This window comes from Nylanderia fulva, unplaced genomic scaffold (assembly GCF_048542155.1).
Source record: "Nylanderia fulva isolate GAGA-0341 unplaced genomic scaffold, ASM4854215v1 Scaffold45, whole genome shotgun sequence".
In the NCBI taxonomy this organism is placed as follows: Eukaryota; Metazoa; Arthropoda; class Insecta; order Hymenoptera; family Formicidae; genus Nylanderia; species Nylanderia fulva.
Genome location: NW_028190532.1, coordinates 1,228,203 through 1,347,831, shown reverse-complemented (window position 1 = coordinate 1,347,831; position 119,629 = coordinate 1,228,203). Strand labels below are relative to the sequence as shown.

General features: G+C 36.6%; 6 protein-coding genes and 1 long non-coding RNA gene across 15 annotated transcripts; 5 read left to right on the top strand and 2 right to left on the bottom strand.

The window, feature by feature from the left end:
- Positions 1-7,070: 7,070 nt before the first annotated feature.
- LOC114931748 (uncharacterized) lies at positions 7,071-15,867 on the top strand. Its single transcript, XM_029303898.2, has one exon. The coding sequence runs from the start codon at positions 8,541-8,543 to the stop codon at positions 10,251-10,253; it is 1,713 nt and encodes a 570-aa protein (XP_029159731.2). The 5' UTR covers positions 7,071-8,540; the 3' UTR covers positions 10,254-15,867.
- A 10,139-nt stretch (positions 15,868-26,006) lies between these two features.
- LOC114933129 (uncharacterized) lies at positions 26,007-36,488 on the top strand. The gene is made up of 7 exons (XM_029305611.2): positions 26,007-26,154; positions 26,284-26,476; positions 31,508-31,830; positions 32,942-34,458; positions 34,545-34,943; positions 35,130-35,512; positions 35,599-36,488. The coding sequence occupies exons 1-7, from the start codon at positions 26,042-26,044 to the stop codon at positions 35,953-35,955; spliced, it is 3,285 nt and encodes a 1,094-aa protein (XP_029161444.2). The 5' UTR covers positions 26,007-26,041; the 3' UTR covers positions 35,956-36,488.
- LOC146721585 (uncharacterized) lies at positions 26,635-28,079 on the top strand. 2 transcript variants are annotated; one of them, XR_014925607.1, is made up of 3 exons: positions 26,635-27,082; positions 27,172-27,887; positions 27,978-28,079. It is a non-coding gene; the product is annotated as an uncharacterized LOC146721585 (long non-coding RNA). The 2 variants fall into 2 exon arrangements; XR_014925606.1 differs by having other exon boundaries at positions 27,172-27,893.
- Positions 36,386-38,284, bottom strand: LOC114933128 (co-chaperone protein HGH1 homolog). Of its 2 annotated transcripts, XM_085486560.1 has the most exons (7): positions 38,201-38,284; positions 37,937-38,121; positions 37,569-37,803; positions 37,250-37,483; positions 36,885-37,169; positions 36,640-36,801; positions 36,386-36,561 (listed from the first exon to the last, which is right to left on the bottom strand). In XM_085486560.1, exons 2-7 carry the CDS (start codon positions 38,019-38,021, stop codon positions 36,456-36,458), a joined length of 1,107 nt encoding a protein of 368 aa, XP_085342686.1. In that variant the 5' UTR covers positions 38,022-38,121; positions 38,201-38,284; the 3' UTR covers positions 36,386-36,455. The 2 variants fall into 2 exon arrangements, with proteins under 2 accessions (XP_085342686.1, XP_029161443.2); XM_029305610.2 differs by having other exon boundaries at positions 37,937-38,248.
- A 5,217-nt stretch (positions 38,285-43,501) lies between these two features.
- LOC114930762 (coiled-coil domain-containing protein 86) lies at positions 43,502-44,683 on the top strand. The gene is made up of 3 exons (XM_029302605.2): positions 43,502-43,794; positions 44,018-44,222; positions 44,297-44,683. Exons 1-3 carry the CDS (start codon positions 43,622-43,624, stop codon positions 44,375-44,377), a joined length of 459 nt encoding a protein of 152 aa, XP_029158438.2. The 5' UTR covers positions 43,502-43,621; the 3' UTR covers positions 44,378-44,683.
- Positions 44,488-93,292, bottom strand: LOC114930761 (Fanconi anemia group J protein homolog). Its single transcript, XM_029302604.2, has 15 exons — positions 92,958-93,292; positions 92,161-92,776; positions 91,969-92,080; positions 53,882-53,917; positions 47,489-47,591; positions 47,308-47,406; positions 47,150-47,243; positions 46,856-47,065; positions 46,421-46,657; positions 45,975-46,265; positions 45,529-45,837; positions 45,119-45,451; positions 44,830-45,026; positions 44,712-44,763; positions 44,488-44,631 (listed from the first exon to the last, which is right to left on the bottom strand). Exons 1-15 carry the CDS (start codon positions 93,053-93,055, stop codon positions 44,530-44,532), a joined length of 2,889 nt encoding a protein of 962 aa, XP_029158437.2. The 5' UTR covers positions 93,056-93,292; the 3' UTR covers positions 44,488-44,529.
- An 879-nt stretch (positions 93,293-94,171) lies between these two features.
- LOC114930763 (uncharacterized) lies at positions 94,172-96,622 on the top strand. Of its 7 annotated transcripts, none has more exons than XM_085486558.1 (6): positions 94,172-94,225; positions 94,858-95,026; positions 95,417-95,528; positions 96,011-96,099; positions 96,283-96,379; positions 96,469-96,622. In XM_085486558.1, exons 4-6 carry the CDS (start codon positions 96,051-96,053, stop codon positions 96,509-96,511), a joined length of 189 nt encoding a protein of 62 aa, XP_085342684.1. In that variant the 5' UTR covers positions 94,172-94,225; positions 94,858-95,026; positions 95,417-95,528; positions 96,011-96,050; the 3' UTR covers positions 96,512-96,622. The 7 variants fall into 7 exon arrangements, with proteins under 7 accessions (XP_085342684.1, XP_085342685.1, XP_085342682.1 ...); XM_085486556.1 differs by having other exon boundaries at positions 94,179-94,225; positions 95,912-96,099; XM_085486555.1 differs by having other exon boundaries at positions 94,179-94,225; positions 95,855-96,099.
- The last annotated feature ends 23,007 nt before the right edge of the window (positions 96,623-119,629 follow it).

Sequence of the window (119,629 nt, the reverse complement as noted above, 5' to 3'; positions counted from 1 at the left end):
TTAGAGAAAAAGATTAAATGTTTTCTCTCATTAAATGTATAAGTTTTTATCCGCTATATTAAGATTATACATTATAATTATTATACGACAAAGCTTCTAGAAAAAGAATGACTCTGTTTAATTTATTCAGCAGCCGTATATTTCCGCAGTAATGTTATATAAAGGAGATATTCAGTTATGACAAAATGAATTCGGAGAATCCTGCACCTCGTGATATTTACACGAGATGTACCTGGTGAAAATCAAATACAAGTATGACGTAAGGATCTCTCCAGGAAGAGGCTGCTCTTAGGCTGCGTTATATATCATTGAACTGTACGCTCCAAATACACTGGATGTATCCAAATGTCCTACATTTTTAACAACAATACAAAACCATATACATGTAAAAAAAATTTAACTGCAATTTTTTCTTTAAAATATATTAAAATTATTAAAATATATTAAAAGTATTAAAATTATAATTGCTTTGAAACTTGCTATTATATTTTATAATTGGTTTATAATTATATAATATTTATTTTAAGTCTCTCTTTAATCTAAACCTTAAGAAATAAAATATCTCTTAAAAATTTATGCTTAATTGCGCAAATCTACAATAATAAAACTTCTGCACATGTTTAATGTTTTTGTCTCGTTTAATAAACCATAATTGGAAAGATATCAGCAAATAAGAACTCACTTTGATTAAAAATGTATAATTTTTAATCAAATTTAATTAAATTTTTTGGTAAATCGTGTGCACACTTGACATATTTTTGCTTTTTTGTTAATAATTATAAGAGTTTAATTTGAAATCTTTTAATAATCTTTGTTATAAGATTGGTCCACATATCTATTCAATCGTGGAGAGACTTATCATGAAACGGTTAGCGATATAAAATTATTATTTACGTATCGTTGATGCAAAGGAAATGATCAGCATTCTTTACCAGATTACTGCAATATCTCAAATTCTTTTGCGAATAACACAAATAAATAGATAATTTTTAAAGATAATGGAAATGATAACATAAGCCTATGCAGTTAATATCAAGGCATAAAATTATATTTATTAATAGAAATCTCATAAGCTATAAGAGCAAAATTTCTTTTTTGAATTATCTTTAGCACGAAATACAAGTATAGAAATCACAAAAGTGGCTATTACAATAAGTCAAAAAAACACAGTTATAAACGCAATCGAATAATTAATTTTGTTGTTTTTTTATAAACAGATAAATTCTATTTGCTTTCGTCTAATTTTTGATATAAAATATTTTGTCAAAAAATTAAATTAATTATTATATTACAATGGCACAGAGAATGTAATGACAAAATATATAAATATTATTAACTACTTTCGCGATTTGAAAGATTATAAAATGTTATAGACTAATAAGAGTTATTGTTATCACTGATTTAATGACATATAATTATAATGCATCTATTTATTTCCACAATGCAATTTACGTCGATGCTCCTAGAGAGTGTCTAGCAGATATAGCAACGATATATATATATATATATATATATATATATATATATATATATAGATACACACATAAAAAATGTGCCGACAAAGAAGTATCAGCTAGAGGTGCCCGCGTTAATCTAAACTTTCAGCGTTAAGAGGAGAAATTGTTCTCAAATGCGGTCCGGAACGATTTCGCACAGAAGAAATTGATACATATCGCGGTTTTACAAAGGAAAGCGCAACAAGCGCGTAAGTGTAATTTCGAGAAAGTCTTGCCTCCCGAGACATAATGCTGAACTTATTTTAATATTGGCAATTTATTCGTATATACCGCTCTTTTTCACTCGCATTTTCTGTCATCCGTCACAGACAATTCAATCTACGTAATTTTGAGAAAATTATTCGGGCAGATTCTCTTTCACAATAATAATAATAATAATACTTCCGAGAAGTTTCGCAAACCGTAATCATCCTCGATTGCATAGTTTCGCAAAGGCAAAGCCTAGGAGATTAAGACGCGTGGAATTGTCGCTGTCTCATTCCTCCCGCGGCTGATGAGGCCTGCAATCGTGCGGAACATTGCTCCATCCTCGAGCAGGGCATATACCGGGTGACCGTTACTGAACAATGGTACTGAGAGCAGAGTGCTCGTGTCGTTCTCCTGTAACGCAATTCGCACGCCGCTTATATAATGTAATTCAGAAATTCGATTACCGTTGCGTTACAGCGCGTCTAAAAGTGGATTCTCACAGAAGCACGTCCGTTTCGTATCTTTCGAATACAAAAGTGAGAGAATTGGAGGAAGGGGTTCGGCGAATATGCAAATAAATTATTTCTAATACATCTGAATGATTTTGTGCGAGACGAAATCGATGTGTTTATCCACGGATATTTGATTCGCGCAAATGGTGCATGTGCATGTCACTATGCGCGTGTAAATGCAGAACGAATAAACAGGCTCCCCTTCTCTCGTAAAGGGATTCAGTGCTTCGAACCTGTCTGCTCGCTTCTCTCGATGGCAGTGACCTGTTATAGGGGTCTCACGGGCCCCAGGGTCTTTATACTCACGCGCACGCGATAGTTTCCTAGTTAAATGCCAGGCATTCTATACTGTGCGCTCTAATCTCATGTATCACTTGATCTTACATTATCCTTTATATTTGCACCGCGAGAAAGTTGCAAAATGTCTCGAGTTTTTCGCTCTATTCGCAATTCATCATGATTTTAATGTTTGATATTGATTTTTTATATTATATTAATTTTATTTTTCAAAACTATGTATGCTGGAAAAATTTTCTGAATACAAATTTAATAATTAAAAAGAAAGAAATATATAAATCCGTAAACTTTAGTTTTGGCGCACGTAACACATGACTTTGCTTCGTGCACCGACTCACCATTAATAAGCACGATAAGTCCATGTGAGCTATAATGACCTCGTGCCTATCTAAAGACATACGTACGTGACGGAAAAGCGGATGCTACGTGACGGAAGTGCCGTTGCTCCCATTAGACATACAAGAAGGAATTCTTCCAGCTTTTTCTACGTAATTGTCTCGGCAAATATTTACATTTAATCAACCTACACCATTGCTCAATTGAAATTTGTCAACATCATCGAATTTAATAGCATCACTCTCCTAATATTATTACTATTATTACTATTATTATTATTATTATTATTATTATATATATACACACAACTTATATTATTTATATTATTTTTATACAGTTACTTAAATTTTTCTCAATTATATCAAAAATCTTAAAATAATTCACAGCTGTATTGCAATATGTTAGAAATGCTATTGTAAAATTGTTGTTGTTAAACTTGTAATATAGAATATTTGCAACATATTTAAAGGGATTCCATCATCCCTTTAGTCAGTAAAAGTGAATTATCCGCGTATTGTAGCAATGGCGCTCGCTCGCGCATCTCCGGAGTTTATTCTCCCGTTATTCTACTCAATCCGGTGACATCAATGCTCGGTCGCGCTATCAACAAGTGGACAACATGAAGGCAATCGACCGTGTGAAATTGATAGTCATAAAAATACTTAAAGCATAACTGTTCATACAAATTGAGGTCTAAGCAGTCTAATATCATAGCATATTTCCTCTCTAATAATCTTTTATACAAGATATTCGACTCTCAATCGTCTAACAAGTGAGTTCACAATGTATGCACGGCAAATAGAAATTTTGCATAGATTTGCAAAGTTTGCGAATTATTACTAATTAATATTGATTTTCAAGCGACTCGTGATTTGTCACGCTTAATCGTTTTTCCTCAACGTTTCACTAAACTTTCTCGCGGTTTAATCACGTCGGCATCGTCATTTACGCATCGCGCAGGTTCCAGGCACGCGGAAAACAATTACACATGTGAAAGAAAGTACCTCGCCTCGACGAGATGGCAGCGGCGACAGCATACAGATATTTGTGTCGGTTCGACAAATACCGGTTGCACATTTTATAGATTTTTACAAGCGCGCGCGAAAGATCATCGTCTCTATTTGCATAAAACTTTCGAATTGTTTCGCCTGTCTGTCTGTTAGAAAGCCATTACAGTCCTTGGCATAACGGCATGTTTTCTTGGTCCGGCCACACCATATCGGGTTCAAAGCACTTTGTCAAGATGTGTCGGACTATCCTGCTATCTCAGAATTATCCGCCCCAAAAACAAACTTGATCCATAAACGTTATTAGGCTAATGGTTCCCGGCTTATGGGAAACCTTTAGAAGCCTTTACAAATATTGCATTTTAAAACAAGCGAGTTGTATGTACACCCTCTACAAAGATTGACACAGATAATAAAAAACGTGATATGTTTGTTACCAATATTTTAAATAGCTTAATATTGAAAAATCATAATTTCATAAAACTAAATTTTTAGAAAATTGAAAGAGTTCTTTTTAAGTTTTTTGCTTTGCACAGAAATCAAAAGTTAATTTTTTCATAAAAATCTAAAATTAATTTATAACGTGCTGCTGAATATTTTTTAAAGATTTTCCTATAAATTTTATCTAGAGATTTTTAATACTTTCTATGCAGATGGAATTTTTTATTAAAAACGTTGGGATATTAAAAGTATGCTTTTTTAACTTTTAAACGACAGATTCATCTGTTATATCGTAATAATGAGAATTCATTTATTGTGTCGTAATATACAACGGTTTAACATTACACAGAAACAAATAGTATTACAAATCAGTCATGAACAAACGTTGTCGAACATGTATTCGACATGTCACATGGGAAGGGGATGAGTGACGTACAAAAGAGGAAATTGGAGAGGATTCCTGGACAGAGGTGATTACACTGTACATAGCGTTTGGAGTCTTTGTAATTAACGTGACGATGACCCACTAACCTACTGTACGATCGATTTTCGTTCAACAGTTTCAGACAAATGCTTTTTTTAATGTATGTAAATTTCTACCTTAAACGTTTCGAAGAATTATTAAGCATTTACATTTTTTATCAAAATGATAGGGTTGCTAGGATATTTATCCTAATTTAGGAGCAGCTGTGATTTATGCAGATCGCATATTCTAAATTATGAGTACCAGTCGTCCTTCGAAGCATGTTGAAGGTTTGACGCGAAGATCGACATTCCTGAATCCCGAAATAAATATTTGAAAAATTCTGCGTAGAACCAACTATTTACATACTGATCACCCAATTCGGACTAATTCGAATGTTTTCAAAGAACCATGACAGATATTTAATAATCTTTATTTCTAATTTTTTTTTAATATAAAATAAAGTGCGTCATTTCTCGTTTGAGAGATATAAGGAAAATAAAAATATATCCAAATCCAAAGAATATTTATATCCAAAACAATCCCAATAATATAATAAAGATATATAATAAAGATAAACAGTTTTCGTAAATTGATTAAAAATACACATTTCTCTCAAATTCTTTTACACAATATACAATATTAATTCCCGAAATTTTTGTTCCATATTTAAATTATCGAAGATCTTTTGATCCCCCGAAACTAGATGTCAAAAGAAAAATGCAAAGCAGGAAAGCTTTATTTTTCTCGGATTTCAAGCTTGCATCTTTATAGCGTCATAAAATTGTGATACAGTTATATGCAACAGTACTCAAGCTAATTCGTACGTTTCATGTCGAACGGAAATGACTCCGTCGTATTCGCCCTGCTTCTAAATATGTCAGCTGTGCGAAAAGATCCCAGAAGAATTCCCACTGAAAAATGTTGACATTGGGCCACGGTCAGGGTTCCGGTCACGCGACCCTGATTTCGCGTCTCCACAGATTTCACGCTCGCGACACGAACTCACTACCGGATTTTCTCGTCTTCCTGTCGAGGTTCCGCAGCTAAGTGCTGGAATGGAAAACTTCGACGTCGTCGTCGTTTCATTTCTGTACAGTGAAAACAACTAACTATGCGGAAAATATATCGCTCCTACAAAGTAACAATTTATATTGATATAAAAAAGGAAGAAAATGACATGTAGTATCAAGTATTGAAGTGAAATCTGATTTTTTCCGAATAAGAAATTATGTAACATGCAATTGAGAAAAAGAAAAGAGAAGAAAATTAAACTTTACGTTTAATTTTAATTATTTTGCGGAAATTTCTAAATCAAATATAACATAACAAAAGAATTACTCCTATTCGCAAAAATATTTTGTAGCTAAAAATGATCGTCGGTTCATAAAAGAAGATAAGTATGTGCAGAACTAATTACGGTAAAGCCGGATATCTAAATATAGATAGGAGATAAGGATAATCCGTTAAGAATATTCTTCCACTTGTTATTCGTTTGGTCTGGTGGACGTCTCAATTCATATTGTTGCGCAATAAATTCGTGATTTCACCTTCGTGGCCATGTTCTGCTTCGTCGATATGAAGAGCGACCTGGAGACCTCGAATTCTTCTTGTCAAAAGAAAATCATCCGCTTCCCGTGCTCTGGCGACTCGTGTGTGAAAAAACGTGCGCCGGAGCTTCTCCTTCACGGTACCTACGCAATCTCTGACCTATAAAGGGCAACATATATGCGGCTTACAAACCACACGCCGCAAAGTGCTCGACTCCGCAGACACTTCTGATAAGCGATAAATGTTGAAAGATATTATCTACGTACGCAACAACGCACTATTATTTTTTCTTTCTTAGTAGAGACATATTGTATTAATTAAATTATAATTTTACTTCTTAACATTCGTAATTATAACGTTAATTTAACTGCAAGATGTTATAACATTAACAACCTTGAAGGCTCAACTCTTTCGTTACATTTGGATGCGTACGAGATTTCTGCAAGTCAAAATATTCTCTTAAAAAAGAAATAACACGTACATTGGAGGAAAGAGGAAGCGTCATTAACGTGCCTACGTAAAATCGAATCAAAGAATGTCCATTTTTCTCAGCACAATTTCCGTTATCCTGCGAATGACAACGTGTTCGCTGTCGAGAAGGTAAATACGACACCATCGGAGCTCAGACCCAGAGAGTGACCCAACGATGAAAAGTCCGATGGAAGAGAGTGGGATCTCGGAGTAAAATGGAGTGGGGTTTAGTGTTCAGTCACGAAGTCTCACGCCTTCCACCAGTTCTCAGTTTAAAGACGAACGTACTGGCGGGTAGTGCTTCGCTCGAGATCACTCGTGCGTGTGTGCGTGAGGGTGTGTGTGTATGCGCGCGCGTGCGCGCGAGCGTAAAGTGGTGAACATACAACCCTCAACAGCGATGTGTCAATCTTTGAGGTCGCGTTTGGATCTTTCTTTTTCAAGCCATTAGTCCTTTTGTTGCTCGCGAGACGTCAGTCGCTCGGAAATCTCGAGTCGATAGTCGAACGAGAGTAGCTTCCGCCATTTTCACCGATTCCATTCCGCGAGGAGAACCCTGATGAGGCCCACCGGTCCTGGTACAGCGGTTCGCGCGGCTGACGCCTATGGCCGCGCCTCTGGATTCCACAAACGCCAACACAGGATCCGCGGTGATAGACGTTAAAATCCTCGCCGTTGGGCATCATTCGGCTATTTTCTCCGTTCTAAAAGTGTTCAGCGTCAATCTAGCCGCGCGAGTGTATACATGTGCCAGGTGTGCGTGTATGACAGCAGGTACACGTGGAGGTGCGTTGGTGAGGGACTTGCGACGCCACTGCGCATACCAGTGAGGCCCCGGCTTCGGTAGCGAGGAGAGGGATAGGAAAGCCTAGAGCGAACTGAAAGGAAGCGACAGAGACGAAGAACAGGGAAGGGAGACGTGTAGAAGGTAGAGGGACAAAAGGAAAGAAAGCAAAGGAGAGACGGAAAGGTAGAGAAGAAGAGAAAGAGAGAGAGAGAGAGAGAGAGAGAGAGAGAGAGAGAGAGAGCAAAACGAGGTCTGATACTGGTAGGAGGACTCACAAGAAGGCGGCCATAATGGCTTGACGCGATCTCGAGCGAGCGGCTACAGCTGCTGCGAAATATCCGCGCCGCCGAGTTCCTCTCGCTGTTGCTGCGCGCAACATATTTTGCAACATCGTACTGCGAACACATCGTATATGCGATCTCCGTCTGCCATTGGAAAGCAGCGGATTACTACGTAATCGGCTGCGGGTAGTGTTAACCGGGCGGAGTCTCATGTTGTTCGCTGCCGTGAGCGTGTCGCATGTCTCGCGTACACTCAATAGGCTTCTGAGTCACGTCCGCGACTCGGCAACGCGCGTGAGAAGGAATTTGCCGGTTGGTAATTAACGTTCAGGAAGAATTCCGTATCCTCGGATGTCGTTGCCGCCATTGGGAAGATCGATGCTTATCGTGGGACCAACGTATCTTGCATTGAAATCTCCAAAGTTTTCTCTATTCAAGACAGTTCTACACCATCGAGTGTCGCTTCTGTATAACAGGACGCATCTGAGCTGTATAAAATAATTTGTTGAAAAAACTCGAAGCGGCTAACCTTTTGGAATTTCATATGCCAGAGTCAATAGAATTTATTAAAATATACATGTACGCAATTTGTAAACAAACGAATTATTAATAGATTTTAATCGCGATCTTTGTATCGCCAAATTGAGCTTTAAATTAAATCAAATCTATATTAATTACAAGTCTAAAGATGAGGGGAGCTAATCAAGATACAGCGACGCCGTATTGTCGGTGCAGAGTGCTCTACCTAGGTAGCTCGGTACCTCACGCGAGCAAAGAGGGGCTGCTGGGTGTTCAGGAACCTTTGAGAGAACTCTATCCCGAGCAGGGTGCTCTAGGTGCACGCGGAATCGATTCCTGGTTAAGCGTTTGGAGCAACGGCTTACTCTTGGAAAACGTCGACGAACATCGCAAGAAGGTCACGCGGTTCTTCCCCATCGAGGCGCTTCACTATTGCGCCGCGGTCAGACATGTCAAAGGTGGAAACGGTGATTCGTCCAACACGCGATTCCTGCCGTTGGACTCGCCGTTTGCACGAACACCCAGCGCCAATCATCCGCCCTTATTCGCCGCCGTATTGCGAAGAACGACCGGTATCAAGGTTCTGGAATGTCACGCGTTCATCTGCAAGCGAGACATGGCGGCCAACGCCCTGGTAAGGTGTTGCTTTCACGCTTACGCCGACAGCAGTTACGCGAAGGGTCTGGAACCATCATCGGCAGCGACCAACGGAGTCACCACGGCTCACCAACAATCCAACAACAGTCTATATCACACTCTAGGCGGCTCCAGCACCACTCTAGACAGTCCTCAAGCAACCCGGTTGGATACAACGTCGAATGACGACCTCAGTCTGTATAACGGCGACGAGAATCACAAAGTCTGGGCGAGGGGTCGCGACGAAGTCGATACTCTTTATCAGGAACAAGGCACCCTGCGAAGCACCAAGGGATCCAGACCACGTCAATTGATCGCCCCACCGCCGCCGCCGCCACCTCCGCCTCCTCCCGCTCAACCATTATTGCTGGAGGAATCCTCCTCTTCCTCCGCTCGACGAAAAGCTAACAAAAAGCTGAAGAAGATGAAGACTCGTTCGTTGCACGAGGAAGCGTTGCAACAGCATCAGCAGCAACAGCAATTTCTCCATCATCAGCTCCACCAAGGCGTATATGCCAACGGTCACGGACATCACACTCTGGGTCATCCCATCAGGCAGCAACACTACCACCCTCACCCTCTACCACCTAGTAGTCGATCCGTCGCCGGTACCCTAGCTAGACCAACCCCGGTGCTCTTGGTACCAGCAGCGACCTTGCCGCGCAAGAGTCATCATCATGCGCGTTTAAGACCGATTCCAGCTGCGACACCAATAGTACCGGTCTACGCACCTTTACCGGTGGTACCACCGTCCGCAGCACCGACGGCGGCCATTTATCCGGCAGGCACGTATGGCACCGCCGGAAACAGAGGCAGAAGACACCCGGAGGCGGATAATTCGACCTTAAGCACGTCCAGAAGATTAGCTGCCTCTCACGCCGATCTTACCGCGCCGGAAGTCGCCCGGCAGGCGGACAGTCCGGAGAACGAGTCTCGCTTTGGTACCGGCATATATCGGCGAAAGGGTCATCTGAACGAGAGAGCCTTTTCTTACAGCATCCGTGCCGAACACCGGAGCAGGAGTCACGGTAGTCTGGCTTCCTTGGGCTTCAGCGCTCAAAACGGCAATGCGGGGCCGAAAGAAGAGAAAAAGGATCGCGAAATCGCTCAGCTGGTCGCCGGATTGAGCCTCAATGAAGGATTGGAACGAACGCAGGCTGCGAATTCGAGGGGAGGATATCCGCATCATCAACAACAGCAGCAACAGCAGCAGATACAACCGCTGCCTAGGCCAAGACCCCGTTAGAATCGCTTGCTTGAGCTTGACCTGTTTCAGAGTGTCAAGCTGTTTGAAAACTTCTAGGTGATCCAGAGCGACTTCGAAATATATTTCAGAGAACGAAAAATCCATTAAAATCTTCGTATTTTTCGTAGCCTTGACGTTAAACTGACATGTGTGTTCATCTTGTTAAATATTTTTATTGTGCAATCTTTTTATTAGATAATTGATCGTCGTGAATTCAATTTATTATGATCAACTAACATTTCCATCGTAAAATTAAAATGCACATAAATGCATTTTAGTGTCTAAATAATTGTTAGTAATTACAAAATTATTATTTATTTGATCGTGAAAATTCTTCTTTGGGAATTCTCTCTCTTATCTTATTTACCGGTGATGTTGCCGTTGAACAATGAATCTCACTTTTTCCGGTCGATCGCGTTGACGCAAGAACGATTTTGTCTGGATTAACAAACATCTTCTTGCAGCTTACTTTTTCAAGCGTGACGCTAGTGTTACAGCGATTTTATGTTCTGTCATCGTGTTATGTGGAAAAAGATTGCATTGCAAAAGGTTAAAATTCCGATATTTTATTACAAATTTTATGTAACGGTATTACAGAAACAAATATATTTTAAATTATAATTAGCTCTTAATTAGCAATACCAATTTTAAAGACAAAAAAATACTTAAAAATTTTTTTATTCTAATTACTTTGCCTAATTTTTGAATCTTAAAAGATTTCATTAAACTAGATTAATGTTCGATGTAAAGAAAAAAAAAGATCGGTGAAACGTCTTAAACACATTATCACATGATGACATAATATCTCGAGAAATGCAACGACCTTCCTATCCCGAACTAATTAGGCTGTAATTATTGTCGCCTTACGAATGAGAAACAGTTCTGCTGCTTGAAGCTTATTAGATGAGAGTGCGAAGCATGCAAGACACTGCTACATAATATTTCCTTTGTAAAAATAAGTTGAAAGATTTATGAAAAGATTCCAACGTCATCAGTATTAAATTATTTTCTTGAACATTTAGATACATTTTCATATCTTGAAAAAATTTTCAATTGCATTTTAATTTTTATTTTTTGCTATATATAATTAATTAAAGCATTTTACTATATTTTTAATATAGTATCATTTTAACTAAATATAATATAATCTAATTGATACTGCACATTTCATGTAATTTAAGAAAAACATATTAGTATTCAAGTAAGACGTTACATAAAGAACAGGTCAAAGTCTTATTGGCGATTCCGATATTTATATCTGTGAAAAAGATACGCGAGTCAAGTATATATCACATCGACCAAGAAAAGTGTCCTTGATTATGACATTTTGCGGCCAACACGCTTGTTGAAATTTTATCGTAGCACATTAGCACTAATGTCGTAAGTAAAGGTTTAAATGCAAAAAGATTCTCACCGATACCAGGGCTCTAAGGCGTGAATCTTTCACAACACTTGAAAGATTTTTAAAAATCACCTCGCATGAATATATATAGTATGCTTATTATCATACATTCGAACAACTTGTTCTTATTATCGTCGATGAAAGAATTATACGCGATATTTCGAAAGTTGAAGCAAATTACTTTGCGAAAACATGTTTTTAAAGAGACAGGAGAAGACTACGTCGTATTATAAGGGACATTAATTCTTCAGATGATAGTGACACAAATGTGCTTGCTGATTAAAAATACTTAATGCGCCGAGATGCTTTAGTGTACACGTCAGAAGATCTTAATCGTTCACTTGCTACGTTATAATTAACACTTTCGCTTTAATCGCCTTGTGATGCGGTTACATAAATTCTGTCATATCCTAATGTCATTTACAAGGGAGAATCCTTGAAAATTTGAATAAATCTCGCGATTTTAGTTCTTTTAATTTAAAATATCGTTTAAAAGTAAACGACTCGGTGTAAGAAGATTTTTAATGATTCGGTGAATAATCTAGTCGGAAACTAAAAATAATTATCCGTCATTATGCAATTCGTACATAGTATTCAAATGCTGCTCAGAAGAGCGTTTCTCCTTCGCGATACGTCACCAAGCGCGTCGATTATAAACGATAAAAAAAGGTTTCACCTTTCGCCATGTAAATTTCTCCGAGCGTTAACGTAGAAAAATATCTCGACAAAGAATGTAGAAAGAGAAAAATAAATAATTTGATAAGTTTCGTAACTTTCACGAGAAGTCAAAAATTTATATTTAAAATTGCATTAAAAAAGACTTGAATAATATATTTCTCTCTTTCTTGTATAACGGAGCAAAAAAAATAGTAGAAACGAAAATAATCTTATGTAAAGCACCTTTGCATTTTTCAACGAATATACATTGCGTAATCGACACATTTTTGTCATTCCGAGTTAGCTTTCGAAAAAATAATATGCAAAGTAAGTTGTGTACAGATTCAGAATTATAAGGCGACGATGCCATCTTATAAAAGGTGGTATTGTAGCTATTTAATCGACGCGTGTCTTCGAACAGAAAGTTGCAGTGACACGTAGGCATCGTCGTTAATGCGTCATCGCCGACTCGTTCGTGGCGGAAGTATTATGCAAATCGGAAAACAGCAGGCAATATATCTTTGAAAAACCTTCCTTTCATAGGATATATCGCCGGAGAAAGAGAGTCGCAAGTCATATTCCTGACTGCATATTTAACGAGCGATTGAGTATCGTCAGATTAAATTCCAATGAATTATCCGATAATCAATTATCTAACTGTAGAAGAAAAAGACGAAGATGTTTAAAAATGCAAACGCGACAATCGCATAAAAGGAAACATAAATTCCACGCCACTGATTATTATCGAACGCCGGTTGCACATACATACACATATGAAAGATGCACACTTTATTAGTCACCTGACTATCGTTACCACGTTATTTCCACGTCAAGGCTGCTGCGCGGTCATAATGTAATTCCTTCGATTTTTTCCGCGCTCTTCCCAGATATCCGAGCAATTTCGCGATGGCTGATAAAGTAAAAATATACGTTGACTATGTCGAGGACCATTATATTGCTGTAGCTACTGTAGTTGCTGAAGTAGAAAGTGAGTGTAAAATATTTATGAACCAACCGCACACCTTCGTGAGTTGTGCATGCGAGTATAGATACAAATATACAGAGATATAGATCATTTCTACATAAATATATTTATCAAAATAAGCCAGGCAAAATTAATTAAGTAAACATGCCATTAAGTTGCGTAGAAGTACCAGGCAACATCTTTCTTGTTGTTACGTACGTAACAATCGGAAATAGAAAAATATACGGAAAGAAATCCATATACAGTTGTAAATTTTTCCAAACACGAAATATATTTATTTTGTTAGGAATTTTATTCGTTGAATTTGAGCAAACAGAAAAATTAGATCTAATAAAATATAAAGTGTTTTACTGAAATTTTTTAACAACGACTTCCGCGTATGAATGAATAGTAGAATTTTAAAGTGAATTTCGACGTTGGACATCACGGTTGTTCGGACACGAAACGCGTTATTTCACTTACGGTGCATTATATGCACTATGCACGCGAACCTTTCCATCATCGTCGTCGTCATCGTCGTCGTTGTCGTCGTTGTCGACCACATTCCGTTTCCCCCGTATAATTTTCAGGGTTAACCGCAAATGTCGTATATGCGATACTCTAGTTTTAGAATTGCAACAAATAACTGGTAGAATGCAAATCACCTTGATTGGTGCCTCAAATGGAGCGCGCTTTTTCCCGCAATAAAAATACTTTTTAATCATTTTATTATTTCCGAACGAGAGTCGAAAGTTGGATTTAAAAGCTTAGGAAACATTCTCCAAGAAAGTCTGCGCTCTGGATATTTCGTGTGTATGAGAAAAACTACTGAATTATTAGACTGTAACAAATATTGTTAAAAAAAAAAGGAAAAAGAAATGTGTCGGTGAAAGAATCTTAAAATTAATTCGTCACATGAGATGAGAAGTTTTATCACATGTCGAAACGAAAAATAATGAGAAAGTAAAAGATATCTTACATCAAATGTTTTAAGTCATTTTTAGATATCTTTTAAGGATATGTGCTATCTGAGATTTTAAAATTATCTTCCATTCTCTCGATGGAAGAGAAAAAGTTTAACATTTCCAAATAAACTCTCGAGCTGAGAATATATCAATAATAGATTTCAAGATCGTTTTATTCTAGCATTTCCTTGCTGGAATATAGCCATTGTACTTATGCATATAGAATAACGAAACGTCTTGTATAAGAGACGATTTATAACTTATAATTATAACTCATAATTAAAATATATAAACGGCGCTATAAATAGTATAAACGCTACCAACATTATTGTAAGTATAGTTATAGCGCCAGATATCATAACTGTAAAGTTCTCTATATCGATTTAAATCGCTCCGTACAATCATCAACTGTCTTCCATAAAGTCGATTCTAAATGCGTTCGTGTGCCAAATGTATCAAGTCGAACTAAATGTATCGGATGCCGATGTAATAATGTAGGCGGCTTACCAAAATTAATTTCGCATCTATCGTTTGGCAAACGAGCGCAGAGAGAATCTTCAAAACTGACTTGCAATGAAGAGAACGTATAAAGTAGGCATAACAAATAAAAACAATTATATATATATATATATATATATTTTTGCAAAAAAAATACACACAGTCGACAGACTGGAGATAACGTGTATGTGTGGATTTATTTCTTCTATTCTTATTATTTTAATATTACTTGTCCGTCGTGTGTGTTTGCATTAATGTCCATAATGTCGCGTGATTCTTCATTCTACTTTATCGTGTGTCCAGCTTTAAAATAAATAACATGCGCGTGAGACAAGCCACGTTACCAGTCGATCGCGTAAGAGAGGACACGCGTAGCGGTACACGAGAATAGTGCCTCGTTCTTTTCTCTTCTTATCGCTCTTCCGCCGGTTGTTAGCCGAGTACAACCGCCGGAAGAACGGTGTAAGTTAAGGGGGACGAAACGCATTTGAAAGAATGCTAATGGCATCCGGATGTCGGCGCACTATTCCACGACCTTGTAGCTTTTCACAGTGAAATGAAAAATTCCATATAGCTGCTTCGTGCGGATCGTCATTTCATTCGATAATCGATATTAATTGTACATGTGAATGTGTGTGTGTTCGTATGTGCGTGTGCATGATTATGAGTGCACGCAGGAATGCAATAGTCTATTTAAAGACGATTGCGCCTGGCGTAAAAAGACGCCTCTGTCACAATAATTTTATTAACCCTCGCGTCTTAGAGGAGCACTGAGAGGAATGTGCCATCGAGAATGCGAAAGAAGACTCATTACGTTTATAACTGCATATACATATATAACATGTACGGTATGCACACGGCAAATGGCAAAGAATGAGGATGCATATTATCTCCTCCGTTAGGAGAAAATGCGAAAATACCGCGACGTTGATTGCGTAAGACGCGCTTTTCCTTCGCGACGAAAGTGCGCCGCGAGCTAATTTAAGTAAATTTGCCGCGTGTGTGCACGCGTACACTTAGATTAATGTCATAGGCAGAGAGATACGCATACGAATATATTGTACATGCGTACTGTCGCAACTCAAATAAATATCGTTAACTGTAAAAAAATAAACATCTGTCAATTAATTGCTCAATATATTTTACATCAATCCTATCCACATCCGCGCTAATCATCCCTCACATCAACCAACATATACAAAAAAATAAAATGCTTATTATTATATAGGTAACTTAATAAAACCAGCAATTCTCCAGAAATCAGATATTTTCTTTTTTTCTATAGAAAAAAGAAATAATAATCTTTTCCAAGTTTTTGTAAATTTTATGGGCGAAAAAGCAATGATACCACATATAACAATAAACGCAACGATTCATTTCAACTACTGCGGAATTTCATTACTGGTATATCGCTACAATTTTAATATCGGACAATTAACATTGCATTCAACTGGCCTTCATAAATAGTTAATTACCAGATTGTAGTATGCGGTCTTCATATTCCTAAATTCCTACGATAACGTAGCTCCGCGAACTCGAACTAAAAGCTCGACTTACAGTTAGAAGATAGTTCTACAATTTTACAGTTAGTCGCGTACGCTCATACGAGCGTAAGATCGTAAAAAAAATCAGGTCAATGTCGAAATTGGTTTTTAATAATCCATTGCATGCTCATACAATTCCCCCAACTGCCGACCGATTATTTAGACTAATATCTCGTGTAAAATTAATTCGTAACGGTGCAGGTGCCAATATAACGGACGATCGTTTACCGCACAAAGTGGCTAGCGTAATACTCACCTTTGTAAAAGCAGCAATTACAACATCGATGTAATTAATTCCTAACATCGCCGTGTAATATCATCAAGTTGCGTAATATATACTATTTATATATCTTTAGCTCTGTCATTCTCAAATATTACGAAAAACGTTAACATAAAGAAACGTAATTTTAATGAAAATAAAAATGATGAATATAGCTCCGTAAATTTTCGAATTAATGTATACTGAAAAAAATATTAAATTAATAAATTCAATACTGCCAATTTATTCAATATGCCAATAATGTCAATAAATATTTTTCGCGTCAAATCAATATTATTAATTTCAAATAAATGATTAATTAAGCAATATTAAAATAAATATTTATTCAAATTCAATACATTTTTTAGTGTGGTAAAAAAGGGATGTAATCTAATTGTTTTATAGAATTTTACTTAATTCATCCGTTTCTTTTGCTATCCAAATTAAGAATTATTTTCGCGAATTTTTTTCGTCATCTCTCGTTGCTTGAACGGTCACAATGGGTCCATCGAACGTTCCTTTTCGAAGGAAGCAGACTGTGTAATTGCATGGCGCATGCCACGGCGGCTGTGGCCACGAATCTGGAGTAACGAAGTGCAGCGCGCAAATAAGGTCGGCAGGAGAGATGATGGAAGGAGAGAGATTCGGAGTAAGAGTGCGTATAAGAGGAGGCCGAGGATACGTGGTTAACGGGCACGAGAGATGCATACAGAAGATCATGTCAGCCGTCCTGTGTACTTGTGGTAACGATTTTACGGCGAATGAATTAATACGCGGCCCGCGTCGTGGCCGAAATAATAATGTCTGGTGGCCCTGCTCCAAAAAGCCCGGGACCTAATTTATATAACGATCAAAGTGTTCCACGAGAAAAAGAAACGATAATTTTGCTGCACTCGCCGGTAGATGTCGGCGGTTACACCGCTCAAAGACGGAATATTTGGTGACTTTAATGAGCGAGAAGCGCGCTCAATCGCAGCCGATTACAATTGAGCGCGCTTGATATGATTTATTGAACTCGATAGAAAATATAGAAAAGATATTGTATCTTTATATTTTTTAAACTTGTAAAATATATAAGACGTTAATTTATATATCTAATAAAAATAGCTGTTTTTTAAAACCATGCTTTATATAATTTAAGGTTTTAAAAGATATACATCTTTATATATTCTTTATTTTTTGATAGCACAAAAACACTTTCTATTTTTCTATACTTCAAGTACTTTCTATTTCAATTGTAGGTGCTTGAATGCAGTTTCGATTCTTTATACGAAGGAATAACATACGATTATAAGCTACGTGTGTGAGTGATTTCATAATTAGCTAACGGAGAAGCGGCATTTAAACGCGGAACTTCGCGCCTTAGAGGAGACGTGTGAAGTAACAGCTGCAAAATCTACCTGCGTGACAAATTGATAGTCGCCGATACTTCCGCTTAAGATGAATCCTTTTAAGCGGTTTCAAGAGTCTTATGCAGTCCGCGTTATCGCCGAGACATCCGGCAGATTTATACACAGTATTTAAGATTTAATCATTGACATAAAAGACGAATAATATTGGTTTATGACACAGTAGATATATTCAACAATTACAAGAGCAATTTAATAATAATTAATAATATTTTCATTACTATGCGTAAACAAACATCAATTTGGAGTAATTATAAAAAGGCCAGGCTATTAATATCTTTCCTCTCGAATTACTTCTAAGCGGTTTGACATGTCAATTTGCACTAAACATATGTGCGGTGAGAAATAAAATGCAGTTTACGGAATCAATAATGGAACGAGAATTATAACAGTCAATTTGATAAACTAGATCTTGAAAGTAGCGGTGCAAAATAGCATTACCGCCTAATTGCGACAAAGTTAAAGTCTGATTCAAGTACAGCACTCGTAGTGATTTTCAAAAGACGGACAGATGCAAGATTGCCTTCATGAGAGGCTTGCTACAGCTTACCGCTAAAGCAAAATATTATGTGGCTATGAAGCATATGCCACCTGCTGTTGACTGAACGATACCTATACGAGAAGACGTAGGCCGTAATCGTGTGCGATGCATAAAACCGATAGTTATTATGTTAGTTCTATCTATAACGGATCTCCATCGATCTTGAGGGAAACATCGTATGGCTCATTTTGTAAATTTTCTGGTTGAGAGATACTTCGCATCCCTGTCTCTTTAATCTAAGGTGAACAGTTATAATAATTGCTTTTCCATGTTTTACATATAATATTCATACAATTAATCTACTATAGGCAGAAAAAGTCTTTGCAAGAGTTTTACATTTAAATTTAATTTATATTATAATGTTATTATAATATTAGAACATGTAATAAAAAGATATGATATAATAATTAATGTAAACATATTATGAAACAAAACTGGATCTCTTCGCATAAAAAATGCCACGACCATCAATGTGCGGAAGCACTTTAGCAACAGCCTGTAATGTCGTAATGCGGGTAAAAGGAAGATAATACATAGGTTAAACTACTGACTGTATCTCTAAAGTTCGACTTTCTCACTATTAGCCATAAATTAATGGCAACGTGTTCGTCTGCAGACGCTGCTGCTGCAACGACTAACAATATGCAAACGAAAGTAAATTACGGTAGAAGTTATTACTTGTACGAAGCCCTATTTTAGATTAATTATTAATTATTAATTGACTTATTATATAATAATTTAATTAACTATTAATTTTTTCAGGTAGGAAATGGGCTGATAAGTGCGAAAATTAAGCGCAACAAATTTAAAATGTTTAAATCTTTATTTAATTTGAATGTTTCAGTCTTTTATTTGATAGAACTAGAATCGTTCAAAATTAAACAATCATATATAGTAGGCCAACTAAACGAGCAAATAAATAAGATGTAAAAAATTTTTTTATTAATAGTTAGATCATTAAATTAACATTCCGTTACAGAATCGATATAAATTGTAAACGTTTCGACTGCACTACAGTCTTTATCAATACATAAAAATTAAATATTAAAATATAAAGTTAGATGTTAAAAATACAAAGTTAGTTAAATATTAAAATATAAAATTGAAACGATTCTTCGCTGTTGACCAATAGATATGCAAGGCGATTGGTCTGAGATGCCAAGTTATGCGATATTTGAGCATGCTACGGATATAATACGCGAATTAAATCAATGTCAGAAAAAATTAAAAAATCTTTCAACTTACATTATCGTTTTAACAAGTCCTTTTCCCCGATATTTCAAGTGTGTGTTGCGAAGTCTGAATACCAAATGTCAAAATAGAGAGCGTGATGTATTTATTTATTACCAATGTTTTTTCTAAATTATGATTCAGCAAATTTTTTAAGTATGTCAAAATAACTACTGTCTAACAATTCGGTGTCTGTATTTAAATTAATTCCATTTTTCTGTTCTTTAATGTGGATCATTTCAGATATTAGTCTTTTTTGGTAATTCTTTTCATGATCCATAATTTTAATATTGTCCCAGTCAAATGTATGTTGTTCGTTTAGAATGTGTTCCGTGATAACCGAATGTCTAGCAGAGTCTAATTTAATATTATTTTTATGTTCTTTAAGTCTCGTTCCTAACTGTCTTTTTGTCTGTCCGACATATGTGGCGTCACAATCGTTGCAATTCAATTTGTAAATAACGTTAGAATTCGTGGGGCAATTATTTTTGTCCTTTTGAACTCTTATGAAGTCATTTAATTTTTTAATGCAACGATATCCTACCACTACGTCAGGTCTTCTTATTGCTGAAGCAACTTTCTCAGATATTGATTCTATATATGGTATGACAAAATATTTAATGTTAGTATTAGTATTATTAGTATCTGTTATATTGTTATTATTAGGCTTGTTAAATTTCTTAGTTGAGAGATTTTTTAATCTGCGTTTTATTTCTGTGAAAATTAGATCAAGAGGATAACCGTTGGATAGCAAAATGTTAATAGCTTTCTCTATATTTTTTTTGTGAAATTGCGGATGTGATAGTAATAAAGCTCTATCTACCAAGTTATAAATTGTTCCTATTTTATGACAAGTCGGATGATTTGAAAAAAATGAAAGTAATCTACCTGAGAATGTCTTTTTGTGATACCAATCTAAATAAATTTTGTTATCTATTACTTTGATCATTATGTCTAAAAAGCTTATACAACGATTATCCTCCTTTTCCAATGTAAATTGTAGTCTATCGTTATAATTGTTGAATTCGTTCAAAACATATGTAATATTGTCAGCGGAAGTGCATAAAATAATGTCGTCTACATAACGGAAATAGAAAGTCATTTCGCAATTTAAATTACTAATTACTGATGTTTCCAAGTCCTGCATGACTATATCGGCAATGATCGGAGAAAGTGGGGAACCCATAGGAGTCCCATAAATTTGTTTGTAAGTTATGTTATTAAAAGTGAAAAATGTAGAAGTTAATATAAATTTTATCATACCTATGAATTCATTTTTGGGAATCTTTGTGTGTGACTCTATAAAATGCCATCTATTATTGATACCGTTTAATGCAAGATCTACGGAAACATTAGTAAATAATGAAACAACGTCCAATGAAGCTATTATGTCGGTATCTTGTATTGTTTTCCCTGATAGAATGTTGCATATATCAAAACTGTTATTTACAAAACTGTCCGCTCTAGGAAGGCTATCTTTTAAAATTTTATGAAAGAAAGAATCGTTCATCTAGAATAGGCCTTTACGCGTAATTTCTGTCGCAATTTACTTTCATTCGTGTATTGTTAGTCGATAGCGGCAGCAGACGAACACACACTGCCATTAATTTATGACTAATTGTGAGAAAGTCGAACTTTATAAATACCGTCTCGGCTGTGTATTATCTTCGTTTTAGTCGCATTACAAAATTACAGGTTGCTGTTGGTAAAGTACTCGCGCACATTGACGGTTTCTCGTAATGTTTTTTTTATGCAAAAAGCTGCATCTTTTCGCACATAATATGTTTACACTAATTATTATTATTATAACATACTATTAATTTTTATCCGCATACACGAAGATTTCCCAATTACGATTATAAATAAACATATGTTGCCAATGAGCTAGCTATGTTCGTGTACTTAAATATCCAGCATATTTATTAATACCGTTATATAAACACGATAATTTTGAAAGTAACGTCAATCAGATTACGTGCATGAGAGAAACGCAGTAAATTTCACTAAGCGTTGAGGCTCAGAGGTGATTTACTAAATTGTCATTACTTATTCATTCATTCTCATGGGGCAAGAATTTCTTACGTCAAAAAAAAAAAAATTATTTTGACAGAGAGACGCGAATAAAAATATCACGAACTATAGATATCTCGAAGGAGGCAAGGAAGAAACGAGACGGACGTAGAAGCAAAGAGGCAGTCGTGAAAGAATTAGACGAAGAGGGAATGCGCACAGCTTCTGCATAGTTGGAATAACAGTACTCACCTCACGTTGGTGCGCCATCGAGAATCCGCGGAGAATACCGTTACCGGTTACGACGTTACCTCATATAGCAAATATATACTGGCTTTCAATGCCGGTGGTGATCGGTGGATCGAGGCGACGCTATACGATCCACCCGATCGATTCGATATTGCGTTTCTCTCCCCCTCATTATATTTTTCTCTCTCTCTCTTTCTCTCTCTTGCTTTTCTCAGTACCAATCTTCTGACCGGTCTTCTTGACTTCGATCCACCTTAAAACCAGCTGCAATATCGGTCAACCGGAATATATGATATATCTATAAATTTGCCGATTTTTTTAATCAACTTGTTAGAATGAAATAAGAAAGTATATATGACAGCATTTAGAAATGTGCTGTATGTATCTTTTTTTCTAAACGATAAAAATAAATAAAATATGACAGATAAAAAATGAATTATATATAGATCAAATAAAATATAAATAAAAAATAGATTGAAGAAAAGTAGAATTTAAGCTTGACGGTGAGTAGACAAGATTTTCCATGTCAATATAGTTTTGCTTTTCTAAAATAAAAACTCGATCAGAACACTTTCAATGTTAGAACTTTTCACAAAATTGCATACAACAGAGAATACTAATTAGAAGAGAAAAGTATCTTTTCAATGAGATTCCATATACCTTATTGCTCGATTTCAGACTAGCAGAGATCTGTATTGAATGAGATAAGTATCTCAAGTAACAGGTAAAAATTCACACCATGAAATCTGTTGAAGTAAATGACGGATGCAATAGCGAAGGAAGAAAGCGCCGGATATTATGGGCGTATCGAGTTTATCAACGCCGTATCAGACGGAATATAATTTCCGGACGGCTAACGAGAGAGTAACCGATATTTGTCGGACAACCAGGAGCCTCTCTCTTCCTTTCTCTCTCTCCCTCTCTCTCGCTCTCTTTCTCTTTCTCCGCCGATCTTCATCCCTCTCCTCTTGTTCGTTCCACGCGAGACGCCGACTCGCACCAGCTAGAGAACTCGCGCCTCTCCTGCGGAACATCCCCGGCAGTTTCGCGTCGACGGTCATCCGGATCGACTCGCGGCCAAGGTCGGTGGTCGTAAAGAGGAAGAGCCTCGTCGAAGGTCGTCGAGATGAGGACGGATGAATCGGCAAACAATCGTCGCGAGTGAAGCACGTTGTGGTGCAGCGTGCTCTCGCGAATCGATCTCGGTTCGATCAATTATATCGCGATAGATCTCCTCGAGTACCTGACTGTGATATGACACCGCGAATTTATCGAACGAATAAGATCGACTCGGGTCAGAGTGGTGATTGTGTCGAAATCCAGATGGTTTTATTTCATTTTTTGGAGCACGCCAAGCGATTCACCAGAAGCTAACAGGTATACCTTGCAAGTCTTTAGTCTTATCGGATTTGTGAAATAGTTGACATAAAGTTGATCGTAACGAGGAAGATAAATATTGATCTCTTATTGAATTTATTATCCTCTTTGCGAGCTTTCAGTTACGTTAATTTCATACATACTAATTTAACAACAATAAAGCTATATACATATTGTGCGAAGAGAAAATTATAGAAATTGCTCTTCCTTCTAATTTTATTCCGTACCTATGCTGATATCTTTTTAACATAAACAGATCTTGTATATATGCATATATCTTAAATGAAAATACAAAATAGAAAATTTGTTGAAAATTCACGAGTTTCTAAAATTAATTTGAAAAAAAAAATCGGAACCATATGATACCACTTAATCGTTGATGCTCTGCGTGAATGATGTACATATATCTCACGCATGCAATTATCGGCCGGTTCGATATCCATTAAAGCAGATGCAGGCAGGAAACGAGCCGTGAACTTGGTAATTGCAAGTTGAACGACGTTCAAAGTCGATCGAGCTAGCTCTCTTCTACGATGCATCGACACGTGATGCCGTAATATGTGTTCGCCGACCTTAATACCGTTGCCTTAAACACGTCGTGGACGCTTCGACAGTTATGAAAACGGGGAGCTCTGCTCTCAAGAGAAACGGATGAGCGCGTCTCTTCGACGGACGCGATCAAGCGCGCACTTATGTTTTGTTTTGTCTCCCGTTTTGTGTCCACATACAACTGCGATTCCTCTCAGCATCACAGCTTACGAATCTCGCAGTTTCTTCGAATAACGCGGCGCTTAAGCGAACATTAATACATTTTTCCAAAGTCATCGTTACAGCCGCGCAATCACAAGTCGCTAATAATCGTCAATCGAGTCTAAGATTCGTGCTACCAGAGTGATTACGGTAGCGTGCAATCCTGAAACTGGGTCACCGGCGTCAAGAAGCTCGGCGGTGATTATTCAGGGCCGACTTCATGCGATGAGCAAGGAGGCAGTCTCCTTTTGCGCGCAACCTCGTAACGATTGAGGAACAACGCGTTACACATCGTATATAATTTATATATATATATCAGAAAAAATTAAGACAGTTTAACGGCGAGATGAGAGAAAATTTAATTAAAGCCGGGAACGCATATTCCGAGCCTACCCCTAGTAATTATCGATGATTATCGGCGACGCGGCCTCCGCTCTTTTACAACATATTCCTCTCGATGCCGTTGCCTCGATCAACCGTAACGAATTCTAATTACAGCCGCTGTTTGGCAATCGATTTCATCACGAAGCGATCGCGAACGCGAGGTCAACCCGCACGTTCAGATTCGCGAGGGCGGGAGGGAGGAAAGGTGGGGAGGAAAGGCACGCATTGACAGTTATTTCAGATTGCGTGTGTGTGATGTCGGATTCGAATCGACATTGACACCTTTCGAAAGCTGTCGATCTGTTCCTCGTGATCCACCTGGTCCATAACTGTACAGTCTAACTGTGAGCAATCGCACGGACAATCTAAAGCTAGTTTGTATCAGACAATGACAGCTGGTTCCTATCAGACGCACGTGTGAGATTGACTTGAATTTTTCACCGCAAAAGTATGGCACTTTTTTTCTCTGATATGTGTATGATTATTATTTCATGTAAAATAAGAATTATTTATAATTAAAATACGAATTGCATAATATCTTCTTCCCGATTGAAAGAGCATCGTAAAAACTGCGAATGTAACGCACGAATTCGTCTTAAGCCAACATATCGTATCCGAATGACGGAGCAGTTTTCTCCGAGAGTTGTTAAAAAAGCAGCGCGCGTACGGCCTTAATGAAGAAATGCGTGCAGTTTCACGGAATGCCGGTGAAATCCGAGAAGCAACACAGACGAGAACACGCAATTTTTCTATATATTCCCGTGAATAACAGTTTCTGCAGTGGCTTCTGCGATTTCTAGCTCGCAGGATAATGACCTTAGCATTATCTAATTAGCTTCATTTATATTTACGTGTGCACATATTTACGTTGAATTCTTTCCGATTTTCCGAGTAGAAGAAAAAACTTTCATCGCTCATAGTGCATCGACCGCGATGTCATTTTTGCGTTCGCATAATATCGCGATATCAGATATCAGGCAGATGCAACTTAGTCGTCGCAACTTGATCGACCCATTTTATCTGCATCGACGAGCTCATATTGTTCCTCCATGCATTTTTCTTTTATCCGTCACTTTTACCGTTGCCACGTAAAAGTATATGTAAAAGTATCAGACTGACCCAGTCCCTATTTGGTTTTAATTATTCACGCACCGTATAACGCATAGATTTAACGCATCGCAACGTTAATAGCAAGTATAACAAAAATCGAATAATCCTGTCCGATCGATCTTAAAAACTTTTCCTCTATATAATATCAAATCGTCTTATTCGAATTATTCCGGAAACCTTGACTGACTTTCTCGCAAAATTGTTATTTTCTGCGAGAGAGTAGATAGAAATATTGAAATAATCATCCTGTCCGAGTTTTCTACAATCGATGAAGAAATAACGTCAATTATGTCATCATTTATAATAATGCTTTCGTACTTGAAGATATTTCATTGAAATAATGATTTTCTTTCCAGAACGAATGACATCAACAGGCAATACAATAATAAGCAAATAAATCTACAAGTGCATATCCGCTTGTGCAACATCCGGAGTAAATATGTCGACTCTGGGAATATCCTGTTACGAGGATGGCTTTCGATTGGGCGGTCCGCCATCGGAATGCTCCCTCAGAAGCAAGGCGCAGATCGATGCACTATTTGAAGATTCCAGGTAATTATTCCAGTAAATTGATTCCTTTAAATGCATTCATTGTCAGATTAATATCGATTTCACATTCCTTTATCTCGATGTTCGTTAACGAGTCACGCTAACGAGTCACGGTATTCTCGATCATTTCAGATCGATCTGCAGCTCGACGTTGAGCGGCTGGTACGCCGGATTGTCGGTCGTCATCCCGACCAACCCCGACGACACGAGCGCGGAAGAGCAGAAAAGGGTGAATAGCGCCGTCCAGGCGCGGATCGAGGCGATGTTCGCCTCGGTGGAGGCTGAAAGTGGAACACCCGGTGAATGCGCCGCCGCTATCCTGCCGGTAATGACACGAATAATTATGCACACGGAGTATTACTCGCGAAAGAGAGAGATGCACCGCACGCTACTTTTGTTCGAGCCATCTCCGAGATTTATCGTTCGGAGGCTTCAGAAACTGTAATTACAGTATAACGGGCGAATGCGCGCACTTGCATTTTTCTCCCGACTGCTGCCAACCGTAGGTTGGCGAAAAGAGAGGAAGTATGCGTTTCATCGAGCCCGGATCGGTCGTGACCTTAATTCTCGATAACTACTGCATAGTTTTATATCAACTTTGGAACATAAGTTTCTTATTAATCAAGGAAGGTTTAAAGCGTATTATTATCGTTATTTATTCTATTAATAAAAAGTGAAAAATGAGTATTATTTCGTCAATACGGTCTCTCATTGGCTGCTGTGTGAACCTAAGAGGAAAAATGATTCACCAATGAGATTCGTTGTAGTATCCGGATAGGGAATGTTGGTGACATTGGTATATACATCTCGAAGTAATAATGACGGGACTGATAGGAAAGGTTAGCTGTCACCTGTTGCGTGTTATTGTCAACAACAATATTAAGTGAAGTGTATTATTATGGATATATCTCAAGAAGATATAAATAAAGGAGTAAGTTTCTTCTTTTATATTTATTGTTTTTTTCTTTATTTAGAATATTGTTATTATTATTTATTTATTGTTTCTTTATTTATATGTAGGAAGAAGATACTCGCTTGAAGATATCTGAAGAAGAAAACATTATTAATAATAGAAAACATCTTGTTATTAATAATTAATAAAAATATATAATATAATTAATAATATAATTAATCTGTTGTAGTCATAACATGGCTATATGAATTTATATTTGTCTGCGTAGCCACTTATTTGCTATTAAATTTGCTACGTAGCCACATTGCTATAAATATCCACATATATAATTGTATAAATGTATATAGTTATTTTTTCTCTTATTTGTATATTATATAATAATTATATAATTAATTAAAAATATGTATACAAATATATTTATGGTTATACAAAGATATTAGCGCACCAATAATTATGGCAATGCAGACAAATATATTAACTTACATAGCCAATTATCTACTACAAAAGATTATTCACATATGTAATAATAATTAAGGCTATACAAATATATAAACTTACTTGTGATTACATAATGTATAAACTTATATAGCCATAAGAAAGTTAATATATTTGTCAAAGCCATAATTATAACTGCGTACAAGTTTACGTATTTGATATAAGATATTGTTGTCATCTGTCTTTGTCATCTGTCTCTCTCTATCTATCAATCTATCTATCTAGCTATTTTTTTTTATTTATCTCTCTATTTATATTATATTATATTAATTAAAAAAATTGTAGCAGAAAAATATTTGGAAAGAATATAGAACATTGCAGTCACATGGTGAGTGTATGTGTGTCTTTATTATTATTATTATTATATTATATACATTGTAATATATATATTACATAATAAAAACTTTTACATGTGTAGGATGAAGAAGCAGAGAGACAAAAGAATGAAGAAACAGCATAAGAACAGCAATAAATTAGAAAATAAATAAAAAAAAAAATAATAAAAAAATTAGAAAATAAAAAATAAAAAATAAAAAACAATTAAAAAAAAAAATAAAAAATAAAAAACAATTAGAAAATAAATAATAAAAATAAATTAGAAAAAAAAAATTAGAAAATAAAAAATAAATTAGAAAATAAAAAAATTAGAAAATAATAATACAATTTTTTACAAAAAAAAAACTCCCGACTGCTGCCAACTAAGTTTTAATGTTTAAATTAAAAAATAATGTTTAAATTAGAAAATAAATAAAAAAAAATAATAAAAAAATTAGAAAATAAAAAATAAAAAATAAAAAACAATTAGAAATAAATAAAAAATAAAAAACAAAACAAAAATTAAAAATAATAAAAGAACAAAAAAATTATAAGTATAAAAAATAAGCTTGTAAAAGTTGGAAATAATCACACATAAATAAAGTCTGTTGTTTATTATATAATTTTTCTTATTTAAATTTATTGTTATCATACATATTTAGCGCTATATAATTTACAAAAATTTCAGATTTTTGAATTCAAAAAATTTTTTTAATTATAATTATTATTATTAATTCTACAATTTACAAGAGCAGTCGGGAGACGCCGCGCTAAATTTGAGACATATACGCACGCGCACGTTTTATGTAATAAATAGACACAAACACAAATATCGATACTCAACGGACGTTACAGTTTTTAGACGCGCGGCGTCTCCCGACTGCTCTTGTAAATTGTAGAATTAATAATAATAATTATAATTAAAAAAATTTTTTGAATTCAAAAATCTGAAATTTTTGTAAATTATATAGCGCTAAATATGTATGATAACAATAAATTTAAATAAGAAAAATTATATAATAAACAACAGACTTTATTTATGTGTGATTATTTCCAACTTTTACAAGCTTATTTTTTATACTTATAATTTTTTTGTTCTTTTATTATTTTTAATTTTTGTTTTGTTTTTTATTTTTTATTTATTTCTAATTGTTTTTTATTTTTTATTTTTTATTTTCTAATTTTTTTATTATTTTTTTATTTATTTTCTAATTTAAACATTATTTTTTAATTTAAACATTAAAACTTAGTTGGCAGCAGTCGGGAGTTTTTTTTTTGTAAAAAATTGTATTATTATTTTCTAATTTTTTTATTCACTTATGTTAATTCTATTGTGCATCCCTCTGTCTCCGTCTCTTTCTCGCTGTTTTTTTTGTTTCTTTGGCTTGAAAAATCTCGCAAAGCAGCGTGCTCGAACGGTCGTTCCGTTCCACTCTTGAGGGACACCCAAGTACCGCAACGAAAGACTCACCTACTTCGCCAACGAACGTGACCCTTTAAAGCGCATTTAATCGCCTATTTCAGTGTCAAAATTATAAAACCACCGCGAAATCTCGCGGAAGATAATATCGGAATTTAACGAGAAATTAATGCGAGAAGCATAAAACGCGGCAATCATTACATGCAAAAAAATATTTTGTATCCGAATAACCCAGCTTTTCCTTCGAGCAGAAATATGACCTAATAATATAAACATACATACATACATACATATATATTTTATATGTATCTTTTATAGTGACTTAATTAATTAATTAAATCAAAAAATTTAATTTGTTCTTTAATTAATTCACGTTTCTTGTTTTATCTCAGAAATCTATAAGCAGTCTTTTTATTTGATTTGACTCATTTTTCATCGAATGGGGGATCTGAAATCGGTGAAAATATTGTGAAAAGAAGCATTTTCCGCCTCGTAAAATCCCGTGTAAATCATCCTGATGATGCTTGTAGCGATTCCGTGTCAGAAATAAAATTGAGATCGACGTATAATTACTCGCGAGCTGGTTGCTCGTTAGAAAGGAAAAAATCGCACGATGATCTTTCGAGGAATGGAGCAAACATTTGTGGAGGCAGTTTTTATAAAAATCTAGAGAAAAAAATTATATATCCAAGAATTCTGTAATATCCAACGTTAGATTAAATCCTTTTGTGCTTAATCAGTCTTAAATAGTTAAACATTAAACTTTTTACTATTTTAATTAGTTTGCATATTAAATGATAATATCTCTTTAAATGGGATTATAATATATTGCAATACATGCTATTAAAGCACTTCGAGTATCAGTATAAAATGCTTTGATAATGCATGTTACTTATAAACAGAATAGAAATATGAAAAGAAGAGAATCTTATAATTCTGAAATTATAATATTATAATAATTTTGCAATAAATTTGTATAATAAATTACATAGCAGAATCTTACAACAGATAACTGACTCAATCGTTAAAATCCATATTTAATTTATATTTAATTATTGCATTTCTAAAATGCAAATAGTTTTATTTGCATTTTAATACGTATAAATTATTGATTTCTTTTTTCTATAATGTTGCAATACATATCGCGTATACGTAATTGCGCAATCACTATTATCGCAGACGTGTCTCGATTCGAGAAAAAGCGTCGCGAAAAGTCCTTCGACTTTCCTCAGGGCGTCGATCCGGAATTTTTAATCGTCACTTTCATTCCGCTCACGATTCGCGAAGCGTGACAGACTTCCACAAACTATTCGGAACGCTGAAAAATTCTCCTTCAGTTGTTGCACCGGTATGCGGATTCCTTTGTCGTTACGGTACCCTGTTTTATGGGCTTCGGGCCGCATTGTTTCGCCTCCCTTATATTCGCGCACTTCGATCAGAACTCGCGGAGGAAGATGCTGATCGATTGTTAGGATTATAGGTCATTTGGCGAAAGAATTTTCTTAGGCGTGGCGCGGTTGGATCATAATCGTGATGATCTGGCAGTTGTTTATCTCTTACATTGAACATTGATTTTATCCTGTGTTTTTTACTCGCATACCTTTCTCCGTGCATAACTCGGGACGTAAAATTTCACAGATAATTATGATACAGAACACGAGAACCGTTATTGCTTTTTTCATCTCGAAAGAACAGAATCCCACGCGATTTGAGTTTTATTCAATACATTCCGTGCATATTTTAAAGCGACGACGAATGAAACGATCATACAGCAAAATTCCTCGTTTCGGGAGACTAGTTTTAGAACTTTATCGCGTTCCGCATGCGCAATAAAATTTCTATATAACGATCCCGCCTGGTTATCGTTAATATTGCCTGCCCATCGTGCAAAACAGGTTTCCATCTGTGTTTCAATACGACACTCACATATAAGAAGAATGCATGCACTTTTCATAGAGCGCTATTTTTATACGTATACGTCAGTATTTAAAAATGTTTGAAATAAATAAAATCTTATGTGCTGCATGAAACTTCATTATAATTGTTATTCTCATTGATTGCTTCATGCCACTGATTTTATAACATCATGTGACGAAGCGAATCTAAATGTACATTTAATACTTAAAGTTTATTTCTTTTCTTTTTTCTTTTCGTTTCTTTACTAAAATTTATCCCCTATAAAAATGACAATATTTGGTACCTTTTTTATGTAGGTAAAATATATGGGAGCTGCTCCGGTTGGCGGACGAGTGGCGAGCGTGCGAGGTCTTCAGGAACCTCTTCGTCAGCTATTAGAACGTATAGAAGGGTGTGTCAGAGCCGAACTGGAGATCTCCAGGCGCGGATTAACGTTCCGCACGAGCGAAGTTTGTGAGAAGAATAATCCCTTTCGCAGGATAGCGGTGTGGAGTGCCCTGAAGTTGAGATGCAAGAGAATATCATCCGGCGACGTGCATCACGCTTTCTTACCTTTAGTCGGCGATCAGGATCAAAGGCACGCAGAGACATTGGAAAATAAACACGCTGATCTCTACAGGTCTCAGTTATACATTATATATGTATATTGATATGATGAATTTTATTTATATATAATTGATATAATATATATATTAATTTTTGGAAACAAAATACAATTTATTACACTGTTCAACAAAAAATTACTTTTTCGAACACCGGGAGATTAATCGGTTCTTGTAGTTTTTTGAATGCTAAATATGAATCCAGTTTCCAAATTGCTCTTTCACAATTTTAAGAAATTTTAAATTAAAATTACAAAAAGAGCTATTTTCACGAACTTTGTCTTTTTTTATTATAATTACAATATGTGATCTGCTAAAAAAGTTTTATTGCAATCAAAATAAAGTATGTTGTTAGCACTTTTAATCCTCAAAAGGAATTTGTGGTATCGATTATGGTTAATAAGATATCCATAATTAAATATGAGAGCTGTGTTGCGGAAGTTAGCTATGACTTACAATTAGGTCATTGATGATTTACTAAATAGCATTTAAGGATTTTTTAGGTCATCGAATTTATTGTCAAATTCAAAATAGTACTCAATATGGTCAAAATTTATAAAATACCTTTTTTATATAAATTCGCCATATTGAGTTTCCCATTTTGAATTTGACAATTTTCACACTGAATTCGTATTCAGTGTCCTAAAAAATCTTTAAGATTAAATCAATTATAATTGAAAAAAATTATAATTGAAATCTATTTGGCAAATCATTAATAACCTAAGTCACAGCTAACTTCCGCAATACATCCCATTTAATCAGGAATGTCTTATTGATCATAACCGACATCAAAAATTCCTTTTAGAGGTTTAAAGTCCTAACATTATACTATTTTGATTGCAATAAAACTTCTTTAACACGTCACATATTGTAGCTATAATATAACAAAATTCATGAAAAAAGCCCTTTTTTCCAACTTTAATTAAAAATTTCTCAAAATTGTGACATGATAAAATAATTTAGAAATCAAATCCGTATTCAAAAAACTATAAGAAACGACTAATCTTGTTCCAGTTAATTTTTTTGTTAGACAGTGTTGTTATTATATTAATTAAGAGATGCGCATTAAATCTATATCTGAGAGGATAAAATTCTCCATAAAATTATCAATTTGAATTTCAATTTTAGGACGATGCGCGGTTTAAAAAGCGAGACAGAATCGTATCCCCCGATCTTCGCCGTGGTGATGCGACGACCTGGGGCTGCCAGGCTTCTGGAGTGTCACGGGTTCGCCTGCGAAACCGAGGAAGATGCCGTGGCGGCTGCGGCCACGTTGTATCGCGCTCTTCTCGCTGATCTGGACGCGAACCGTCGTCGACCACGTCACGCGAACGGTGTCGGCTGCATCAGTCTAGCCTCTGTTGTATCTAGCGCCCGAGAGCCCAGCCTCAGCAGCAGGATCAGTTATTTGCTGCCTCCGCCGCCAAGACCGACCGCGCCGCATCCTGTGAGGCCGCCCAGAACCAAGAAGAGTTCCATGAGTAGCTCCGTCACCGAGGACGAAGGCACAAAGTCTAGTTTACAGAAGATGCCACGTAGGAAGAAGAAGAATTCCGACGTGAAGGCGGAGGACATCCTTGAAGCGCGTGGAAGAAGACGAGACGTCAAGATGGAGAAGAGCAAATTCGGACAGAGCAATCGAGCCGTTATGTTGTCCAAAAACGAGGAGTTACAGAATTCGAAGAACAAGGTATTTTCCGCCAAGGATCAGAACTCCTTAAAAATCGAAATCGAGTCCGAAAAGCCTGATAAAATTTACAATACTCGGAATAACGACGCAAACGGAATCTACGAAAGGCAGTCGAACAAATACGAGAAAATGTATAAGCAGAATATCCCGAAGAAGGAACCGGCGAACTTGGAAGATGATATTTACGACAGAAATTATGGATCGTACAATTTGAATCGTGCGAACGCTGACAACTGCGAACGGCAATTGTACTCTTCCAGAGCCGACAGTGTCTTGATGTACGACAAGGTCGATAAAACCGGAAGAAACGAGACAAATTCTACTTACGAGCAAACTGGCAGAAAGAAAGAAAGCACTTACAGTCCGCGCATCGAAGACGCCGATAAGATCTATAGTCTTGGAAAGGAGGAGATTTACATCGGCAAGAATAATAGAAACAATAAGGTGAAAAGCTCTCAGGAAGACATCTTTACGAAGAACCTGAAGAATAGCGGGCGCTATCAGTCACGTTCGAATGACACGATGAAACAGCAGAGACGTTCACGAGATCCAGAAAATATATATTCCGGTAAGAGACTCAGCAGAGTCATAACTATGGACAAACCGTTGAAGAAGGAGCAATCGGATCCTGTTCATTCGCTGAATATGCCAGAATATAGTCGTCCTCGGAGAAGAAGAAGCAGAGCAGGCAGCGAGCCGCCTGTCAGTCATTCGGAGAACAAGATTCTGCAGGAGACTACGTTGAAGAGATCGCAGAGCGACATAGACGTGGACCGAGGTGATCTAATGACGAGAGTCGAGCTACCCAGAAGAGGCAGCTTCTTGACTTCCGGAAGTACCCGGAGAGCTAACAACGTCAAAGGCGGCACTCCTTTAGGATTCACAGAACTATTCGACGAGTTCAGGAATCAGGAAGGTTTGACCAGCGTGGATGACATCTTGGCGGCTATTATAGGTAATCAAAGATAATAATTTGTGTGAAATAAGGATACAATGTTTAATTAAGAGAGCAAGATTAGATATCTCTGCGATTTTTTTCAGATCCGGAAGGTATGTCGTTCAATGATCTGAAGCCATTGTACAAGGAATTCTTACTGAAACTGGCGGCAACCTTGACACAAGATGAACTGTATCAGAGATCCGCCAGCATCATGAGAAGACGTCGAAGACCTCAGAGACGAAGATCGAATCGTCGATCTTGTTTATTGGGCAAAGCTATCAAGAGATCGGTCTCGAGGTTGAAAGGTGGCCCTACGGAATTCACTTCTGTGATATTTCCAGCAAGGAGATTGAACGACAGCTTCGGCAGTAGTTCGTCGTGCGACGTCAGAAACAATCATCGAAATCGAGTACTAGCGAGTAGACTCGGCAGGAGAAAGTCCTCGTGGAAAGCGAACAAGAACGGTGTATGTCACACTACCTCGGAAGACAGCGATACATGTACGTAGAAATATTTTGTGAAAAGATCAAGTCGACTCAGTCAAGTCCACAAATAGTTTCAGAATGATTTTCTCTTTTCAATGTCTCAAAAATGGAATAAAAAAAATAACAGCATAACGAATTGTTTGAATCAATGCAAAATAACTGTGTCTAATTGACGTAATTAATAATTCTAAAATTACACAGGTAGACGATTGAGTCGCAGCATGGCTGCTACCGCGAACAGGAGCAGCAGTGGCTACGTGAGCTGTAGCGAATGTAGCTACGATTCCGAGTCCTGCACGTGTGTGTCGGCGGACAAGTGTTATTGCTCCTTATCTAGACGGGTACCAGCTACATCGGTGCCTGATAACACGGTGGTCTGCGCCTGCGACACTGACAGTTGTTCCGAGAGCAACAAGTGTTACTGCGCAAGGAAGCCGATACAGCCGACCATACTGGAGCAGCTTAGGCAGAAGGGTATCGTGCCCTCGGAGAGCACGCTCAGCAGAGGAGACAGTCCCGAGAGGATCAGGGGATCGAGAATGACTAGCACACATAGTTCATCGCGCAACACCGATTTTCTCAAGGTAACTGAAGGATCTTTGCATTAATCATCAAACTTACTTCATAATTTTACATATATTAATATCTATTTGCATAAATCTTTCTTCAGACTCGATCATCGCCGGCTTGCGGTAGTTCGGATAACTTGGCCTTAGACTACGATCTCTTCAGTCCAGGCCGGAGATCCCAGCAGTCGTCCGACAGCGAAAAAGTCCTCGTAGTTAGCGCCAGGGATACTCAGGGCCGTTTGGTTTACGTTGGCGGCGCGGAACGAGATAAGAAGTATTCCTCTCGAGGTAATGGAAGATCCGGAGCGCATCACGAAGCGCTCTCCATCAAGAAAAGCGCGGAAATCGCAGCTGTCTTCGGCGCAGGAGAAAACAATCGAAACTCGAGAAGGGCTAGTAACGCGTCGAGTATAAGAAGTTCGATCAGTCTCGAAGCTGGATTGGGATACTTACCTTGACGGAAACGTCCACAAATTATCTCCATAAAAAAAGAATCTTGAATAATTAAAATATTTGATATTTATAATAATACACACGCGTCTCGTAACAGCTTGCCATTCGTATCATCATCGGAAAAGGATCAGTCATGAATGCATCGTGATTCTGTTTCTTAGTCGTGTCTCGATAAATATTATATGATATGCAACTACTTATTTGTACCTGTTTCATCCTTAATGTTTAAGTTACAGAAAATATAGGAATTATTTATATGCTTTTATCTCAAAGATCTACGATTATTTATATGTGAAAGATCAAGTTATTGGATATTTTTTGCTACGTGTTGAACCTGATAGCTTATTATTTAAAATGGGGCAGTGCAATATGTATGATGAGTATAATACAAAGAGTCGAATGTGTTATGAAAATACATTTTCGTTAGTATATATGTATGTCTATTGTTGTAATTGTGTATTTTGTGCAATATTTACAAAATAGTATATTTATATCAATTTTTGCACTATGTACTGTTAATAAAGTCTTTACTTATCTTACAAAACTTTTCCGCATATTCGGATGGCACATCTACTTCCTTCAAATTATCTAAGCCGATTTCTTCCTCGGTTCTGGAACAAACAATATATATTTCTGTTATCCAAAAGAAAGTCACAAAGCAGAATTTAAAGCCTTATTCAAATATTTACTTTATCAAGATGTCTACGACATTTTCGCATGCTAATAAACAACTTTTGTCTTTTTCCCATTTGTGCAGTTCTCGAAGTATAATATATGTATTCTTTTCCCTCAATATTTCTCTCGCCACTTTCGTTGCACAAAGTTGGTTTAATGCCTCTAAGAGCATAAGTCTAGAATAACACAATATAATATAATATGATTAGTAAATCCTTTAACATTTCTCGTAAAATGTGTCACCTGACTTATGATTTACCTTATATCCGGATCAGGTTCTCGAGTCTTTATTTCAGGAAGATATTGCAAGTTAATTGGCAATTTATCATTATCTTCATCGTCGAATTCTTCCGGACCAGCAAGCGGCAACAATAAATATGATAATAAATCCACTTCTGGATTCAGTAACCATTCATGATTTTCCGTGTCAAATGTACAATTTTTCAAAGTACCAATAACACCACCTCGTCTGATTACACTATCAGAATACTCTGTGAATGAGAAAAATCGTTGTATAACACAGCGATCTCGATCCATCAAATATCTGCAATACAAAATACTGCAAGTAGAATACAGCTTATTATAAAATCTAAAATTAATATTATTATCATATTAAAATGATACCTTCTTACATGTGATGATTGACTAAGATTGCTAAAAACAGGTCCAAGATAGTGTAATTTAGCACCTGCAGTATTATATTGTTTAGCAGTAAACGCACCTACTATTGTGTCCCAGGTATAACCACTTTTTTCAATGAGTGCTATAATACGATCCACTAAATAAAGTAGTCTAGTCATATTGGAAAGTATCATGCAACACGGATCTGCCAAAGTGCTGGATTTATTCATTATATTTCTGCAAAAGTAATTTATAAAACATCTTAATATTATATATTTACATATACAGAAATAATGAACAGTAATTATACAATTATGTCTACCTCATACAAACTTCTATTAAATTTAGACTGTATTCCTTATCCTTTATTGAATTGCTTGACTCTGAGATAATCAGCATTGCATTAGTTCCTGACTCATCTCCAGTAATATTTACTAATGCCAGCGCAGCATCCTTTCCAATAGAATCGGAAGAATCTTGCATGAGAATAACAAGCTGTTTTAATATTTCTGGTAACTTCAACAGCAATTCTCGACCATCAGCAGTTGCTGTCGTACCTATATATATATTTAAATGCTCAATGATTTATCCTTTTAAAGTAAACCACAAAATATTACATAAAATACATTCATGTGATATATTTTACACACAAAATTTATGTATGCAATTAAAATATGCAAATATACATACCAAGTACATATTTCAATGAAATGCTCTTTAAATCCAATCGTGCATTAGAACATAAATATTGAGAAATTTCTTGTAGATATTCCATTATTATGGCCCAACATGCGTTTACGTTTACAATTGTCAAATTCCAATGTGTTATTTGGGAAGAATATATGCACGTGTATAAATGTACACACGAGTCCTCTCTAATATACATATATATAGTACACAAATTTTATGAATAGGTTAAAAATATGAATAGTTTCATTTCTGAATGAATCTTACGTCAGTATTGTCACAGATTAATAGACAGATCGCCAAAGGTCTGGATGAAGGAGAGACCAGCATTTCTCACTGATTTCAGCGCCATATCGTAGTAGTGGTCAATGCAGTAACTATTAATACGTTCCCAAGATAAGAGCGTCTCATGCTCATGAACTCGTCCGGCGGCATGTACGAGATTTATCTTTTCGTAGCGTTCGCGTATTTCGGAAAGGACAGAATTTTATAATGTTATAAATAAATAAATAAATAAATAAATAAATAAATAAATAAAATATTAACCTGACCTATTATAATTATTTTTTAATAAATGTTTCATTATTATTATCATCTAAGTCTAAGTCGTTTAATTAATTTTTAGTTTTTTAATAATTAATTTAATTTATTCTAATCATTTTAATATGTGAAAAATACTAATACGTATACGTTTTATAATGAATTAATATATTTCGAGAGTCGAATTATATATTTTTAATAATATAAAAGTGTTCAAAAATTATATTTGACTTTTAATTTTAATTATTTTAGCAAAGAGTTCCGAAATCTCTTACACACATAATAGGGATTTTGTTCATCCATATAATTCGCAATTAAGTATATATGTTAATTATTAATTTTAATAAAGTACAAAATTAAAATTAAAGGTCAAATATAATTTTTGAACATAAATATATTTAATTCGTTATAAAACGTATACCCGTGATAGTATTTTTCTCGTACAAAAATAACTAGAACAAATTAAATTACTCATAAAAAAATTAAAAAATAATTAAATAATTTATATTATATATGATAATAATAAAACATTTTATAAAAAAAACAGATTCAATAAATATAAGTATATATATAACATGTACTTATATTTATTGAATCTGTTTTTTAATAAAATGTTTTATAAGCTTAGAAAACTTGACTTTGACGTAACTAGCAAATTTTATTTAATTATTTCACGACGGTTTGACGTAATAAAATGTTTTATTATTATTATATAAAATATAAGTTTAAATTCTTTAATTAATTTTTAATCTTTTATGATTAATTTAATTTACTCTAATTATTTTTGTACGAGAAAAATACTATCATGGGTATACGTTTTATAATTAATTTAATATATTTGTGTTTAAAAATTATAAAAAACCACTCCTCAATGTTTAAAGTCGACCAGACTGGCAATAATTTATTATAAATAATTATTTGAAATACAACAACAACGTTTCGGCTGTCATTGCAGCCCTTTTCAAGTACATCAAATTTAAAACAGTAAATCAACTTCTATGCAAACTACCGACAATGTTAACGCTTGTTTTGATGAACAATGTAAGACTGACAGAAGTAAGCACATATTAAATAGATGTTAACTGTTCACAAGTGACTAAGATTCTTGTGAACAGTTAACATCTATTTAATATGTGCTTACTTCTGTCAGTCTTACATTGTTCATCAAAACAAGCGTTAACATTGTCGGTAGTTTGCATAGAAGTTGATTTACTGTTTTAAATTTGATGTACTTGAAAAGGGCTGCAATGACAGCCGAAACGTTGTTGTTGTATTTCAAATAATTATTTATAATAAATTATTGCCAGTCTGGTCGACTTTAAACATTGAGGAGTGGTTTTTTATTAATTATTACTGGCAACCTTAAGGATTATTATTTATTTAAAAATTATATTTGACCTTTAATTTTAATTTTTATTTTATTAAAATTAATAATTAACATATATACTTAATTGCGAATTATATGGATGAAAAAAATCCCCATTATGTGTGTAAGAGATTTCGGAACTCTTTGCTATAAAATAATTAAAATTAAAAGTCAAATATAATTTTTGAACACTTTTATATTATTAAGAATATATAATTCGATTCCCGAAATATATTAATTCATTATAAAACGTATACGTGATATTATTTTTCTCATATAAAAATGACTAGAATAAATTAAATTAATTATTAAAAAACTAAAAAGTAATTAAACGACTTAGACTTAGATGATAATAATAATGAAACATTTTATTAAAAAAAGATTCAATAACTAGTAGGTCAGGTTATAATTTTTTATTTATTTATTTATAACATTATGAGCTATTAAGCTCATCATCTCGTTCGCTCTCTGTCTTGCTTTCATTCGGCAAGTCACAAACGATATATGATACTCGTATGTTCCTACTTCAACTCTCGAGAATCTGAAACAAACGAAACTCGTGTCCAATATACAGGGTGTCCGGTAACTAACAGACCAATGATTACAAATGGATTCTTTGGTCAATTTGGGAACGATTTTTCCTCAGCAAAAATGTCGAAAAAGGTCATCATTTTTTACAACTTTCCAATCTTTGTCATTATGTATCTTTATAACTAAGTCTTAAATTAAAATTTTATTATAGTAAACTCTACCTGAAATTAACTGAAGAATGTAATTATGTTAGACTTTTAACTCCAAAACGTTTAGTTTTCAAAAAACCTATTTTTTTCAATCGCTTATAACTCGAAAATTATTGACTTCTCAACATTTTTGCTAAGGAAAAATCGTCTCCAAATTAGCCAGAGAATCCGCCCTTAATCATTGGTCCGTTAGTTACCGGACACCTTGTATATATTATATAAAAGTGTATAGCACGTCAGAAGCTTGTGAGCTTACAGCGATAAGTAAAAACAATTGCGTATTTATTTCATTGCGTTTATCTGTTTAAACGCGCGCTTTAATTTTTCCAACGTTTTTGCCTGTTTATATTTTAAAGGTCCTCTCTTCTAAAAATCTTGTTTTAAAGATCCTCTCCGCGAGCAAAATTCGAAAACATAAATTATTTAAATTTAATAAGGAAAACAATTAGATATTTAAAGACAAGGCTCGTGTGATATTATAAAATTAAGATTTAGAAAGACAGGGCCAACTATAACGAGCATATTAAATTAGTGAGAGATGTAATGTCAACACATAATTGATTTATTTCTTAGTAGATACAATGATAATAAAAATAATAAAACGTTTCGGCTGTTACCTCAGCCTTCTTCAGTAAATATAAAAACAATAAAAATTCTCTTAAGAAAAATTATGACATATTACGCATTAGAGTCTATTTTTTAATGAACATTTTGGTTTAATAAGTCGATGAATTTAAATTGGGTTACGCTTATAACATTTATTAAATTAGATATTTTTTCTAATCGGCTAACCATTTTTTAGTTAAGATGGTAAACTTTTTGATTATGTCAAAAAACATGTAAACGAGTTCCCTGTTGTTAGTAGAACAGGTTGACGGCCCATTCCATGTCATCAATTCTTTTGAACATTATTAGTTAAAATTATCGTCAGAACCGCTTGATATGAGAATTGAAAACAATTAGATGTTATCCAGCATCAAAAAGTTAGTCCCCATCATCAAGGATATTTCCGAGTAAGTTCGTCATTGCAGTATATTTCACCGTGATTGTCTAAGTATATTTTTATTTTTTTGGTATATTAATTTATATTAATAAATTATTTTTTTTATGTGAAAGATCTTAATTGTGTTTAGAATTGCTTACTTAAATTGATGAGTAGTCAAGATTCCGCCAAGTTGATGTGTTCACTATACAAAGTCACATAAATTATTTAATATTTTTACTTTATTATTTGTAAATCCTCGGTAATTTCAAAATTTTTCTATTTGAAAATTATTAATTTTCTATTGCCAATTAATTTTATCACAGACTTTACTCTTACTCCCATTGCACTTTCGTTTGCGGTTTTCAGTATACGATTTTTTATCGTAGTTACTGAAAATTATTATTGTGAATTATACTTGTGCAGTGATTTGAAGAATTTACAATTTCGTTGAAATTGTTGATTTTTCAAAAAAATTACGAGATTCGCGGAAATTGCGTGCTTTCTTGGCATTTTCCGTTCGCGGCAGGCGGTTTATTTTTGATTGTTGCAAGTGTTTTTGTTTTTTTTTTTTTATTAAAATAGATAATAATAATGTGAAATAAATCACAATATTGGACAGATGTGCATATATATAGAAATTGTAATAATAATAATATTATATCATAAAATTGTAAATTGTTTCAATTTTTTATAGACTGCGATAAAAGATTTTACATTTAGATAAAAAAGTGCGGTAAGTAAAAATATAAAATTCTTGAAAACGTAAAAATATTTGATAACGTAAAAATGTGAACTTTGAAAAATAAGGAACTTAAAAATTGCACTAATAAATGGGCTATATATATGTGAGCCGTGCGCGGATGTATAAGGTGTGTTATATCGAAATTTAATTAATAGAATTGAGAATTAATCCCAATTTTAAGTCTTACAAATGTCCAAGCTAATTTTTTGTACCTCGTGTACATTTTTGAAAGTTATATCGAAAAATTAAATTTCAATATGCGTCTTACATCTCACATTTCGCATACGGCTCACATATAGCCTATTTATCTCTTATACTTTATTTCAACCCTTATAGAAATTTATTACTAGTAACGCCAATTTATCACTTATTTCGAGTAATTAATCACTTTTATTTCGAATTTTTAAATTACTGTATATTATAGTATTTTAAATACTCAAAATAAGTGATTAATTGGCGTAGTGATAAATTTCTACAAGAGAATAAGGAGCCTTTAAATTCTTAATGTAAAAAATTTCAAGTAATTTTCTTTAATAAAATTTAATTAAAAAATTTAATTAAAAAATTTTTGAACACTGTGTTATATCACATTTAAAATCGTGATTATTTCAATAAAAAAACATTTTATGTGTAAAAAATATATTTTTTATATTTAATAAATTTTATATATATATATGCATATATGTAAAATATTCTCTCTCTCTCTCTCTCTCTCTCTCTCTCTCTCTTTCTCTCTCTCTCTCTCACACACACACACAACAGGGGCCGAATCTCTCAAATTGGTCTCATGATCAATTAGCCTGGATTCGCACCAGGGGCAAAGTCTGTTGGTAATGTCAAACGAATTTAGCCTGGACTTGCACCAGGGGCAAAGTCTTTTGGTCGAGTCTACGAAATTTAGCACGGACTCGAACCAGGGGCAAAGTCTTTTGGTTCAAGTCTACGAAATTTAGCACGGACTCGAACCAGGGGCAAAGTGTGTCGGTAAGGGGCAAAGTCTATCGCACGAAGATGGCGGTCTCTTCTTTAGGCAGGCCTTTGGCGATCTGTCTATTAATCTGTGGTATTGTACCAGTTGGCAATCAAAGTTATATTAGATAATTTGCACTTTATATACTGTCGATATTATATGTATTTTATACAATATACCTTACTTTACCTCGATAATGCAGTCTGCCAGCGCAACCTAGGATTCTGCTTCGACGTTTCTCCGTTTCTGTGCGACATGCCATGTGGGGAAATAACCTACAAAAATTGTTTACACGCGGAGAGAAATACATATTTTGACTGCACATTTTATTAACATTTTTCAATTATGGAGAGTGGAGAAAAAATAACGCGCATGGAAGATATATTAAACAGAACTGCGACGTCAGTGCAGACTAAAGATGTATTAAATTCTTCATCTAGTATCGAGAAACACGAAAAACCAAATATTCCAAGAGGCAAACCAAAATCTGGTAGGATATGGAAAGAAGAGAAAACCAAGTAAGAGAAGAGTTATATGCAGTTCTCGTTGAAAGATTTTATATAAATAAAATATATATGAAAAAAAAAATAATTTGACATACTCTAAATCTTTTATAAAATAATATAAAGTTGTTGTTCAATACATGTGCTAATTTTTCTATACTTGTTAATTATTAATTACATTACGCAACAAAATATGAAAAATGTACAAATAAAATAATACAAACGTATCTACTTGCAGGTTTTCTTCGATAATTAAAACACGTGGAATCAGATTATCACTAGCTAAAAAACAAAAGTTGAGAGATGATCTAAAACGTGTTAAAGAAATGTCAAGAGAGATCAAAGCACAAAAACAAGCAGAAAAAGAGGCTAAGAAGGAACGAAGAAGAGAAAATTTGAGGAGAGCGGAAGAGAATCGAAAGAAGAGCGAAATTGTACAAGTTGTAAGTAAAAGTAACATTATGTATAAAATATAGCATATATTTTTGTGTATATTATAACCTTTTTATATTTTCAGATTAAAAATCCTGCAAAAATAAAAAGAATGAAAAAGAAGCAGATAAGAATGATCGAAAAGAGAGACACTATTAACATGTAATAATAACATGAAAAATATATATAAATAGGACACTGAATCAAGTATATAAAATAGTTATTTGTTAAATTATGCTTAATAAAAGTATTTTTAATCTCTAGTATATAAATTTCTGTTTGTTTTTTTTTTTTTTTTTTTAAAGAAAAGTCAATCTTCTACACAGCTGTGACACATTTTTTTTCTCTTTCACGTGCGACTTGTATCGCTACAAAATCTTCAAGTTCCGTTTGCAGATCATAATTTCTATCATGTAACCACTGCAATATTGAATATAAATTCATGTAATTATAAACATAGTTTAATAGTTTATACACATTTTTATAGTAGAGTAACTTACTTTTGTTCTAACCCACTTTGGCAAATAGTTAAGTCTACGTGGCTCCTGATACCTACACAAATTATTTTAATAAGAACTTTATTTTTATTCTTTTATATTTCTTCTTACTTTTACATACCTTTCATCCACCAGTAACACTGCACCCCAATCATCTTTGTGCCTAATACAACGGCCTAGTGCCTGGTTTAATGCTCTAAATGCATCTACAGTATACCATTCTGAACCAGACAAGAATCCTTTAGACTTATTAGAATCATTATATTTTTTCTTCATATCGACAGCTATATCGGTTTGATTTTTATACGGTATACCGACCTAATAAAGAGTATGTTATACACTTATGCTGCATGTGCGTAAATATATGCATAGATATGTAAATAAAATTAGTATGAATTAAAAAATGTTACCACTAGTACGCATCGAGCCTCGTTATCACTAAAATCTATTCCTTCCGCCACTTTTCCTCTAAAAACTGCGAATAAAATAGCTCCGGATGCCTCATTAATGGATTTAGATGATGATTTCTGAATTGCATTGCGATAATCTTTCATTATAGCAGCCAGATCTTCATTATTTCTCGGTTCTACGAAAATTTGTTTCAATTCCCTGAGTTTGTTCCATGTGCCGTTAGTCTCCCATCTATTGAATAGCTTATTCATTACGGCGTAAGATGAGAAAAAACATAACACACCATGTGGCACTGCGTCACACACTTGAAGGATCAGGCTACCGAGTTCGTCCTGTCACATTAAAAGAAATTGCAACAATTGGAGTGTTATAATATACTTAAGCGAAAAGAAGAGAAACTATTTTTTACCTGAAAAATATAGGCAGCCACATTTTGGAAAGTAGCCACCAAGGTTTGTCCATTCGGCCCACGTGGTATACATCTCACATATACTTGGTCCTTCGATATGATGTGATCAGGATTGACTATATGCGAGAATTTCGTGCCAAGTTCGCTTTGGAACGACGTAATCGGCGTAAGAGTACCCGAAGCAAGTATCACAGAGCGGACGGTGCGAGCCAAAGGTGCGAAAATTATAGCGGGATTCATACATAACAGTTGCATAACTCGTACTGGTCCCTTCTTCTTCGTCGTCGAAATCCAAGTATTTTCGGGTATCTGGTAAAAAATAGTTGTTATGCAGTATTCGATATAATATTAAATAGATTATAATTTATAATGACAAACCTATTCATATATATATATATATATATATATATATATATATATATATATATATATGAATATAAACTTACTTTTTTCTTAGACGGTACCATACTTTCTATGACACATACTCTATAATCGTTAACAGAAACATCTGATGTGAGCATCTGTATTGCGAAGCAGAGATACTCTAAAATGTTCTTAGTCTCGCGCGAAATAATGTGAAATGTTTTATCAGTACGAGACAATTGCTCTTGTTTCGCTTTCTCAAAATCCTGAATAGCCATCTTGCTAGCATTGTGAAAATTGGGAAATCTCGACCTTCCAACATTATTCATGTCAAGCAACGCCAAAAATTCGGCACCAAGCCAATAAGAATTGACCTGAAACATATGTTTTATTACAATAGGCAAAAGTATCGATTACAACAATTATTCACAAAAACCGATTAATATCAATTCTATCGTAATAATGATTTATGATGATATGTAAAATTAATATAAACGCAATGTAATCGTTTAATAATATATACGCTCACATTCTCTTTAACATTAATAGTTTCCAGGAATTTTACGATATCAGTGAGATATCTATGAATAGTGAGATAAATCTCGCCATTGTGACTGCTCAATTTGCGCGAAATATCTTTGCAATCATCGACAGCGCACTCAATTTCATCATCTCTCAAAATCACACTGGCAGCGTCTCGACAAATATTTTCAATATTATGGGCTTCGTCGAGGATTACAATATCACCTTTCAGATTAATCTGCATCTGCATGTTTTAATTATATGGTTTATTACGTGACATGTTTATATATAATATAATAGCACCAAAATAAAACAATATAAAGAATTTTAAAATATATTGTATAACAATGAAAAGACAGCATTTCACTTTTTTTCTACAATTATTCATATCTAGAATGTTTCCAGATACTTGATTGATAATAATTATTTGCTATGTGCTTACGCTCTCGCGGATTTTTGGATCCACGATGTAATTGTAAGGACAAAAGATGATTTCCGCCTGGGCCATTAAAGATCTCGCGCCAAAATATGGACAAGTCCCGATTTCTTTACCCAACGAAACTAAATCTTCTACATCCCAAGGTCTTGCTAGCACGCCAAACCAATTCATTTTTTTCTTACTTTGTTCATTATAATATGGACATGTGTTTAACTGCGCGCAAAAAAAATAATATCTCGTTACATAATTATTTAATCTTTAACGGTATATGCAAGAAAATAATATAACATATAAAACCTTTAACGGATCGAGTAACTCGTGACACAATTCGTCCTTGTTTCTATTGTTATTTTGGATGCACGTGACTTTTCGACTGCTCAATATAGTCATTCTGAAAACTCACTCATTGTACGTCTATTTTATAAGGCAATACTTTTGTGTATTTTTTTTTTTACCTTTTGTGCTTATAAACGGTCTTCTTCAATTCTCTCACTACTTGCTCGATTTGCCTGTGCGTTCGTGTTCCATAATATATTTTTGGAACTTTCCGCGATCTACAGAATAAGCGAATAATAAATTACATTATTTATTCTTGTACAAATAACGTATTCGAAATGCTGCATTTGATGCACTTACTTGGCTTTGTGCAAAACTTTATCACACCATTCTTCGTCGAAGTATTGAGATGAGTTTAAGAAGAAATTATCGTCTAAATCCTCATCGCAGGAGCATGAATTCGCTATTAAATATACAAATGTTAAATAAATGTAGCAATAAATATATATACATGTAGCAATTATTAATTTATTATATTTATAAAAATTCTTCAACGTATTGCGAGATTATGATAGATTCTATAATTATAAGGTATACATGTATCCTTAAAATAAACGATTTTGTCTGTGATTTTAAGTCGTGAAAATGATTTAATTATTCGTTATCAAATGGAAAATATAAAAAGATATACTTCCAACGTAAAAGAGAAGAAAGCAAAATTTGAAGGGACGAGCGCAAAGAATGTCAAAACATTACGAATGCTGGCACGTGAAAGGGCATGAATCCATTGAACGGGATCAATAGGAAGGTTTAATCCTCTCGCAGTGCTGCGCAGCTTCGACAACAAGCCAGCTACTCGAAGAAGGCATTGAAAAGGAAGCTAGTAGAATCGCTTTTAATCCTTTCGTACAATTTACGAAGTCGTAAAAATAGAAATGACTCTCAATGACATCGAGAGCCACGATGAAATGGCTGTTTATTCGTAATCGGATTTACAGAACAAATCTATAGCAAATAAGATTTCGAGCATTTATTCTCCGGACTTAATTTTATCATTTAAAACGTTTCTCGATAACGCCGGAAATATATATACGTCTATTTACATTTAGTAAATAAAAAAAAAAATATATATATATATAATAAGGAAATTATTGTTATTATTATTATTATTATTATATTATTATTATTATGATTATTATTATTATTACGGAATATATTGTCTGCGAAGAGTTTGATAAAATGAGTGTAATCGTGAGCTTTAGAGCTTTTCACATTTTCCTCGTGATGATGATTTCGTTATATCGAAAATAATGAAAGATAAATCTCTATCATATTATTTATGCAACTAATATTGTAATGTTTCGTCACGTGCACTTGTATATGCAACTACGTACACATGTGTTATATCGATATTGCGCCGAATTACCTCTAATTCCTCGCGTTCTCCGTTCGTGTGGACGCGTAGAGCGAGATGTTTTTTTTTCTTCTTTTTTTACACACGCGCCCGTGTGTGCACTTCGCCCCGAGGACGACGGTTTCCATTGGCGAGGGCATAGGGTGGATACGGTAGTATGAGCAAGGGGGCCTGATTGGCGACAGGGTGAGAAGAGAGGCTAAGACAGGAAAAGCGAGACGGGGCCAATCAGAGAGCGGACTTCGAGGGTGTCGTTGCCAGGCAACGAAACACACCCCAACACCCAAGGGGAGAAAACCCCCGGGGGATATATCATCCAGCGATACAGTCGGCGCTAAAAGTTATCGCACCCTTGAGAGGCAGAGACGCCCTTTTAACCTTGCGGACAAGCTTGGATTTTAACACGGATCATTGAATGATACTGGATTTAATCTGCCGAGCTTAATCCGAAATATGGCGTTGTACGAGTTTTAATTTTTAATGCACGAAAAAACTATTCAATTTTAAATATAATCCCTCGATTGCAACATCTGCATTGCAAAAATCATATTCGATAATATTATATTGAAGAGCCGAGAGAGAATCGCAGGATTACATTTAACTAAACGAGAGAGGGACACATTGTGCAGCAAAAATAAATGTATGTATCGTCCTCTGCACAAAAGAGGCTACTCGTGTCTTCATCTAAATGAAAAATATCCAATCAGCCCGCGCGGTGGTCCTAATCTAATCGCGTAACTTCGATCCATTCCACGTCCATTCAGAATTACAACATCCAAGCATGAATGAACTCGTTTCACGTCGATCACTCGCGCGCTTGCTGTTGCATTCCCTCCTTCCCCAGCCACCCGCCGTACTCTCGTTCCATTTCTTTCTCCCCTTTCTCTCGTTTTCACTATGTGCTGAATAAACAGTTGATCCCGCGTACATAAAGACCGCGATTCTTCCTTCTTTTTATTTTTTTTTTATTTTTTTTTGTTTTCGCCCAATACGCGCTTCCGGTCCTATCGTCGTACGAGAGAGTGCGGCACTTCCACCGGCATTAATTAATCGAATCGTTGTCATTCGGCGATCACCCACGTTCGTCCCCGTGAGCGGTATTTTAAAGCCGCAGCTGGCCGCAGCGACGGCCGATGAATGGAACCACGTTGCGCATTTGCGGAATTGCATTCCGATACGTCGCCCACCGGATCGTCGTCTCCGATGACAAGCGTCTACTGTTTTGCCGCAATGCAGCTACATGGTGAACGCGAGTCACCGGGTTCGTTCGAACGTCACGTTTCCTCGCGGAACCCAAGAATGCTCAAGATACCTCAAACGTCGAAATGTCGAGACTTTGCTCCTAGTATCGAGTATTTTGTAGCATGGACAGGTATACACGATCTGCGATGTATCAGATTGTTAACATGCTACAAATTCTTGGGTGGACAATAGCGAGTTCTCTCTGTGAATTGTATTCTTTTAACGTTACTATTGTGTTTGTTAATCTTATTGATTTTCCAAAAGAAGAGAGAAAGATATACTTCCGATACTCGACATCGTTTAAATCAAAGTTTCGCTAAACTTGCGAACATGTGTTCGTATATCGTGACTGTTAACCGCGTGGATAAAATTAAAGATCGCGCTCTTGTCACACAACACGACGAAATAAAATTCCAAGGAAAAACCTTCTCAAAGGCCGAGGAGACTCCTTTAATTGAGGCATACAATTAATTCGAGTATTTGTCATCGATGATTAAGGTTTAAGAGTTTCTCGCGACCGAGAAAAGAGTGGGGGTTGAATGTCAAGTGCCAATTAGCTCGCGGTTACGGTTTGATTGTAGGAAATCGTCGCTAATTGGTCGGGATTGTGGTGCTTCGCGAAACTTTGTGGCCGAACGAGACAAAAGCTGGGTCCTTCCTAATATCCGTCAATTCCGTTGTAGCAGGGGAGCAACTTTGTGCTTTCCGAGAATGTTTGATAAAGGATCTCTCCGGACAAAAGGAAAAGCGCGGACGAAGCCTCCGAGAGATCGACTCTTCTCGATATAATTAGCGGTATTAATGCCGCCACACCGATCTAACCAATCCCAAATACCGCGTCCGGCATTTTTTGCAACCTTTCCACGCAGGCCATTAAATTTGTGTAATAATGAGAAACCGCAACTCGCATTTTGAGCAAGCTATGCGAAACACCTATGCTCTTTTTAATTAACATATACGGAGATTATTAATCTTCTATTACGTATACATTGATTATCAATATCGGATGCCGGATTTTTATCGGAATTGATGTTACATAGATAAATTGCGCTTACTTAAAATATATAGCGTGGTTCGGAACTAAGAGTCTTGAAATTTCGTAAAAACAGATTCCTCAAATTTTCATATCTGTAAAAGAATGAAATATTAAATCCTCCGAAAAATATGGATGCGAGATTATTTCACATTATATATATATATATATATATATTTATTATGTAAAATGTGAAAACGCAAGTTAATATAAAAACACGGATGATATTTTCTTCGTTCAAAGTCAAATAATTAAAAGTATTAAAACAGTATATGATATATATATATATATATATATATATATATATATATATATGCAGAGAATGGAAAACAAGAGTCTGAAAAAAAGTATATCGCGACGAATACATAGAAACAGAAAGTAAAATCGTAAAAGCAAAAATATTAAAGGGAAGAGACAGGTACGAAACGCATCCCTGAAGAGTACAAAATATTATTGAGAGTGAATTATAATGAACGAGGATAAAAGACATATAACACATAAATTCTCCAAAAAAAAAAAAAAAAGACGAGAATTGGCATTTAGTTACCCGATAAAGAAGACGAAGAGAGGATGAAGAGGAGGAAGAAGAAAAGGAACAAAGAAAGTACGACGGGAAAGAGGCGAGGATCGTAGAGAGAAGCTGTCAAAGAGAAGCGCACGAAGATATCGAAAGACTTCTCTCTTTGGCGATGAGAGAACGGCAGCGCAAACGACGCGCGCGACGAAAAAGGGGTGGTGGAAGAGGGTAGCGAAGTTCCGAGGGATAGGGAATCGGCGTTTGGTTGAGGGGATTGGGCGAGGGTTTGGTCGCCATGGCGACAAGCAGCCCCCGGGACCCTCGCAGCTCGTTGCCGGGGTTGGTCGAAAAGGGTGGCCCAGGGCGTCCGCCGGGCAGGTTAGGCTGGGTTCGCAGCCCGAATGTCACTCGGCACAAGGGGACACAAGGATGTCCTTCGGACGCGACGGGGAGCAGAGTGAATGCGATGAATGGTGGCGGCGGGAGGAACAGGAAAACGACGACGACGAGGTGGTGGTGGTGGTGGTGATGGAGGTGGTGGTGACAGCGGCGGGGAGGCCCAAGATGGCCGACGACACTCACCATGTCAATAACACCCTTCTTCGGCGCAAACCCACCCCTTCCCGGCTCGAGCGTTCCGCGCATCCCCTTCGCCGTCAGCCACCCCCGGACTTTCGTATAAACCATCGTCGTGCGTCAACGACGCACCGCGTCGAGGACGGGACGTCTCGCCACCGTTTCCCCGGCTTCCTGCCTCTGCCGGTAATTAACGCGACCTCTCCCTGTCGCCGGAAAAGTGTAAAGGGACGCTTGGAAGTTGGCGAGATGACGCACGCGCAAGAGAGAGAGAGAGAGAGAGCAACGAGACGATGAAGGGGACCATTGCGAGCGAGGGCGTAATTCCGTTAAGTGTCTTCGTAAACTTCGTTAGCTGCATTTCCCGACATTACCCACCCTACCGCGCGCTGCCGCGCAACCCCTGACGCGTCCTTCGCAGGGGTAGTACAATATGGGCTCGCGACAACGGCAGCGGAGACTATGCATAGTCGGTAATGTTACCGCCGATAGGTCGCATCGATGGTCTTTCGAGGTTGCGTAATGGACGGAATTAAGTCGAGGGAAAATATGTTTCATCGAGCGCACACCAATGCCAACTATTCGCCACCGAAAATATTTACTACGGCTGCGAGTATCTGTGTATTGCGAAATTATTTCACGCTTCTTCCTACCCTAAATCGCTACTTCTTTTAATCTTCTTTGTATTGATTGGAAAAAAGAGTTGATATCATATCTGTTATATTCGTTTTGCTTCTCTCTTCAAAAAAAAAAAATGTACACACACATACACACACACACACATATATATATATATATATATATATATATATATATTGAAATGTAATTAGCGAAAATTCACGCGCGACAATTGCAAAATGACGTTAACCAAAGAGTAAATGATTCCGTTATTGAATCATTACGTCAGTTCGATATACATTTGATCGCGTTGAGATGTGCGAGCCGGCCACACGCGGTGATATTATTTCAAGGGTTCATGAATAATATGAACAGCACATTAGTGTTGCAAATGTAACATTAGTTACATTTGAATCGAAGATAATAATAATCATGAACCATAATTTACAAATAATATATGAGTTGATTGTACCAGGATGTACAGTAATTTTCACCGAAGCAAATCCGCATGCGGGTGCATGATCGCTAATGAACCGAAAACTGTAGACTGCATTACGATGCATCGTTAAATCACTTTTGTAATTCATTATGTTGTAGACGATTATAAAAAATTATTCATTACCAGTTATAAAGCGCGAAGAACTGAAATAAAATTGCCTTTCTTCGCTATTACATTTTATAGACGGAGAAACTTAAATATCTTCAAAAGAGAAAAAAGTATTAGTAGGAGAGAAGGAGTCGAGATTTTTTTTTTGAATGAATAATTATACATATATCTATAATCCTATATCACGAGTCAGCAGTTCTTGCTATATAAAAATAAAATTAAACGTCAGTTTTGCAAAATATTAATGTTACCGTTTCATTCATTTTAGAATATATTGATTCTGTGAATACATTCTTTACGCTCTCACGTGAAAAGTTCTCGAGGATGTTCTTTTCGTACTTGATAAAGAAATGCGCCATTTTTATAGACAGATGTTGGCACAGACCGGGATGCTATATTAAATATAACTGCGGCGGGTCTTCGCGCTCGAATGGCTCAAATTATACAATACTCTCCTTTTCGAGTATCGCCACGTACAATGTGGGCAGACACCTGGAACGTTCGCGCAACGTTTCGTTTCGTTCGAGATACAATGTATCCATTAAACCATGTAAAACTGGGAAAAATCTTTCTCTCGCGCGTTCATTAATAAATACGTTATTATAACCGGTTTTTTTTTTTTTTTTTTTTTTTTTTTAACGTAACAGAGATGAAAGGTGTAAACACTTAACAAGTGATATTTTTTCGAAAGATTATATCAAACATTTAAAGAGGAAAGTATTTTTCCATTTTTTAATTTAACTCACCCGCATCTATTCCGCTGTCCTCTTTCTGCAAGTTCTCTGAAACAGAAAAGTTTTAAATGATCAAAAACTGACAGAAATTCTTAACAAAGAAAGCGATTCGTTTTTTGACATATACAAATAAAGTCTTATTTATATATATTAAATTTTCAGAAACCAAGAGATAAATAAATAAGCAACAATATTATAGTAAATATGTTGCACATCACAATGCATATTCCGTCAATTGTATATTTGTCTAGTCTGTGTAACAAATAATTGATTTGGGTTTGTCAATGTCGATGGATCATATAATAGGAGAAGTAACTTTTAATCTATTGTACCGTCAGTCAAGTTACCATCGACATCAAGATTGAAGCGAAATGCAAATGGAGAGAAAATAATGAAAATTACCGCGCGCGGCCGATGCGAGGAAAAAGGAAATAGAGGCGAAAAAAAAATTTCGTGGAGGGCAACGCGGATCACGCTGAAAAGATCCTCGCTAATAGGCATTATATTTTTCGTTCTGTACATCATGAGAGGCAGTCGGATTATATGGGCCTGTCAGCGGTCTAATAACTAGTCTAAGGCCCGCCCCACATCTGATACGGGAAAAGGACCCTTTCTCATACAATGTGCGCATTAAATACTAATCGCAATGTGCGCGAGCGATATAATGGCACCGTACTAAACGAATTCGTGTGTGTGTGTGTGTGTACGGCAGCTTCAAAGGGTGCCGACATAAAAAAAGAAGAAAAAAAAAAATACGCGAGACGTCGATCACCTCGGTGAAACTGTTGTTAGCGTTTCTTTGATAAAGAGATAATAATACGATTCGTATAAAAATAAATCTGTTCCAGTGTTTTCAGTAAATTTCTCATCTTCTACCCAGAAAAATTTCATATTTAGGAACAAAAGGGCTGAAAACCTACAACGTTCGTTGCATATTGTTGAATTCGACGTACATCGCGTTTTCTGTAGCTTCATAAGAGAGAATGCAGCAAGAGTCAGAAACGGCGTAACCCGTTTGTTTCCGCGCCGTTATTAAAACAGCGCCTTCGTATTTGCGATCGTCACGAGTCACGAGGCCATCGGCCATTTTCTGTCGCCGCATGGCGACGATCCCTTTTGCCCCAGTGTGGTCGGTCGCTGCAATTTCCTCCCTTGCCCGTGTCCGTTCTCCCTCCAAAGGGGTTGCTCAGGGTGATGCTCCTCCAGTATAGGGCCACCACGCGGAGGGTTCATCTTTCATACGAGGTGGGTCGGTGGCACGGAATTTCACCCCCGTTGGGGTCGACCGCGGAGAGATATCCCGGGATATTATCCCTCGGGAAGCCGTGTAATGAAACCGTTCCGGCACCCCCGTGGCATTATTCCCTCGTCGATATAACCTACCACCCCTGCGTTAGGATATAGGTGTATGATACAAGGCGCAGCTGCACGTATACGCCCCCACCCTCTCTTTCACGTGTGTCGTCCCTTAGCGGAGGATAAGCATGAGAGTGAGCCGGCGTCAGCAACGAGATCGGCATCATTAAGAAATCCCCGAGCTTAACATGTGCGCCCTTCACCCTTTTTAGGATCGGCCGGTCGCCATTTTCAATCGATTTCTCGCGAAGGGGTGCATAAAATGAATATATGCGAAACAACGTCGCGCGTTCATAGACTGTGCCGACACATTTCAAACGCCGCGTCAAATTATCGTGTGTATATAGATTTTAAATAAATTAGATTTTAAATAAAAATGTAACTATACGCATATGTGAATTTTACCTATTTAAGCAAGAGAAAAAATATACATATATAAAAATGTGTAAAAATTTTTTTTTTTTTAAGATATACATATACATATGTATATATTTATAATATATGTAAAATGTAATTTTATTTATTAGAACGCGCAGAATCGATCGTTTACATTTAATAAAAAACGGAATTAGAGAGAATAGTGCACCGTGAGCATCGTTATTAAAGCGAACCTATAATTGCTTTATCCTTCATACATCGTGTACCGACGTGTTTCGATTATTCTCCATATACTCGCAGGGACAAGATAACGAGGTATCAAGTGTCAAAGGATGGTACTTTTTAAAAATGACTATATGTATTATGCATAAAAGTTGTAGAAATATACCTCGCGCATAAGCAACAAGAAAAACAATAATTAATAATCGGCTAGTCTAAATAATCTTTCCGCGTCGTAAATGACTCTTCGTTAAAAATAATAATAGAGAAATTCGAAATATGCATTTCAAATATTTGTTGCAAGCTAACGATATAAATAAAGAATATTTAAACGTAATAACAGTTCGCCACGCATGTGAAAAAGAGATTTTTGCACGTGAATACTTTCTCTTTGAGCATGCAGAGAATAGATACCGTATGTAACGTCATATCTTTTTGAGCCTTTTATACGTTAACATACGTTATATGAAAAACTTCTCATTTGCGTGCAATTTTTCTACGATTCACTCGGGTCGCATCTTGCATTTCGTCTGCGCTTCATTTTCTCTTATTCATTCCGCTCGTATCATTCCGCCGTTTTTCCGTCGCTTTGTATTCTCATTTCTTTCTTCAGCTGTATCATCGTTAATAAAAACTATGCTAGCCATAGTAATTAATATCTGTATGTAATAATCGCGGAATATCGCATGATGTATCGCTTCGTATTCGGACGATAAGTTTATTTCCTAGATTTCTTCAAAATCAAAGCTTTCGAAAAAAAACGCTATTATGTTTTTTACAACATCCTATGCATATCATTATTTGTAAAGAAATATAAACATCTTTTCAAGTTTCACAGAAAGATCTGACCAATTAATTAAAGCGTAAATCTTCCTTTGGAATTTGTTTTGTGCGAAACTGATTGTCCCAAACTTAGTTTGAGACAATCAGTTTATACTTTTCCATTAAACTCCAAGAATGTTATATTAGTTATCACCAGTGATGGGTAAAATACATTTAAAATGCATCTCGATACAGATACAGATACTCAGATACTTTAAAAGTATCTCAAATACATATCAGATACTTTTAAACGATATTTTATCATAATAATGGTAATATGCACAAAATGTACTGCGAATAATTCTTTTATCTTTATTAATATTTTTATTCGTTAGTTCTAACACGTGAAAAATGCTTCAAACTATTTCGCCATGGTACTAAAATTTGACCAATGGTTAATAATCGCTCGACCGGTGTCGATGACGATATGTTGATAACTTGCAATCTTGATGTTTTAAAAATTTAAAGAATTGGACTATTAAAAAAACATGTAAAAATGTATCTAAAAAAAGCAATTCAGATACCATGTTTTGTATCTAGATACAGATATAGATACTTCAATTCGAATATGACTCAGATACACAAAATGTATCTAGATGATACTACCCAACACTGGTTATTGCGTATAGTCCTAAATCTCAATTCTAAAGACTGCGAAAAACATCTGTATATCGACGTTTTTTTTTTTTTTTTTTTTCCAGATGATTGACTTTTGTCATCAATGAAAAATGTCCCGTAGCAATAATCGCGTGCGTAAAGGACTGCGGCCTGTTTTTTCGAGGGCTTTACAAGAGAGCAGCTTTCGATTCATCCCGCAATAATATGACGGAAATGTCAGTCAATTAATAAGCATAACGAACCTGACTAATTTCCGCCTTTGTCCGTTATGTGGCCTGGATGAATAAAGTGGCCGTTATGTGTGTGTATGTGTGCGGTCTTTATGATTGGTCAGATCTGTATCGCGACAGCCGGTTCCGCTTTTGCCGAGCCGCGGCCGACGAAATGCGCGGTAAAACTTTGTGAAACCTTTTTAACCGCGTGCACGTGCCGACGAGATATCGTTTTCGTTCTTAGTTCTGTATCACCCTCATTGCTCCCTTCCTTCCGTCAACTCGCGAACGCTTTTTTTCTTACGCTTGCATCTTCCATCGTGCCGACGCAATGATAGAGAGAGAGAGAGAGGCAATGAGATTCTAAAAAAATATACTGAAATCGATTTAAAAATATGAATATATATTTTTAAACATTTTTTTAATAAATCAAAAATGATTAATTTTTAATTATAGCTATAGAATTCTCTCTCTTTCGTTAATTAATAATATAACAAGTCAGAAAGTACCGCACTAAAATAAAATATTGAAATAATATTAAATAAATGTGTGTAACAGAATATGGTTCCAAAGCATCTTTAAATAAATCGAAATGAAACATTAACCGGGAAATGTGTCATCGAGAAATTTTGTGGCCGTTGAATGCATTTTAACCGAAATATTCATAGAAAACCACAAAAAATCACATTTTTTTCGAAATTAGTATTTCATATGAATACAAATCACGTTTTCATATTCATAGAAATAACACGCCAGGTGAGAAACCAATAGTTACAGGTATGATCGTTACGCAATCGCCGTGTTTTCATTGTACGATTGAAAAATATTTGCGTACATTTCCGAGTATGATTATACATTTTTCAATGTATTTTTTGCATATTTTTAACGATTTTAAAATTCTACCTACATTTCTACGTATATTATCTACAGCTAGGCTCTGCGAGATAATTAAAAGGGAATTAGCATCACTTCCTGTAAATCTAAAACATCAATTGCAGAAATACATATATAGGTATTGATTAAAAAAATATATTTCTTAAATGACCAAAATATAAATAAACTCAGTTTAGAATATTACGAGAATATAAATAACGTGAATTTTTATTTTTTATTTAAATTCATTTCACATGGCGCATAAGCCGAGCAAAATTTAAATATTAATCAATTTTATCGAAACACTCGTTTCACACACATTGCACGAGAATTTCGTATCACTCTTGTGACGATATAAGAACCGTTAAATAAACCGACACAAATCCGCGCCGATTTCGATTTCGGCCGATTACTCGAAAACTTTCCCTCGTAATTAAGGGTAAGGGAGGCGGAAAGGGTTGGAGATTTTGCTGAAGAATCATCGCGCTTTAAGCGCTCTCATTTCGTGGCGTTTCTCCGCGAAAGGCCGCAGGAAGGAAAAAAAGAAAACGACAGAAGAGGGAAGGTTCGCGATGGCGTCGTCGGATCCGTTGCTGATTGGACGATAGCAAGGGTACGCATTTTTAGCCACCCTTCGGATCTGCCCTCATTGTCATTTTAATTTCGATCCCCTCGGGGGCCAACGGGAGGGTGGGGCCGTACCAGAGGGAGCGGTATAGAAGCTATACGCACCCTCGGCAAGATTGGTTCGACGACGCAGAAACTAGTTACAACGGAAACATGACATTATATCGGGCGTCCCCTTCTAAAGCAGAGATGATAAAAAAGTTTTGCAGACGATTAACGACAATATTTCAGACTGTCTTTATTTATTTTATTTTATTCAATCAATCTGCTATGAACAAATAAATCGTTGTTATATCTCAAGAATGTTATATTCCTTTTTTTTAATCGTCCCATTATATTTTTCACAATTATATTTTGGATCTGTCAAAATGAGTATAAAAGATGTACCGTCAAAAATTTTTCAATATATGTATCCCTAAGGATATTTTTTCCCCCCAATTACGCTTTATAATATAAATTATTAATTAATATATCATACTTTCTCCGCAATCTGCTATGAACAAATAAATCGTTGTTATATCTCAAGAATGTTATATTCCTTTTTTTAATCGTCCCATTATATTTTTCACAATTATATTTTGGATCTGTCAAAATGAGTATAAAAGATGTAGCGTCAAAAATTTTTCAATATATGTATCCCTAAGGATATTTTTTCCAATTACGCTTTATAATATAAATTATTAATTATTATATCATACCTTCTCCGCAATCTGCTATGAACAAATAAATCGTTGTTATATCTCAAGAATGTTATATTCCTTTTTTTAATCGTCCCATTATATTTTTCACAATTATATTTTGGATCTGTCAAAATGGGTATAAAAGATGTAGCGTCAAAAATTTTTCAATATATGTATTCCTAAGCATATTTGTTCACAAATTACGCTTTATAATATAAATTCTTAATTAATATATCATACTTTCTCCGCAATCTGCTATGAACAAATAAATCGTTGTTATATCTCAAGAATGTTGTATTCCTTTTTTTAATCGTCCCATTATATTTTTCACAATTATATTTTGGATCTGTCAAAATGGGTACAAAAGATGTACCGTCAAAAATTTTTCAATATATGTATCCCTAAGGATATTTTTTCCCCCCCAATTACGCTTTATAATATAAATTATTAATTAATATATCATACTTTCTCCGCAATCTGCTATGAACAAATAAATCGTTGTTATATCTCAAGAATATTATATTCCTTTTTTAATCGTCCCATTATATTTTTCACAATTATATTTTGGATCTGTCAAAATGAGTATAAAAGATGTAGCGTCAAAAATTTTTCAATATATGTATCCCTAAGGATATTTTTTCCAATTACGCTTTATAATATAAATTATTAATTATTATATCATACCTTCTCCGCAATCTGCTATGAACAAATAAATCGTTGTTATATCTCAAGAATGTTATATTCCTTTTTTAATCGTCCCATTATATTTTCACAATTATATTTTGGATCTGTCAAAATGGGTATAAAAGATGTAATACTTTCTCCGCAATCTGCTATGAACAAATAAATCGTTGTTATATCTCAAGAATGTTATATTCCTTTTTTTAATCGTCCCATTATATTTTTCACAATTATATTTTGGATCTGTCAAAATGGGTATAAAAGATGTAGCGTCAAAAATTTTTCAATATATGTATTCCTAAGCATATTTGTTCACAAATTACGCTTTATAATATAAATTCTTAATTAATATATCATACTTTCTCCGCTTCAAGTTATCCTTCTGAGATTTTCTAGGGCAACGCATCTACCTACTTAATTTCTGGTATATCTCGTGTCTTAATAACTAGCGGCCGGATATAACCGTTCTATCCACCGCTGATGGTTGCTACCGCGAGCGATCGAATATCGGTGTCGATCAAACGGCGGACAGGTCGTCTTGAAAATGATGAGAGCATGAGAGCATGCAGAAACGGATTAAAAAGAGAGAAAGACAGGTCAATCGGTGGGAAAGAGAGAATAAGGTAACAAAAAAATGTCGGGGAAGTAGGAGGAGAGGGTGGTTAAAGGGTGGCAAGCGACGGCAAGGGGATGGGTGCCTTTCATGCCTTCCACCTCTTCCTCTCGCCGAGGTTTTCCGCAGGAAGAGCACAACCCCCGGCTGCGTGTGACAGCCATTTTAATTCCGAGCCCCGAGGGGGTCCCTGATTTTCATTCCCCATGATGGAACATCATCCGCCTGCTCGCCCCCGCCGCATCCCTCTTCCACCACGTCCCTCTTCCTATGCGGCGAAAAAGCTTTCAGACCGCATCCGCGAACACGAGGGAGCTCGGATAAGCACCACGCTCGGCGCCGCGCCGAGGCTATCTTGACTGTCGCATCGCGAATCAAATAAAAGCTCCGGCTGAAGCCGGGGGGATGAACCGCTGCCGTTTAATTTCGGGAATAAGAACTCCGCTGGCGCGCTCGAAGGCTACTCACTTCCCGCAGACATCGCTATCGACTAGTCGATGGAAATTCAGGTTCATGCCAGCTTACTTTCTAGTCGAGAGCCAAGAAGAGCTAGGAAAATTGTCAAATGTGTCGAAGAGGTAGAACAGCTTATTCAACGTATCAATTTTATATACATATGCATAAAGGATTCAAATTTTCTGTTAGTCTTCTCGTCGATATAGTTATTATACTGGGTGTTAAATTTCAAACGTAACGTAGAGGTGGAATATCTCGTAAACGATGCATTTGAGAAAAAAATAGTAACCCCCTAGGTATTTATAGAGGTAATGAAAAATAGGGGGTTTGACTCGTGGTGTTACTTGTGATCATATTAATATTATTATGTTATGTTTCTTTCGAAACCAAAATGCATTGTTTACGAGATATTCCACCTGTTACGTTAGAAATTTAACATCATTATTAATAAAAACGTAGATATTTGAGAATCGCCAGACAGAATTTGAAAAAGTAAAACTCCTCTCTCGACCGTACTGGCAAATATTATTTATTAAATCACAACGTTTCGACCCTTCTTCGAGTCCTCATCAAGCGATCTATAGATATACATAGAGAAGAAATACAGTACAGAGATTAATACAATAAAAAAAAATTACTTCTATAGATCACTCGATATAAGAGAAACTCGAAGAAAAATCGAAACGTTGATTTAATAAATAATATTTGGCAGTACGGTCGACGAGAGAAGAGCTTTACATCATTATTAATGTACTCGTTATACGATTAATTAGGCATATACGAGCTTCTTATTTACTTTGGTCATATAATATTTCTCGAGAACACCCCGTTAATTTTTCGACGGGGCTAAATCCTTTTTCAACGATGACGCGGTCTCCCTCTTTTTTTCCTCCGCCGAGTTAATATTCCGGCGGAGGTAGACGCACGCGAAAATTGCGTCTTTCTTCGCGCAAGCAGGTGCCTTTTTACGCGAACGGCAGCGACCGCGCGATATCTCGCTGCAGCATCTCATACACCGTCTTTTTTCCTCATTACCCTCCATCCAACCCCACGGTACCACCATCGACGTCGCCTCCCTCAACCCCGTCGCTCGTTCACCGGGGGCGTCTAATAATGTCGCCAGCCAGCCGTTCCACCCCCGGCTCAACCATCTATCCCTCTTCCCACCCCCGTCATCTCCACCCTCCACGTCACCGGATGAGCGGCTGTGGAAGGCGGCCGGGGGTGGTGGCGCCATATCTGCCGCCGACAAAATGAGCCTCGCTTAGCCGGCCATCCCCCACAACCCCCGCACACGCCATCCAACCGCCCTCCGGCCCCGTGGGTGAAGCAGCGAGAAAACGATTCGCGCCACCAGCTAGATATCCCAGTCGACGAAGTTTGGCGCGGAGCCGTTGCGGAGAATATTGTCTCTGACCGAACCATTGTTTTGTTTCGCAGAGAACGAAATGGACGGTATATATCGGGGAGAGCTCTTTCCCTCTGTCATTTTCTACAATTTTTCAAATTGGAAGAATATTTTTTTGCATTCCACTCTTCTACTCTCGGGATATCTCTTTGTTAATCGTTCAAAAAATTCGTCTCTATATTATGTATGTATTTCTCTATAATTATTCCGATTTGGACGACAATAATTGGAGAAAGGTAAGACAGATGTTTTTCTTCATCGTATATAATAAATTGTGAAATTACAATTGACTTAAAAGAAATGAGTTTATTGTAAAACCTATCGAGTTTTTGCGATAGAGCAAATAGATTTTTCAAGCGATAGGAGACGCGGCTTAGATTCGGGGAGGATTATTTGAAAATCGAAACTGGGTTATTGAAACTTCGTTTCGCCGCTCGCGGATTCGCCAGTGAAACGATACCCTTTTCCGTAGGATATATTCGATTGAATATCGAAATACGAGGAAAGTATTTAGAACACACATATTTGGTGGAGAAACAGATTATATAATCCTGGTTAAAGATTGTTGCGATACTTTTTCGTTCAGTTATATTTATCTCTTTTTCGCTCTATTAAATTAATTACATTCGGTCGTTACCTGATAAATTTCATTTATTGCACGTTTACATTTTACAAGGCGCGTCGCGCGCGAGTAGCAATAACAATTTTAACAGTAATTTAAAAATGACATTTTCCAGGACCGATACATACGCGAGATCATACGCGTAGCATCCAATTGTGGCTTTGTATCAGAGAGCGACGCGACGCAGTGCAGAATTATGAAATTAATTAATTTCATAATTCATAAGCAACTGTTAGCAATAATGCATAAGATTGACGTAATATGCCCTAACCGTAACGTTGCAACCTCGAAATGACATAATTACATACGCGATAATTTTATTATTTATAATTACGAATGCATCGATATCTGTGTTTCAATTAAAAATGCCTCGTTAAAAGCATAAATTTCTCTCTTTCTCCCCCATCGCTGGAAAAAAAGACACGGTTAAAAGAAAACAGCAACGAAACATCCTATATAGGTATATAATTGCGCGACGTCGTTATACAATTATGTATTATTGTATAATTGCAAAATATTATAATATACTCGTATTAATTTCACGGAAACGTATCGCGCGCTAATACTCGTGTTCATCAATTTGGCGAATCATTTTAGGTAGCGACAATACCTCCATTTATTTAGCGTGCGTGATTCGTCTAAACTTTTTTCCCATGCTGTATTTTGACTTCCGAATCGCTGATTCTCGCCCTGCAAAATGCACGGTCGGACATCGAACGCAACTATCAAGTAGCAATATCCTGGAGCAGACACGTGCAACCGCGAACAAAGCATTCCGATTTCAGATAGATAGTGATCAAAGTAACTTCGGTTCGTGGTCCGCGGAGCAGATCTCACGCTGTGAATGCAATCTATTGTTTCTCACTCGCAAACCCGAGCGGGATGCAGCCGCCGAACGAACGACTTGTAACTCGTCGATGATCAAGTAGCAATTAGAGAATAGCCTAGAGTACAGAATGCCACCCGTTCGGAAAATGGAAGCTACACGCGAGTCTGCTCGAATGAGTCACGCCGCGTGGTTCACGCTCGACTTTATGGCACGTGGAATGCCATGTGTAAACTTAATGCCGCAGACTGGTTAGATCCGCTCGACGGATCATTGCGTTGAAAATCATTTCATCGAGTGTTTCGAGAGATGGATTATTAGGAAATTTAGATTTCGAGGAAATTTTCGAAGGAAATGTTAATACATCAATACTGATTCTCATATATGACTTTTTCATCTTTACGTTTCAATGTATTATGCATCAATGTCGCCGTAACTTTTTAAGATTTCGTTCTAGATAATAGTAGCAATTTTTTGGAGCATTTTCTCCGACACCTATAGAATTAACTTTATATAATTTTGTTTCGATATAGAGACTACGCACAACAATGTTGAACGTACCCATAACTTTGTTTCGTATACTTATATCTAAAGTCCCTATATAACTGATTTAACAAAAATTCCGTAGCGTGATTTGTATCGGTGATTAATTTCGTCTCGACAACTCGGGAGAAAAGGCTTCTTTTATATCTGATATCGCGATCGCTGCTATTGAACATAGCTTAAAAGCAGAAACATGTCACAATCAGCGTGCGAATGTTCAATATCTAGGAACAAAAGTGCAGCTAACCGGGCGTGAGTTAGACAGGGAGTCTCTCAGATTGGATCACTCGGTAGATTATTTGGCTTTATGGTGCGGGGAATATACTATGCCAATATGACGTGGAGGGCTTGTTCACAGCGAGGGTGGTGGTAGCCATGGTAACGGCGGCACCCGCGAGTGTCGGCTCCAACGCCACCAGAATCCCTCATCTCCCTCTTTGCCCTGCTACCCTCTGCACTACCACCCACCCCCGATGCCCGCCACTCTCCTGACCCTCTCTCCATTCCCCAACGCTAGCAAAAGCCGCCTCTCGCCCACCCTCGTGCCAGCGTCAGCACCCTCCCCCCCGCTATACTTCGGAGTGAAAACCACCCCTAACTAAAGCCGTCCTGTAACAGACACACACACATATATATATATATGTATATATACATATACAAATACATACATCTCATATATGCACATATATACACTTTTATATATGTATAAAGAGAAGATATATATATATACATCTCTTCCTTTATATATATATATTATATATTATATATATATATATATATATATATATATTATATTATATTTTATATATATATATATATATATATATATATATATATGCACACAGATGTACGTACGCTGCTGTACACGACATGCATGTATACACGCACACATGCACGTATAGGCGAGCAGGATATCTACCGCCTCCACGATCAATATGGTGGACAGACGCACTGACACCCTCCAGGGGAAGGCCAACTCGATTTACGAAATTTCGTCCTTCCCTCGATTCTACCCGGCTCTTTTTTCGGTAGACGCGGCGCCGCCGCGGAGGATGGCATCGCGGCGGCTCGACTCGATTTTGGAGGGTGGAGCCCCATACACGACGGAGACGTATTAATTGCGAACGATTCCCCTCCCCCCTTCCTCCCTTCCCCATCGTGATGGCGCACACTCGGCGACTCTCCGATCACTCGAAACGGCAACGGAACTCGAAAACAATGGGGCGACGTTCTCCCATCTTGACTCTCGTGAAGCATTCTTTTTCCCCGTTCGGGTAACACAACAGGGAGAAGAGATCGCGAGAAACGTTGATCGCAAAATTCGCCGTTAAATTTATCATAAACACGGCGGAGAGGAGCAACGAGAGATCGAAATAAAAAAAAAAAAAAAAATATTTATCGGAAACGATATTTCGAACTGCCGCATTAAGTCTTGATCGCGCGATGCGAAACGGACGATTGATGGAAGCTGCGGAGGAAGGAAGATGAACGTATTGGCGCATGAAAACGGACATATCGCGATTGATGGGATCTAAAGAACCCTCGGGGTACTTTTGCGAAGCGTTTAGTTACATTCGCTTCCTCTTTTTCCGCGGGAGTAACTACTCAATAAAAACAAACCGGCCGTCCGCCGATCGCTCCGGGCTGGCTGCGTCGAATTGATGTCATCGCGCACAAACGTAATTACGAGTTTACTTGTTCCTTGCGATCTTTTCGAAAAGCGTTGACGCTGTTTGTTATGATTCGTAACGTTTCTATTTCGGGAATTCGCGAATGGCAATCTTATACAACCGTGTCCGCGTCTATTTGTTGCCACTGTCGCACACAGCCCGACAGACGATCAATTTTGTTACATGCTGTGATGGAAACGTCAAAAAAAAACATATCTAAATAAAAACCTTTGAATATAAACTTCTGGAGAAAAAATAAATTTTATAATATTCTCTTTAGGACACGTGGGGAATACTACTTGGAACTCTAAATAAATAAATAAATAAATATAGATACGTATGTATATATAAAAGATATATGTAGATGTATCTCCCAGTTATTTCAACACTAAATTAAAGATACTTGAATAATCGTATTTTTTATAGAGACATCTAATTGCTGTCTTCCTATAATAATCTCTTTTTATAGAGAAGCATTAAAAATGAATTCAAAATATCATATATTCTGCATTCTCACTCTGTATATACACAAACTTAACAAATTGATTTCAAATAGCTTCGCACGAAGCAGAAACTGGATCGCATCGAGTTATTCCCGCAGCCGCGAGAATTATTGTCCCGGGTTAATTACCGTGGGAACATTACGCGGTACGCGGAAGTTAATAAAAACTTTCGGAGCGCGAATATAAACGCAGCTTGCCACGCGAAAGTATGACGCGTAAATACATTACAATTTTCCGCGTTTCGCATCCAATTTATTTATTATTGACCGGTGCTGGTATTAATGCCCGCGTTATGTTTATTCATCAGTAAATTATCGGGCGAGCGTCCAATTTATTTTTCGTGTGCGCGCGATACATTTCTCTCTCTGTGCAATATATTCTTATTTAATTACCACGACTCATATCTCTGCTCAATAAAATATCAAGTCATTGAAAAAAAAAAAAAAAAAAAAAATTCTTTCAACGTTTAACATCAATGATTCGCATTTTTTGGTCAATTAGTACACGATATGTTACTTAAATTTATTACTTGACTTAATAATTTAATATATTAAATATTTTCACATAGAATGACAATTCTTACTATAGTCGTGCAAGCTTGACATCAATCAAATAAATGAATACGAATAAAGTTTAGGTGAGAATACAAATCTCAGAAACACTTTCTCTCGTCTTGATCATTTTAATGTCGAATAAAAAAAAGAAAAAAAATATCTAAAAGAAAATGAACGCAGAGCAGTTTATCCTCGTGTGAAATTCTATGCGCAGGCTCTCGATACAATTCGACACATAAGCAGTTGCAGGGGAAGAACCAATATTAATGGTTCGCCTAAATTATATCCGGGAAGAGTTCAGGTGTGCAAACAAGCCCGCGGCGAAAATTGCCAAAAGCCTGACGCAGAGCGCACATCGCAGGATTTAATCCTTCTTCCCGTCGGCGATTTCGTTGATTTTCAAAACGCGAAACGACACGTTGCCCCTCGGGGCGAGGCACGCCCATGAGAAGTAAGATGGATCTGTCGATACATCGCCTGAAAGCGCGCAGCTCTCTCGATTTTCAGTTACGGCGATTGCGTTTTTAAACATCGGCCCGACTGACAGTATTTGCGTCGCCGTGAGCGAGAAGAATTTTATTTGCGCGGCGCGCTCTACTATACGTTTCTATCCTCCTCTTCCTCAAAATAGAAACTGCTATGGGGATATATATATATATATATATGTATACCGCGGCGATATATAAAAGCGAGCGGTTTAACGCGTGTCCGATAATTTTCAAAATAAAAGGGACCGATTCCTATATCCCCGTTGCGAAACCCCGTTACGGCATATAAGAATGTCGTGCGAATCAAACAGCGGGCACGAAACAACAATATATGCGGTATGAAGCGCATCTCGTAGAGATGCATGAAAAAAAAAAATATTAAAATTTAGAAGAGACGCGCGCGGTTCTCTCGAAAGCGGATTTCCTTCGCGCAACGAAGTCAGGTGAAGCGGGCGACAGTTGGTCCTTTGAAATTCGGATTATTCGTCAACGGCGGTGAGTGGGCAAGCGTTTCGTCGGCTTCTCCGATTTCAATCGTCTAACCGCTTTAACGCACACTTTTCGGTCCCGCACGCCCAGCAGTGCGACAATAAAACGCAAAAAAATATGAAAAAATGAATCGTTGAGAGAGAGAGAGAGAGGAATCCCTCTCGAGATCCCCACAGATTATTTCAAAGCTATACGAATATAAAAAAAAAGCTGTACTATTAATTCCGTATTAAGTGGATGCAATAAGTAATAATTTCTACCCAGATACGCTTATTCATCCTCTCGTTTCGAAATTACAAAAAATGTGTCAATTATATGACGGAAAATAAAAGAGAAAGACAGCAGCTTTCTATTTAAGAGAATATAATTCCTCTGAAAATGTACGTAAAACTATACGCATTTCATTTCATCGCGCGGATAAAATATTAATGTCAATCAGTTAAAAATGAAGAACCTGTCACGCACATCGTTCGCCAACAAATTGCGCCGCGATTATGATAACGATTATCATTCCAACGATAATTGACTGTTTCACGCATATAGAATGAATTATGGGCGGTGAAACATTCGTTGGGGCGCGCATTGCTATATTTATATTTTGACCGCAAAAGCTGTACAATTAATAGGGACCATTAAAATTGAATCGCGCATGGTGAGAGATAGAACGAATAAAATCGCGTTGTAAGTACTAACGCACACTCGCGGTCAGAGAAGCGGGAACTACACGCAATGCCTACCTCTATATCCATACAACTCGTAAAACGGTATCATTACGCGGTTCACAATTAAACACGTAGAATTATATTAATCATTCGCGGTTAAAAAGCTTAAGTTCGCCGATATTTTGCAAAATAACGATTTGTTTCATACGGCCGGAGCATTGATTCTAATTACCATCGAACCTCTCGCAATAACGCACACATCCGCAACTCTTTTGCCCATTTATAATTAATTCTTACAGCGCGCGCGCGCGTGCTCTGCGTTGTCGTATTTAAATTATAAACCGCCAGCACAGCCGTGCAGTTAATCGCCAGCATTAAAATTCAATTGAGTGTGGGAAGGGACGAAGTTAATGGGACGCTCTGTATGCGCGCACATGCATATATCCACGACGTGCTTGTACACGCGCAACACACGCATAATCGGACGCTCTCGCACGTAACGGAAGCCTCTAGGAAACATAAGGGATCTGATAGGCTTCATAGAGTGCCGCGAGGCTTTGATTGGTCAGCCGGCACGTGCACACGCGCATAAAGCGGTATATACGGCTGGTTGCATTACTAATTCTCTCCCGGCTTTTGGCTTATCTATATCGTATCCCTCCTCCACCCACACGCGAAGAGCCCATCTCAATCCAGGTCCTGCGTCCATCTGGAGCAAATTCGCGAGCCACAGCCTCATCGCGTTAAGCCCATTACACGCACTCGTTGCGATGAAGCGCAGGGCACAGGCGTTACATAATTAATTCCGCTAGTAATTTACGCGCCAAAAACGTTTGCTCGCACGTAAGCTCGTAATGCCTTGAAAGGTCACCGTATAAGATGCAGCCGGATAATATTCGTCAGCGATCGGTAACATCCTACAATTTTACGCGAAAAATTTCTTGCTCACTGCTGGAGAGATTTATTTCGTTCTCGAATAAAAGTTCAGAACAATCCGATTAAAAAAGATCATCGGTATAATTTATAATGACGAAGCTTAGCTTGCAAATCTGGTTCCATTTCTTTGAGAGATTCGCGATATCTTCATTCGTGAATTATTTGCTACCGGTCACTACATGCTTACAATGTTTTCAGCTCACTTCTTTTCTATATCCATATAAACTCGATTAATTATTACAACTGAAAAGTAGAGATTTTAATTCTCCGAATCGAAATTCTCTGAATGTCGCCCTGCCCCATTTATCCTGACTCATACGGTTTTTTTTTTACCCACTTTTTCGTTATTCGCCAACGGCTGTTTGCGTTAACTATCGCAGCATATTACGCGCGACCTTATTATCGCGGTGACGCAAGAATGGCCGCCTTTTTATTTTCCTCGCTTGCGCTTTTCTCGAGAAAAGAAAAGAATGAGAGGAAATGGCAAAAAGAAGCTATTTGGTAATAACTTATTACGTGTATGCCACTCGAATGGATATCAAGAGAAGACTCGCGCGAAAGAAAAATCCTCTTCTCACCATCTCTCGTTTCTCTTTCTTTCAGAAAAATAAATATATCTCATAAAAAAAAAAGTGTAATAGAAAGAGAAACTTTTATCTGAGCGATCTCTTTTTCAAACAATGCGTCCAATATCGCCGATATTTTAAAATTTAGAATATAATTTATATAGAATTTAAATCATCGAATTTGAAAAGTGAAAAAAATATGTAGATTGAATACAGTTTTATGATAAAATTTCGTCCATCATTGAATTCTAATATTGAAATTTGTTAAAATGCTAAAGTGCAATGATACGAATAAAACATTTGTTAAAGAAAGAATTAAATTATAATTACTTCGGAAAATAAGTATATATTGAATTTAGAATTTAATAATATACATAGAAATTTCCGAATCCTATAGAAGCAATGATAATTAATAATAATATTTATCATTATATAAAATTAAATATCGTATTAAATATACAGAAGTTCAATAATTTTTATTTTTTATTCGTTTAATTCATGGACTATGAAGCCTGTTATAATTATAATGTTAAGCGTGTAAAAGAAATCATACACCAGTATTCTGTTTCAATAATGTTTTCTAATTATATAACATCCGATCCTCATAGTTATTTCGCTATATTTATATCATTTCACTATGCTCACGATATTCGCACAATATAACGCGCATGAATGTCGATAGCACAATTAGAATTCGCCTGTAATATATATATACAATATATGTTAACGGATATTTATAACCGGACATGGCAGTGCATTATGATACTTTTGATAGTAACTGTACACCACTTACGGGGTGAATATGAACGCCGTCAGTATACAGACCCCCTATGAGGCTGACGATCAGGGTAAATATGGCCACTGTAATGGCGCCCAAGCGACATTTCACCCTTGAATGACTTAAACGCGTTGCTGCTAAATATCTTTTTTCACTTTAGATCAAGAATGGAAAAATCCTGGCATAATAAAATGTCTCTTAAAAGAGATTCAACACTGATTTTGTATTACGCAAAATTGGATAAAAATATTTTTTTTTTTTCAAGACTCTCGCCACATCTCTCTTCTTCCTTTATATATACAAATATAAAATATATATAGAAAGATAATGTATAAATATTACATAAATGATATATATTACATGAAGAATAAAAATCTTTCTCCATTAATATATAGTCAGCAGATGTTTTCCTATTAGTGACACAAATTGACACAAGTATCATTCTATCTTTTATTATTCCTGAATGTTGAAAAAAGACATAATAATGCTTGTGTCGACTTTTGTCAATTTGTATCATGTAAGCAAATTTCAATCTTTGCGTTAAAAATGTGGACAATATAGACGCGAACGTGACGAGCGGTCGACTGTTTAAACACAATGTCGACGGAAAAATGTGAAAACTCAGTTTTCGCAAACAGGCATCGCGTGCATGCGATTTATTTTCATTGTTAACACCGCGGTGCGAACTGTTTTCATTTCGCAATCAACTATTTTTTGCCTGCAAATAATAATCCGCAAAGTCTCAAATAATTTACAACGAGACCTTTAAATGTATTTAAAAAAAAATGTTCAAAATGTTTATCTTATATTCTTTTGCACCATCGTATCATGCAATAATGACTTGGAAATTGTTCGATATTAATTTTGTATGCAGATCGCCGGTGATGCAAAAACCGGGAACTTCTATATATATATATATTCGCAGGGAAGAATAATCGAAGCATAGCATACAATTGAATATATTTGAATCTCTCGGCAGTCGTCGTACATTTGTGTACCTCGGACTTTCAGGAGTCAGACCTGCCTTCCGATGTCCTCGCGACCATCGTCGAAGCTCCGACAAGCCGCGCGTCCATCCAATTAGAAACAAACCCTGGTCTCAACAGCGTCCAGGATCTCGAGATCAATTTTGGTGTCCTCGTCATCTCTGGGAGGAACCAGTATACGGTAAACCTGTCTCGGTAGTTTGAGAAACGAAAGGTGCACTCCGAGAAATCGAAAACCCTCTTCGTAGTAGAAAGAGGGAGAACCGAGAGTCAGGAGAGAGAATCGGGAGATAGATGAAAAGATCCTGCAAAATCCTGTACCAGAATTCTCCGTTCTGCCCCCACCGCGCCCACCTTGCCATGGAAACGAAAACCTCCGCAGCGGACAAAGAACAAAAGAGGGAACAAGGCTCGGGCGAGTTTCTCTCATAAAGGCACAAAAGTACATCTTCGAGCTTGGAGAGACTGCCGACAAGGAAGAAAGAGAGAAAGAGCGAAACAGGGACGAGGAAAAAGGACGAGAGAACAGGGTCTTCTATCCTACCACTCTCGCGGATATCTATTCGGTAAACAGACAGACAGATGGACAGACAATGATGCTCATCGCTCGATGGACAAAAGCGTCTATTGCGTAAACACTTGAACGGGACCTGACCTGGGGGCTGCTTCGCGTACGAGATGGGAGGGAGGAAACGTGAAATTCGTGAGACACCCCTCGCGCAGCATCCTTCGCTCCAGATCGCAAGGATAAATCAAGCCGCGAGAGAGCGCTCCTCTTACCGATTTCTTTTTTCCGGCGTATTGTCGCCGGCGAAGAGATTTCACGGCGGCGATAAGATTCACGTGAATCGGAAATCCAATCGTAGAAAAGTAGCGAGAAACGTCCCGGAATGTGCGAGAGGGCCACCCGGTTCGCTTGTTTTCCTTAGTATCCGATTTCGATCTGTGTATCGCGCAGTTTTTGAGAATTTCAGAGTTTCTCATGGACAATAAACGAAGAAATGCATTGTGGACACTTTTATATACGTTTTATACGAGTTCATAGAAAAATATGATTCGTCTGTTTCCCACTCGAATTATAATAATGTATATAATGTAAAATTAAAACATCGCAAATCTTTTAAATAAAAGTCCAAGTTTTGATGAGATTTTGAAGATAATACAGCGTTATTTTTTTAAAATGATTTTTCTCGAAATCAAAATAATGTATCTAAATTGCAATCTCTTAAACAGAGAATGTCGTATAGCTGAATTTTAAAATTAAGATTTCTTCAACGACAAAAATGTCTGTGCATGGCGCGAATCATGCTCGACGATCTTTCTGAGCGATCGAATGCACCACTGAATTATTTCCCTCCTGAGAAGCGCGGAACTCAGCATTTTCCTATTATAATTTTATGACTCGCGAAGCGTAGCTCCACCGGATCACCTAGACTTCTACGTGTATATTTAATTAAAGGAATTAGAAGCGATATGTATTACACGGCAGCTCGGTCGCCGGATTACGCCGCTGCTCCCCTTTTTGCATGTACATGGAAGGATCCGCATGTATCTATCCCACGAGACTTTTTGCCCGTCCAGATTTCCCTATCGAGATCGTAGGCCCCGGCTACTTCCCCTTCGACTCCCACGGGAACGAAATATAAGTCGGCAAAATGAAGTCGCGCGGGATTTTTCCCGCGGGAGGAGATTAAAAATTATACGCGACATGATTTGCGCCCCACAAACATTGAATATACCGTACAAAGTTTTTGACATATTCAAACACATGATTTTACATATAAGAACATAAAGCATATCTATACCTCCAACCATCAATTCAGTTTTAATTCTCAATTCTTGACTCCGGACTCTCTTGATTTTCATCAAAACCTCACAGATTGCAGAGATATAAAGATAATGCATATGCAATTTGCACGGATGAGTCCAATTAGCTAGACGAAAATCTAGAGTGCAAAATAGTTCCATTCTTTCTACTGTTATATATTTTTGATTGCTACTTGAAAACTTCATCTATAGCTTTTGGGATTCATTTTCTTCTCGAAGATAAACATAGTGAAGGATTTAAGTTGATGATTACTTTCATCTACTAATTATATTATAGACGTAATTTCTGGAATCCTTATTGAAAATTGTACTTAACTAACTTTGACCAAATATTCACATAGTTATATAAAATAGTACCAAAGATTGATATTGAAAAGTATTCCATCATTTAGTTCTACGCATATTTCTAGAATACATTAATAAACTATATATTTCTATATATAGTGCATTTCTAGAAGTTGGGATTTTTTTCCAGCTATAAAAAGATATTTATAAGATATGATAACGTATACCCTTTTAATGAATAGAACATTTTGATTGCATTGTATATATAAATCTCGAGTCAGTCCTCGCCTCGGCACGGAGCTTTCATTATTTCATTAGTATTCTTCAGGATCCAAGTTAATTTTCTTAGCGATATTCTTTCGAAATATTCAAATGAAGAGAATCCCGATTGATCTCCCCCACCCAGGCCCATCGACACGGTCGAACAAATTCAAAGCAGCGCCGCGCTGCTTCTCTTAATGACTCGGCTTCTCGCATATTTTACACGGTGCGTCCATACACGGCGCGCGCGTGCGGGGCTTCGTTATCTCAAGAAGATCCTTCATCCCGGATTACAAACGACAAAGGAATAAATTGTTTTCGAGAAATCTGCCGGGCACACGGATCGGAGTCCACGCTAATAGCGCTCTCTCGACTCTCTCTCATTCATCCCTTTCTTGGAGGGTAACGCGAGCAAGTAGTACTCTCCGTTAGAGGTAACTCACCCTCCTCGAATAGTACTGTGCCTCCACCCATTTTACTTCTCTCTCTCTCTTTCTCTTTTTACTGTGTTATTTCGCTCACTCTCTCTCTCTCTCTGTTTCTCTTCTCTAGAAAACAGAAGCGAATAGAGACCGCGCTCGTAGTGAAGCGGCAAGAGCAAGTGTGCGCGAGTCGAAAGAGGGGAGAGAACTGCATAGAAAGATGTAGAGGAAGAGCGCAGCAACTTTGGCTAGACAGAGAGCTGAGGTGCAACGAGTCGTGCATGTGTATCGCGGTGTGCACGGCTTCTCCCGCGTGTCTGCCGACACGCACGTGTGTACACATCGGCGGAAGCGTACAGAAGCTTCGTCTCTTCTTCGACGACGAGACATGGTGCAAAGGAGAGAGAGAAAGACAGAAGGGGAGAAAGGGAACGAGAGAGAGAGAGAGAGAGCGAGAGGAGGGAGGAAAGGGAAAGGGAGAGAATCTCTTCGAAGACTCATGGGTATAGGTGAACCTCTATAGAAGGTCCGATGGGCGTGGTGCTTGTGACGGTTTTCACCCAATGGGAATTCAGGATCCCCCTGACTAGAAGGACAATGTACATGGGCACTTTGTGTGCGATGGAGACCATCCACCTCCTCGACAAAGAACGCGAAGTCGAATCGGAACGCCGTGTGTCCCCGAGAAACCGATTGCCGGAGAGCGCAGCCTCTTCCTGGACCACGCATCGGCGAAGGAGAGCGGCGGTAAGTAAACGGGATCGCGGCGATTGCGATCCAGCCTCACGTCGCTCGATATTCGATTGAAATTCATTATTCGACGGATGGACAATCGGAGGACTGTCAACGTACTGCGCGACGGAGCACACAAAATGTGTTGTCAAAATATTTTCAATTGCGAAAATTTCGATAATTTGGAAAACTTTTCCAACGCGACAACGGCGCCATTTATTTTGCAAAACTATATAAAAATAATAAAAAGTATACTATCGAAATTTTTACGCCCTTGTTTTTTCGTCATCGGTTCAACTTGTAATACTGTTTCTACCCCACGTTGTAAGTGAAATCTTATACTTTATTTTCTACCGGACGTTTCTAGATGTCAAGTTCAAATCAAAATAAAATTGTATAGTAATAAAATCTGATCGCACATACACACGTGTGTGCAGATTATTCCTGACATTCATGTAAAAATTATATACAGATATGTATGCGATTTTATATATATATATATATATTGCATATATGGTAATTGAGAGAGACCAATATCAAATATTTCATCCTACAAAGCAACTATGCGGATTTTCACGTTGCAATTTGCGTATCACCATTCATGATTGCGCTCTGTTGTGAATAAAAGTTGAAGAAGAAAATGTAACGCGGAAAGGGAAAGTATATAGCAAAACTGTTTTACGAAGTACGATGCTGCGCGTTATAACGATGAAAGATCCGATTTTAAGAGAATAATTCTTACAATGATTATCATATTTATCCTTATACTTATTCATCATTAATTATTTAACGTAAGAAATTAAGCGCTCATGCCGAGTCATCGACATTATAGGATGTTATTGTACTAAGAAACATCATAATCCTTACAATTACACATTAATATCCGCTAAAATATCGGTCCATCCAAAAAGTTACGATTGATGACGCATAAATACGGCGTCTCCATAGAAGATTCGCTCCGACTTGTGAGATCGATACTCGCAGTAAATTCTCCTCTCTGTCTATATCGAAAGGCACGCGTTCCTCTCTCGCATTGGTCTACTATTTCTCTTCGTGTAAAAAGTCCATCACCACCCACGACGCGGAAGGCGATCGTTTCGTCGTGACGTAGAACGAGAGACTGCAGAAAACGAAACATTACTGCCGCGAAAGAGATAGAAATAGTTGGGGGAGATAGAGAGAAGAGAAGCCGATGTACTGGTGGTCTCATTAAACGCAGTCTCGTATAACGCGACTACGTAATGAGAATCGGTTAATTAGAGCCGCGACGCTAGGCAGTTTCGTCTGGTACACACGAAGGGCATCGCTGTATGCGTACACCCCTGCCTTACGTTCCCATATGATAGGGGTGCGCGTAAAGTGTCAGAGAACGAAGAGCCGTCGAAAGGCGAAAAGGGGAGCGAAGTCGAGGGGAAAGATAATAATATGCGACGATCAAAAAAAAAAAAAATACATCGCGCATAATTGGGAAATGATGTCGTTTTTCGTCGTGTTTATCGTATTATTATATACCTCCGCCTTGAGCGATACCCGTTGAAGTTGTTACTCGCAGACACCGTCATCGTACTCGAAAATGTACCAGTCTTGGATATCAAACTTTTCGCATTCAGAGGATCTTTTTTTTTATTTACGCTTATTATTCGAAATATTTTTTCCAAACACGGCATGTTTGTTCTCGGGAAAAAATAATCATTTCTTCTAGTAAATCAAATATTAATTTTTGTTTCTCCGACAGATTATTTGATCTCTTTTGAAATGCCTTTCACGTCTTGTCACTCGCGCAACAATTTGACGAATGCATCGGCAGTAAATGCGTATCAATTCGGTGGAGATGAGAGGGAACGGTATAAGCATCACGAGGAAGTCCTCCTCATCGTCTTCGTCGATGAAATGTCGCATGAAGAGCGCATTGACGCGGATTCCCGGCATTGTTTTCCACATCGCGAGCCCGCGGATGCATGGAAGCCCAAGCACGGAAGCCCACACCCGCTTCGTTCCTTCTCTTGCCTCCTTTCGTTCGCTTCCAGGCGCATTTTTAATTTCGCATTGTCGTCGTCGTCGTCGTCGTCGTCGTCGCGAGAGTCGCATTGCACCCGTCCACGACGAGAAGTCATTTGGTCCTCCTTACAACTCCATCCCTTCCCAGTCCAACTCTCGTTCGCAGCGTTACATCACGAACATTTCTGTCATATGGCGGACGAAGATAATATTACAATCATTTGCGTCCCGCGATTTCGACGTCGCTATCGTTCTCCTCTTTTCCTCCAATTTCTCCGATCGTTGAATATTCGATAATTACGGAGTAATTCGAGATACTTCGAGATATTCGGAATAATTTTGCAGATTCTTCTGTTTGTTAAGAAGACCTACTTTTTTCTACAAATTATTTCACGGTTAATAGTTCCGTAATAAAAACAATGCACGCAAATCTATTCGATTATATATATGTAAATAATTTCAAGCAACAGAGATGCTTCTCTTAATATTTAATTTAATGAATAATGGATTTTATTATGAATAATCAAGAAGATGCGTGCAACAATTTTACATCAATATGTAGAATTGCAACAAAATTCTTTGGCCAGTAAGAAATCTGTTTGATGACGAATAAAAAACAATAATGTTTTTAAAGATTCGGCGAGGTCTTTAATACATTCCGATTCTGATAAATGGAAGAAGATGCAAAAGAAAAATAAATGTAAGAGAGAAGAAAGAGTATTGTTATTCAAGCATAAGTGATATTCGTTATTCTCTCATTTCCTTTTCTACATCCTCATGTACATCCTTCTATCTCCATTCTCTCTCTCTCTCTCTCTTTCTCTCTCTCTCTCTCTCTCTCTCTCTTTTTCGTTCTCTCTTTTTCTAAAGAACTATATCGAGAACAATATGACTAAAACTTCTATTAATTACAATATTATCGCATAACTTCTCTCTAATTATAACTTTATCATAGTATGAATAAATATAAGAAAAAAATAATAAATATTACGAGTGTTTTGTCAAGTTATTCATTTCATTTTTTCTATTTGCTATGAAAATTCAGATAATAAATTATAAAATCAGAAACAAAACTAAAAATTTCAATATTGCCTTAAAAAATATATGTATAATTTTTTTCATACCATTAAAAATGTACAATTCTGTTTTCTCTTTTCACTTAAACCACCCGGTATAGCGGGTTTGTGTCTCAGCTAAATCGTATCCCAGACATTTCCGGTATTCGTTCGCAGATGGAGCCACAAAGTCCATCGTGTTCCTTGCAATACCAAATGAAGATTATTGCCTCCTTTTGCAATTAACCGCATACTAAATGGGTTGATTTTACCTCGCAAAGACGCTCGAGTGTGGGAAACAAAGGGTCGATTATTCCGAAGAAAATTACAACAGCAACAACAATCGAGTGAAGAGGCTACGGGTTCAGTGTATGTGCGCGGACGACCAATTGCGATCGACGGCGTTTGTAACGACCAATTAAGAGAATTAAGAATCATTATGTTTTCCTTGGATGTGGTGTCTTTGTTTACGAACGTTCCTCTGGATCTTGCGATTGACGGTATTAACGATAGATGGGATTACATTGGAATAAATACTAAAATACCAAAAAACGAATTTTTGGGGGGTATAAAATTCATATTGACTTCTACATATTTTACATTTGATGACATAATTTATAAACAGACGTTTGGGACCCCTATGGGGTCACCGTTATCACCAATTATTGCAGACCTGGTTATGCAAGATCTTGAGGATACAGTTCTCAAAGCGTTGAATTTGGAATGTTTGTTTTATTTTCGTTATGTGGATGACATAATAGTGGCCACCTCTATGACTAATATGACTCAGATTGTGAATAATTTTAACAACTATCATGAAAGACTTAAATTCACGGTCGAACAAGAGGTTAACCATAGCTTGAATTTCTTAGATTTATCACTTAAAATTATTAATAACAAAATATATATAGACTGGTATCAAAAAGAAACCTTCTCAGGAAGGACGTTATCATTTTATTCAAACCACCCATTATGCCACAAAATTGGAATAATATATAACCTTGTAGACAGATGTCTATTGCTATCACATCCACTATTTTTTAATAAAAATTTGGAGTTAATTATTAATATACTCAGAAGCAATGGTTACCCTCTTGATCTGATTTTTAACAAAATTAATCATCGGATAGAACACATCATATCTAAGGGGAGCATTATAGAGAGACAGGCCAACATAGAAAGAACAAAAAGTATAGGAAATGACTCGGTCAATAAAAAATTCTTTGTCATTCCGTATATAGATGGGATCTCAGAAATGATTGTTTCCTCGGTAAAAAATAAAAATTGTATGGTAGGGTATAGATGTCTCAACAAACTGGATAATATTATTAAAGCGCAGAAAGATAAAACTAAACATCCATGCAATTCGAATGTGGTTTATAAGATCAGTTGCAATAATTGTAATGCATCTTATGTAGGCCAAACAAAGAGGCAATTGCAGACGCGAATGAAAGAACATAAAAATAATATTAGATTGGACTCAACGAAACATTCAGTAATTTCTGAACACATAATAAATGAACATCATACTTTTAATTGGGACAATGTTAAGATCATGGACAACGAAAATAATTATTATAAAAGACTCATTTCTGAGATGCTACATATCAAGGAACAAAAAAATGGACTAAATTTAAACAAAGATACTGAGTTACTTAGCGAGTCGTATTTTGATATTTTGGATATATTAGCGAACAAGAAATAATAATAGGACAAATAGGACATTAACGAGTAAAACATAGATATTAGATCATATATAAACACGCACGCTCTCCGATCAAGTAGAGTTTAAAATGAGCTGTCTTTCTGTATTGTTGGTTTGTTATGTGTCATCCTTAATAACTGTTAATAAGTAGCAAAATTGTCAAGAAGAACGATGATAGGTAAGCATACTACCAGTTGTAGGGGATACATATTATAATTTGGACATACGTTGATCGGTAATTTTTTATTAATCGCAGCGCCTACGGAACGGGTTAATTTCTCGCATATTAACGATGAAACTATCCGAGATCTGAACAAAATCAGGGATCATATCGAGGCGAACATTGTTGGACAGGACGGATTGAAACACGCGTTAATTGCTCAAAAACTCTTGATTCTGAATAACTATAATTAAATTTCGATATTATGTGAATTGTAAGAATTTATATTTCAATAATTATACTGAAGAAGACCGCGTGCGGTCGAAACGTTTATAGAATGATTGTAATTTGCGTTAGTTTTAATATAATGACTGTAGTTTTATAATTTATACATGTAATAAATGGTAGTTGACTGAACATCTCGAATATTCAGCTCGATAAGTTGGCCTTATATTTATCACTTTGTTTTCAATATACGAGCGACAATTGTATTAATTTAGTATTAATTTATAAGAATCATTAATTAGCATTCACTTCCTTCCCGACCCGCTGACGCGAGAGCAACGAGAAATTCTTTGCGCTCGTGGGCGCATTATTGGCTGAATGCCTTCTCGGTACTCTCGTTTAAGCCGAAGCCGATTCGCGAACACCGCCTTCGGACTTCCGCTTCAAGCTTCAATAAATCCGACCTTTTTGCCTAAACGCTCGTCGGGAATACTCTCACCTCGTTTATGTGTGATTTCACGCGTCGGTTAGCTCATACTTTGGTAAAAAAAAAAAAAAATTGCCTCAGCGCACCGATGAAGAGCGTGCGACCAGAATTCTCGCGAAATTGTAACATTGAGAGTGAATTTAATTGATTTTTTTCGTTAATTATATCTCTTACATGGATAATAATTGACAATGAATAATATATTCTTCGTGTATATTTAATTTGCTATTAATAAAAATATTTATGTACCATGTGCATATGTCTATAGGTCAGAAAAAGTTGCTGTACTTTTTGCATTCTCGTCACATTAGAATTTACATTTAGATTAAGAATTTAATCTCATAAAGACATCAAGAAAAAAATGTAAATTATAGTCGTGAAAAATTTTTCAACGACACATTCCTGCTTTCTGTTATTTGTTTATACGGTTAGCGATATACAGAGTGTATCTAAATAAGTGCGAAAAAAGGGATGATTAGAAGATGATTCTTTGTCGAAAATTAAGAGATTTGTTATATAAACAATACTCTTATATCCCTCCCTCAAGAGTTACATTTTTTTAAAGAGGCAGGTAAAAATTAAGTTTTTTTCTTGACAATTTCAAACAAATTAAAAAAATACAACGGAAAATATCCACCAAGTTTTGTTTTTTAATTTGTCTAAAATGTGAGAAAAAAAAAATAAAAACGAAAAGTGTAACTCGTCAGGGATATAGGAGTATATGTTTATATAAGAAACCCTCCTTACTTTTCGACAAAGAATCATCTAAAATTGTTCGCACTATTTAAATACATCCTGTATATGCGTTATTGCCGCGAGTTGCACTATCACAACGGAGTATTCCACTGCGGAGCCGAATAATATTTCGGAAAGTACGTTATTAATACAGCAGCGAAGAGATTATCGTCGCATCCGCTGATAAACGTTACGCACACTCGACTGCATCGCGTTAGTTGCGATCCCATATACGCCATAAGAAGAGGAGGCGATGGGGTACGAAGTGGAGGACACGGTCGCGTAATCTACGTATGCAGGAATAAAGAGAGACGAGAGAAAAGGAGAATAAGATAAGAAGCAGGAGAGAGAGAGAAAGAGAGAGAGAAATACATGCGCGCGTATATGTGTGTGACAGGAGGGATGAAGAGGGCGGCATCCTTTGATCTCGCACGCACACATACGAGCCGCGCGGGCAAAAAAGAGACGCACGTATCTTCTGCAAAAAGACCCGTACATATTCATGATCGGCACACACACACATACGTACGCACGCACACAGACGGCTTTTGTTTAACGCCGCGCGCACGCATATATTGTTTGTGCGTATGCACGCCATAAATTCGTATACCAGAAGCTAAAGAAGTGCACGCGATGCAGAATGCGCGGGAGTTTCCGCACTTAACTAAGCGTTCGAGCCCCTCTCTCTGTCACCTTATTGTCCTATCTATATTTACTTCCGCTCCCGCATTCTCTCTTTGTACCTACATGTTGGACGATGAAAAATAGGAGATACCGTCAATGAAGGGAAACACATTAAATAGACGTTCTCGGACATCAAAATTCTATAATATATTTGTCACAAAGTTAGTGATGTTTCTCACTATTATTTTATACAATAAAAATGTCAGATAATGTTGAAAATGTAAAGATGACACATATATTTGTAAAAAAAAATATTTTTTTAATATATGTATAATAAAATATTTTTTTCTCTCCTGATTAGACAATAAGCACCGTAAGAGCAATTTATTTTTATCTAAAATAAATAAGTGCGGCTGATTATCTCATCTTACTATAATACTTATATATAATTCACGATATACACCTCCTTCTTCTCGGCCATAGAGTCAAACGCGATGTTATTGCGAAATTAAGTAAGAAAATTGAGGAATCTGGGAATTTCGTATCCTGTGATTGGGATCTCAAAAACTCTTCTTGTTCCTCTTTTAACTTCCCCTGTAAGAAATAGGCGAGAAAAATATTGGTCCGAAGTTAGCCTAACTTCGGACCAATATTTTTCTCGCCTATTTCTTACAGAGGAAGTTAAAAGAGGAACAAGAAGAGTTTTTGAGATCCCAACCACAGGATACGAAATTCCTCAATTTTCTTACTTAATTTCGCAATAACATCGCGTTTGGCTCTATGGCCGAGAAGAAGGAGGTGTATATCGTGAATTATATATAAGTATTATAGTAAAATGAGATAATCAGCCGCACTTATTTATTTTAGATAAAAATAAATTGCTCTTTTGCATAAGAGAGAGCTTTACGGTGCTTATTGTCTAATCAGGAGAGAAAAAAATATTTTATTATACATATATTAAAAAAATATTTTTTTTTACAAATAATTGTGTCATCTTTACATTTTCAACATTATCTGACATTTTTATTGTATAAAATAATAGTGAGAAACAACATGTAAGAAATAGGCGAGAAAAATATTGGTCCGATTTAGCCAACTTTCGGACCGATATTTTTCTCGCCTATTTCTTACAGAGGAAGTTAAAAGAGGAACAAGAAGAGTTTTTGAGATCCCAATCACAGGATACGAAATTCCCAGATTCCTCAATTTTCTTACTTAATTTCGCAATAACATCGCGTTTGGCTCTATGGCCGAGAAGAAGAAGGTGTATATCGTGTTTTATATTAAAAAGAGCCGATCTCTAATATTCTTATCATTACATATAATTTTTATCGATTTTGTTCGACTGAAAATGCTAAAGATAAAAGATAAAAAATAACGGATCGATCGAACTTTATTTTAAAAGAGGCGACGACGAGTATGTTGGCGTCGATTGGCGAAACGATGCCGAGCGATTCCCGACACGCCCGGGGGCGCCTGGCGCCCGCGATTTACCTACGAGAAACATTTCCGTCCGAACAAAAAGCACCCATGCCGCTGGGGGGCCCTACACGATCGATTCCACGTGAATTACATCGGGGAATGCGCGACCGAATTCGTCGAACGAGCGTGTTCCGCGGGTTCGCGCTTGCTTAAATTATCCGGCGCTAAGAGATCAAGGTGATTTATTTCCACACGTTCTCTTTTCGAGTTTTATTTTTCAATGTCCATTAATATTAGAAGTTTCAAATTTGTGAGATATACGGAAAAATTATTCAGAATTATTTACTTTATATATAATAATAATGTGTATATATATGTAGATAATATTATATATATAATAAAATAAAAATAGGAAATGTTAAGAACCTTGAAAGTATTGATAGAATGTGAATTGTGAATCATTAAAAAATCAAACTAGATTGCTATTTAATATATTAAAGGAAAAAGCAATAGACACAATATCAACGAAAACGAATTACGAAACTTTTTTTGCTATAGTCCGTCTAATTTGCACACATTTGAAAATTGAATAAGCGAGCAAAGTCCTGGAAGCCGAGAATATCGAAGACTTAGATTATCCATCCTACAGTCGGAATATCCGGAATCGTTAGCGGGATCCTGGAAATCCTGAAAGGGACGATTCCAGAACGCCGGGCGGTCTTGCCGAACATGTGGAATTATGTAAGATCGCGGGTCGTCTGGAATTCGCAAGGGCGGCGCTTTTTGAATCGCGGATCCTTTCTCGGAAGAAGGAAGATATATCTCGTTGTCATGCTCCCATATCGACTGACCATCGTACAATCGTGACTATTTCGATCTCGTACCCTACACTTTCCAATAATATTGTAATGTCGTATAAATATATTCGAAATAATCGAAACGTGGAAAAATGCGACACTTACAATATTATTTAATTTCCTTCTATATATATATATATCTCGAATATAAAAATCCACAATTTTTTTCGTCACATAAATTCACTCAGCAGGAAGTGATAGCTATATATAAGATATCGGCTATATTATGTTTTATTCGAATTTATTCTGTGCATGTTTCTATATAATTTAGATATTCTACTAGATTTTTCTCATCACACAAATCAATGACAAGTCATGCACGATTTGCAGTTGTGCAAAATCGTGGAGTGTAACCGGAAACAACCGAAAACACCATCGCGGAACGAGCGGTAAAAGCGAGATATAAAGAGACGGCAAAGAGGAAGCTGAGGAAGGAGAGCCAATATAAAAGGAGAGGCAGAGGAACGTCGTGGACCACCCGAGAGAGAGGTTCAGGACTGGTTGGGAACTGGCGGCGCACGCCGTACCTTTAGGGGGGTCCCTTATCTTATTCGCTTACCCAGGAATCGGCGAGACCTTTCGTTCTCGCGAGAGCTCCACGACATCCTATTATCGTTCGGCACTACTACGTTTTTGCATAAGGATAAGGTGATCCTAAACGTCCTTGAGAAATCTGTAATTTTCGTCCTGTTTTATCGACAAAATGTGAGATTAGATAAACTATAAATCTATTTAGTGGCTATACGGATTGTTTTTTCCTGAAATTAGAACGCTTCGCCCTTTGTTAATATTAATACTTTAATTTGTACAGAAAAAAGATTTATCAATCTATGTATAATCTCATATATCTTGATTACAGAATTATGAATGCTTAGAATTCTGTAACCAATTGATAAATCTTTTTCCTGTACAAATTAAAGTATCAATATTAACAAAGGGCGAAGCGTTCTAATTTCAGGTAAAAAACAAGCCGAATAGCCAATAAATAGATTTATAGTTTATCTAACTTCACATTTTGTCGATAAAACAGGAAGGAAACTTAGATGTTCTGTGGGTTAGTTTAGGATCCCCTTAATCTTGGATGCATGCACGAAAAGTGCATTCTTCCCGTCAGCGTTATCATATTTCGGAATATCGGTTGTAAGAGAAATCAAGCGAGGCGACAAACCTTTCTCTGTTCCCTCCGAAAAAAAAAAAAAAAAAAAAGGAAATAAATGAAAAAATTCTTCTCGAAATGCAACGCCACTGATGGTTTGGCGAAATAATCGGGCGGCTCATTAGCCACGAAATGAATTTCGCCGCTCGCGATTAACGCACCGAATGTTTTACGACCCGTCGAGTATATCTTCGCGCTGGCGCTTCGATAATCCGTTGCTCCGGAATTCGGAGTGCATGGCCGTCGAAGGAGGAGGACTCCCATGGACGAAGGAGGAATAAAAGGGCGCGGAAAGGGAGATTCTCATTGTGAGAAGGGTATACGTGTACACAGGAGACGTGAGATCCGTTGGACCCGCATGCGGACCTTATTGTGTTCCGAAAGGGCATATACGGTAGGTGCCTTAATGTCGGCACGGATGAAAGCGTGGGCCTTCCTTTGTCTTTTGCTCGCGAAGCTGCCACAGCAAGTAGCGTGCTCTGCGGGTAGCCCTGCACCGTTCCGGAGAGCTACCGTTCCAGGTTTCTCCATCTCTCCTTTCCTCCTCTCGCGCATCTCGCTAATCGCGGAGAGATTAATTCGTATAAAAGAACAAACGTTAAGGAGTTTCGACATTCGATTTCGAAAAAATTCGCCACGTCTAAAAGTGTCATTTATTTTATCCAAAAGTAACTTTGTATCATCACGTTGTACATAATATACGCATTCATCGATCAATTATATTATCATTGATTACAGCAATATCTATATTAAGCCTTTAAATGAGCTTATGATGAATATAATGAAGCGTATAATAAGCATATAAAAGCGAAATTTATATTAGACCCCAATGTACACACGATATCACGGTAGCTTTGCTCTCCTTAAAAAAATTACCCAGACACTCGCCCCTCACGGATTGTGCAAGAGCGAAACGGCACGATCAGCGAGCTCCTTCTGGGAAGAGTCCTCGGCGATGGTACCACGGTTGGTACCTCCGACATAAAAGGCGGATCCCCCGCGCATTATTAATGTCAGAACGTCACAGAGCTGCATATTCAGTTGGAGTTGCATGCTGAGGCGCAAAGACGATTCGCGACGACGACGACGACGACGACAGGCTGCCACAGGGACACAATATATAATTCCGCGTTCGCCGATAATTATTATGACTTCCCAAGTTTCCTGCCGCACAATGGGTCTCGTCGCTGCCGGTTATTTCGAACTTATCCTTCCCGCGGTCCTCTCTTTTCTCTCTTCCCCCAAGATCCCTTCCTCGGCCTGTCTCCGCGCGCGTCTTGTCGTCTTCTAGTAGTAATAAAGTGACATTAGCCGGCATGCGATTCCGCGATAAACTTTCGAAATTTATTCGTCCGACCCTCTCGATGTCCCTGCCTTCCCCTCTTCTAGACCGAAAAACGGCGCATCACGCTTCTTCGTGATTTAAGTTTTTCGAATTCTCCGGTAAACGTTGCGTCAAGCTAATCAAGCGCCTACATGGCTGGCACGTGGAGCACGCGGTACATGAATCGCATGCAACTCGCTAAACAAAGTGGCTGCGCGAGCTGAATGATTCCTCAAGTTTTGCATTTTCATTCTATCAACGCCTCGCAACGCATACACGTTCAGGAAGTTGATATATACATAATGACTCTTTCCCAAGAATTTTAGAATATTTCCCGCGCACTTTTGTTTATGTATCTTTAAATGACTTAATTATGGTTTTAAAAGGGAAATTAGTGTAAATGTGTCAAAGCGAATCCTCTAACATCGACGGCAACGACGGAGTGTATCGATTAAACCGCGACGCCAGAAAATTCTCTATTCCCTTTCGAGGACTTAATTTATGCGGCTCTCCAACGAGGTAAGTTTAGAGTTTGGCGGCTAGCAGTACCACTCGACCTCCGGCAGAGCGTGACAGCGCCAGGTTTAAAGCATAAAGCAAATTATAACTGGGAAAAGCAGGATGTCGTGCAAAGCGACACACCTACGCACGAATCCACGCCATATACATGAAAATCGGTATCATGACTAATCTCCATCGAGTCGCTCTATTCTGATTTGCTTAATTAGGAATGCGCATCAGCAAACTAAGAGCGGATCGTAAATCACAGGTAATTACCTATACGCGTGTTGTTTTGCGTCAACACGTAATGCGACATGTGCGTGAGCAGTGCGGCTTTTGTTCTTTTAAAAATATATCAATTCTAGTCGTACATATACAATACTAAATTCTAAATTCTCCTGATAGACTGGAATTAAAATTAGAAGCAACTACATCTCGTACGTTTTTATTCATCCTATTTATATCATAGTTATTAACTTGCTCTTGTCACGAAATCGCAAATCAGATATAAAATTTAAATTTTATGTCACTGTTGAATCAAATCGTATATAATACTATATATGCATACATACACGTGACATTGCTCGATAAATAAAAAAGATGCTAATGCGAAGGGATCGTTACTATAAATATCAAAGTTTACCGATTGCAAAAGTATTGTCGTGTAGAAAAAGAATTGTCGCGTGTTCGATAATTTTCGGTTTGTAATTGAATTTGTCGGTTCCTAATGTAATGTCAAGACGACGAGTTCGGGGAGAGGACCTGCCTGTAATTTCGGGAGGCGACGACGGTTCGTGCTGTCTTTTCCGGTATATACATCCCGGAAGATGTCCTGTCCGTCTGTCCTGCGTCGTTTTTCGCGTAGACATCCGAAATTACACTCACGCAAATTTGACGTTAACATCGCGGAACATTTAATTCGCCGCTCGTGCAGCTCGAAATGGCACGCGATCGTATTCGCCTCATCGAATACTTTCCAGTTTCATTGTCGCGATTGTGCGTTTCGACCAAACGTTTCGTAACAAACGTAGGTAGCTCTTGATATCGAAGTATCGACGGATATGAATTTGACCAACGAGATTTTGTAAAATCCCGTTATTAATATACATATAAAATCAAACGAAATTTTGTTGGAATCGAATTAGTATCGAAAAAAATATTCTCGCATTTTCAACGATATTCTAAATTATTCCTATCCGAAAAGTAGTTCTCCCAGTCAAATAGTAAATAAGGTCATTTTGAGACACGATTGTTCCTCGATCAATCGCGACACGCGCGCGGATTCCTAGCGGAATATTAAAATAGAATTGTACGATAAACCACCCTCGTTAAACGATTCTGGATAATTCAGCTACTCGTTCGAAGAGAAAAGATTATAGTCTCCGAAAACGTGCCTCCGTTGAAACTTGAGCAAAGAAAGCAATGACTCGATCGCCTTGATGTTATAGATTGTACATTACGAACGATAATATGATTTTCAGACAAAGCGACTGTGAGGCTAATAAAAGTATAAATTACTTCGGGGAAGTGACGAACAGTTATTTCGACGAATTTGCACGATCATGTGTTATAGAGAACATTTATGCTAAATTAGAAACATAGTATACAACAGAAAAATTCGCGCGAAATTTCGATTCGCTGAAGCAAAAAGATTCACAACAATGTATAGGATATTTTCGTAGCCTACTATTCTTTCAAATATATTTGGTTATAGGTGTATCTACATAAGTGCGAAAAATTTTAGGACATAATTCTTTGTTTCTTATATAGAAACACTCTTCATATACTGTTTATCTCTCCCTGAGTAGTTACACTTTTCTAAAAAGTGAGATAAAAATTAAGTTTTTATTTTTTTCTCAAATTTCAGACAAATTAAAAAAAAATAAAATTTGGTGAATATTTTTCGGTGAATATTTTATTTTTTTAATTTATCTGAAATTTTAAAAAAATTTAATTTTTACCTCCCTCTTTAGAAAAGTGTAACTCCTCAAAGAGGGATGTAAGAATATTATATAAGAGAAATTTCTTTTAATTTTCGACAAAAAATCATCTACTAAAATTTTTCGCGCTTATTTAGATACATCCTATAAGCGTATAAATACATTACAGATTGTTATAGTTTACACCGTTATGCTGACCGTATTTTTGGCAATATTTCCCACAGAACATCAATAGATATCAATATCCTGTTGCTGGAGGCGAAATAATCGTGGCCATCGAACGTGACATTGAACAAAATTATATTCTCATCGCATTATCATAACCAAATGCAATTATGTTCGGCCCCGCTGTTTTTCGTGGACTGGTACGAGCGAGAACGGGACGAGACATCGCGAATCGCGAAAGTAAATCTAATTGTTTAGAAATTGTACGAATTGGCGAACAATTAGCTGCATGCACGCGTACAAAGTCGGAAATTACCAGTGACTCCAGATCGTAACGATTATTACGGCGATGTTGTGTGCGCATAAATGGTTAAATAATTTAAATTAATATCGTAATAGCCAAGAAACCGCTAACGATCGGAATGACTTTCTCCCTTGACGAGGAAACGAGAAAATCCGCGCCTTCTTTCCGCACACACAGCTAAATATGCTCGAAACTGCGTATATTCGGTGTGTAATGCGCTTATGTCTGACAATGAGAATCGTGCAATATTATTCACAATCCGTGCATTAGTGCGGCACGAGTGTGCTGGATTCATTTTTATGCTATTTCGTTGAAAAAAAAAATCATATTATTAGTATCCGTGCGATATGATATTTAATTTCGTTCGCATTAACGGATTAAATATAAAATGCTGATAAATTTGCCGTTTCAAATAAGAATGCACTTTCAATGCTGTTGCGCCAGCAATGCAAATTCCTCTCGTAGAATACGTCGAATTTTCAAACAAGTTGTTTAACATAATACGCTCTTTAAAAAATATAATATAGCGTATAAATATATAATATATATAGCATTAATATAAAAATAAAGATCGTGGAACTAATCAGCTGACGAGCGCGACAAACGTCTGACATCGCGGTGACACGCCTTGAGAAATTATCCGGAAAACTTTTAAAAAGTTCTGACGAGGTAAAGCAAAACGTTCGCGAAACTTCGAGGAACTTTAATAAGGGCGATACTCAGTCTCGAGGCAGAGGGCAGACAAGCGAAATAGGTAGATGGTGGCTCGACCCCTTTTTTAATTTTCAAAATTCGCACGACAGTCAAAAATCTGACGAGAGCTATCGCTGTGGCCGCGCGTGTATATGCGGGTGTATATAGCGAGACAGAGAGAGAGAGAGAGAGAGAGAGAGAGAGAGAGAAATCGCTAGGACGTCGGTTGACGTTAACGACCGGCTGTCACGAGACACGGCACAACGACGAAACGAGATTTTCGCGAAGCTCCGCGATAAATCTTAGGGACAGGCATAATCGTGGCGCAGAAAGCGCTGCACTAGCACGATTGGTAGGAAATTAATGAATATTATATGATGGATCGCGCGAGAGCATGCATCATTCAATTCAACAATTCGCACACACTTAGATCATTTACATTTATAATTACATTTATAATTTGAGAACGAATAAATTGAGAAAAACATCCGTGGATTATCTTATCGTTTAATTATGAAATATAGTTCCTTGTTAATGGGTAGAAAACATTATGATAAAGATTTCGATGACAGATGATAACTTGGAAATGTTGAATGCTCTCGTTTTAAACCCTTGTTATATATCGAATGTGATAATACATGTGTCATAAACTTACCACTATACTGCTGCTGCCATGCTAAAGCTCCACAGAGAAGAGCCAGAGTCTTACCGCTACCAGTAGGGCTTTCCAAGAGACAATGCTCTTCCTTCGCACATCCTTTGATAAGCTGCACATACAATTTTTAACACAATTAATAAAATTCTAAGAAGTAATGTTAAAACAACATCACACAATTATAATACTCACACTATTCATCACTGCTTTCTGGCACGGGTATGGCTTTACAGGGAGCGTGACTTTAGTTCCAGCAATCATTATGTCATGTTGTATCGTAACTTTAGGTGGCGAAGCCTTTTCCTTGATATTGTTCAAACCCATCACATCAAGATCATCATCGTCATCATATGAACTTGTTAAATCAAACAGTTTTTGTTTTTTGGTTGACATTTCTCTTTCCTTTTCAAGTCTTGAATCATGCAATATTTGAACGGAAGACATGCTACTTTGACTCTTTGACATACTAGCAAAGCTGTCCTTCCAATTAAACATTGATCCATTATTCTTAGGAGTATTCGGAACATCAATCACAACAACATCATCATTGCTACTACTTAAATCATCTGATAAATCATGCGTATGTGTCAAACTGCATACAGGATTTAAACTATCTTTCGCAGCATTTGAAATGTAGGCCATTCCACTTGTTGTGCTTTCACAATTCACTTCTTCTATATTTGACTGTAAATTCGTTAATGAATCAGAGCTCTCGTCATCTGATATCTCCACTAATTCTGAAACCTTATTTGTGACATTCTCTTGATAGCGGTTTCTTTTCAAAGATAATCTTGATTGTCTCTCCATACTGAAAAATAATTAAACAAACAAATTAAAGTTAGAAGCTTTGTTGAATATGGTTTTCAGCAACGCAAAAGATTAGAATAAACATTTAATGTTAGACAAAAGAGAGAGATGTCTACATGCTGATGGTCTTTTAGACCAAAAAGCTAACCTATACAATATTCGTGACACCCGACAATGCTTACCTTATGCTTAATATCTCCCGTCTCTTGTCAATAACTTTAATCAATGTGTATATTAAAAACGATGCTGTCACAGCCAAAATAACGCTAATCACAATCATTCGACACCTGTGGAACGCAACGCATGCCCACTATACACATGCGATATATATATATCTGTACTTTCCGTAGTTTGTACTCTCACGACACACGCTCGTCTTCAAGTCGATAACAACTTTTTCATTATTCGCTGCGCAACGAGTATGCCATGTGGGAATTCCCACGTAAATCTTCGCAAATGCTTGCTGCAACGAACTATCAAAACAGTTGTCGAGGCGCGAACACGTGACCAGTCATGACGTCATTAGTAAATATAACGCGAGCATTTATACATGTAATTTCGTGTGTATTTTACGTATATCTATATATGAATATTTATTGATATAAACGTTTCAATAATTTAATACCACAGAATAAGTTGAAAACAATGATACTTCTATAATATAACATATTTGTACGTATATATCTTATACTTAAAGTTTCTTATATAGTTTATTTTGAATCTCCTGAAATCACCGAACAATGCAACGAGAACCGGAAGTCGATTATCGCGGGCTGGAATTATCGGAAAAATTGTTGCACGATGCTAATTGGTTGTCTCGGTTAGTATTGTTATATTAATAGCATAAAGCGATAACTGTCACCGTAAAGATTAACAGTTTGACAATTGTAAAATAAAAAAATGGAAAAATATCTAGTACATAAAAAAAATTCAGGAATTTAAATAATATATACATATATAACAGAAATTCGGTAAATTAAAATTATGTACATTAATAGAAATTCGATGAATTAAAATAACCCAGATAGACACATTTCAGCTGATTGCCTGCATAATAACAGAATTTTAAAATTGAAAATGCTGCATAAATATTTGCGTCCTTCCTAACAGCAACGTATCTCGGGGAGCATCCTGAGGACATCCTGAGGATGTTCCCCATATAGCACCGATTGTTACAGAAAGCTTTCAGAAATATTTCAAAATCATTTCAATGTTTCACATTTCATGTGCAACATTTCTGACAGAATTCTGCAATATGTCATATGAAATGTTGCAACAGAAATGTTTCTGAAATCTATTACATGTGGTAAATTTGAAAAATTAATATATGAGTGTTGCAAAAAGTTTTCATATGAAATAATTTTGAAAACTGGAACGATTTTTTAATATAGTGATTATAAGTGTATATACATATATATATTATATAACAAATCAATCAAAATAGTCGACGGTATGTATTATAAAAATTTATTTTCATATCTTTTATTGTACAGATTAAATGTATATTAATGTATATATATATATATATATACCCATACAGCACCGATAGATTGCAAAAACATTACAACAATCTTTCACCGCAATATTGCAATATTGCAAATTCACTGCAAAATGTTGCTACATCATTGCTGTTGAATTGCAGCAATGTTAAAATGTCCGTTTTTTGGAAGATTGCAACAAAATATTACAACAATATTGCAATGTTATGAATTTGCAATAATGCATTGTTATTGCAACCATAATCTAATGTTGCATATACAGGTATATATACATGTAAATAAATCATTAATGAAAATACGTTGTAGTTAATTTATATATATTACAATATATAAATTATAGAATTTGGATTACATGCAATATTTCCGAAATATTAATGTCATGTTGCTACAAGTGTGCTGGAATTTTGTGCACCTATATTTCTGCAATGTCTTTATAATGTTGCATTGCAACTTGCAACATTGCAACGTTGCTGCAATATAATTGCAATAATCTGTGCTGTATGGGTATATATATATATATATATATATATATATATATATATATATATAGAAACAACCAATCAAATTCTTTCCCGCTTTTTAGGTTCCGGATGTGGAATGCAGGCAACGACAAGAACAGCTTGCTAAACCGCATAGACTTGGACTGCTATGATAGCACTACTGTCTACTGGTTCTAATAAATAGTAAAGTTTTATAAAGGAATAATATCTACTTATTTGATAGAATTCGAAATCAGACATAAAACTTTCAAGGTATTATTTTCATGATTAATGTTTCAAAGTACCGAAAAAAGAGGTTATAACTGCATTTTAACATGTATATTTTTGGATACTTTTAACCGGTGCATGCTTTTCTACATAATTTTACTCTGTATATTTGTCATTATTTAAACTATTTTCATTTTACATATGATGAATTTGTCTAATTTTAATTTTTGTTCGTTCTTGAATTTTGAGGTTACATGTGTAAGTACAGATTTTTAATAATTTCCTTTATATACTCTATATATTACATAAAATTCTTTGCATTTAAAAACCTTAACAAATTACAATATATGTTCGAGCAGTTAAATTATAATAAATGCACGAGTACATTTTATTAATACAATAATAAAAATAAAATAAAACGTTTTTATTTAACAGGAGCTTTAGAACCTGATGCCATTTCAACTATATAGAAGGAAGTTTTACATAATATATATCATTATATATATTCTTATTATTAATAGTTTTCCATCTTCGCTTTACTTTTACGGTATGTGTATATCCTTTTTTCTAATTTTCTTATAAGATAAAATTTTGGCCAAAAACGTGTATATAATTTTACTGTTCAAATGGATAGAAAACGTAAAAAATATTTTTCACTTTCGGAAAGACATATTCGTAGAATTATTGTAAATAAAACTGTTTCTGATTTATTAAATGTTTCAAATTTTCCAAATATCAATGAAAATAATTTTGAATCGAGAGATGATGAATTACCACATCATAATACAACTAATAACTTAGAGTCAATAGAAACATTTATTAGCAGTAATGAAGAAGAATGTGTACATAATCTAATTAATAGCAATACAGTAGATGATTTAGAATCGAATGAAGAACTGATAGAGAGTGATATTGATGATGCAAATACAGATGATAATACAAGTACAGAGTTAGATGAAGAAACAGCAGATTATAATATGGAAAAACGTCTCATGACATGATAATTGTTATTCTCAAAAATTTTATTAGTAATCATCTTTCAACGTTATATTGCTGGAATGGAAAAAGTATGAAGAAAGAGCCGTTCAAAGATTTATTGTTAACTAAATGCATAAAAAGTATGTTAATATTTAAACTACTAATTTCTCGTTTTTCAAAATAAATAAAATAATTATTTCATTATATTGTATCAATATAATTAAATAATTATTTTATATGTAAGCACGCAATATTTTCAATAATATAATTTTGAACAAAAGGTAATCTCTATATTAATAAAATAAATTTCCTTGTTTATCTAGAATGTGTTCATGCAAAATTCGAAACGGATGACAAACAAATTATCAAAGTCATCTCTAAATGGTTCATCCAGGGCAAATTACGTCATGACAGAGATGAGTAAGTAAATATTATTAATGAAAAGTGAGATTATTTATAAATGTATATATATAATATTGCAGTACTTATTAATCGTTGTATTTATTCAGAGAACGATTACAACGAAAACAAAAAGAACAGCCATCGGAATAAATGTTTCGCTTTTAACTTTGCTTTTTAATTTAAAAAAGAAGTTACTTTGTGTTCTAAAAATTTATATTGTATTACCTGAACAAATAATATATTATTCAAACAAAATTCAAATGTTATTTTGCATAATGTTTGATTTATATTATAGTAAAATACTATTTTTTTATTTAGAAAAAAGTTTATTTTATGTTTGAGAATTTTGTTTGAAAGTTTATTTTTTTTAGAAGAAAGTTAAAATTATCAAATAAATATAATTAGAGTTTAGCAAGTTCACTTAAAATTCATTTAAAAATTGTTGGAAGTTTTAATTATGTTATTAGAATAACAATAAACAATGTTATCCAAATAGAATTCAAATTTTTACTTTATTGTAAAAAAGTTTTTATTTTATGTGATAACTATTTTTATTTTATGTAACGATTCAACTATTAAAACAATATACTACTCAAATAAAAATTTAATAAAAATTATAAATATGTTTCTTCTATATCCTAAAGCTAAAATACCATATTATTATAAGTAGAATTTATATATATTCTAGAGATCTAACATTCGACCTTTTAGTGAGAATCATTGACAAAAAATTGCAACACTGAGCTAAAAAAATGTACAACGTTAGATATATTTTTTATACTCTTTTTAGTGTAAATTTTGTCGTATATTTGTGTGCAATAAATATAATAAATTTAAATATTATTTCTGAAATATATATTTTTTTATTTGAATAACAGTTTTGTAATATGGGCTGCTTTTGCGACAAAATCAAAATAATATAATTCAGATTAAAATGATTCTGCACTGTGATTAGTGAAATCTGAAATTTCATGGAATCTCATTGAAATTGTATTCAATGAAATTTCAGATTTGAACAATCCCAGTGCAGGATCATTTTAATCTGGATCATATTTTAATTTTGTCGCGAAAGCAGCCATGTTTGCAATATTATAAAAAATTTTCAGAATTATTTAAAATAGTTTTCAGCAATATTTCAGAAACGGTTCAATCATTTCAGTAACCTTTTAAGAATATTTCAGAAAAGTTGCAGATTTATTAGTAACCTTTCAGCAAACTTTTTATAAGGTTTCAATAAGGTTTCTATAAGGTTTCAAGTGCAAGAATCGCGGACATTTTGCTATTTCAGAGTTGTCTCAAAGTTGTTGCAGAAACATTTCGCAATATTTATGAAATGTTTCAATCTGTCACATGAAATATTTTTGAAATATTTCTGAAAAGTTTCTGTGCTGTATGGGTCGGATGTCCTCTGAATGAGCTGTGCTGTTAGGACTCATATGACATATATGAGTATTATCAACAAATGAAAAGATATTTTAATGCTGTAATAATTGCGAAAATATGCTGCTTATTTTGTCAAAAATATAATATAATTGCAGTTGTACGATTATAGTATAGTAAAATATATTGCTATTTTATAAAATATACAAATATATATTAACAATATGACAACATAATGCACAATTAAAATTTATTAAAATATGATTCGTAATTTTATACTGCGTTCTAATTGTATTATTAACATACATTTCAACATACTTGTCTATGTGGGAATGTATACATATAATAAAAATTCGGTGAATTAAAATAATGTACATAATAGAAATTCGGTGAATTAAAATTATGTACATAATAGAAATTCGGTAAATTAAAATTATGTAACGATAAAATTAATGAAGTCGCCAGGGATGAGTAAAACCATACAAATTTATTGAAATTTCGACCTAACTGGCCAGTACAATTTAATTAGAAACACCACGTTTCGATCCTTAGGTACGGGTCCTTTTCAAGTGTAACTGCATAATAAAAATATACAATGATTAAGATATGAAACAATAATTTACAAAGTTGTTAACAAAGAAATTTAAAATAATATAAAAATAATGTGATGTATCTTTCAAGATGTTGATTCGACAGCAGTAAAATTACTAATGTTAAACCGGAGACAAGTAAATCAATTTAAGTCAAACGTTAAAAACACACTAATATCAAAGTTCGACAATACAACAAAATAAATAAATTAATAAATAGACAATCATATACTGTGGATCAACTTATCATAAATCGGATTTAGATTTTCTGTGTCCTTTTGCAAATTAATGTTATTCTTATATTTTTTAATAAAAAACATCTCCGCTAATTCTCTCTTCCTTCTATGTTTTTCGCAATATAAAATCCTAGGTTCCATCCATTTAAAATCATGGTCATATTTTTTTCGATGTTTGCTAATTACGTTAAAAATGCTATGTTGTTTAATATTTCTACAATGTTCGTTTACGCGTGTAGCTAATTGTCTTTTTGTTTGCCCTGTATATGTTGCATTGCAATTGTTACATTCTATCAGATACACAACGTCGGTTTTTTTTTCATATGGTTGATCTTATCTTTACCTCTCTTGATTAATCTATTTAATTGTTTCGAGATAGTATAAATAATGTCGAGGCCACATTTTTTTAACGCAATACTCAGATTTTCGCTCAAGTTTTTTATATAAGGTATCGGTAACAATGATCTCGTATTAAACTTTTTTTACATCCATTGTCATTAACCATCAAATATTCTCTACGGCGTTTTAGAGTTTTCATTCTCTTCTCAATATGTAGTTCAATGTATTGACTCACATTATTTTTATATTATTTTAAATTTCTTCGGTAACAACTTTGTAAATTATTGTTTCATATCTTAATCATTGTATATTTTTATTATGCAGTTACACTTGAAAAGGACCCGTACCTAAGGATCAAAACGTGGTGTTTCTAATTAAATTGTACTGGCCAGTTAGGTCGAAATTTCAATAAATTTGTATGGTTAAAATTATGTACTTCATAAAAATTTAGAATTTGACGGACCAATCGGAGTCCGAGGATCTCTTTGTCCTGATTGGTCAATCGGGCGTTTCACCCTAGATGAGTCTATTTTCAAACACAATTTAGATAGAATGCCGTTCTTTAGTAGACTTTCGCATAGTTCATCATCAATGTCGCGCGCTCCGATCCGCGAAAGTACATATGTAAATATTAATTAGTGACATTAATTAGTGACATTAATTATCGTATAAATGCGATCGCGTCGCATGCGCCGATATCGTGATCGTGATCAATACGAGATTAATCTCGTCGGCCGCGAATCATCTCACGTTCGTTCCTCCGAAAAATCGCGCAAAGTTAGCTCCGACTCGAGGCGTCGAAAGTTCGTCCATACAAGTTTATACGAGGACGATCCGTGAGTATTACCGGACGCTTTCGACACGAAAATTTCGCGAGTTTTTCGGCATTGTCGATCGTATACTAAGTTGGCGATTGAAAAAAGCGGCGACGCGAAAAGAAGGTTTTCGCGCGCAAATAAGCTCTCGCTATTCTCGCGTTTTACCGAAACGCGTCGAAAATGTAATACCCCGCTCGTTAAAATAATTGCCGCTTGTCGCGAACGAAAAAAAAGTAACGCGAGTGCAAAGTGTTTCAGTGTTTTTACGAGATTAGTTCCCGGACGTAGAGGTTAATCTCCTACAGGAATAATGGATGGTACCAACGAGAAATCCAGAGAACACCGAAACCAGAGAAAAAGAATCGTCGAAATGTCAGTGGAATTATTTATTTTGATAAAGCGATAGAAATATGAGTACTGACTGGATTTTGTGTCAGAATAAATTCGATATAGCACGTTGCAGTCGCTTTTCAGGCATTGAAAGATTTTTCTTAAAGGATAATTGTCCTATATATATATACAATATATATACATACAGAAGAAAAGGAATCCTTGATTCAAGTATATTTTTATTCTTGAACGCTATTTGATTGATTTAAGCATAGAATGCTCTTTGTAATCACAAATTTTCATTTGCCTTAATAATAAATAAGTTTGTGTAAAGTATATTTTATCCTTAAGATATATTCTTGTTTTAAAAATCGAATATAAAGGTCCCTTTCCCTCTCTCGTGCCTCGTCCTTATATCACGCATTTCGTAAAATCACTTGACATATATAATTTATCTTTAAATAAAATTATTTGTTAAAAGTTACTCAAACTTAACATTTATAAATATATCTAACTCATTTTTTCATATTTTCTTGTAAAAATATTTTAATTTTTTACATTAATTACGAACAAAATAATATCATTTTCCGTATTAAAACATTAATTTTGTGAAAGTCAGAAACCAGATTCACATAACTGAATGCGCGATATTCCTAAGTCCGAGTAAGTCTTTAAGCAAAGATAGATCGTTATCGATCTTAAAGCGAAAACGTATAAAAGGAACCCCGTATTTTAAGATATTTCAAATCCGCATGCGCAGCCTTTTTTATAATCGTTTGTACTTGTTTGTAGTCATTTTCGTTTCGTTTGTAGTTGCACAGTTAAAAATTTACAATTATTAAAAAAAATGATCAATAGTGAAAGACAATCTTAAAGATTTTTCATATCTGCTTTTTCTAAGTAATTCAGACTCATTTGTAATTATTTGTAGCAATCGAAATCGAAATTTATATTGAAGGAAATAGCAGATTTACAAAATCTTAAAAATCGACAAAAATCACTTTAGACAATTTTTTTAAACGCTTGTAATTTTTCAATCGTGCAACTACAAAGAAAACGAAAGTTACTACAAACAACTATAAACGATTCTAAAGAAAACTGCGCAATCAAATTTGAGGTATCTTAAAGTCAGGTGCTAGTCATATAATTTTTAATTAATTTTTACATCGACTACGAACGAAATAATATATCATTTTCCGTATTAAAACATTAATTTCATAAAAGTCTTTTAATCAGCTGATTTCTATGAAAAAATATGAATCGAGTTTAAACAAACTTTATATGTTTTTTAAAACATTGCTCCTTTAATATAAAAGAATAGCGCGTTCTGGTGTTGTTTTACTTTTAAGAAATTTACGAATAAAATTACACAAAGAACTCCTTTAATATAGGTATTTTATCATTTTAAAACTATGGTATACGTATTAAAGTATTAGCATTAAAAAACCTATAAATAAAATTATTCTTTTTTTTTTGTATGTTCTTAGTTGAATTACGTAATTATTCATACTTGAAGGATTTATGCGTAAGTATATAAGGGGAATTTATTATCGAACATAGGAAAGAATTCTCTCTTTCTCTCTCTTTTTCTCAGCGGGAACCATTTCAAAGGTTTGAAACTTCTGATTTACATGTTTCTCGAGTTTCGAGAGCGGTTCGTATCAAAAGCAACGCCGGAATCAAAACTCACGGCAGGCGCGCGCGCGCGCGGAATAAAGAAGGCGACCCTCGCAGGGCAGCATCCTCGTGTCGTCTCTGTGAAAAAGAGACGTGAATCCTTATCAAATTATAATCCGAAATTCCCACGCACGCGCGCTCACGCGCACGCAGTTTGTGCGTATCAGAAGCGTAAACGGGATATCAGGGACTTCGTCACGTACGTCGGCTGAGCATGAAATTGCTCATTCGTGACTCACTTACAGCTCACGTGCACGTATATACCGAACAATTCCACCGACTTCTTGCACTTTCACACGGTTATGATAGATATCTTAACGATCGCGCAGCGCCATACGGATAAGGGATATTCCCCGAGAATAGAGAGACGCCAGCATCCGCGCGACGAGTTTCATCCGCCGTTAATGACCGCGCGAGATACTTCCAGATACTTTTCTCACGATTACGCTGATCCGCGAATGAAAAAATAAAGAGAATACCGCAATAGCGTTGCATAGTGGAAGTTATTAATCTGAAATATCACGTTTCGCTTACGTTGTTTTCTTACGTTTCATGAATCTTTAGTCGAGGAAGGATGATACGCGTTGCTCTCGAAAGTTTATGCGCTGGACCGTGAATTATGCATACTCCGTGTGATACCCATAAAACACGCCGAAGGGTACGACGAGTTATTATGGCGAAACGCGGCAAATTGCGTGTAACACCCTTCGTCTCAATCAGACGACGCTGAATTAAATTTGGGCGCTAAGAGCAAATTCAGCTATCTCTTTTGAATCTAGCTTTCAGCTGGCTCTCTTTCTTGGAATTTTGAAAACCATTACCACTATATAAAAAATGATAATGTAAATTACTAACTCTAATTTCTCTAATTTTCTTTCTGATTTATTGATATTTGCAAAATTTTTGAAGGGCAAAATATAGATATCCAAATAACACACATTTACGTTGTAAGGATATAATGCACGCAATTCCATTAATGTAGCATTCCAATAAAGCCACGTAAAGAAATAGATTCACCGTCGCGGACAAACATAAATACTTTCCACAGAGACGTTGCCAAAATATTTTCACCCGGTTGAAGACGACTTCATTCTCTGCGAAAATAGAGGCGTTAGGAGAAACTATGGCGAGCAGAGTATATAGCCCCGAATTTCTTCTGCGTAGACACAGGGGAGGGATCTCGTATCTCAACTTCATATTTCGTGGTCACCCCGTGCGAATCCACGACAGTGTGCCGTGTCCGTTTCTGACCACAAAACCTCCACGGATGAGAGAAAAGGAGAGGGATAGAGAAAGATAAAGCTAAAAAAGGGAAAAATATGAAATATAAATAAAACATATTCTTACCGGCGGCAAGTACAATAAAAATGCGAGGAGATCAGGAGGGATGCCCGAGGAATACGAAATGGGGTCTCTCTTCCTACTCGGAGTTTGTCCACCCGCTCGCTCCTTTTCACTCGAGCCTTCTCTCTCGTCGTCCCCTTCGTCTTCTCTACTGTCATCCTCGCTACTACGCCTATATTCGTAACAGCACGACCGTGAATCCGCGGAGCAGCAGTGATTGTCGGACAGAAGCTGAAATATGCCCTTATTTCGAGACGGGCCGCTTCTCTGTATTTACGATGGCACAATAGGCCCATCTCTCATCCGCGGCGTGGCCCTCGTGCCGACGTTTCATCCCCCGTGGCCATCGCCGTGGCTCCCTTTGGTGCTGCTCTTTCGGGGACACTTTTCGTAATGCGCATAATTTGTCCACGCTATAGCGCCGGCTCAAATTCGTGGAAGGAATCCGTCACGGTTGGCACAAACACAAAATCGCCGTGATACCGCGTATCAATCTAAAAGATCCTATATGCAACCTTTAATTTTGACGTTTTAAACTGTCAGTGTTTGTCTGTAAAATATTTCTGCCAAAAATACATTTTTCTTTATTTTCATAGATATTGATAAATATATTTTGTGGATATTAATTATAATTAATGAAAACAATTGAAATTATTTACGATATTCAAAAATTTTTTAATTTATTTCTTTAATTTTAATTTTGCTACAGAAATTATTTTGTTAATTAATGAACAAATTTACTTTCTTATAGGAGATACTTATATATATAGATAAGTTATCAGCCAGATTCAGAATTTATTTTTCTCCCTAAAATCAGCATCCTTGAATTCTTCGAATCTCGACGAGAATTACGAAAATAATTTCGATTGGATAAGCATGTTTTTGAAGTACCCGAGCGTTGATGCGTTTTCTGTCGCGATGACGTTGCACCTACTGACACGGATGCGCGTAATCGCGCAGGAACATCTCGTAGGGTACGGCAAACAAGACAATAAACCGAATAAACGGCTGTCCGAACTTAATTAAGGAGTGGCGGGTGCATCCACGCGAAACGCGCCGTCATTTCTTCGCCGAGCTTTATCGGAGAAAGCTCCATCGGTGGTACAATAAGATAAGAAGACTGCCCGGTGGGAGTTAAGATAGTCATCTCTTGGACGTACACCAAACTTCTGCAATCCCACGTTTTCCGCAGGGTTGGGCGAATCGTACATAGCGATGGGGCAAAACCAATATCTCGCCTCACTCGATCGCGTAGAATTCATATACTTTGCGTTATTATTATATGAAGGCTGATTCATCGCATATTCCTATAATTCTGACATAGTCTCAACTCTATAAAAATAACTTCTTCATTTTATATTTATTTTTCTTTTCTCTAACTTTTTTTCACGCAGATTGTGACAAAAATTTATTATTACATGATAATTAACAAAAATTTATTATTACATCATAATCCTAGATTTACATATTGGAGACAGATAAGATAATTTTGAGTTTTTTTAATACATTATTATAATATATAGTACGAGCATAGGACACAGGTGTTTTTATCTTACACGAGAGTATCGAGCCCATCGCTAGCCATATGTGACTGCTTCGTCCACTTCTAGAGCAGTAACTCTTCCACTTTCCCTGCTTCGCTCGTGCTCTATCCATTTCTCTATCCACCCTCTGTCTGGCTCCCTGGTCGACCCTCCACCGAGAGCTCTCTCTCTCTCTCTCTCTCGTGTCGTTTCTCTCTCCTCTTGATTCTCTTGCCTCGTCCACCGTGCGCGTTCGAAACGGGTGAAAATAGACGCTAGAAGAGCGGCGGAGATGGAGGGTCAAATTGAGTGCGCCCGTGTCCAGGAACAAGACCGAAACTAAAATAAAAGAATCATGCTGGCTGAGGCACGGCAACGACGAAACTGTCCGCTCGCGCGAGAACGGCGAGGATATTTTGTCCGAAGCGCGTCTCGGATGCGATTCCGCAGAATCAGATCCAAAGATGACTTTAAATCCTGATATTTTTTTAACATTTTATTATCCACACAATTTATCGTGGTATTTGGTTGAGGTTTACAAACAAATAAGAATTATATTTTGCAGAATTCTGATCTATAATGATAAGATTTAATTTCAAGACATCACAATGCATCTTTAACATATATGATTTAGAAATATATAGCGCATTCTTTAATTAAAGTTATTGGAAATTAATATGACATGTCATATATCCTCGAGGTATACATAAAGTATAATATAAAACGTATAAATACATTAGATATAACATAAAGCATAATTATTGCTTTAACTCAAGACATCACAATGCATCTTTAACATATATGATTTAGAAATATATAGCGCATTCTTTAATTAAAGTTATTGGAAATTAATATGACATGTCATATATCCTCGAGGTATACATAAAGTATAATATAAAACGTATAAATACATTAGATATAACATAAAGCATAATTATTGCTTTAACTCAAGACATCACAATGCATCTTTAACATATATGATTTAGAAATATATAGCGCATTCTTTAATTAAAGTTATTGGAAATTAATATGACATGTCATATATCCTCGAGGTATACATAAAGTATAATATAAAACGTATAAATACATTAGATATAACATAAAGCATAATTATTGCTTTAACTTGAAAAATTAATGGAATTGACATTTTACAAAATTATTTACAAATAATAATTTATTTTGAGAACACCGTAATAATAAATTACTAGATGGCATCGCATAAAAATTACATTTGATGAACCGCGCAGGGACAATAACTTTTCGACGAGGGCAAGCGAGGGACATCGATCAGATGTGATCACGGTGGAATTAGCCGTCCCTTGCAGGATTCTAGAATTCCTTCGCCCTCTTCCGCTTCTGTGCTATCGTCGCCGAGCCAATCCCGCTTCTATTCCTTTGCCGAGACGTTCAAAACGATCAACAATCACCCTGTTACTGTCGGATATACAATAAACGATAGAGGGAGTAAAGAAAAATAATTACTTAACAGAATCAGCAAATAGCATTACTTCTGGGGGTGCGGATTTATATGCTACACAAAAGACATTTCACAACTTATTTAATAAATTGAAATAATCGTTTTATTAGTATTTTTCTTTACGCGAAATCACTTCTCTCTATCTCATCGATGTTCTTATCTATCGTTTCGTATATATGTCCTTACATCTTCTGTTATTTATACTTGCACACATCAGCTTCTTTTCTGCCGCTTATTTTTTCGGAAAAAAAAGTTTGATTAAATTTAATATAGCTTCTTAAAATTTATATAACTTTAAAAGTTCCACAATTTATCATTTGTTCAAAAAGCGACAACAAATTGCAAACTAAAATATTTTACAAGCAAAAACAGAATACTCGTCTCATTTTGGCATACGTGCTTTTAATATAAATATTTTCCAACCGTTACTTTGAGAGGTAACAGATTCTCAGACACTCAACATTCAGATTCAAACACACGTCTCCGGCCTCAGATGCTTCCGTCTACGTCGAACGCTCGTAACATTCGTCACTCGTGGGCGAACGTGAAAATAGAATAGGTCCCGTCGCATAGGGACGAGTCTCCGTTGGCATAAAATATGGATGGCTCGCGCGTGTTTCTCTCTCTCTCTCTTTCATCCTTTCTCTTTCTTTCTCTTGACTTGGCCCGACGCCACAAAAGAAAGCGTCACGGCAAATTAATCGGGCGACGACGAGCACGCGAGATGTGTGATTTAATAAAAAGGCCACCCCCTCATGTACGCGCGCAGGGGGTGGATGATGCGAACGCGGCGATACGGGGTGACCCCCGTGGCGTAATAAGTTTTGTTCCTACGATGAAAAGGCCATAAAATGCGGCGCAGCATGGGGCTATGTATCGCGACACTTGAATTTCAGATATCAGGGAGAAATATGAACTCACAATAGTATCGCTATACGAATACGCGGCGCAAAGCGAGGATGTCAAAACATGCGCTCGTTCTAATCTAAAGCGAAGGAATAAAAGATCACAAGATTGCGTTTGCAATCGTCACAATGGAATACATTTCTTTTTGCAAAATTATGTAATATATAATAGGATTCAAATCATTATGTGTCTATCGGGTCTAATAACCGGAGTAGAAACACAATTTACGAATTTTAACCATCACATTATGACTATGTTGGAGGAATATTACATATTATGTGACGTTTTTGACTATGCTTGATGTATATATTACCGTTGTGACACCGTTTATTAGTTTTTAAATTCAGAATTTAATCAGCGTTGATAATGGTCAAAATATTGACCGAAACGTTCGCTTTGTATTTATATTTAAAGAGTACTTATGTTTAATTCTTTTTTGTTACCTTTTGTTGTAATTCATTATTAGACATTAGATTAAAGAATATTATTTTTATATATGACTTCACTTTCTAACATAATTTGAATTTTTATATTTACTGCTCTTAACAGCCTTTTATCAAATTTATTAAAATTATGTAACTTGACGATTTTTTTAATACAACAGATTTAGGGGAAATTTCGCAAACCTATCGCGTTAGCCTCTTACGCAAAGTAGAGCAAATGCGGAGTTTTTGTCGAGTGTCATGTCAGTAGTGTATTTCATTCCGGTCGTTATGCTATCCGCCTCTCTGATATATGTTTGCACTGCACTGACGCGAACGTACAGCGTATGCGTGCGCCAATACTAACGAGAAATAAAAGCGCGACGAAAAGGCACATTTTCTCGCTCGCTTATTCGTGTGTCATATCAGCACGCGATCGTTGCTCGCCGCGTCACGTGTCGCCTGCTGTTAATTTTTTACACTTTCTCTTTTTTCTCTTTCTGAAATTCGCGACACTATCATTAGCCGCTTGTTGATGGCTAATGCGAGTCAACAATCATGAAATATATCTGGCATTTTTTATCTAAACTCTTTCTTGTTTATCATTCTTTGCTACCACCTTTTAACAATTAACACATATATTACGATCAATTTTGTATCAAATCATTTTGTTTTAAATGTAAGAATTTATTTAACAATATTCAATATAATGTCAGTAATTATATAATAAATGTTAATATCTTTTTTACATTTTTTGCCATCTTTAAATTTTTATAAATTATCTTATTGCGTGTAAAATTATTTTAGTCGAGTAGTAATAGATTGTTTAACCCATGTACGACTTTTATGACGCGAATGTAAATTGTCGCGAATTGACCGACGACCGAAAACAGACCCGCATACGGAGAGGGAATGCCAGGAGTGGAAGTTATTAGGGAGTGATTTCATTTCCGAATTTCTCGCCGGGGATCGCCTTTCCCCTCAACCTCTCCCGCGTTTTTCCTTCGCCGGCAGGTTAAATGACCGATGCAAAAAAGTCATAAAATAAGTTATAATTTAGCGCAGTCGGCGTCACGTTGCTCAATGTCCTGTGTGATCACCGCACTCTCACTTGAGTGAACTTCGGCACCCCCAGCTTCCATGAGAGAGAATTGGGATGATTTCTCTATCCTTTCCTCTCTTATCTCTCCCTTCCTTCACATGGCTTCGTCCCTTCGGTGTGTCTCGTTTAGAATGCCGCATGTTACCATAACTTGAGTAAGTTAAGGTTGCCTACGCGTCGTTCGGAAAATATTCTCCTCTCGACTACTCTCGCCTTTAAATTTAAGCGAGCGCGATGAAAGACTAAAGGAATATATATTTATATAATTTTATATATATATATATATATATATATATATATATAAAACTTATATAATTTTGAATTGTAACTTACACACATTTCGTGTTAGGAACGCTAATATAATCTAATACATATCTATAATATGAAAGCCTGAAAAAGTGTTGTAAAAACGCTCATTTTTTTCATCTTCACTAATAAGAAGAACGTATTGGCTTCATGCGGCAAACATAATCTCACTCGAGAGAATCTTGTCTTTCTCTTTATGTTTCTGTGAGAAGATTGGGGTGATTCTCTTGGTCTTCTACTTCCTACAACCGTCCTTTGATATGCCTTACTTAGAGCACCGAATGTTACGTTCGAGCAGGGTGGCAGGGAGATGTCCTATCCAATTCCAGATTAATTGCTGGATTGAGCGGGAGGTCAAGGGTCGGTAAGGAACCAACGTCCGGATGAAGTTTGGAAGGAGGAAAACGCGACGGGCCAAAAAATAGATACGAACATGAAACGATGCTGCAGTGACGGGAAAAAGTTGTCGTGTCATGCTGCTACAACAATTTAAGTATATTTAATGATGCGCGCGTGAAATTTCTTTTTTCTTTTTTTTTTTTTTTTTTGTATATAACTATGTTACGTTTCTTTCAATATTTTTCAAAAATTTCGTTGCTAGAATAATTATAGCTTGTCCAGTATATTAAACTCGAATACGTAATTTAATCTTGGAAGTAAGATAAAAATCTGCACAATTTGCAGATGACTGACATATGTATGTGCGTAGACTCGATATATCGGAAACGAGTCAATTACGATTACGTCATCCAATAAAATAGATAAGCTTAATTACCGTAATCGACATCTCGGTCGATTTCCACGCGACGGCCAAACGAGGGAGCCAAATGACGTCACGTATGGTGGACCGAATAATGAATAGCGGGAGAAAATGTCACAAGTCGTCTACGCGCCCTTGGACGCGATACACACTTCACGGTATGAGGGCTTACAGATTAAAGGTCGTCATACGACGGAGGCCGTGACGCACTAAACGACATAGTGTACATTTCGCGAAGATTGGGAATACACTAGTCGCTCCGAAAAAGCAATCGTCAATATCGGAAAGGGGAAGGGAGAGAGAGGAGAGGTAAGAGCTGAATTCGAAATTTTGAAAAAAAAAAAAACTCGCGAATATATTCGCGTCAACGATTCTGCGCAGATGTCCGGCAACGGAAACGTTAAATTTCAGCGATTCGCCCTGTGGGAAGAAACGAAATACGTAGACGCGACAACAAAGGAAAAGACGAACTTCGTTCACCTTTGTCGTTGTAATGGACACCTATAAGCACCGGAAAGGCGTAATAACTCGCGCATAAGCCGTCTTATTATTCACGCTACGCGACGGCACATGTTGTGCGTGCGCGTTTCGCGATCGAACCGCATGCAGCGGACGGGGTGGAGTGTGAGAGACCGAGAGTGCATAAGATACAAAACGGGTAGGTAGGTCAAACCGACTACTTTTCATTGTACGCGATGACTGACAGTGCCGGTGCTTTGTAATAGCGGAGACACCTTTTTTTGTATCGGCTCCAATTCGACGTTTGACATATGCGACATTTCCTACCTCCTTCTCCCTATCTCTTGAAGAATAGCTTCAGAACTCGATTGTACATCATATGAAGTTTCTCGAACGTGACAAGTGTAACAAGATATATATATATATATACAGGGTGTCCGGTAACTAACGGACCAACGATTACAAATGGATTCTTTGGTCAATTTGGGAACGATTTTTCCTCAGCGAAAATGTCGAAAAAGGTCATCATTTTTTACAACTTTCCAATATTTGTCATTATGTAAAAAACCCATTTTTTTCAATCGCTTATAACTCGAAAATTCTCCACATTTTTGCTAAAGAAAAATCGTCTCCAAATTGGCCAGAGAATCCGCCCTTAATCATTGGTCCGTTAGTTATCGGACACCCCGTATATATATTTGACAGATAATGCAAAAATAAAATTTTTGTTTAAAAAAAATTGTCCACGGTTTAGGAATGTTAACATATACATTTCCAAGTATAATCTTATGGATAATTTTTTAATATATGTAATGACATTTAATGTACATACTAATATCTTATCTCATGACACGTGTCACAAAATAGCCATATTCTCCGACTCGAGTCTCTGTCATAAATTGCATGCACGTTCGTGTCTAAGTCGCTAAATCCCGTCAGTCAGCCGTGCGTTGCACCGACATTGCAGCAACGACTGATCCGGTAGTTACAAGCCAAACTGCCGATCGGAATTGGTAACAAGGCGAACCGATAGGGCGAGAGGGAAAGAGGGAGAGGGCGAAGGAGAGCTCGCGCAAGCGGGGGCGGGAGAAGCGGAGTGTCCATAAATCTTGGCACAATCGAGGGTGTGGTCAAACGCAGTGTCGGATGACCGTGGTCTCGTCTACAAATCTATAAAGGCCCTCCAACCACCCCATCCCCTTTCCACCGTCCACGAGACACGCACAGACACGCGCGCACGTGTGTGTGTCCGTCACAATCTGGATACGTGCGCGCGCGCGCGCGCTTTTCCACACCGTACGGGGACAAACGATCCTGCGGGACCACTGGTCGAACACACAGCACACCTCTCGTCGGCCCATAATATGTTCTCGTCACCAGCAACGCTGTTGCTGTTGCCGATGGCACCGTTGGCGACGTATTTTCCCCTTTCGCGGAAATTGCTGTTTTTCGGTGATTTATCGGCCACGGCCAGCACGCATATACTCGCTCGGCCGGAAAGGAGCAAGAAATTTCCTGCTTTTATGCATTAAATAAAAACAGGGAGAGTGGCCGTGCGAATCGTGGGCACCGCGATGGGTTTTTGGCGGAACGCGGTCGAACGTGGACGGTAGAGTGGGAAGGGTTGCTGCCAAAGATAAATTTCACCGAAAGCATTACCTCGTGGACCTACGAGGGAAAGAAATAGTCGTGCTCCCGTATTTTTATGCATTCGCATAAATAATCTGTATACTGAGTAGGAACTTGCGTATATGTGGGAGGGTATAGATTTTAGATTCTCTATATAAGTAGAAGATGAAAATTGCAATATAATACATAGGTATACTACGTAATTTATCGCAATGATTATCTCTCTCTCTCTAATTTCTTCTTCATTGTTCTTCGCGTTTAAAAATTTCGGTCCGTGACGAGCGAATGTCATAGTCTCTTTCGTGGGAATAGATTGATACGCGGAGACTCGCTGGCTATTTTAATGGTTATTGGCATCATTTAATTTTCTGTCGACGCTCGCTAATCGTAGGTCTCCCCTTTCGAGGAAATAGCCGATCCATTTGTCAGCAGCTCGCCGGAAACAGGGAGGGATCCATCCGATGGATGAGCGCGCAAAGGATTTCCTGAATATTGCAACAAACCGTCCTGGGAGTACGACTCGGAACCGGAATAAACATTCTGTATAGAACGTTTGTTTAGAAACTGGTTTTGGAGCGGAAGTGATAAGAGAGCTGAAAGTATATATAGTCGTAGAAAACTCTATTGAGAGAGATACAAGTGGATGCTGCATTTTTAACAAAAAAATCTTTATTTTAAACAATACTCGTGTGTGATTCTAAAATTAAACATTTTAAAATAATAAAGAAATATTGCTTTTTATTCGAATAATAATATTTCGTCAAACATTTGGAAGAACTTCGAAAGCGTGAGATCATCGCATCTTATGCAGAAATAATATAATTCTTGGTGACGACATTTGTGGAATCTCGTTGAACCGCGAGAAGATGACAAAAGGTGTAGCTTGGGCTTTGTGAGAAATACAAAAAATACGCGACAATGAAAAGGCGTATAGCATGCGGCCGCAACGTGCAATCAGACGAATGAGAGACGTACAACCTCTTTTTGCACTTTGTCCCTTTAACGCAAGGCCAACTTGCGGTTCGTCTTCGAACTCTTTCTCGCGTATGAGCACGCGTATTTTCTGAAGGTCACGTTATGCCACGATCGGGGATAATAATAGGCGAAAATTTTATCGCCTCGCGATTCGCAGGAAGTTACTTCCTCCGCGGCACTCGCTGTTTTCCAGGTGTCCCTTCCTGTCGCTGCTTGACGCAGTCACGGTGAGAAATTTCCGCCGCGGAATCGCTAGCTTCTCCTTCTGAGAAGCTTAGAACGCAGAATGACTCATTGTTAGTTATTATACTCAGGAATACACTCAGACACATATACTCAAAAATTGTGTATCTCTAGCAGATTTTGTCATATATATATATAGGTATAAATTTATAACTTAACATAAACGTTTTATTGAAAGATTTTGGATATTAAATATCATAAGTAAATAATGGTGAGTTGGATATTAAATATCTTAAGTAAATTAACAGAAAATGTTAATTAATTAGCAATGCACAAATTATTTTTTTTTATAAAATATTTATTTAGTACGTTTTGGTTCTAATTTCGAACCATCTTTAGCAACTGAAATACATATAAAAAATCATAATACATGGATTGTAAAATTGAATCGATGTTCACTATTATATTTACCTCTATGCAATTTTGAATTTACAATCCACGCTTCGTATGATTTATTTACATGTATTTGACAGTTGCTGATGATGCAAAATTAGATACTAAATAAACATACTAAATAAATAATATTTTATCAAGAAAAAATAATTTGCACATTGCATTAGGTTCTTAATTAGCCGACTATCATTTACTTGCGATATTTTGTGATCTACTTAATATTAAACCGGGATTATATCGCAACTTTTTCACCAAGACTAGAACTCTTGAAAAACAATTCTGCTAAACATAACAGGAATGTTACTGTGATTAACGTGCAGTTTCAATAAAATTTCTTAACTCGAGTCTTTCCAATGGTACGCGACAATGAGTATTTCTAATGGTACCTATACGCGTGACTCGAAACGACGGGGTTAACAGCACCGCACATTACGAACGCCGTTATCGTCCAGGTTGAAATCGAGACCTCAGGCAGGATGACGACGCACCTCCGGGTGCGCGATACGAAAGAGCTGCCTGTGTAACCGATCCGGCGCATTAAAGTGACAGAAATTGGCCGCGCCTGAGGTGTGCGCTGCCCAATGGATGGACGGTCGTGACGGGGCCCCCGTCATTTCCATATTGTAATGTCCCGTATCCTGTCGCCCGGGTACCGGCTGATATTATGCGCTAACAAACCATTTAGACCAGGTGTTAAATTGTCTGTGACGCCCGAACGGTCGCCCACTCGTTCTCTCTGTCGACGTAGCCGGCGACATCGTTGCCGCCGTCGTCGTGCCACGAGAAGAGAGGACATCAGGGAAACGATACGAGCGTGTGTGGAAAAGGTCGGGTCTGGAACGAGCGTTAATGGCTGCAAATTGGTCAGAAAAACGGCCGGGACGCGAGCCCGATCGATATAAAAAAAGAGCCCCGACGAATGATACAACCGTTTCCTGTTTACGATCGTATGGGAGAAAAAGACGATGGAGATCGTGTTGAGCCGCGCTGCTTCTTTATTTCGAGTGGCCCCGCGCGACTGGTTATAATCGATTCGATCGACCAATTCGTCAGGTCATCGGGAAAGAAGGCGGGTGTGAAATTTAATCTCTCGTCCGTGTATTGTGTGTGTGACCTGTTCCTTTTGGCCTGAGAGAGACCGGTGTTTATGCTAATGAAAAAGAGATCTCTCTCGACGATAAATTCACTCGGATAATAATCGATTTTTTTTTTGGTCGATACTACACGGGTTACCGAATATCGCTACTCGAACGACAGTTTTCTCAAGCACATTTAGAATTAACATAAATCGTCTTTTCACGCTTGACAATTGACCTTTTGAATTTTTAGCATGTTCGAAAGATATTATAAATTTCTCTAGATAAAATCTAAAAGTGTTTGCTATTAAATTTTAAGTAAAAGTTATTTCGAAACAATTATGACAATTATTATTCATGATAAACGTTTAGTATTCATAAACGAGCTGTGGGTGTAGGTTTATTCTTTAATGTATAATCAAGTAGTTTCGAAAAGAAATAGCAGAAGCGAGTAGGCAGAGTAAATTAACCGTCGTTATTATGGTACAAGTAATCATTCTAAATTGGCCGGAAAAGAGCAAACAGCGAAAACATTTTACACAAATACGCCGTCGATTATTTCTTACGAAATTTTCGTAACATTTTAATTAAGCAATATCAGTTAAAAAAAAAGAATTAGCTACCATAGCTAAATTTTAGCTGTCCATATATTACAACCTGAAATTTAGTTATCGTGCCTAAATTTTAGCTATGGTAACTAATATTTTTTAGCCATAGCTTAACGGAGAATGTTATAGCTAAAAAATATTAGTTGTCATAGCTAAAATTTAAGCATGATAACTAAATTTCATGTGTAATATATTGACAGCTAAAATTTAGCTATGGTAGCTAATTTTTTTTCCGTGAAGAGATGTGGCAAATAAGATCGTTTTCGAAAATGTTTGAAAATACAATGACGATATATTTACTCAAATTTCTATAAATGAGCATGCAGTGTCACGAGCGATCGCGTGATCGAAATCGACGTGGTTCGTTTTACGAAAAAGGTGTAAGTAACAAAGAAGATCGGTATCTAAAAGACAAACAAGCACGCGAGTTGGGATGGAAAAAATATTCGGAACTCACTAACATGCTCCCGAACTGCTCCCTTTGCTATCCCATCTGTTGGCGCGCGCTCGGGCTGACTCCAATTATTTAAATGCCAACTCTAGCGATAATTCGTCCCATTACGACTGCGACTAGCGATGAGCTCGAGCGATTACGCGTTTACAACCGAATTCACCGTATCGAGGCTTAACATCGGTTGGAAAAGCGACAAGGCTGTACGTTTTCACATTAACACGTTCGAACAATATATACACGTTTTTATTTTTTTAGTTTGCCTTTTATTTCAAGTTATTTTGAAATTTTAGTGTATAATATAATAAAAATTATAAATTTCTAAATTTAATTTACGGGATATTTATATAGGACAGGAATGAACGGCGCGGTTATGTGTTACATCAATAATTCTCTTTCTCTCTCTCTCTCTCTCTCTCTCTCTCTCTCTCCGAGAGAGATTAAATAATAGATGAAATTGAGCAGTATAATAACCATGTTGTGTACAATTATTATGATATTCATATACTTGTATAAAGTACGCTCCAAAAAATTCCAACTTTAACTCTTGTGGCGTTAACTAATTTTTTCTCAAAAGAAAAGTGATGACTGTATTTATCTAATTCAAATCTTGAATGTCAAGGTGTTTTTTTATTACCTTTGTACGCGTTCGAGAAGAACTCAAAGCGATCGCTAATTCATGCGGTTGGTCAACGAGCGAGCATACCGCGCAGCGATAATTTCTTCGTGGAGAACGCGAGGCATCGTCAAATAAATGCGTAGCCCCACACACTCGGATACATAACACGGAAACAGAAAGAGAGAGAGAGAGAGAGAGAGAGAGAGCGCATGGCAGAGCCAGGGAGAGAGCGAGAGAGCATTAAAGTGAGACAGGAGAAGCGTCAGGGAAAGAGAGAGAAATACACCGCAGGCAGCTTCTGTGTGGGCCTTAAGCAGGGCCTTAAGGGACTTAAGTGCGGTGAGGAGCCTTATCTCGCCTCGTTACTTCGCTTTAACGGCGGCGAATGCTTGAAATATCGGCTCGCCGGCTTCCGTAATTCCGTATAGAAACGTCGCTTAATTCGACCATTAGTACGATACGCCGGTAATTCAAACGAACGAGCGATTACTCGACCAGCGAGAAATTCTCACCAAATTCTCCACCTGCTATCTTTTTCCTTATGACGCGCGTCAATTCGTCTAATCGCGCCTCGTCATAAGTTCCGAGTCGAGGACTGACCGCGATTAATTCACGCGACATAACGTTACGCAAGAAACATTTTCCTCTCTAATTGTAAGCGACAGCTCGATACCATCGGTGTCAAAGTGCCTTTCCATTTTGATATTTACCTATAATTACCTAATTATATTTAAATAAGCGTAACACAATATTATTAACGCATGGTCACCGGTGACAAACGCTGCGGCGTCCTTGAGATAAGGTTGTCATCGGGCCGCAAAGCCACTCCTCTCGTCGATACGAATGCTACTCGTTTCTATTCGAATCTGGACAAAATGAGTCTCGATCTTTCAGTCGACTGACATACACCCCGTTGACTCGAAAATCAAATCGAGATTCTCTCCTCGTTGATCCCAGAGGGATGTTCGATGACGAAGAAACCGGTTCGAACCACGATGCCTCTTCCTTCGAGAACAACATAGATTTGTTCAAACCATCGTCGTCGTCGTCGTCGTCGCGCTTTTGCAATATCGAGAATTGCATGAGACACGCTAGCCATAAAGTGTACTAGGACGTTCGGAACCGACCATTACGAATCAATAAGCGAGGACAAGAACGGCAGGGGTCTTTCGTGGGACGTTTAATTTGCGACAAGATCGTGGGTGGGTTAACGACGGGCTGAAAACTACGAAAAGACGCCTCGAGGACGAGGAAGGTCTGGTCCCGTGGTACCAGCTGTCACGGTAAGAGAAGACCGGCGAGGGGTGAGGGAGGGAGGGAGGGAAAGGGCATGGGGACAACTAGACGTCGACGGTCCAATTAGATCCTAAATGCGACGCGGTTGTGCTACTGCCTGCTCGCGGGATAATACGTTTTATTTTCCGTTTTTGCAGCAAGACGCTTATGTAAAATGCTGAAAATATAATATATATTAAACGAGTTTACTTTGCAGCGTCAAATTTTCCTGTTCTTCCCGCAAAAATACATTTTTAGATACATTAATTTATTAATTAAAGATATGTAATACCTCTGAATGCTTTTTAATCCACTTGTTTATAATTGTTTCTGTAAACGAAAATTATTCTAAAAGTTTACGTGGATTTTACTCAGAAATTCATTACATTTGTAATTCATTATTCATAATATAGGTATTTATATATCTGTGGATTAAGCAATTAGAGAATTTCGCGATATTCGCGCAATGCAGTTTACAATCATTTTCCGAAGAAAGGATAATACCCAACATTCTTGGCCATTAACAAATTTTTCTCGACATGAGATCGTCCTTTCGTGTGGATAGCTCGCGGTACCGGCTGTCACGGTCCCCGGGATGGGACGAAATAAAAAAACGAACGGGCCGCGTGTGAAAAGAGCGCGGAGGGTACGAGAAGACGACAGGATAACAAGACGCTGACGGCCCAATTAGATCCTAAACGCGGCAATAATTTCCTACGTTATATCCGAGCGCGTTAGGGGATGATATATTTCGTCGCTGAAGGTTTCACACAGCGAATGGCTATGCTTGTAATTGGTTGGGTGAACCTTTAATTTTCCCCATTGATCGATGGTATCCGCTATCACTATAGCGAATCGGTTAAAAAGACGTATGGATCGATTACGTGTCAACCTGCGTGAGGTGTCCGGTGTCGATTAAATCGCGATCGTTCATGCGAGATGCTTTTAACGATATAAAAAGTGTGTTAAAATTGCCAACGCAATTTTTTACAGCTCCTGACGTTTTACTCTTTTCATGTAACGCAGAATATCCGATGTGTTATAATATGATATAACTAAAAAAAAGCGATGCAACATTAATTATTAAAAATAATTAGTTCTCTGTGCAATTCTATATTCACATCCAGCCTTGAAGTACTAATTGTTATTAGAAAGTTAAATGTGATTTCATACATGTACCACTTTGTGTACAATGATATATTCATAACAATTTTAAAGAAGATTTACGACAGCTACTAATTAACATGCTCTATTGTATTTGTTATATTTTATTATTGCATATACTTTGAGTTTTGTGCGCTACCATTTTAAACCCAAATATCTCGTTAAAGATTTGCTAAAAAAACAAAATTGCATTCTTATCCTATCAGAATGCACGCTAACTTTAGAAAAAAAATCTCTCGTAAGAGTTCGCCGCTTCGGAATTTAGCACTTAAACGCAGGTAGTCTAGATTCCTGCAGTTAAGACCGCGATGCACCTGCGGTCGACTTTAGCGCGGCATGCATACGCATCGCATACCAGGACGACGACGACAACGACGACGACGACGACGACGACTTTATGGCTCGGGCCTTAAAGTCCGGGATACAGAGTGAATTCTTCCAATCCGTGAGGGAAGGGCGAACGAGTAAAAGAAGGTGAGAGAGCAGGAGCACGAGAAGGTGGAGGCTTGAGAAGAAGGTCCGTCGAATTTTTCCATAGCATGTCGCCGGTTTCACACCCTAAGTGGCGCGGTGCCTCTGTCCGAAGACAGACTCGCACACACTATATAGGACCGAACGGAGGTGGACGCACACCACGATCGGGCGGCTGAATAAAAGATGAGATTCACACCGCGCGAGTCTTGTTCGCGGCTCTCTTTCGGTTTTTCTGTCGTTTCTCCGCCGGCTGCCGACCGCGCGGTTCCTCTCCAGCTGTCGTCGCGCTTAATAAAATGACTTCGGGATCGACGCAGAAGAGCTCCCGGCGCGGTCCTCGCGTCTTCGTCCGATACCGCGAGACCGGTCCTCGGGCGACTTTAAGCGAACGCTTGTTTCCGATGCGATCTCACAAATCATTCGAGATATGCGATTTCACGCGAGACCCATCACTTCGTATCAAAGTTCAATTCGCGTGAAAGTATGACGTCAAAAATGAACGCAGAGAAGCTCGAAACGCGAAAACTTGTTTTCTCCCTGACATTATGTTATCAAAACTCTATCATATTTTTTAACTCTTTAATTAAGAGTAAATTATAATTCCAACAAGTAATAATAATGAGATTTAAATAATTCAAGCAGCAAATAATTAAAAGAGAAGCATCGAGGAAATTAATTAACAATTGTAAATC

Coding starts and splice junctions, on each gene's coding strand:
- LOC114931748 (XM_029303898.2), top strand. CDS start 8,541: ATGAGGGGAGCTAATCAAGATACAGCGACGCCGTATTGTCGGTGCAGA.
- LOC114933129 (XM_029305611.2), top strand. CDS start 26,042: ATGTCGACTCTGGGAATATCCTGTTACGAGGATGGCTTTCGATTGGGC. Junction 26,155..26,283: donor GCACTATTTGAAGATTCCAG/GTAATTATTCCA, acceptor CGATCATTTCAG/ATCGATCTGCAGCTCGACGT. Junction 35,513..35,598: donor GCAACACCGATTTTCTCAAG/GTAACTGAAGGA, acceptor ATCTTTCTTCAG/ACTCGATCATCGCCGGCTTG.
- LOC114933128 (XM_029305610.2), bottom strand. CDS start 38,132: ATGTATATTAGAGAGGACTCGTGTGTACATTTATACACGTGCATATAT. Junction 37,804..37,936: donor TTCATTGAAATATGTACTTG/GTATGTATATTT, acceptor ATATATATATAG/GTACGACAGCAACTGCTGAT. Junction 37,170..37,249: donor CAATCATCACATGTAAGAAG/GTATCATTTTAA, acceptor TTTGTATTGCAG/ATATTTGATGGATCGAGATC.
- LOC114930762 (XM_029302605.2), top strand. CDS start 43,622: ATGGAGAGTGGAGAAAAAATAACGCGCATGGAAGATATATTAAACAGA. Junction 43,795..44,017: donor TGGAAAGAAGAGAAAACCAA/GTAAGAGAAGAG, acceptor ATCTACTTGCAG/GTTTTCTTCGATAATTAAAA. Junction 44,223..44,296: donor AGAGCGAAATTGTACAAGTT/GTAAGTAAAAGT, acceptor TTATATTTTCAG/ATTAAAAATCCTGCAAAAAT.
- LOC114930761 (XM_029302604.2), bottom strand. CDS start 93,055: ATGATTGTGATTAGCGTTATTTTGGCTGTGACAGCATCGTTTTTAATA. Junction 45,452..45,528: donor TGGCTGCCTATATTTTTCAG/GTAAAAAATAGT, acceptor TTAATGTGACAG/GACGAACTCGGTAGCCTGAT. Junction 45,027..45,118: donor AGGCTCGATGCGTACTAGTG/GTAACATTTTTT, acceptor ACTCTTTATTAG/GTCGGTATACCGTATAAAAA.
- LOC114930763 (XM_085486556.1), top strand. CDS start 95,979: ATGATAATTGTTATTCTCAAAAATTTTATTAGTAATCATCTTTCAACG. Junction 96,100..96,282: donor GTTAACTAAATGCATAAAAA/GTATGTTAATAT, acceptor TTGTTTATCTAG/AATGTGTTCATGCAAAATTC. Junction 96,380..96,468: donor TTACGTCATGACAGAGATGA/GTAAGTAAATAT, acceptor GTATTTATTCAG/AGAACGATTACAACGAAAAC.